This window comes from Tamandua tetradactyla, chromosome 7, assembly GCF_023851605.1.
Source record: "Tamandua tetradactyla isolate mTamTet1 chromosome 7, mTamTet1.pri, whole genome shotgun sequence".
Classification (NCBI taxonomy): Eukaryota; Metazoa; Chordata; class Mammalia; order Pilosa; family Myrmecophagidae; genus Tamandua; species Tamandua tetradactyla.
The window spans coordinates 28590478-28734656 of NC_135333.1; the positions used below are offsets into that span (position 1 = coordinate 28590478).

The following is a 144179-nucleotide window of genomic DNA, read 5'->3' on the forward strand; positions in this document are numbered from 1 at the left end:
CCACCATTCCTAAACCCTGGCAAACTGTGCTCTGTTCTCCATCTCTACAATTTTTGTCATTTTGAGTTGAATGATATTCCTCTGGCTTCTTTCCCTTAGGATGATGTTTTCAAGGTCCATCCACACTGCAGCATGCGTCAGCACTTCATTCCTTTTCATGGCTGAGTACTATACCATAGTGTATATGCTTGTGCCACAATCCGTTTCTCCATTCATCCGCTGGTGGACATTGGAGCTGTTTCCACCTTTTGGCTACAGTGAATAGTGCGGCCATGAACATGCGTCTGCGTGAGTCCTTCCAGTGATGTTTGGTATATAACCAGGGGTGGAATTGTCAGGTCATAGAGTAATTCCATGTTAATTCTGAGGAATGGTAGGGCACTTTTCTCATCCAGCTCTGCCTTCATCCTCCCACACCTGAAGTGGTGGGGCAAGGATCACATTATAGGTGACACTGAATCACACCCACGTGTGTAGCAGGCACCATGCTGTCATCTGATCACGTGCCACTTAACCCCCACCCACTTTATGTGGCAGCGACTATTATCCCCACTACAGACAGCTGATATCAAGGCAGAGGGGAAGTTCAGCAACCTGCCCAAGGCCAGCCAGAAGGACGCAGAGCTACCTGCACCTTTCCCTTCAATACAAACGGCACTGAGGAAAAGGCCCAGAGAGGCGACATCTGGTGCCCAAGGACACAACTTGGTGGAGCTGGAACCCAAGCCAGAAGCATCTGAAGCAATAATGAACTGGTACTACTTCTATGGACTGAAAACCCAAATGCGACTGAAAGGAGGGGAAGGTAGGCAAAGGTCCCCAGTGTCCCTCACCCACCTCTCACGTTGACCCCTGCGGCTCCCTGTTTAGAGGCGGGACAGGGGCACTGCTAAGAGGCCTGGGGAGCGCTCTGGGGTGCATCTCCTGCCTAGAGGAGCATGTCTTTTCTAGGCAACTGTGCCTGCCAAAGCCAGTGGCCCAGGGAGGCTGGTAAGCAGACCTGCTGCTTGAGTCCCCAACTTGTGATCAAGTGAATATCGTGTCCCCGCTCAAAGGAAGGCCTTTTCTCCATTCCCTCCCCTTACAATGTTCTTCATTGCTCCTCTATACCCAGCACCTAGCAAGGGGTCCGGACGCGCCCTGAAGATGCAAAAAGTAGGTTCTTGCAGCAGCGGGGAAGCACAGCCGCCTCCAGGCCTACTGCCTCCGCAGAGAGATGACACCACGCGGCTCATAGCACATGGTACTCTTTATTGTGACGCTCAGTGGAAACATCTGCAAACCAGCTTACTGTAGTGGTGACAGCTGCAACACATGCTAAGGCACTTTTATTATATAAAAAAGGGTGTGAGAGTTCCATTCACTCCTTTGTGACAGCAACTGAGACCTGAATTCAGAGCTTTTTATGCATATGTAGCTTTTATATATCTTCATGATTTGTTTCCTTTAAAAAAAAAAGAATGCCTTTTTTTGCCATAGATAAGTCTAAATGCAGCATATACAAAACAGTTAAGAATACAGGTAAATTCAGCAACCAGTGGAGACCAGTGTAGGACAAGGTACTCTCTCTTCTAAACATGGTTCCAAAGGAAAGGCAGTGGTAAAGACGGAATTTTATCATTTATTGTGAGAGGGGAGAGAAAGAAAACCATTTTCTTTTTTCCTTTCAAAATATATCTGTGCAGATGACGGGTTTTTAGACCATGCTGAGTTAACGGTGCAGAGAAACTACCCCTGGGCCCCAGTCCTAGGGTAGGTACAGCGTCATGTGGGAGGGCTGTTGGCCCTCTCTAATGGTCTGGCTGGCAGACTTGGGACAAGTCCCTGAACCATTAAATAGATTTGGTCCCCGAGAGTGTTGGGAGGAGCCACGGGAAGGCTGCTGGCTGCTCCAGCTTCACCCCAGCAGCCTCACTGTGGCAGGGGGCAGGCTGCCCTCAGCAAAGAGGGGAGAAGGGGTCATCATTGCACTTGAGACATTTTAGCATCAGGAAGAAGACAGAGGGCTGGTCCGGAGGGGGTGGGGAGATGCTTACCTCCACCTCCCTCCCCTGCCATAGCATTCTGCACCCTGCGCAGAAGCAGAGAGCCTGGCCTGCTCCCACTGACCCTCCCGGAGCCTCTGGAGTGGAGAGCCGTTGGGGCAGCAGGTATGTGAGGTCACCGCATGTGATTGCCAACAGCAAAGAAGCAGGGAAAGGGGAGAGAGGGTGGCAGAGGGGGAGGTGATGTCTCTCGTAGGGTATCCAACTATCAAAACTCCTTTAGTCTGAAGAAAAATAGATTTATAAAAAACATCTTGCCCATCCTTAGGCGCCTGCCCTGCTTGCCTCATCATCTTTTGCTTTTTGGCAAGAGCGGGCCGAAGATTCTGCTGGGCACTCTTCTCCTGGGCCTTAGCCTTAGCCCAGGACCCTGACTCTTTGGTATCAAATTCTGGGAGGTGGTGGTGGTGGGGAACAGAGGAAACCAAAGGCCCACAACTAGGTGTGCTGTGTAGGGGGCGTGTGCAGGCCTCAGGTCCCCGGCCTGGTGGGAGCTGGGGGAGGGTCACGGTCACAGCCATCCTAGGAAGGAGGGCAGAGGTGCTGTGGCTTAGGACGGGGAGGCAGGGGCGTCGCCCATCCATCGCAGGCAGCAGGAGGTCGACCCTTACTCGGCAGCTTTGGCCTCAGCCCCATCCGCTTTGCCGTCCACCTCTTCGTCTGAGCAGTCACCAGCACCTTTCCGGGCCATTCGGCGGGGCACCACGAACGGCAGGTCCCCACGCCTGCAGGGGCAGATGCACAGGGTCAGCGAGCCGGCCTCAGGGAGGCCACCGCGAAGCCTACACATTGCAAAGCAACTTATAGACGGAAACTAGACGCCGAAGTTCTGAAAGGGAGAAAGCAATGCTGTGACTCCACAGTCACAACACACCAGCACAGAAAGAGTCAGGGAATCAGGACTGATATTGAGTTGCTCTCTGTAGAAGGTCACCCTTTGCCCAAACTTAAAAAACAGCTGGAATCAAGGTAAAATGCACTGTTCGTATAGAGCATAAAGGTGGACACCTTCTTCCAACCACAAGCAAGAAAATGAATATTAAATTCTGACCAGAATGTCTGTCTTGCTGCTTTTAAGCTTTCAAAAAAAAAAAAGATCCCTGGGCAAATGAAGTAAGAAACGAGACTCTCAGGAAAAAAGAACCTCTGCCTTACCACTGAATCCTTCATAAAATGTTAACATGCCCTCCCCTTAACAAAGCAAAGAAGGTTATTTCACGGTGCCAGGCAGTGCAGGATTACACTGGTATTCATTCAACAACGACGTGTGAGACACCTACTACGTGCCAGGGGCTTGGCCAAGTTGCCTCAAGAACTCAGTAGGGAAATGTTCTCACTGGGGTTAAGCTGCGACATGAACAGGCTGTTGATACAGGCTGGGAGGGAGTTACCAGGAGTTTACTGTTTGTTCAGAGGCTGGGCGAAAGCCTGGGAGGCGAGAAGCAGCAACGAAAGGGGCACCAAGTTTACAGGAGCTTCGTTTCCTGAAACGTGCTTTCCCTAACTAACTTTCTAAAGGAGAAACAATAAAGCAAAAGGGCGGGTGGGAGCAGATGGCCCTGTAGGGTGGGCAGGAGATCACAGGGCTCACCTGAGCTTGTTCTTGAGGGAGCTGACCTCGCGGTTCATGGCGTCCGCGGTCTCCGTGGCGTCTTCCAGCTCCCGCTGCAGTTTCCGGCGGGAGGCGTTGGCCCGCTGGGCCTCCTCCTCAGCCTCCTCCAGCTGTCGCTTCAGCTGCTTCAGGCGGGTGGACGCCTTGTCAGCCTGTGGAGAGGGATGGCCAGCGGCTCTCGTTAGAGGCTGGGCGGCCCGGCAGGGGCGCGCGGGAGGGTGGGCCTCGCGGCTCTGCCCGTGCCCGCACCTGGTCCTTGAACTGCTCGGCGTTCCTCCGCTCATCGTCCACCTGCAGCAACACGTCCTTCAGCTTCTTCTCGGCCCGGCGCACCTGTTTGCAGGCCGCTTGGCGCTCCCTGCGAGGCACAGGCCCAGGCTCAGGGGGGGTTCCAGCACAAGCTGGGGCCGCCACTGCCCAGGGCCTCATTGGCACTGACCCCTTGCAGAGGCCTGGGGCCAAGGGGGGATGAGAGGCACTGTGACTTCTCCCAATCTACAGATAAGGCAACTGGGCACAGGGAAGGGGGGTGGTACATCTCAAAGAGAATACAGCAAGGAAAAGGGAAAGCTGAGATTTAGGGCCTGCTGTGACCCTCACTTTCTCCAAACAAGTCTCAGTCTCCCTGAGCACATAAGATCAGTTGCCCAAGCAGGGTAAGAACCCCATCTCTCTCTGAAGCAGCCCTCGGAGTCAGCCACCAAAGCCCGTACTTTCAAACAGAGGCGCCTCAAACCCAACGGGACCTCACCAGAAAGAGCAGGGCCCGTCAGGATGGAGGAAAGCAGCTTCTGGAAACTGGGGGGCAGAAAGCTGGTTCCTGGCCCAACTCGGGTACAGGAGCCCAGAAGGGTCTGGGGTTATCCCAGGTGAGAGACACACAGAAGGGCCACCTCAGGACACCTGCCATCTCTGGAGGGGGGCGGCAGCACCGGAGTCACCTACTTGGTCTCGCTGTCGAGCTGCTCCTCCAGCTGGGCGATCTTGGCCTCGAGGGCTGTGATGGAGGCCTTGTACTTGGACTTGACGGTGCCCTCCATCTCCTGCAGCTTCACTTTGAGCTCCTTGTTCTGGCGCTCCAGCTGCTGCCGCGCGTTCTCGTTCTTCTGGGCGTGGCTGCGCTCCAGGTTCAGGTCGGTGTTGATCTGGTCGATCTAGAGGAGGAAGAGCCACGTGACCTCTAGGAAGGCTGGGACCCTGGCTGGGGGGCCAGGGGTGGCCAGATCCCACCGAGATTCTGGGCACCCAGCTCTCTGCTATCCAGTTAATGAGGCACAAAAGCTTCTGAGAGAAACTATGGGGAGATCTTTAGAGGTACCAGGACATTTCCCCTACACGATAAGGGAACAGCTGGCACCTAAGCCTGTGCTCCTATCAGTTGCTGCTGTGAGGCCTGCTTCACTGTGGGGTGCTCAGGACCCTCAGTCTCTGGTGCAGGCCTGGGCACCCCATGGCACCTGGCGGAAGGACCCCCAGCCCCACCCACCTGCAGGTTGGCCTTCTTCAGCCGGTCGTTCACCAGCTCCGTGTTGCCCTGCTCCTCCTCCAGCTCCTCCTCCAGCTGGGCGATGCGGGCCTCCAGGCGCCGCTTCTCCTCCAATGCCAGGGCTCTGGGTGGGGGCGGGGCACAGTGAGGGGCCTATCCCAGAGGCGTGGGTCTCCAGCCAAGTCATCCCCGAGCGCCCTACCCACCACCTCCGCATCTGGGGCTCACCCTTTGCCGCTGCTGTTGGCGATCTCATCGGCCAGCTCATCCCGCTCCTGCTGCGCCTGGCGCTTGGCACGCTCGGCAGATGCCAGTTCCTGCCGAGGGACCAGAATACCAGTGACCAGGCAACCCACAGCCCAAAGAGTACATCTCTGCCATTCCTGATGCTCTGTGCACACTCTCCTCAGTGCCATCACCCCTGGGTCCCTGGTCATCTCCTCCAAACCCCCTTCCCAGACTTGTCTCCTCCAGGGAACTCCCAGGGACCCTCTGAACTCATAGCTCAGGCACAGGTTTACAAAGTCCCTAGAGCTTGGCACCAGGAGCCAAGTCAGGTGCCAGGGATATAGAAATAACCGAGAAACCCACCCGGCCTAATGGCATACCACACTGACAGATACCCCATGTGCCAATCCCACTGCATTTCAGGGAGACCAGAGGTTGGGAGGAACAGGGGCGTGAGTCGGGGCACAGTGTGAGGACCATGGCACTGTGATGAGGCTGCCACAACAAAAAGAGTCATGTGTGCCTGGGTAGGGGCCGATGGGAACGTATATGGACTTCTGGTCTGCCTGGGAGCCCCCAGCATCACACGACAGAAAGGCAGTTAGAGCCCTGGGGACAACCAGCATGTGCATGGAGAGGGCGGCCCTGAGGTGCTCACCTGCTCGCTCAGTGTGGAGACCACAGCAGAGGGGACGCTATTCCAGGCAGTGGTCTCACAGCAGGAGGTGAGAGTACCACAAAGCCTCATTTCATGAAGGGATCGGTCCCCAGACATGGCAATTTAATCTGTACACATTTTAATCACACCAGGGAACCTTGCAACTTAATGATGCCTTGGAGAAAATTCTCATGTAAAGCAGGAAACCCCATCCAGCTCACTTCTGGAACCTGCCTAGCTCGTCTGAGGCCCACCTCCTGCAGCTGGATCATCTCGGCCTCCATGCTCTTCAGCTTCTTCTCATTTTCCTTGGCCTGTGCCAGAATCTCCTCCCGAGAGGCGCGCGTGTCGTCCAGCTCCCGCATGTAATCCTTCATCTGGGCCTGGGGGCCAAGGAGAGAGGCTTGGCACCCTCAGCCACATCCGTCTGCTCTGCCGCTGCCACCCCGTCCCAGGGGCAGCCCCCCCTTCACAGGACACTCTCCAACAACCAGGTACCACTGGTTTTTAGCCTGAAGCCACAACACTCAACCAATTTAAGTATAAAATAGCAAAATAATAACTAAAAACATTTTTAAACCATGCTACTTTTACACTCTAATGGGCAAAAGCTCATTAGAATTTATAAAGAATATTTCTGGCAGCTTTACTGAGTGTGGACATGTGAACACCAGCTGCTGACCTGAGCACAGACTCAGGGTGCCATTCCTAATGCACCCCAGTCCTCTGAGACAGCACCCGCAAGGTAATTTCCAACTACCAAAAAAAGATAAAAGTTCTTTGTCAAGTTCGTGCTATCTGCCTGACCCGACTCTAAAGAGCTCAGTCATATGCTTCTTTTACCTTTTGCTGATAAACTCTGAACTGGGATTGCCCAAGCCAAAAGGTGTGATTCTGGCTGCATGTGGGATGACTGTACGGGCTGAAAAGTGCCCCCAGCCATCAGTGTCTCCTCTACAATCTTGCCCACACGGATTCTTCCTGTTGCTGGTTTGGTGGGTCCAGCATGGCTTCCTAGAGCTGTCCTCAATTCGTTACTTCCCAAGTGGGTGTCCCTCACTCTGTGCTGCTTCTCTGATGAATAACCAGGTCAGAGCCTCTGCTCACTTGTCTGGGAAGGCAGGACTGGGTCTACTAGACTGGATCAGTACCTATCTTTTCTGGCAACCTGCCAGTAAGTGGCTCTCTTCCCCAGCTCTACTACACTTCAAGGTTTTAGTGTACACAAAGCCATCAGTCTCACTGCAAGTTTCAGGCTAATTTGCTTCTGCTCCACTTCTGGGCTTCTGAGGCCTGTAGTGTGGGGATAAGGGCTCCACTGACTTTCCCAGAGAGGAAGGGTGGGCAAACCTCTGCCCTCACTGGCCAGCCTGCTGGTTTCTGAGGCTGAGCCCAAACGCTGCCAGGACCAGCTTGGTCAGGCCTGGCCTCACCTGTAGCTTCCGCAGCTGCTTGATGGCTTCATCCCGGGCCTTGTTGGCTGAGTCAATATGGGCCTCCAGGTCCTTCAGGTCCATCTCCAGCTTCTTCCGTGCGGCCACTGCCATGGAACGCTGCTTCTTCTCATCCTCTAGCTCTGCCTCCATCTCTCGCACCTGGGGGGGAAACGCTGACAGCTCAGGAGGCTGCCGCCCACAGTTCCTGCTCCAACTGCAGGGCCAGTCCTGGTGGGAGCCAAGGGGCCTCGAGAGCCAATGAGGATTATTAATCACAAAAGCCCTAAAAGGACAAGTTACTGACCAGCAGAGTACAGGAATGGAAGTAATGACACAGGAATATATGGGGAACGCTAATGTAATCCAGGTAGAGGAAGGAGGGAAAGGCCTACCAGAGTCAGCGGTGGAGGGACTGGGAGTACAAACCTGTCTGACCAACTGCTTCTTCTTTTCCTCACTCTGCTCGTCACGACCCTGCAGGTCCCGCTCAAACTGGGCCTTCATGGCCTGCAGGTTCACTTCCAGTCGCAGCTTGGCATCCTCGGTGGCCTGCAGCTCATCCTCCAACTCCTCCAGCTGGGTCTTCATCTCCTCCACCTGCTGCTCCAGGGCCCGCTTGGACTTCTCCAGCTCATGGACCTGCCACGAGGGAGAGAGCTAGCTCAGACCAGGGGGATGGGCAGGTCCTTGAGGACCCTGGACCTGGGAGCTGCTCACTCCCTAACCCTCTGTGATGCCCTCAGCTGGCTCCCTCTGGTGACCCCCTGCAGTGCAAACACTCACACTCTTGCCAACGTCATCCTTAGAGCTCATGAGGTCCTCCATCTCTGTGCGGAACTGCTTGTTGAGCCGCTCCAGCTCTGCCTTTTGCTCCACAGCCTCCTCCAGAGCCCGGGCCAGTGACAGTGCTTTGGTCTCTTTCTCTCGGGCCTCTGCCTCAGCCCGATCTCGCTCTTCGGCATATTTGGCTGAGATGGTCTTTTCCTCTGCCAGGAGCTGGTGGAAAGATGGGAGGCAGTGCGGCTTATGGCAATGGGTTCTTAGAAAGAGATCAGAGCTACTGACCATAGCCAGAACTAAGACATTGAGATAAAAACATCCCAGGTGCAAGGACTGTGAGGAGGGGGGACCCAAGAAGAGTAAATTCCAAGGCTGCTGCCTGGAAACCCTGGCAGAAGGTACCAGCTCCAGCTCCAAAGATGACATGCTGTCAGCCCAGCTTGTTCTAGGGACTAGTCAGGGGCAGGGACTGCCTCTACCACCACTTTTTAGGTCTAATTGATTTTCTTTCCTTTTTCCTAAGCATGGGCAGGCACTAGGAATCGAACCCAGGTCTCCGGCATGGCAGGCAAGAACCCTGCCTGCTGAGCCACCATAGCCTGGCCAAGTCTAATTAATTTTTACTACTTATTAATGATAATCCTGTATGGCATGTCATGCCCCTTTCATGAGAACCTACAGGAAATATTTCCCTCACTCTTGGAATCTGGAAAAGCTTTGGTTCTCCTGAATGACTGCTTAGTGTTCATCTCGGATGCTGAGAGATCCAGATCCAGTTTGTGGCCCTCCTCGAACATGAACACATATTCCTCTGGTGGTCGTTATTTGCATGGACCCACCCATAGCTGTATCTTGCTTTTCTACCTGCCCATCTCCTATGGCCCAAGTAACTAGTTTATCCCAGGAGTTGGCAAACTTTTTCTTAGATTGTAAATGCTGAGGCTTTGTGGGCCACATGGTCTCTGTACCAACTCCTCCGCTCTGCCACTGTAGCCTGGAAGCAGGCAGGCAACAATCAAAGCAGATGAGCAAGAGGGAGGCTGTACTGCAGGATTAACTTGCTCTACTGAAACACGGAGGGGGCTGGGTCTGGCTGTAGCTGTAGATCCCTGGTTTGCTCTAGTTTTCAATTCTGCCACCATTGTCTACATCTCTATAGACTGCCTCAGATCTTTTGGAGTGAGAAACAAGTATAAACACACCAACACAAATTTTAAGTATGAGTGAAACAGATCCATTAGAGAAAAATCAGAAAATATAAAAAACTAGAAAGGGGGACAGTCACTTCACTCCTAAACCAATCATATGAGACACTATTCTGGTCAGTTTCTTTCTGGGCCCCTCAACATGCTGGACAACAAAGAGGGGCCCAGGAGAGCCTGGTCCTCTTGGGCTTGCTCCCTGAGCTGGGTCCGAAGAAGCCATCACCAGGCTTTGCTTACTTTACAGCAGCCTCTGCCTTGGGCTGTGGTGGTTGGAGAATAAAGGAATTGAAAGCGGGATGGAGCGGTGTCCATACCTGGTCGAACTTCTTCTGCTTCTTCTCCAGGTTGGAGACGCTCTGCCGCTGGTGGTCCAGGTCGACGAGCAGGTCGTCCAGCTCCTGCTGCAACCGTGTCTTGGTCTTTTCCAGCTTGTCGTAGGCAGCTGCCTTCTCCTCATAGCGCTGGCTCAGGCCCTCTAGATCCTTCTGAAGCTTCCTCTTGGATTCCTCTGCAATCTCCAAGCACCCCATGCCATCATCCATCTTCTTCTTCATGTCGGTCACCTAGGCAGGGGCAAGGAGGAAGGAAAGCCCTAAGATGGCACCGGTTTATGCAACATACCTGCACCTGGGGGCTGGCCTGCTCCAGGGGAAAGGGAAACCAGCCAGTCAGCCCAGTTAGGGAAACAACTCCCCTGAATCTCCTCCCTCTTCAGCCATGGTTAAGAAACCCGAATTTCTGCAAAGGGGCATCTGCCTATTGTGAAAGCCCCAGGGAAGGTCAACACCACAGGTCAGCTTTGGCACGACTCTCACTAATGAGCCCCACCAAGTCTCTCATTTTACAAAGACTGAGGCCCAGAGAGAAGAAACCCTCCTCCACAGGGATCAAGCCTGGAGCTTTGTAAGGAAGTTTGTCTGCTGGAAGCAGGAGGACCAGCAGGTCTCCATCATGCAGCCCCCTCCTTGTACCTGGAAACACACCCAGGACTGCGTGAAAACACTGGGTACTCCGACCCAGGCATGGGGACAGACTATTAACCTATGCTCAGGTGGTTCAGATCTTCTGGCTTGGTACATTTAAGTCCCAAGATAGGATCTAGGTTCTTAATATACTTTTGGCTATGTATCCTTTGATAGTCTAGAGGAGGCTGAGAACCTCTTCTCACAGCAATGTCTTAATATGCCTAAAATAAAATGCATAGGATTATCAAGTAAATAGATTATAGGAAAATGCGGTTGTCACAACATACTTTTTTCAATTGTAGTGCAATAACCTGTGTGTATTTTTATTGACATATTGAAGAACAAGGTTCGCTCCGATGTAGTGATGCACCTGCCACCACTGGGATGGGTAATTGGTGATCGGTGACAGTCACAGTACTAGCTCCTGCTACCCTGGCTTACTGTCTACTGGAAATGCTATGTTTCAGCCAGGGATTAGTGAAATGAAAATCTTAGTTCCCCTCATCCAAGTCCACGGGTCCCTAAATTCTACTTCAGAACCTCATGCTAAGAGCCCTGAGCTGAAGGTGTGTGCTCTCTGGGGGTTGGGTGCCCATTGGGGAGCAGGCCTGGGTGGCCCCAGGGGCCAGGCACTGTGCCTTCAGCACCCAGGCCAGGCCGGCTGGGAGCTCACCAGCCTGCAGAATCATACAGTGATTTCCCTGAGCCTCCCAGTCTGGAGGGGCACAAGGTATCTCGAAGGGGGGCCAGCACCCAACCTGGGCATGGAGGGTGGCAATCTGCTTCTCAAGGTTCCGTTTGGCCTCCTCCTCTTCCTCCAGCTGCTCTTTGAAGGAGTTCTTTTCATCTTCCATCTGCTTCAGCTTGGTACTCAGGCTCAGCTTCTGCCGATTCTCCTCCTGCAGGAGCTCCTACTCCAAGGACAAGGGTGGAGGAGAGGAAGGGGAGCTCGAGGGATGTAGCATCAAAGCCTTATGGCTACCATACCTCAAGGGAGGGAAGAACAAGTCTACTCTAATTCAGGGACAGGCTGTGGGGTGGAGGTGGGACTGGGAGGACCCAGAGGCCACAGGGATGAGGGCTGGGACAGCTAACAGGATGAACTCTAGAATGGAAAACCCAGAGGCCTGGTAGCCACTGCCACATGGGCACAGGGTCCTCCCAGCAACAGAGAGCCTGCTGCTGCCCCTTACCTGCGTGTCCTGCAGCTGGGACTCCAAAGCGGAGAAGTCCTTGGTGAGCTTGCTGGACTTGCTGTCAGATTGGTTGAGGAGACCTGTGACATTGTCCAGCTCAACCTGCACGGGAACAGGAAAGGGAAAGAACCATGTTGGCCCCATCTCAGCTTTTTTAGACAAAGCTGGACCCAAGTCACAAGCCAGACCACAAAGGATGTGACTGAGGATCCACTGTGAGGTAAGAGAGCCCTGCCAATTGGGGCCACGATGGAGGAGCTGCTGGGGGAACCGTAACCAGATCGGTCCCATGGAGTCCTCACCTGCAGTTTAGTGACCTTGTCGGCCAACTCTGTGCGCACTCTCTCCCCCTCACTGAACTTGGCCTGCAGCTCCTGCCACTGGGCCTCTGCCTTCTTCCGCCTGTGCTCCGAGTCGCCTTTGCTCTGCAGCAGGACCTTCACCTCACTGGCCAGCTCGCCCCGCTCATCCTCCAGGGACTGCTTTGCCTTCTCCAGGTTGGCTTTCACCTAATGGGCAAGAGAACACAGAAGTAAAGGAGCCACCTGCACCGTGACATAGGGCTGCTCTCATTTGAACAGCTGCCGCGTCCAGATCCCAAAATGCTGCCACCAACAACAAAAACGGTGCCGGGCAAGTACAGGGCATAGCGTGGTGGCAAGAGCCCTGGGCTCAGAAGGATCGGCCTGATCTGTGCTCGTCTCACCCACCAGTGGGTGACAAGCACATGCCCCCCACTGCTCGACCCCTGCCCAGCCTCCCTAAGGCACTGCTGATGTGCTGGGTTTAACAGTATCATCACAGGATGAAGGAAATCATAATTGTCCATTGTCAGACTTCTAATAAAGCTTCTTTGAAACCTGCTGCTCAAACTAATAATGTAGTATGTTTTTTAAAAATATGAAAGTCAATAGCTGAGAGATACCAAACAGAGTCGAGAGGTTATCCTGGAGGTTATTCTTACACATTAACTAGATATCACCTTGCTAGTCAAGATGTAATGGAGAGGTCCTCCAGAACAACTACTAAATAGTCAGGAACAATACAGAACAGCTGCTGGGGCCACGTCAGTGACCAGACACACAGTGTACCCCAGTCTGGACCAGTTGGACCGGCTGTGAGTCCCCCCAGAACCGTGAGTTCCCCAAGCCGTGGTGGCTGGTGCCCCTCCCCAACAGGCTGCTTCCCAGAAGGGAAAGGAAAGGGACTTTACCAGCACCAGGGGCTGAGCCCAACCAAACACCAATTGTGGCATTAATTAACAAATTCTGACTAATAAAAATAGGCCCCCAGCTCAGGTGAACCTGGTCAAAGTGGAGGTCGCTCATTGGGCTAACGGAAAAAGAGGAAAGGGGAGGAAATGGAGGTTTTTGTGGCTGTGTTTCTACGGAGGCTTGGCTGCCTCTGAATTCAGTGGCGGGACTTTTTGGGCTGCAACTGCCCCAGGCATAGACAGAAACAGGCTGCTTTCAGGGCTAGTCTCCCACCTGTGCCTTCCCCAGGGGAGGGGTGAAGCCCAACTCAGGTGGAATCCCTCCCTCAAGGAATTCAGACCCCAGGGCTTGGCAACTTGAAGCCATTAAAACCAGCCTACAACCTCTCCTCTGTCTCCACCATGCCCCCAGCAGGGAGAGTCTTTCAAAGTTAAAGGTACCGCATCATCTTATGCTGGTGCGACCCACAGGCACACAAGCGCCACATACTGGGCAGGATAAGAAAAACAGAGCCCAGAGACTTCACAGGAAAGTCTTTTAACCTGCTGGGTCTCACCCTCAGGGAAAACTGACACAGGTGACTCCTTCCCCCTGATAGGAGGCCAGTTTAGTTTGGGAAAACCCAGCTGGAGTCTATAATATCTAAGTAGACCCTTCTAAGGGGGGGTGGGAGGGAGGCACCATACAAGCAGGGCAAGAAACAAGAAAACAAGAACCGAAAAATTAAATCCGTTAAACAAAACCTAAGCTAGAGGTCCAGAAAAAGCTGAACTGAATGTCAAAGAACAGATAGACAACAAATTCATCCAGCAAGAAAACCCTAGGTAAGAGAAGTGAAAGCAATCTCCAGAATAAACTAATTAAGGTAATTAAATGTCTAGAAGCCAGCAAAAAATAACAAATCACACCAGGAAAATTGAAGATATGGCCTAGTCAAAGGAACAAACCAATAGTTCAAATGAGATACAAGAGTTGAGACAATTAATTCAGAATATACGAACAGACATGGAAAACCTCATCAAAAACCAAATCAGTGAATTGAGGGAGGATATCAAGAAGGCAAGGAATGAACAAAAAGAAGAAATGGAAAGTCTGAAAAAACAAATCACAGAACTTATGGGAATGAAAGGCACAGTAGAAGAGATGAAAAAAACAATGGAAACCTACAATGGTAGATTTCAAAAGACAGAGGATAGGATTAGTGAACTGGAGGATGGAACATCTGAAACCCGAAAAGAAACAGAAACCCTAGGGAAAAAAATGGAAAAATATGAGCAGGGACTCAGGGAATTGAATGATAATATGAAGTGCATAAATATACGTGTTGTGGGTGTCCCGGAAGAAGAGAAGGGAAAAGGAGGAGAAAAACTAATGGAGGAAATTATCACTGAAAATTTCCCAACTCTTACGAAAGACCTAAAATTACACATCCAAGAAGTGCAGCATACCCCAAAGAGAATAGATCCAAATTGAAGTTCTCCAAGACACTTACTAATCAGAATGTCAGAGATCAAAGAGAAAGAGAGGATCTTGAAAGCAGCAAGAGAAAAGCAATCCATCACATACAAGGGAAACCCAATAAGACTATGTGTAGATTTCTCAGTAGAAACCATGGAGGTGAGAAGACAGTGGGATGATATTTTTAAATTACTAAAAGAGAAAAACTGCCAACCAAGAATTCTATACCCCTCAAAATTGTCCTTCAAAAATGAGGGAGAAATTAAAACATTTTCAGACAAAAAAATCACTGAGAGAATTTGTGACCAAGAGAACAGCTCTGTAAGAAATGTTAAAGGGAACACTAGAGACAGATACAAAAACACAAAAGAAAGAGGTGTGGAGAAGAATGTAGAAAGAAGGAAAATTAGATATGACATAAAATCCAAAAGCAAAATGGTAGAAGAAAGTACTACCTGTACCGTAATAACACTAAAGGTTAATGGATTGAACTCCCCAATCAAAAGACATAGACTGGCAGAATGGATTAAGAAACAGGATCCTTCTATATGCTATCTACAGGAAACACATCTTAGACCCAAAGATAAACATAGGTTGAAAGTGAAAGGTTGGGAAAAGATATTTCATGCAAACAACAACCAGAAAAGAGCAGGAGTAACTATATTAATATCCAACAAATTAGACTTCAAATGTAAAACAGTTAAAAGATGTAATGGAGAGGCTGGAGGGAACTGCCTGAAAACGTAGAGCTGTGTTCCAGTAGCCATGTTTCTTGAAGATGATTGTATAATGACAAAGCTTTCACAATGTGACTGTGTGATCGTGAAAACCTTGTGTCTGATGTTCCTCTTATCTACCTTATCAACAGACGAGTAAAACATATGGAATAAAAATAAATAATAGGGGGAACAAATGTTAAAACAAATTTAGTAGATTGAAATGCTAGTGATCAATGAAAGGGAGGGATAACGGGTATGGTATGTATGATTTTTTTTCTATTTTCTTTTTCTGAATTGATGCAAATGTTCTAAGAAATGATCATGATGATGAATATGCAACTATGTGATGATATTGTGAATTATTGATTATATATGCAGAATGGAATGAGCATATGTTAAGAATATTTTTGTTTGTTGTTATATTTAAAAAAATAATTAAAAAATATATACAGTAAGATATTGGGTAATTGGAGCTGAACGCATACAGACTGTGCAACAGGACAGGATACAAAAACTCAGAAATGGACAGCACAATACTACCTAACTGTAATATCATTATGTTAAAACACTGAATGAAGCTGCATGTGAGAATGATGGAGGAGGGCTGGGGACATATTGAAATCAGAAAGATAGATGTTAAAGATTGAGATGGTATAATCTAGGAATGCCTAGAGTGTATAATAACAGTGAAATGTACAAGGTACAATTTTTAAAATGTTTTTGCATGAGGAAGAACAAAGGAATGTCATTATTGCAGGGTACTGAAAATAGATGGTAATTAATATTTTAAAATGTCACCTTCTTTGTGAGACTAAAGCAAAAAATGTTTATCTGTTACAAAATTAATATTTTGACTAGTGCATTTCCTAATATAACTTATGTAGATAGTTTGATTGAACACCATTAAGTACTTGGAATCTCAGGTAGGACATGAGATTTTGTTGGTTTGTCCAGAGTGATGCCCCAATGAATCCCAGAGTGATTCGATCAGTGAGTGGAAAAGTATCTGCAAAGCCCCCTTCGGGGAGTGGTGAGAACGGGGAGAAATTCAACTTCCCCAAGTTGAATTCTTGATATTCTCACAAACAGTGTGGACAACCAAAGCTATAGGCAGAGCCTCCAGTCTTGGGGTTTGTTCATATGAAACTTAACCCCGCAAAGGATAGGTCAAGTCTACTTAAAATTTAGGCCTAAAAGAGTCACCCCCAAGAGAGCCTCTTTTGTTGCTCAGATGTGGCCTCTCTCTCCAGCCAACACAACGAGCAGTCTCACCACCCTACCCCTCTCTACGTGGGACATGACTCCCGGGGGTGTGGACCTTCCTGGCAACGTGGGACAGAGATCTTAGAATGAGCTGAGACTCAGCATCAAGGGATTGAGAAAAACCCTAGAATGAGCTGAGATTTATCATCAAGGGATTGAGAAAACCTTCTCAAACAAAAGAGGGAAGAGGGAAATGAGACAAAGTGTCAATGGCTGAGAGATTCCAAACAGAGTCGAGAGGTTATCCTGGAGGTTATTCTTATGCATCAAGTAGAGATCATCTTATTCAAGATGTAATGGAGTGGCTGGAGGGAACTGCCTGAAAATGTAGAGCTGTGTTCCAGTAGCCATGTTTCTCAATGATGATTGTATAATGATACAGTTTTCACAATGTGACTGTGTGATTGTGAAAATCTTGTGTCTGATGCTCCTTTTATCTACCTTGTCAACAGGTGAGTAGAATATATGGAATAAAAATAAATAATAGGGGGAAAAATGCTAAAATAAATTTAGTTTGAAATGCTAGTGATCAATGAAAGCAAGGGGTAAGGGGTATGGTATGTAAAATTTTTTTTCTGTTTTTGTTTTATTTTTCTGTTTTTTTTTATGTCTTTTTCTGAATTGATGAAATGTGTGGAAATGATCATGATGATGAATATGTAACTATGTGATGATATTGTGAATTGCTGAGTGTATGTGTTGGGAATGTTTGTGCTTCTTGTAATTTTTTTTTAATTAATAAAAAATTAAAAATATATATAAATGTATATAAAAGTTGGGGGGACACATCAAGAGCCTCAGCGGTGGCTATGGGAGTAGTGGGTGCGGGGCTGGTGGACTGTCCTGCCACGTCTCCACCCCAGATGTTGGCCATGATCCGGATGGCGTGTTGGGGAAAGCCAGGAAGGCCAGTGCTATGGCCCTTGGGGAAGCTGCTGGAGATTCAGGAAAATCTGAAAAGATTAGGCAACTTTCAGAAAGGAAAAATGGGTTTGTCTTGCTTTGCTTAGGTGTTCACCCAATTCAAGGGCTCTCACCAGAATACCAAATCAGTGTCACATTAAAGAATTTGGATATAGCTTTGCCCATTATCGAGCATTAAAAGGATGAGTGTTGGCAACTGGAGAGCGTGGGCTAGATTTCTCCCCCAGATTAGCCAACACTGATGAACAGAAGGAAGAGCAAAGACAGGTCCAATTAGCCAAAAGACTAAATTTGCCTTTGTAGGTTAATTAACTATCTTTCTGTGTTAATAGCTATAGAACAAATTAAATAATGATCAGAGATTCCCCCCCAAATATATGTAGATATATTTATGTGAAGTTTCCAAAATAAAAACAAGAATTCCATTCTAATCTGCACTGATCAAGCCACACGGTCACCAACAAGTTCACGAGTAAAGTGGACCCTGAGAGAATGCAGCAACAGCAAGTTGGGCAAGAACACTTAAGGACAAGGGAAGGGCTCTGACCTGCAGAGACAAATAGACACGTACATTTCCTTTTCTCAGACATGTGCATTTTTAAAACACTCTAGATTGCCCCATGAAAGAAGCTTAGACTTCTCCAGCGGTCAGCAGAGTAGCCATGAGCTGCCACAGGAGGCAGAACTTGTCTTGGTAAGGAACTGCCTGGCCATCAGCCACCTGACCAAGAAAGCAGCAGGGATCAATGTCACCAGGGTTTTCCCAAAAAGACCCTGGCCAACCACTTGTTGGGGTGCTCTAGAGAGGACCCAGTCTTCAGAAATGGGACCTCAAAGGCCCCGTGAAACTAGCTTCAGTGTTATCAGATTCCTTGAAGTTTTCTGGCCCTGCATGTTGAAAAGAAAAATTATGATAATAAAAAACTATAACTACAACGGGCTGAGGCCTTCCTCTCTAAGTGCTTTACATGGACTCTCAGCTCTTTTAGCCCTGACATGACCATATGAGATGGGCCTAGCATTATCCTCCTGTACAGACAGAACAGCAGCGACTATTTGCTGAGGTCTCACAGCCACTAAGAAGAGGAGCTGGACTCAGGCCCCAGCACTTCGACACTAGACAGACCTCCTTCACTGGTGGACACTGCCCTGCCTAGCACAGCGGCCAGTCTCAGGAGGGCACCTGCCCTGACAGCAGCAAGGCCCACCCGCAGTTGTGGAGGGAGCCCCCAGCCCCAGTGGCTCACGCACCCGCTTCATCTGCTCCAGCTGCTCGGCTAGCTCCTCCACAGCCTGGGAGTGCTTCTGCCTCATCTCCTGGATCTGGGCCTCGTGGGTCTTGGCCTCATCCTCCAGGGTCTTCTTCAGGATGTTCACTTCCTGTTCTCGTTTGGATCTGGACAGGGAAACACCCTCAGAGTGGAAGCCAAGGACTCTGGGGCAACGCTGCTCCTGGGGAACCGTGGTAGCTGTTCCACCACTGGCCACCTTCCTCCTGCCAGCCTCTAAGACATGCTTTGAAGAAGCCATCTGTACCCTCTGAGTCTTCAATCCCACCCTTGCCTCATCCTGAATTTTAAGCAGGGTTCTTAAACACATCTTTTTACTCAGAAGAGAGAAAACTGCTGAGGAACCTCTAGGTTCCATGTCTTCTGCTATGTAATAGCACCATCCGCATGTGTGCACAGAGGCCTGGAGTCCCCCTTCCAGGCCAAGGCCTCCTGTTCCCTTCCCACCCCTGACCTCCTCAGGGATTTGACCGGTCAGTCCCAGGGCCCACCTGAGCTCCTGCTGGGCGGCTGTGGAATCCAGCGTGTCCTCCAACTCTGTTTTCAGAGCCTCCAGCTCTTCCCCGAGATCCCGTTTCTGCTTCTCAGCTTTATTCCTCGAAGCACGCTCAGATTCCAGGTCTTCCTGGAGTTCAGAGATCTGAGATTCCAGCTCCCGAATCTTCTTTAGGGCCATGTTTTTCTGGGCGGCTTCCTCTTCCACTCTGTCAGAGACCAAAAACACCAGCGTGAGGCCATTTTCATTTCCAAAAAGCAGCGCGTGCAGAAGAGGCCCCAGAGGTGCAGGTGGTCCCGTGGTACTTGGGAGCTCCTCCTGGCAAAAACACGTGACGCCTCCAGGAGGTGTAAAGACAACACGGCTCTGATAATTGGGAAACTTCAGAGAGGAATCATTCATTTGCCAAAGAGTCAGTTCTTGAAACATCAAAAAATAAATAAATAAAATGCTAGTCTGTGACAACAGTCAAGTAAAAAGAGAAAAAGGGAAGGGGAGGGAGGGGCGGGCCTGCTGAACTGGCTTTCAAGACAGCAGCAGAGAGAATGCCTGTGGCTCACTGTCCCCCCATTGCCTCCGTGCCGCTGGCCGGCAACCCGGACCTCACCTGGCCAGGGCGGCCTGGAGCTCCTCCTCCTTCTTGGCCAGCTGCATCTTGAGCTCTGCAATCTGGGCCTGCAGCTCCGCGATCTGATCGTTGAGGTCTGTGGAGTCTCCCTCCAGCTTCCGGCGGGTCTTCTCTAGCTCCTGGCGCTGCTTCTCCTCCCTTCGGAGGCGCTCTGCAAAGGGTGGGAGGAGAAATGGGGAGCCCTGAGTGGCCATGGACCTTACTCGCTTGTTTTAAATTATTTACATAAAATACGGAGTAGATAATTGCTATATCACATACATAAGGTGTGAGGAACCACATCCACTTGTGCCCAACTGCTGGGCTAAGGACAGCACTGGTGGCTGAGTCTCTCCCCACCGCACACCTGTTCTTCCTCCACAGAGTAACTACCTTCCCACAGGCTGTGTTCATTGTGCCCCTGGCTTTCTTTATGGCTGTCCCATGTCTGTATCCCTAAACAGTAAAATGTTTACCTTTGCATGAACTTCAACTTACATCATGGAATTGTACTGCATCAATTCCCCATAGTCAGTATAGCAGTCATGACAAGCCAGATTGCCTGGGTTCCATTTCTGGCTTTACAGTTCCTTTAAAGACTTTAGGTAAGTTACTCCGTCTCTGTGTGCCTCAGTTTCCTCATGTGAATAATAAGATGATTCATATAGGGTGAGGTGAGGCTCAAACGAGTCACTATCGCAAAGCACACAGACACACAGGGCCTGGTCCATGGTAAGTGTCGGTGGCTATGATTCTCGGAATTGCCTGTGTTGCTCAGTATTAGAACTGTGAGATTTAACATGCTGTCCCTGCAATTGATAGATTTTGACTTCCATCCAGTATCCCATTTGTGTATATACCACAAGTTATTTATGGACATTTGAGTTGTGTTTGCTTTTATGACCAGTGCTGCTGGAATAGTCCTGCCCATGGTTGCAAGGCACAGCTGGAGAAGTGCTGTTTGCTGGTACACAAAGCTGGAACTGCAGTGCATGATGCCAGCCCGCTTTCCAACACCATCTACCAACATACACTCCCATCAGCATCCTGTGTGGATGCAACCTGCTCAACAACTCTGCTAACACTGATCCGTGTCAAATTTTCAAACATTTACAATCTAGTAGGCATGCACTGCCCAGGCCTCGTAGCGGGTCAAGTCCCCGAGACCATTGTGGGGTGGGGGTGGGAGATCTCTCTGTGTTAGGACTTTCCTTCCCCTTACCAGATGGCTTTGCCTCACCCCTTACAATTGTGAGCAAGCCAGATGGGGCTCTGAAACCCAGCTGGGAAAACCTCCCAGCGGTCGGCCCGGACATGCTGCGGAGTGGCTCCAGCATGTGCTCTGGGCACACGCAGAGGTTTGGCCTCTCCTCCCTCACCCAGGTGTCCACTCCTCTCAAGGGGCAAGGGCCTCAGATGGCCACAAATCCTCAGGGCACACAGAGATGAAGGGACTATTTATCACCTGCCCCAAGTCAAGCAGGACACCTCACAATACCTGTCCAGCACTTTACACTGTAACAGCATGTTCACACACAATTTAGTCTACTCCTTACCAACACCGTGTCACGGTGTCCACTTGACAGGGAAGGGAAACTAAAGCTCAGGGAGATTAAGTAACAGGCACAAGATGACATAGAGCTGGCATCATACCTAGAGCCTCTCAGGAAGTCTCAAAAGCTGGCGAGGTACGTGGTGCCCAACACAGAGAAATGCCAACTCTTTACCTGACTCATGCCGTGGAGGGGACATCCCTACCGCTCACAAAGCGCCGCGTGCCTGGGGCCCAGACCCCCACCGGGCCCCAACGCAGCTCCTGAGCCTCACTGTGCAGTGTTGGCATCAGCCCCGCCAAGCTACCGGAGGCCTCAGCACGGGCACAGGCACGAAGCCGCCATCCCCTACCTTCCAGGTCAGTGATCATGGCCTCATGTTTGTTCTTGAGCTTGGCGAGGCTCTTGGACTTCTCCTCCTCTTCCGTGAGGTTGGTGGTAAACTCAGCTATTCTGTCTTCCAGGAGCTTCTTCTCCTGCGGGCAGGGGAGGGGGCAGTGTCAAGGCTGAGCCTTTTAGCCTCAGCTGAGCACAGAATACCCTGACTCCCCTTAGAGCACGATGACTCCTGCGGAAACTTAGAACTGAACGGAACCGCAGGGCCTGAAACACTCGATCACATTCATTAGGATTTCCTGGACCAAAGGGTTCACTTTGAAAGATCACGAGCCCTCCTAAAATAGCCAGAGACGCTTCCTTGGGACCTGAAAACATGGTGCCAAGCTCTCCTGGACCCTACTACCCTCCAGTCCCCAGGTGACAGCAGGCTCCAAGGGGCAGATGCTATTTTCGTCTCCACGCCAGTTCCGCACCCCTTGCATACGGCCACCATGTCACTGTGACTCAACCCGAAATAACCCAGGGCTGCTCCCCTTGCTTCCCGCTCTGTGTGTCCACCACTGGAGACCCAGCCTCAGCAAGGTCCGCGACCTGCCACATAGCCAGCCTGTGGTAAGGGTGTCTCATGCTTCCCACGCCACCAAGCCCCAGCACGAGTACCTGCCCTTCCAGCTCCACCCTCGGGGGGCCCAGGGCGGCCGACCCGTTCCTTCCCTCTCCTCTAACATGTTTTCCAGCCTTCATCTGCTTACTGGGGCAGATGTGAACAGGAACTCAAGGCCATCCTAGAATGCAGTCAGCCACCACAGAGGTGGTGGAAGGAGTGCACGCCCCTCACCAGGAGCCGGTGAGACACCAGGCCAATCCGCCTCCGTCTGGCACAGACAATGCCCCATGACAGCAGACAATAAATAACAGCTGAAGCACAACTCTACAAAGCCTAGGGTCTCAAAAGCTTGTGGAGAGCGACAGCCTATTGGTTCGCACAGGTTGGTGTGATGCCCTAATACATCCCAGAGTAATCCAGGAAGAGAATTAAAAAGTATTTGCAAAAAAAAACCAAAAAAACAAAAAGAATTTGCAAAGTCCCTATGAGGGACTGGGGCAAAAGGTAGAAATATTAAACTTCCCCACCCGGGGAAGACCTGATATTCTTGCAGTCATTGGAGACTGCCAATTTGATGGGCCAGGCCCTCAATCATGGGGATTGCCCGTGTGTAACTTATTCCCGCAAAGGATAAGCTGAGCCTACTTATGATTATGCCTAAGGGTCATGCCCAGAGAACCTCTTTTGTTGCTCAGATGTGGCCTCTCTAAGTCAATTCAGCAGGTGAACTCACCGCCCTCCCGGCTAAGAGGGACAGGACTCCCAGGGGTGTGACTCTCCCTAGCAACGGGGACAGGACTCCCAGGGATGAGCCTGGCCCTGGCACTGTGGGATTGAGAAAGCCTTCCTGACCAAAAGGGGGAAGAGAATGAAACAAAATAAAGTTTCAGTGGCTGAGAGATTTCAAATAGAGCTGAGAGGTAATAAATTCTGGAGGTTATTCTCATGCAGTGTATAGATGTCTCTTTTTAGTTTTTGGTGTACTGGAGTAGCTAGAGGGAAGTACCTGACACTATTGACCTGTAATCCAAAACTTTAATTCTTAAAGACGACTGAGTAACTATAGAGCTTTTAAGGGATGTTTGTGTTACTGTGAAAACCTTGTGACTGAAACTCCTTTCTCTAGTGTATAGACAGATAAGTAAGAAAAAAAAAAAAAGACAAAAAAACAATAAGCAATGGGAGTTATGGGCGACTTGGGTGTTCTTTTTTACTTTTTTTTTGGCAATGAAAATGCTCAAAAATCAATTGTGGGGCAGGCCATGGTAGGCAGAGCTCTCGCCTGCCATGCCGGAGACCTGGGTTCAATTCCCGGTGCCTGCCCATGTGGAAAAAAAAAGAAAAATCAATTATGATGATGAATGCACAGACATCTGCTGATACTGTGAACCACTGGCATATACTTCAGATGATTATATGGCATGTGAATATACATCTCAATTTTAAAAAACGAGTCTGGAAAGTTTAACTGATGAGAGATGTCAAACCCTTCCTGCAGATGTTGCTCTTTTAAGAGAAATGTCCTTTTGGTGTGACCCTGGTGCCCGAGGCCATGGACACCCAGGCAGAACAACCCGCTGTGGACAGAGCCACAGTGCTGCCAACAGGAGGGACGGGCCAGCCCCGGCCCCAGCGCACCCCTCCCTCCCTCCCGTCCGCCCAGGACCCCACCTTGGCGAGTTTGCAGTTCTGGTCTTCCATAATGATCTGGTCTTCCTCCAGCTTCTTCAGCTTGGCCTCGGTGGTGACCTTCTCGAGTTGCAGCTTCTGGCGGGCACTCTCCTCCTCTTCCAGCTGCTCCTCCAGCTCCTGCCCCACACCCAGACGGACTGTGAGGGGCGCAGGCTCCAGCGCCCAGGAGCACGGCTGAAACGCAGCCCGCTCCTCACATGTGCAATCTCGTATTTAGGATGGGGAGCGAAGGAAGCCAGAGTCCCAGGCCCCATTCCCGGTCATTTGTCCTGAAATGCTCCCTTTTGTGAGTTGCCCACCAGTAACATGGGCAGACTGTCTACGGAAAGCAGAGCCTAAGCCCCCCACTGACACCTCAGGGCCAGGCTTGAAGGGAGGGAAATGAAACTGGCCTCACTGCTCATGGGGGCCTGAGACACACATATTAGAAATAACCACCCTATGAAGACACTCTCTCCAAGCTGGCCCCAAGTGGACAGGCAAGGAGTCAGCTTACCATGGAAATGCTGGTTTCTGTGTTCTCCCTGAGTCTTGCATCCCCATTCCTCCAGGATGCCCCACCCCCTGCACCCCATTTCTGAAGTGTCTGGCCCCGGCCCTGCCTCCGGGGGGCGGGGGCAGCGGGTTACCTGGATGTTCTGCTGCATTTTCTTCTTCTCCGTCTGCAGGTGCTGACAGCGCTCCTCCTCCTCCTCCACTCTGGCCTCAAGGTCGTGGCAAATCTCCTCCAGCTCCTGCTTCTTGGCGGTCAACCGGGCCCGGAGCTCCTCAGCCTCGGCACACAGCTCCGTTTCTGCCTGGAGCTGCTCCTGCAGCTGCAACTTCTCTGCCATGAGCTACAAAATACAAAAGCTCCTTGCAACCTAACCTCCTCAAGCCACCCAGGACCGAGGTTCTCGAGCTCAGGTTCCTGGAGGGAGGATGAAGAGAGGTGTGCCCACAAGAAAACAGAGAGTGCTTAGGCTCTGGGGCACTTCGCAACATCGTGTCCTTTATGTTTCACCACAGCCCCACGAGTCACATGCCAAGATCCTCAGAAGCACACCCAGAGAGGTAAGTGATGGAGCCTGGGCTTGAACCCCAGATTCCTGGTCTTTACATCCCAGTGGGTGGCCTCCCTGAATCCCATAACCCTGAATGGAATCTACAGAGGGATTCACTGCCATTTTCCTATTTCAAGAGGAGAAATATTTCCCTCAATGCCAAACTGGCCTCGTACACTGGCGCCAGCAGGTGGCAGCGCTAAGGCAGCTGGGCAGAAACCCACCTGGGACTGGAGCGTCTCCATCTCAGTGAGTCTGTTCTCCGCAGCCAGCTGCTTCTCTCGGACCTTCACCAGCTCCTCCTCCTTGGCCATCATTTCCTCCTCCTGTCGGCTTACTTGTAGCAGCGGCTTGACCTAGGAGAGGAGAGGGTAGTGGAGATGTGGCACCAGAGGGTGCCTGCCCTGCCAGCAGTTATGAGGGGGCAACAAGACATACCGCAGGGAGCAAGCTGGTGCCACCTTCCTGGAATCAGGGCTCTGGTGTACCACGGGCCCTAAACCCACTAACTACATCTCAGGGAAACATCCTGTGCACAGACATGCTCAAGACAGTGGTGTTTATGACAGTGAAGAGTTATAAGGGGAAAAGGAGTCAGATTAGAAAACATTCTCCAGGAAACAAGTGTGCTCATTTTTTACAAGTCATGCTTAGGAAAGAATTTTAAACAGAGAAGGCAAGGTATGAGACTGTTTATACAAGCCAAATCTCAGCTATGAAAGAATGTATATGGTTTACACAGGTGAGATTTATAGGGAGTGAGAAAGAAAAAGATTGGGAATAAATATGGAAACATCTATTGTTGCTAGCTCAAGGAGAGGGAGCCATGGGCAACTTTTCACTTTTCTTCTTTATGCTTTTTGTCAGTCCACAGAGGTGGGTATAGGGCCTGCTGTCCCTCGGGCTGACGACGGAAGCCCCAGGACCTACCTTGGTGAAGAGCCGCCACCACTGCCAGTTCCGCAGCTTGAGGTAGGCGGCGCAGTTCCTCTGAAGGACTTTCATGGCTGTCAGCTGCTGCTGTCGCTTGGCAAAGGCCCTGAGGTGGGTGGGGGACATGGTGAGAGTCCAGGGGTGGTGGCCAATGGTGCCGACTGGGCCACTTGGCCAGTGTTCCAGGGGACCTACTCTTGCCTGGGACACTTCAAGAAAGGGGAGCAGCAGGGGAGGCTGGTCTCAGGCTCGGGGCTGGTTTCTCCATTCAGGAGCTGAGTGACCTCAGGCAACTCCTGACCCTGCAGACGATGACCTAGGCCCAGGCTATATACCTCCTGCCTTCACGGTGGGGTGAGGTGGCTCCAGGTGTGAAAGCCTCTTGTGAACTAACTGCAGGACCCAAAGGGCAGGGCTTTGAGTTAAATATGGGCACCTTTACCCAAAGATGATTTACTCGTGCTTGTCTCTGGAGCTCAGGGCTAGCTCAGGAATGCATACCCTTGAGCACAGGTCCAGACACAGGGGACTGAGGTGCAGGCACTGTCCTGCAGCAGGGGAGCCCCCAGTGTCTAAGGGTGCTGCTCTTGGACTTGCCAGCACAGGACACTGTGTGCAGCTGGCTCTGGGTGTCACACCCACACGGCAAAAAGAGTGAATGGTCCCAACGAGCAGCAGCTTGTGGAGTAGGCAAATCTGAGCAGAATCTCTCCCTTCCCACCCGATCACTTTCAACGTCCATCGGAGAAAGTAGTAGTTTTCACGTGTTGGAGACAGAAATCCAGGGAACAGAGGGGATAGGGAGAGCCATATGGGCCTCCCTCTGGTCCCAAGTGCTCTTCAGAAACGGAACACAGAAGGGCCTGAAGTGTGATTAGGCTGTGTAGGGAGGGGGCGTCTCCGGAACTCACTTTCTGGCCAAGTAGCCCCTGCAGCAGGCCTGGAACCCTATGATGACGTCTGTGATCTTCAGGTCCCGCTCCTCCTCCAGGTGGGCCAGCACGCCGGCCCGGAAGAAGACTTTGCTCTGGCCGATGCGGTATAGGTTGCTGTCCAGCTCCAACGCCTTGATCTGGGTGGGAGGGAAGCAGGCAGGGTCTCACTGCCAGGGAACGGCCAAAGGACCTGCCTCCACCGGTGTGGGGTGAAGCCGGGAGGGCCAGGAAGCAGGGTCGGGCCCAAAGTGGCCCCTTGGCTAGCTTCTTTTCTGCTGGGGAGCCTCTCACCAGGCCAAATAAAGTGGTGTGCAGAAGGACACTGAGAAGGGACAGGTGGGGTGCCAGCTCAGGGCAGGTGACAAGTCAGACTAGCAGAGAAACACAGTTTCTTAAAGTGGCCCTAAAGGTCCTCTTTTCTTTGTCTTCTGTCCCTGCATGCTGGGACAGCATGCAGGGACAGAAGTGGGTGGGACTTTACAAGTGCCCACGGGGCCACCCACGCAGAGGCAGCCGGGAGCAGGGGTCGCAGACAGTGCACACCCTTGACCTTCACCTCTACGAGCCCAAGTCTTCTCTGCTGTAAAACGGGAATAATGCGTTCTTTAATTAAAAAAAACAACTCACAAACAGAACAAATAATAGTGGCTCCTTCAGAGCAGAGTTCTAGGAATTAAATAAATAAGGGACTGCACAGAAAATGTTTAGATCGGTGCCAAGCACACAACGAACCCTACGCACACTTCAGCTGCCACTATAATTGAGCAATTTCAGTGACAATAACAAGGCCCTCTTGTTAAGCCTATGGGCAAGGGTATGCGTGTTCGTCTATTTGGGAGCAAAGAGATTTAGGACAGGCTGGGCAAGGCCATGCCATGAACAGGCTAAGTGGCATCTGGGAGACTCTCGGGGACCCCAAGTGGCCCTGAAAGAGGACCAGGTAGGAGAATGGAGAACCAGGGAAGGTGGAGCTGATAGGAATACCGAACCCACACTGCACACACCACCTGAGGAGTCCTGTCTCCAGCCTCTCCGCAGTTGCTTGGAGGAGCACATGCCTCCCTTGGCCACTGACTCCCCATGACTCCGGGGGAAGAGATGGACACAGGGAAACATGCTGGAGACACTCCTGTCCTAATAATTTCCTTCCCACCAGCTTATAAGCATCTAGACATGAGGCTGTCCCTATGCCTTCTTTTACGGTCTTCAATCTTCCTGTCACCTAAGACAGCATTTTGCACAGGACAGGTGTTGAATCTCTTCTTCCCTTTTCTCTCCTCCCACCCCCAGGTCATCTGCTCTGCTGACTCTTTGGAACCAACGCAAAGTGAAGCACTGGGCACTCCAGAAGCAATAGGGGCCTAGAAAGCATGAAAATGATTGGGGTGGGATTTAGCCCCAGTTTGGCCAGCAAGATGCCACATGGCCTTCAATCACTGCACAAGACTTCAGAGCTCCTACTGCACATCAAGCAAAGAGCACCAGGGGTTGGGAAGAAAGAAAGAGGGAAAACAGCCCAGAAGGCAGACCCCAAGGGCTCTGTCCTGTCTCCGTGTTCTGGGCCTGCACTCTGGCCTGAAAGGTGCCCACTGACCACACTGCAGTGTGTGGACTGGAGGAGATGTGAGCAAGAGAGCATAAAAGCGCTCCACCAGGGGAGGGCTACAGCCCTGGCCTTCCACACCTTTCCAGCCCGACATGCCATCCCTGACTATCTGAGGGCCAAGGGGCCACTCTGTGTTTAACCAATCAGATGGACAGCCCTGTCACTGAAGGTCCACCCCAAGCAGAGAGCACAGAGACAGACCCCCACTCACCATGAGCACACACGCCTGCTTCCCGTCCATGAAGCCCTTCGGAATGGAATTGGGTGTCAGGATCTCATATCTGAGGAAGAAAAGAGGACTGGTCATTGTATCCCTGATTGACGTGAGAAAAGCATCATCCCTTCAATGTGGCAGGTGGGAATTTTCACAAATTCTCCTAAGCAAAGAAGACATTCCAGCAAATTCTACTTGCTCTTTTCTTAGGGTGACTGACAGGAGGGAGGAATGGTGTTTCCCGGTACAGGGATGGGAACTCCCGCTGGACTGTCTTAATCACTCTAGGGGGGCTTTAGGTTTGGGGTCCTTGTGGCCAACTTGCCCAGGGTCCTCGTCTGTGACCCCCCACGATGCTCGTGCTCACATCTTCCCTGGGGTTCTACAGGGACCATGATAATAAACAGGGCATCCATGAAGTCAAGGGCAGCATCGTGTTAGCAACCGAGACTAAACACTGCTGTCTGGCAAATAGGACAGCATCACTCCATCTCTGCACACCCAGCAAGAAGCTGCAGTGCTTTGTGACTTCGATTTTCATAACTTTCCAAGTCTCCGGCTGATCCTTTTAAAATTTATTTTCACAGCTCCTCTAACTATAGCAAATAGCACCAGGCTCTCCCAACAGCTAATGGTGAAAGCCAAGTGTAATTACTTTCATTTCAATGATAAAACAGCAGAGGAGCTGGCGAAGAGCCACCCTGCCCTGGCTCCCTTCCTCGCCGTAGGTCCCGGCCTCTATGGCCTCTGCGGCTCACCTCTGCCGAAACTCCTGGAAGACCACCCTGTTGGGGAAGCCCTGGCGGCAGATCCGGATGCCCTCGAGCACCCCATTGCAGCGGAGCTGGTCCAGCACCAGGTGAGGGTCCAGCTTGCCGGCCTAGAGGAGAGAGCACAGGCACGTTCAGACCGATGGCCCCTTTGAACCCCGCAGGGCAGAAGCAAGCCTAAACGGCTCAGGCTCAGGAGGGGCAGCTAGTGAAGCAGTGTAACCAGTCGAAAATACAAAGTACAGATGCGGCCATCTCCTCTGAGCCCCTTAGCATCCGGCAGAGGGGGCCTGACCCCGGGGTCCATGGAAGCCAGCAGGGGCGCCAGGGCTTGGGGAGACAGACGGACGCCTGCCGTCCAGGCTGCACCTTCTTCTCGTGGTTGGGGATGATACAGCGGACGAAGTTGGGGTTGGTGTTTCTCAGCGTGGCCATCAGCTTGGCCAGCTGCTCCTTGTAGAGTTGCCCCACGGTGCGGAACATGCCCTTCCGGGTCTTGAAGGCTCCGGGCAGTGCAGTCTCCGACATGCCGGCTACCTGGTCCAGCCCGATGATGCGGTCCACTGCAGAGGCCACACAACACAAGTCAGCACCCAGCACCCCAGCGGGTGGGGAAGGGGTGGGAGAGAGACCGACATAGGGACAGAAAAAGGACAGAACAAGGGGACCCTTTTGGCTCAGGCTCCCCACAGAGTGCTCAGGGCATTTCCAAACACAGAGCAAACCGGACCTTCAGAGCAGGAAACGGGCAAGGGGGAAAGACTGCTAAGTCACTCGGGCGGGTTCTCTCGCAAAGAGTATGGTCTTGGTCGGGGCGCCTGCCTCCAGCTCACTTTGGAAGCTTCTGTTCCCCTAGATACACAACAAAGCCAGTAACATGTTTCGGAAAAGAGCTTGGCTTTGAGGAGGTATTAAAACTTGACTTACAGAATTATCCTGTAGTTATATGGTCCCAGTTTAAAGGAGAAAAAGTCTCTTGAATTCCCATGGACTTTCACCTAAGAGCACTGGGCTAGGAGTCGGGAGGTAGGAGCTCCTGGGCCACTGGCCACAGGCTCTGCGTGAACCTGGAATCACTGTGCAGAGGCAATGCAGGGATCCAGACTAGCGCTCTGTGGTGCCAGAAATAGAGTGCGCCAAAGAACCACCAGCTCTTGCTTCCCAGCTCATAGGTCTTTATCATCTAAACCACCCTCAAAGGAAGTAGCTCTTGTCACTGTTGCTCATGCCCAGCAGAAATGAAACGAACCACTTCCTTCACGGCAAAAATGAAAACTAACAAACAAAACCAAAGGGGCTACCAATCTGAGAGCCATTTTAAGAGCTAATATTAAACATGATGCCTTCTGTGGACATAGAAGTTAGGAATTCCGTGACACAGCCCATTCCCTCTTCCTTTGTGGCAGGAACCAGACTGTTCATTACAAGGCAGGACAAAGGAGCACTGCTTAAGACAGAAGGTGGGGTGAGGACAGACCCTCTGAACCAGCCAATTAAAACAGGGGAGAGCTGTGACCTTGCACACCACCGGAGGGTTTCCAGGGCCGCCCAGGAAGGCTGGATGTGGCCATAGGGCAGTAGTCATCTTCACTGCATGCGTCCTGCACCCAGGGAGGCCTGGCCCACACAGGTCCACACACACATACGGCAGCTCACACACCTAAACCTCATGCTGAGACATCTGAAGCCATTCAAGCGGGAAGGCACCACCTCTAAAAGGTGGAGCTCTGCGGTAGATACGAATTTGTAAACAACTGTTTAAACAATTGTTTTCCTTTCAACATATATAACATGAAGGCCCCCCACCTCCTGCCCCTGCCAAAATCCAAACACAGGCCCCATTTTCCTGGTTTTCTACTGCAGGTCTGCGATGGGCACAGTAGGGAGGAGGTTACCCTGAAGCCCAGGGCGGATGGGGAGAATGGGGCAGAGTCAGGCAGGCGAGCCATGGGGAGGCAGGAAAGCTTGGCTGAAGCGTTTCTGGCACAGCTCAAAGATACAGCACACACAAGAGACACCACTTGGGGGTAACCGGTCACCTGATTCTAGGTGGAGAATGGGAAAGCGTTGATAGAAATAGGCTCTCTGAGTGCTCTGCAGCTCTGCAACAGAGAGGTTAAAGCAAAACCCAGGCAAAGGAAAAGGAGAGACTGGCAGAAACCATTCAAAAGAAAGCCTCCAGAGCAACCAGCCTACCAAGGAAGAGAAGGTGGGGACACAAGAAAGCACGTGGACTAGAAAGAGCAGCGGGCTCCGGGACACCTCATGATTTCTCGCGTCTGGAAAGCTGTGGCTGCCTGTGCTGGGGAAGCCATGAGAGGCACCAGCCACGGAGGGACGGCTGCTGAGCGCGCCTGGGGCCTCACCCTTTTGGGTCCACAGGGCCCGGCTCACGAAGCACAGAGGAAAGAACCACCCGACTTATTTCCAACGGGAGGAGGGGAGATGCACCCCCACCGCAAAGGTGGGAGGGGGAGGCAGGGTGCGTCGCGCGTACCATCTTTCCACAGCTCTGAGACAAACTTGTCGGAGGACTGGTGGAGCAGCGTGGCGATGTTGTCGTTCAGGGGGTCCATGTTCTTCATCAGCCACTCGTCCGCCTTGTAGTCCACCTGGAAGACCAGGGCTCCCGTCACAGGCGGCCCCAGGCGCAGGCACCCGCGGCTCCCTGCACGAGCTGCCTGATGTGCAGGGAAGTGAAAAGGCCTGCATGCCCTTTGGCCTATCTCCATTCCTAACAAAGAATCCATCGTGATTCACGCATAAAAAGTACAAAAAAACCCCAAACACCCACTACAGGGGACTGGTTAACTGAGGCACGTTGTGGCTGCACAATGGAATATTCTGTTTTTAAGCTTTTTTTAAAGAAAAAAATCCTGCAAGGACACACACCAAAATTTTCCTAATATTTCTTTTTTATTAATAGGATATAATTACTTTTTGCTTTTTCTTTTTCTTTTCAGAATGTCCAAGCTTTCTCTAATGAGCAAGTTATTATTCATATTGTTTTTTGAAATACATTCTGAATAACACTAGTAACAGAACATTTTATTTTCCTTGCAAAATAACACAAATAGGGCAGCAGTCCCCCCGCTGGCCTCTCTCTTCCTGACCCAGACCATGGCCCCAAAGGAAGCCCCAAGCTCACGGTGGTGTCCTCTCCTAACCTCTTCTGGGTGTTTATGTGCCTGGCTGTAGAAAAAAGAAGTTTATAATGGTTTTTCCTTCCCTAGGACAAGAATATACCTACTATTAAATGGAAAAAGCCCCAGAACCACACACTGCAGTGATCTATCTACCTGGCTCTTTTTAGGTACTGTCTTACAGCATCCCCAGTGTAGGGACGTTCCACAGCTGATTCCATCATTCACTCTCCACCCCCCACGACGGGCTTGTCGGGTATTTAATCTTTCCACAGTATAAGAACGCTACAATAAAAGCCCCCAAGTGAACTTTTCTGAGCCCACGTATTTCTCAAAGGTTGAAGTGGAACTGCAGGCTCATGCATAAAAAGTCACAAATTTAAAACTGAGATTGCTTCAGCAGCCTTAGGAACCAGAGGTGCTAAGTGAGAGAGGCTGGGCAGTGTGGAAGCCATGGCGCAGACACTGGGTAGAGACCACAGGGTGGCTTTGGGAACCACACTGTGAAAGCTCACAGCTCTACTCATCCATCAACACAGACGGGGAGACTGGGCCCAGCCCCAATCGAATTACATGCTCAGGTTACAATTAACAGTTAGGCACATCACACAAGGAACACAGAACTTGCTGAGGAAGACCAGCTTTAACACAAGCTGTACCTCTATGGACTCAGGACACTGCTGCTCAGTTAGAACTGAGCCCCAGGAATGAGCAGCTGGAACGATGTGTGTCAGTCAAGTGCGGAGGGCAATTCTCCAACTTACTGGACATGTGACCTTGGCAATGATGACTTCTGCCACCCAAAACCTGGCTTGTCCTGTTCCCCCATAGAGGACCTTTGTCAACATCTGGAGTTTTGGGTTGTTACAACTGGCATCTGATGCACATGCACTACTGGCATATGGGTAGAGGCCACAGACAGCACCTACATCCCCCTTCACACTGCCCCCCAAGAATATCCAGGCCAAAGGCTCAGTAGTGCTGAGGCTGAGAAGCCCTACCCCAAAGCCCTGACACATGCCAAGGACAGGGCTTCACCAGCTCATTCAATACAGGTAGCCCTGTGAGGCGGGTAGTTCTCTCATTTTCTGAGAAACCAAGGCTCAGAGAAGTTAAGCAATTAACCAAAGTCACAGTCGATGAAATGGCAGAGCTCTACTTCAAACTCCAGAGCCTGTACTGTTAGCACAAAACTCCTCATTTCCACATCTGAAAATGGGCCAAACAGCAACAACATGACATCACAACAACAAACCTGACCAATGGAGGGAGCTGTTGCAAGCTTCAGTAAAAGGTAGTATGTGGACTCTGATGGAAGCTAGGAACTTAATAATTTAAGTACAATATTGGTTCATCATTTGTAACAAAGGTACCACGCTAATGCAAAATGTTAATAACAGGGAAAACTGTATGTAGAGAGGCAGTGTAAGGGAACTTCGTACTTTGTGCATGATTCTTCTGTAATCCTTCAACTGCTCTAGTACATTTAATAACAATAAGATGAAACTTACAAATAAACGCAATATGTACTTAGTGAGGTGGAGGCGCCATGTGAATGCAGATTTCTGTCACAAGCCACATCAGCAGGTGAGCCACTGGGCCAGGACTCAGCTTTCCTGAGTCTGCCTGGCTCCAAGTCCTAGAAGGAATCATCTGTACCTGCCCCAAGCAGGTCCAACCAGCACTGTCCTGAGAGGCTCCTCACCTTGCCAGCATAATGAATAATGCAGAAATCTGCTTTGTCTTTCAGCTGCTTGGGCTTCTGGAACTTGGGGTGGGTGCCCTGCTCCTGCACCACCTTCTCTACGAAGCTCTTGTCAGTGGCTTTGGGGAACCAGCACTCCTCATCCAGCAGGGCCAGGATGCCAGGGGGGCCTGCCTGGAAGAAGCAAAGCACCGGGACAGGTAAGCATGACAGGGCAACCACGCTCCCGCCCACTCAAGAAGCCAAAGCTGAGCTAATCAAGATCCCCAAGCACCCAGAAGGCAGTCAGTATTCTTCCCCTAAGGAAGACAGGAGCATCACGGGAGCATTCGATTTAAGTACCAGAGACCTAGTTTACATAGAAACATCTGGGGTCTTGGCTGTGGGTGACAGGCACTTGATCTAAAGGCCCATCATAGTGGTTCTCCACCTCCAGTGAACTGGAAACCACCCAAATGCCGAACCACTGACCCACATCCCCAGAGATTCTGGCTCATGGGTGCGTTTGGGGTTTGCCCAGGATACTGCATTCAACACACACCCTCATGACCAGAACACAGGAATCTGGGGGACTCCCTTTGAGAGCCACTACCCTATATTCTTTGTGTCTGCACGAGTCACTGATGAGACATGATACTTAGAACTAGTCCCATGAGCAAGAGAAAGCTTTGCAAAGACCCAATACCCTTCAGTTCACTGAACATATAAACAAAGTAGATTCAGAAATTGTGGAAAGATTGCCTGATAAGACTTGAAGCCCAATGGGCAACTATTAATTGGATAATTCAAATGATTTTTCACAGAAGTAAATCATTTCACATTGGGATTCTGGAGAGTTTCAGTGACCAATTCCTTTTAGTCACACTTTTAAAATGAATAAACTTTTCCTAGGCCTTCTGGTTAATTAACATTTCAATATCATTCTGGCACACATTCGCAAGCTCAGGATCCCAGGGAGAATATGAGTTCAGAAATTTAACTATCTCAAGACAGAACGAGAAACACGATTAAAGAGCACCCTCATCCCCCACCAACCCAAAGCCCAAATAGGCAAGCAGGCACCCCACACTCCTCATGGCAAGAGCTTTAAATGTGAATAGACTGGAAAGGGGAAACGGATTTCAAGATAGAGCCACCTCAAACAGCAAATGCTGGGGGATAAAAGCTGCAACCACACATTAATCCAAAAGGGAGAAGAGATCATGTTTCACAGGTGTCCTAGAGAGCACATTCCACTCACAGGGACTGCAGAATATCCAATTCTAAGCTGTAATAAGTGCCTGGGATAGTTTTACTACCTAAAAACCTGCTTTTTTTAAGACAAGGAGCTGGCTGCTGGGTGCAGCACCTCAGGTGGATGTCAGCTGGTCTCCTGGGCCTGCAGCAGGACGCTTGCACCGAGCACATCCTACTGTTCTGTACCTGTGGCCAGTGCATCTTCCCTAAAACAGGCAATCAGGCCTCCCAGATCTAAGCTACCGTGGCACCGAGGACAAGACATGCCACACGACACTCCATAACAGGGTGAGAGTAAGAGAGGGCCAGAGAGGAAGGGCAAGAAGCCAGGTCTGGGGTGGAAGCAGGTTTGGCCCTTACTGGCTTCTCAATGAGGTCAATGCAGGGCTGCAGGTCAAGGCCAAAGTCGATGAAGTTCCACTCGATGCCCTCTCGCTGGTACTCCTCTTGCTCCAGGATGAACATGGTGTGGTTGAAGAGCTGCTGCAGCTTCTCATTGGTATAGTTGATGCACAGCTGCTCAAAGGAATTCAGCTAGAGAGAGAGAAAACCAAGTCAGGATGTCGGCCCTCCTGCTCGGAGAATGGATGGGTTTGTAGGAAGGACATCCCTGGACCCATCAGGGCTGCTGTCTTTAAAGTCTGGACCATCACACAGCTCGCACAGCAGATATTCGGCACTACCTGGGGCTCCTGGATTTCCCAGCAGCCTGAGAAAGCCCTTCTCAGAATCATGCTCTTAAATGTATAAAATATATACATTGCAAAGGAAAGAAGTTACGTCAAAATATAATTATAAAGTGTTGTGATAAAGTAATATATTGTGCTTCTTTATTAACAAGAACTAGCAGTGGGCTTAGTAAGTTCAGAAATTTTGTAGTAGAGATGAATGGAAATGACATTACAAGATCTTTGCAACAACTGCAGTGTGATATGAAAATATCTGATTTCTCTTGGTGACAAGTTTCTGGCTTGGCTTATTCAACTCTGTTGCAGTTTTTTCAATTAATAGGTTTAAGAAAGGGCATAAATTCATTGGCATGTTAGTGAAAAATAAAGATGTAATTATTCCCCCTCCAAATTTATGGTTCCTCTGAACTCTACCACAGAGACTTTTAAGTACTCTGGCTCTACTATAATTATCAGGTTTTCCTACTAGACCTCAAAGTTTTTATGAGCTGGGATGATGTCTTCTCCCAACACTCAATAAATATTTGCTGGAAGAAAAAATAAACAGAAAGCACCTGCCATGAAGCCGCTAGAGCACAGCCTGTAAGGTGCCGTTCTCTCCAGCACTCCAGGCAGGCCGTGTGCACCTTTGTTTAGCTTAAACTACACCCAACCTATGTCTCCACTAAAGGAGACAGCCAGCTCTGGTTGCTGTGGCGCCATGGAAAGAGGACCCCTAGCCTGAGGAGGAGGCAGCCCTAAGAGGCCGAGCAGGCGGGCAGGGTGGCCGCAAGGGAGAAGCTCACGTCAAAGATCTCAAAGCCGGCGATGTCCAGGATCCCGATGAACGAGGCGCCCTGCCGCTTGGTCTTGTCCAGGGCCTTGTTGATGCGCAGGACCAGCCAGCGGAACATCCGCTCGTAGGTGGCCTTCGCCAAGGCTTCAATGGCAAAGTCAGCCTGGGGAGGAGCAGGCGGGGGCGGGCATGTCAGGTGCAGAGAAACTCCAACCCTGGGTCCCAGTAATTTCACTTGTGGGCCTCCCCAGAGAAACATCCTTACAGAGGGAGAAAGCTTCATGCACAAACATGTTCACTACAATATTTATAACAATGAAAACCTGAAACACGCAGAATGTCCAACAATTCGGACACAAAAAATTTGAGAAAGACATTTGCAAAAACCCTGGGTAAATTAAATGGGAATGTACTGGGTGCATGTGGTTCAGTGGAAGAGTGCTCGCTTGCCATGAGGGAGGGCTCCGTGGGGAACACCACAGGGTACTAGTCTCTCTGCTTTGTTTTCCCCTATGTTTGAAAAGTTCCATATTAAAAAAGCCAAGATGACAACTATATTTAAAAATAAAAAGTTATCTATTTTTTAAAGAAACACTTGATGGAAACAGAAGAGCTGTCTGCCACTGGGTAGAATTACGTCAATTTTTTTTTCCTTCTTTACTTTTCTGTATTTCCTAATATTTGTTAGGAAACCATGTATTTTTACTAGGGAAAAATAAGTTTTCTTTAATTCTTAGGGAAATGGACAGCCGACAGTAATCCTGCCCGCCGTCTTTTGGAAATACTGTCTTTGGGGGATGATGATGCAGAATCAGCCGCAGGCTCTCAGCCACCCTGGTTTTCTCGGGAAGGAATAACCAGTGTTAATCTCAGAATATTGCTTGTCAGGTGGGACGACTACAACCTTAAATACTACTACTGCAAGGGTCCTGACTGTGAGAAGCCCCAGGCAGACGGGAATCAGTCCACACCAGCAGGAACCTCAGCTCCTGGGGTAAGCGTCCCAACTGTCTGGGCCAAGCTAGGTCTCGCTCGTCTCTCACCACAAGCTGCAAGACAGCAGGTGGTGTGGGGACAGCCGCTCGGCACGGGCCGGGGGACACGGATGCCGCCACCCTGGCATCAGGCGGGATGAGCGACAGAAACATCAAGTTCTTGCTTTCTACCGAAGACAGGAGAGACACGTCCAGCCAGTCTACTACGGAGTCGACGCAGCACGGCCCCAGGTGCTCTGTTCTTGTCGGCACAGATGGCACCTCCTGGGCACGTGGCCTCAGGCATAGGACCTGGCTTCTCTGGGCCCTGCTCTGCCATTTTTACAGTGGGGTAAAAGCCACCTAGACCTCACCTGCTGTGAGGCTTGCATGAGGGAACCCGTGTTGAAGTGCCTAACGTGGTACAGGGCCCACCGCAGGCCCTAAGCCAAGTCCTACTGAGCCCCCTAGGGACCATGTTAGGGAGGCAACCCGACCCCGCAGAGGGCATACCTGCTCTTTAGTCTGGGCCTTCTGGACGTAGTCCCGGCCCACCTTGATGCGCGGGGTGAGAATTCCTCTGGTGAAATCGGTCACGTTGATACCCAAAAGGTGGGAGACTTTCTGGGCAGCTAATATTTTTCAAGGAGTAAGGAGGAGATGGGGGAGAAAGTTTTAATTAAACCCAGAAGAACAAGTCCTCCCCGCTAAACCTGTGAGCAGACACAGAGAATGCTGTGATGATAACAAGCAACCAATACCAGGACAACTTATTCTGAGCCCTTCTTTAGCAGGGCAACTGAACCCCAACCCTCCCAGTAGGCCCAGGGCTGTGTGCAGGCTGGCGGGCACGGCAGCCCCGATATCCACCGAGCCACAGGGCGGAGAGAGGGCTTCCCACCCAGAGGCCCCACCCTGACTCTCTGCACTGCCTTGGCATGTCAGTGGCAGTGGTCCTTGCTCGAGAGCAGGGCTGAGGGAGGCGGTCCCACCCAGAACGAGGCTGGAACAGCCCCTGGTTCCACAGGAATATCTGCTACAAGACACGTCCCCACTTGGTCAAATTCTAGAAAGATCACAACAAGGGCACCGTAAGGGGGAATACCTTAAGCGGGGTCACTTGCACCAATCGAAGGAAATTAGAAGATGCCAAGTCAGATGCAACAAAGACAGTATTTCATGATGCTAAGTGTTCACAGCAAACCTGGTATTAAGTTGAAGCTATCGCAGATATCACTGCTTTAACATAAGGGAAACCCTGGTACATTTGACCATGATGTATTTCTATTCCATCCTGATACTCCCTCTGTGAGAAAAAGCACTCACACTACAGGTTTTAAATGTTTATGGGTTTCTTACATCTGTCCAAAAACTACAAGCCATATAAAGCCATATATAAAGTAAGATACCCTTTATAATCAGCTCTTTCTCCTACTCCACAGGTGAGACAGGCCCAGGTGTTACCTGTGTTGTCGGGCATGGATGCCTGGTCAGTGTTGCGCTCCTTCTTGAAGACGATGTTGCCGAGCTGAAGAACCCCAGAGATCACCCGCAGCAAGCCTACGGGGTACAATCAAAGGCAGCTCAGAAGCAGATATGTGTTGACATGAGCCCCCCACAAGTGGGAGTGTCCTTTACCCAGGGGATCGATCCTTAAGCAAGACAAGCCAGGCAGGTGTCCATACTCACAGGAGGACCCTGCTCCCCCCAGCCAGAGCAGCCTCCCTCTCCTGGGTCTCCCACAGGCCTCAGCCTGGGCAGCCCCACGCTCAGACAGAGCTCTGTTAGTACTCCCAACATTTCCAAGTCCACACCTCTGGCCCAGGGGTCCACTGCCTGTTCTTGCAAATAGTTAATTGGAACACAGACAGGCCCATTCGTTTCTGTATTTTCTGGGGCTGTGTTTGTACTGCAACACTGCACTGAACAGTTATGACAGAAATTGCATGGCCTGAAAAGCCTAAAATATTTACTGTCTGGCCCTTTACAGAAAAAGTTTTCCCATCTCAATTTCAGCCAAAAAAAAAAAATGCCTGAATGCTTCAAGCAAGCAGGCATGAGAATATATGATTACTGGAAGCTTTAAAGGATATCTAGGCAACCAGGCAGTGTCCACGCTGCCCTAACTGCCCTTCCAGAGCAAAGAGTTTGCTGGTTTACAGAGGGAGGGGCCTGTCTCTCCATTAGGCCTTCGGAGGGATGCAGTGATGGGTAAGACATGGTCCCAACACTCTGAGAAACCCATGATCTAGTAAGACATACAGACGCACAGGTAAGTATAGGTTGATAAGTGCCATGGTAGAGGATATAACAAGTAGTCTCAGAGCTCACGTAAAATAAGGGAGTATAAAAAGCTACGCAAGAGTCCACAAACCTGACCTAAGCACCCTAGGGAAAAGAAACAAGACCCTGGCAAAGCAGGGTGAGGTAAACATCTACCGTTCTGATGCGACAATTTGAAGCCTAAATGTGAGAACTGGAGCTGAACTGAGGCCAGTGGCCTCACCTGGGCAAAGGTGATTCCAACCCGAATCCTTGCCCCACTCTCCCACAAGCACTCTGCCCTGAAGCAGACAGGCAGAGAACGAATACCCTTCCATCTCCCTGTTTTCTACAGATGGAACCTCCTGTGGCCAAGGGAGAAGACACAAGCATGGCTTCTCACACTGCTATTTATTCTGGGCTTCACCAGCACACAGACTCTGGCCCCCAACCCTTCCACACTGCTGAAGACTTTGCACAGATTTGCTACTTTCAGCAATGGCAAGGGCTCCAATAGCAGACCCAGACCCTGAAGAGAAGCAAGCCCTCAGGCAGTTAAAGCTCCTCATCTTCCTTCCCCTCGGCAAAGAGGCCTGTGGTACCACCAGGAATGAACAGCCTTGAACTCTCAAATCTGAGGGACTGCCTTCCTACACTCTTGAGACTTTCTCTCTGGGTTCTTTGGGGCTCCCCGAGAGTCTCAGCCAGGGAGAGCTCTCCCCAGGCCCACTGGCTGCCCTGGTGCTTTGACAGTGCAGTGAGCAGCCTCCCGCCTATCAATCCTTACCCATCTGCTCATCTTCTGGGATGCCCATAATCCTCATGGCTTCCATGGTCTCCTGGAACATGTCCTTGTCCTGCTGCCCAGGGATGGTGACATGCCCGTTGGACAAGAAACGGTATTTGTTGTATGGCTCCAACAGCAGATCGGCTGAAAGGAATGGAGGGCAAAGGAGAGGCATCAAAACCAGAGACTACAGGCAACACCGCCATTTCTAAGGTTTGGGAGAAGAGACAATGGACTCTATGCCCTGAGATACTCTGGGAACTGTGGAGTTTCCAGGAGCCCTGACTTGGCTTAGCGTCTGAGAATCTAACACCCATATAGCATAGACGAGTCAGGTCCCATGATTTGCAGCTATATGCGCGACAAGCTCTAGCTTTTCTCTGGCAAGGTCAGAAACAGAAGACCAAGTCTCCTTGGTCAGAGAATGGAAGTCATTCTCACTTCTCCTCCCCAAACGCAAGACCAGAGTTTTCATTTCCCAAATGGAGTTTGTGGCCTGATTCCAGCAGGAGACCCCACGGCCCAGCTACTTACTCTTCAGGTGCTCTCCAGCCCCAGACAGGAGATAGTAGAAGATGTGGAAGGTTCGTTCTTCCTTGGCTTGGCGGATGGCACGAGACTTCTCCAAAAGATCTTTGTAAACACTAAGGAATTATATCATTTGTAGAGAAGGTGATTCCCCACTTTCCTCTTATCTCTATCAAAAAGCACTGAACTTCATCAGGTGAAAGAATGATACAGGGTGGCAGGACACCACAAAAAGCAAAAGCAGATCTTAGTTCTTTGCCTCAAGGTACGCGCATTCCAAAGGGAAACACACACACTCAGAAAACTGGTCTGTTTAAAAGGCCCCCTTCTCAGGAGGGAAGGGAAATAGGATAATCTTTATAAGCAAAGGCCTAATTCTGGCGTTGGAGAGGAATAAAGTAGCAGTCAGCTAAACCCAATCCAGCTACACTGGATGATTTTCAATTAATTCTATCCCATTCCAAGCAGGACTTTATCCTATTAGCAAAGAAAAACCTGAACTCAGAACTGGGTTTTCAATGTGCTTAGACTGGTAATCCTCCCAAAGCCACAGAGAAGGTGTGAGAACAAGTCCAGAAAACAGAACTTCTAGAATCAGCTTCTTCTCTACCAAGATGCCTTCGTTCCAGACCCAGAAGGCCTTACAATTAACCACACGGATACAAGTCTCGATGTTGGCTCCAACAATGTAGCCGTTGACATCAAAGTTGATACGAATGAATTTGCCCTAAGGAAAGACAGAGGAAGAGATTAGAGGGCCCCTGCTCTAGGCAGCAAGGAAGCTGCCAGGGAGAAAACCAAAATAAACTACCCAGATGGGTCAGGGGACCCTACACCTACCCTGGACTCAGGTGCCATGCTGCCTAGAGCCTGGGGACGAGAACTAGCCCAAGTGGTGCCATGTTTCTCCACAGATGGAAGACAAAGCTCCAGTTATGTGGAAGTATTCCTCACTGCTCAATCTGACCCTGGTTCCAACAAACAAGCAGGGGTGCAATTTCCCTGCTCCCTTGCTATCTTCTCACCCCCCCTTTTCCAAAGGAGATTGGTAAGAGCAGGAGGACTGGTCCACTGAACTGCAATATGATCCAGCTTAATCTACACAACAGGACCAGGAAGCACCAAATCTGAAAACTTCATTGTTTTGGGGGCACGCGCCCAATTTGAAGGCAATATTTTCCAAAGCTTTGAAGAGGTGCCAAGAGAGCTCAGGCAGAGTAAGCCCTCGACCCCCCCGCCCCAAGAGGTGCTTGCACTCAGGGAGCGGGCACTGCCACCCGCGGCTTACGAATCGTGAGGAGTTGTCGTTCTTCACGGTCTTGGCGTTCCCAAAGGCCTCCAGGATGGGGTTGGCCTGCAGCAGCTGCCGTTCAAGCTCGCCCTGAAAGGAACCCAGAGGCACTGTGAAGGCCAGACAGTGGAGTGGGCTGCCAAAGCTGCCGCACCAGGCAGAGGGACCGCACCAGTGTCTGATGCCCAGCAGGCTCGGAACAAAGGCTTCCAGACAGGGCTCTGGTGGCCACCACACTGGCCGTGGCCTGGGCCCCGTATCACTTAAAGGTGACGTTCCTGCCAGGCCTTCGAAACCTCGCCTGGTTTGCACTTACATGGACTTGACCAGCCAGTAGCCCTGGAAAAGGAAAAGTAGGGAAGCCACTCAGCCCCAGCAACCCGGTACTCACGGCCTGGACCTGACCTTGGAGGAACATGTTTTCAAGCAGTACATAAACTAAAGATAAATAGTGGCACTGTTCCTTCCTGGGAGAGACTCTCCATCTTTCCCTCCTTGCCGCTAATCCCCACCCTACTCCCACCCTTTACAGAGGATGAAATTTGGGACCCAGATTTCATTAAAGATAAAAGCTCGTCTCATCCACGTCCTAATAAACACTTCCTTTTCCTTACTGGTCTCCTGCCCTGCTAGGCCCCAAACCTGCTCCCAGTACCTCAGAGATCTAAGCATGGGATTAAAACTAGTTACTAATAGCACCAGTAAATCCTACTCATGATCTCCTGTGGTTTACAACACATCCAGTACCTTTTCCTCCTGGATACTCAAAATAATGTGGGTAGACAGCTCTCCCATCTGTCCTGTTCTACAGATGTCAATGCTGAGGCAGAAGGATGGGGAAGGATTTGCCCAAGGTTGTCCGGCTACCAACCGGGAGGGGCAGTGGGGCCCAGGTCTCCCAACACACCTCCCGGCCGCAGCTGCATTCCTTCCCCCACCCCAGCCCAGCCCCACCTAGGTGCTTGTCAGTTTAGATCAACCCTGGGGGCAGCCTCCTCCTCCCCATACCAGCTGAGAAAAATAAGGGTCTCATTCATCTCGATTCTCAGATATTCTCTAGAGGAAAGAATATCACAGAAGGCCAGGTATCCTCTAGAGGAAAGAATATCTCAGAAGGCCAGGCAGGGTTTTGTATTTATCCGCAAGGCTGGAGGCCAGCCAAGATTTTATGGGAATAAAGGCTGCTCATGAGAGGTGGAAAAGAAAACTGGTAGCAGCAGATGCCAGGAGAATCACGGTCTGTGGCCTTGCGGGCACACCTGCGGCAGACGAGCTCTGTGCAGATGCTCTGAATGCAGGTGGACAGCACAGGAAGCCCGCCAGACCAGCAAACCCTGCCGCTCCTGATGGCCATTCTTAACCAGGCCAGGGGCTGAAGACAAACTCACAGAACAGGACTCCACAGAAGCAGCTGGCACCAGCGCTAAAAGGATACCGAGCTCCCACCCCCGCCTCGAGTGGGCTTGGGACGCCTGCCTAGAGCAGCCCGCGGAGCCAGACTTGGATGAGAGCTGCTTCCCCACCCACTAAAATGTTCCTCTCCAAGCATGGGCCAGGCTGCCAGATTGGCCAAGCCGCTCCCCTTCCCGCAGACGGGAGTGGGTCCACCATCCCCCAACCCCTGCTGTCTCTGCCTTGATCTGGAGGCAAAGCTAAGGCCTCTGTTTGGGACCACAAACAGTGGACCAGCAGGCCAACTTGGGAGCAACCCCTTCAGTTCCAGAGCTGAGTTCCCCACTGGCAAGGGTGATGGCTAACCTATGAATTTTTCTTTATTGAAATATAGTTAGGCATGGAAAAGACCCATTTTTCAATGAAACTTGCATAATACAAAACAGCAAGGTATTACATACAATATATGCTCTTAAGGTTTGGAATTACCCATCTGGCTTCACAGGCTCCACTGGGTGTTGTTTCTGACAGTGGGTCCCAATGAATCCATAAAAAACAGTAGGAGAGGAGGAGGAGAAGGGATCAAAGGTCAGTATTCAGACTACCGAAGTCTAAATGGAAAGTCCCTTCACCCAAAACCGCAGGCCCCACACTCTGAAGCTCTGCTTCCCCTACCAGCAGTCCTGATGGAAGCCTAGCCTCCCCACACCAGGGTGAGGTTTGGCACCCTCTGTGATGGCCTTGGAATGAGCAGCTGAGTCACTCCAAGTGAGAGGGTGGGCTCGCTCCCCGAGTATGTCATGACAGACCTCAGACTACCAGGCCGGCCAGACCAAGTGCAAGAGCACCTGGGCCCCAGCTGCATGTGAAAATCACGGCACAGCTTCAGGCAACCAAATCAACCAAACTGGTCGCTGGCCTTTAGAAGCGAGGCCTGAGCAGTTATCGGAAGTCAGAGGCAACTGACTCAATCACTCTGGCTGCTCACAGAGTCAGGATAGTGTACGTATCCTGAGAAAGAGAGGACGTGACCAGCATGCTCCTGCTTATCACCTCTATGCCCTATATGATGTCCTTGCTGAGTGCTCAGGGTCTGCCTTCCCCTATGTAGTTAGAGTCCTAGACACGAAGCATGTGGGTATATTTTACTGCTTTGTAATTGTGGTTTATCTTCTGTCCTCCAGGGCAGAGACTCCAGTGTACCCCTCCAGAGAACCAGGCACATTCTTGGCATTTAATAAATAGTAGGAAAATTTTTTTCACTGCAAATTCAAAAGTGGGAAACCAAGCCGGGGAACTCCTAACCTCACTCTTAGCTCTGTTTTTAAAATAAACTCCTAAAATGAATGGAAAATGGAGGATGGATGGAGAGGAGAAAAGAAACATTATTGGTTTCTAAATATAACTCCTGACACTCCAAGGGAAAAGATTCAGAATGTCTTGTGAAGTTTGGCACATAAAAAGTTACTTTTGGTTCAAGTCCAGAAAATGGTACTCATTAGGGCATTCTGCAGGACACACCTCAGATCTGCATGCAAAGAGACACACGCCCCTACTCACATCCAGACGCGGCACGCAGCATGCCAGTAAGGTGGGGCCACCAAGAGTGGCGGAGTGCACCTTGATGGTTTGAGGGGATCCCACTGGCACTTAGATTTCACCAGGAAGTTTAAAAGTGTGTGCTTAAGAGAGAGAGTAAGAGAGTACCACACGGTCATGCTTAAGACTGAGCATCCCCAACCTCTGGGAAACTTCATCAGGGTCTTTCCCAGCCATGCTTCTGACCAGCATGGGGTGACAGGTGAGAGGGGCTGGCCATCTGCCTCTGTTCTGGAACGCTGAGTCCCTAGGCTCCGAAGACTGGGTTTCCATTCCACTGGGCCTAGGTCAGGCATCTGAATTGGCCTTACATCTACTGTGCGCTGGGGGGCATCCTGGGCATGACCGGGGTTTCTGAGGTTATCTAAGTAGCGAGACCCATCCGATTTTGCAGGAGCTGTCATTTCAGAGTGCACAAGAGGTCACCGTGTGTCACACCCAGACCCTCCCAAAACAGTCAGTGAGCCGAGCCTACAAGAACAGCTCTAGATGCAGAAGGTGACAACGGTGTAGAGTGAAAAGCTGCTTAGAAAAAAATAAATACTTCAAGGGCACACGATGGGCAGAACACGCATTCCTGGTGCAGAACGTGCAGTAAACGTGCAGCTCACCTAGCGAGGCCACTGCTGAGTTCGACCACAATCCATCAAGAGGAAGAGGGAAGAAAACGGAAGTGAGATGACTTTCCCATTGCCCTTTCTCTCTTCACTGGGGGGCTGTCCACCCAGACGCATTTCCATAATAGGGAAAAGGAGCAGGAAGTCAAGACCCTGCAAGCTCCTTCGATGTGAAAACCAAGTTTTGGAATCTCTTCTTGCAACTTCCAGAGGGAGCGCCTATATAGCAATTAGTTGCAAACTTCCGGAGTTCTGCTATGCAAAACCCCAGGTTGGATCATCTCCGGTTTCCACAGCAACTTGGAAAGTTACAAAGCCAAGGGAGAAATGGGCTTGCTACCACAAACCTCTACCATCAGCCCCACTTGCAAAAGGGCTAAGTCACAGCCGCAACAGAAGCAGCAGCTTCGTTCCCCAGAGCAAGCTCATTCTAAGCAGAAGCGAGGATACATTAAATGCTCTTCCTTGGGAAGAGCAGACATTTCCTCAGTCATCCTACCAGAGGCCCAGAGAGCGGCAGGGCGGGAGGAAGGTCCGGACACTCACCTGGTCCTTCTTGCTCTTGTGCGAGGAGGCCACGTGAGCCAGGTACTGGATGACTTTCTTGGTGTTCTCTGTCTTGCCAGCTCCAGACTCGCCCCTGACAAGAGAGGCAAGAAAGTCCTCAGGGGAGAGGGCGACAAGTCCTTTAAATTTGACCCTGCCCCACTGTGTGCTCTCTCCTGCCTACTTCTCTGCTGGGTGTCAGAGAGGAACCCAACACCTAGCAGCAGAAGAGGGGACAGTCAAATAAAGGCTACACTCTGGAATCCTCACGCAGTCCATTTCCCAGGGCCCTCCAGGGGCCTGATGAGAATAAACACACACTCACTGCCTGTCCTGGTCACTTGGCAGCCTTTGCATTCAAATATTTTCGGAATCAGTTTAAGGCAGCTGTTGATTTAGGGGTCAAAGGCATTTATACATGTCCCTTTGAAATGTCACTTGAAGGAATGCTCTGTACCATTAACCCCCTCAGCAATGGGCTTCTCTGTCTCCTTGTTAGGTTCAGATGGTGAGAGTGAGAGGACCCAGTGTCCACTCACATCCAAGTGAGGAAGCCACTCTTCAGAGCCACAAGACTGGCTTCCTGCTCAAGAGCTGTGGGAAAGTCAATCAGTTCCCAACTGCAACCAGTCTCTTCTCTGCTACAAACCTCACCCCTCTCCCACCCACTGGCTCCTCTGAGAAAGACAGATTAAATCTCTGGCCATGAACTAAAGCTCACCCTTGCTGTAGAAACACTGAACAGCAAACATATAACCTCAAGTCCTGTCCTTGAGAAGGGGATGGGGGATGTTAGAATTGGGAATGGAACCCATCAGCTCGTAGTAAAGAAGCCCTCAAGAATAAGAGCAGGTCAGGGTGAAAACAAGGCACCCACTCCAGCAAAGAAACACTTACGTGCACAAAATGGACTGATCTTCTCGATCTGCAAAAAAAGGTAACATCAGATGAGACAGAATAATAATAACTTTTGTCAGATACAAATAGGAATTTGGCTTCCTATGAGCATACCATTTCGCAAAGGAGAAATACAAAGCCTTCTCGGGGGCCCTCAGGCACCCAGACAACACATTGACCAGCAGCCCCAGACAGAGAAGGAGCATTCGCAGCGGCAACGCCACTGGGCAGCTGCTCCAGCCTCCCAGGCCGGGCTCAGGCTGATCCACCTTGCTGGTATCCCCCAATCACCATAGAGACTAAAAGCTAATGTGTAGGAAGCACCCCAGGAGTCTACTTTTCTTGTGGCAGGTATTTTAAATAGTGTCCCAATTTAAATAAGGAGCACTGCTTAAGAGGGAGGGAGGAAGGTGGAGTGGCTGAGGCTCAGCTTTGCCACCAGCCAGCCCTGGAGTAAAATGCTACCTCCGCTGGGTACGACCTGTGGGAGTACCTTGGACACGTGTGGCCTCTGAGCCTCAGTCTCCTCCTCCATGATGTGGGATAACGGTACACATGCAAATAAAATGGGTGAAAGAGCCCAGCATGTGCAAGAAAGTTAATAATGTTAATTGTGAGATGATTAGAAAAGAAGAAAAACCCATCCAAACTACAGCTTCTGACAAGTTTCTGGGACAACTAGTGCTGGGCATCCAATTTTTTCTTTCTTTTTACATGGGCAGGCACCAGGAATTGAACCTGCCTCTCCGGCATGGCAGGCGAGAACTCTGTCTGCTGAGCCACCGTGGCCGGCCCTGGGCATCCAATTTTAAGCACTGGCTGACAATACAAACTCAGTGTTTTTCTTTTTCATCTATCCCACCTGACAGCCTCCACCCCTCTGTCCTTGAAGTCAAACTGGCCCAAATCTATGCTTAGGCTCCTTGCTAATGACTGGTCTGCAGTGTGTTCATCTAATTCCCGAGCCTTGGTTTCTGCATCCGTAAAATACATGTGCTCCTAACTCCCTGTAGGATTATTTTGAACACCAGGAATAATCCAGGAAATGGACCTGGCCCGGCACCTTGTGCACAGGGAGCTCCACAGTGGGGGCTGCTCTGTGTCTCCCCTTCATGAAGTCACCGTCATAGGGGCAGTGGGGGCAACCAAAGGAGTATTAGGAATCAGCAGCGGTCATGTCGGTGACGGAAGGACGCACGGATGCTGACGGTTTCTGAAGGACACACTCCCAGACTCACACCGCCCAGCCAGGGCCTGCAAGACTGGGCATCAGCTGAATGAGTCGGGAGAATAACACCTGGCTTTCTGGAGTGTGAGGCTTCTAGAGGTGGATTAGCTATTGGACACCCGGCTACTGGACAAGGTGGGCTCTCTAGAAGCCTGATCTTGGTCTCAGGCGAGGCTGGGCATTATGCTGTTTCCTCTCTCATCTACTGGTCGACCGAGAGGCAAAAGGGGTAGGACAGAAAGAAGTTGAAGCTAACTCTACACCCGGCACAAACGGCAACTACCCTGCCCTCACCTTTAGCTTTCTCCTCCTACAAAGAAATGTCAAAATAGTGGAGTGCAAGGGACCCCATCGCTCACTGTCAGACAAATATACCCCACCAAGGTCAGAATCACTGTAGTGGGCCCAAAGGGGGCAATCTTCCTCCCTCCTATCTTTTCCCAAACCAGCACCCCCCAGGGCTGTGCAGAAAGGCCTGAGATTAGAACTCCACAGTGGCTCAATGCTAGGGAAGGAGGCAGTGGGGGCCTGAAGGCTGGGGAGACAGAGGGCACTCTTTACCCTACCTCCCTAAAAGCAGCATGACAGGCAGTAAGGGTTGGGCGCCAACATCTTTGCAATCCCTGGCCCTCACTGCTCCCCCACCAACACCACTGCAGCTCCCCGCAGTCTGCCCGGCTACAGGCATGTTTAGTCACCACTCCACCAGGAGGCAAAAATGTACCTGCACGTGCTGGCAAGTCAGGAGACAGTAATGGGCAAGTGCTCCCATAAAAGGAAACGTTCCCATCCCTTCAGAAGGAAATGTTTCCCAGGGATGCCCAAGCCAGATACTATGATGCCTAGAATTCCTCTAATTGTGTGAGGAGGAGTCAGATGCTGGGCTGCTGACAACAGCAAACAGAGCCCCCAAACACACATGTATGTGCATGTACAGGGCCACACAGGAACATAGGCACAAACATATCCCCAGGTACATCTGTTACAGACATGCAGGCACACAGATACGTACCTATACACACAGATGCATGTGCACACATGTATAGAAGCACCTGTACACAGCTGCATATGACTTGTGCACACAGGTGCATGCATGCAGGCACGGATATGCATACACTGTTGTTTGTACACACTGATGCACACAGAAACATGTGCATGTAGCATATGAGCACACAAAGCCACAAGCACACAGATGTACAAAATGGACATGGACACATGTATATACACATTTTAAATACATTTTATACTGGGCACACACATATGCAGACACATGCACATGCAGATTGTGTACACACTGGTACATATACACAGACACATTGCCACATACACAAACAGGCAGGCGTGCACACAAACAGGTACATGGACATAGATACATGCACAAGCACACACTCCTCATTCCAGAATTCCAGAACCAAACTCATTGTAACTTTCGTGCCACCTCAATCCCCCTTTTCTACTTCTCTGACTTTCACCTCCAATTTTTACAATGAAGTGGGGCTACCATGGTAAACACAACCTAAAAAGAAACAGTCCAAGGCTATCATATTACGCTTTGTAGAAACCTTAATGGGTTTTGCCAGAAAGAGTCCTTGGGGCAAATGCTTTGACAGAAAAACTGATGGGAGGCTTTTCTCTTCTCTTCAATTCTTGCCCTCACTACTTGCCCCAAATCCACCTGTCTGGAATGAATGGCACCAAGGCTTCTTACATCCATAGATCTTTTCAATTCTTGCAGAAAGTTTTCCTCAAAACTTTTATTGTGAAAGGTTCACAATAACCTTTCCAGGTAGATAAGGCAGGTTATTAGTATCCCTACTTTGCATGGGTTCCTTCTCACAGCTGTTCTCCCAGACTTATTCCTAGGCTCAGAAGCAACTCTCCTGAGCTGTGAGATGATTAGAATTTATGAAGCCAGCTGGCTCTTGGCCTGACTCAGTTTATTCTGCCAAGCCACCTTGTATTCTGGAGGAACCCATCTTCACCACTCCCTCCATAGGGCCTTCGCCACACTTATCCCTCCCAAAAACGAGGCCACTCACTGGAGTCCAGCACAGGCCATTTGTTTGAGTTCAAGACACTTTTTGGCCTGTGTGGACTAAAGGATTATTTGAAAATGCCCTTCCTTCCACTGAACTGGAAAAGACAGACAGACATAGATATATACCTACATACGAACCCTGCGGCCAGGAACCTGGGAGAACAGGGCCACCTGAGGACCCTGCCCTGGGGACTGGACACTCTGCCAGGATGAAGGTCCTTAACCCTGGGCCTTTCCTGCCCCAGCCCCTCTCCTGGTGGGAGTGGGCTAGTGGAAGTGGCTTGATAATGCATCTCTGAAATGGTTTACAAACTTTTAAAAAAGCATCAGCCAAAAAAAAAGCATCAGCATCAGCCTTCCCTCAGATAAAATCTTCCCCAATTCTCAACACGAACACAGAAGCTTTGGCTGAACACAGGCTTGGTGGGGCAGTGGGGATTGGGTTCTTCAGAGTAAAGTCTGAAAACTGGTCCTTGCGTCTGGAGTAGGTACTAAGAGGAGAAAGCAGGGAGCTGCAGCTAGGATCTCCACAGCGCACTTCCCTGCACTTCCACTGCAGTGCCTGGCTCCCCTGACTGCTCTGGGAATTGGAGCTCTCCTCAGTGACAGGAAGGAGGGGGAGGCCCCTCTCCCCCAGGACTGCTGGGAGGATTGAACAGGGTACTGGGTGCTGCACAGAAGCCTGGGAAATGCTTGTCCTTAACTACAGGGAGCCCCGCCTTCCCTCTCCCAAGCTTTCCACAACACACCTTCCTTAGAACAAAAAGGGTCTCAAGTTACACTATCAGAGTGCATGCCTGGAGGCCAAGCCCAGGTGGCCTGGTAGGGGTGGGCAGCAGCCTTCCCTGGGCTGTCAGGGAGCTGGCTGTGGGCAGCTGCTGTGTGAAGGGCTTAGAAGAGCCCTCCCCACAGCCCACCCCCTCCTCGGCTCAGGTGGGGGGCACCCTGACACAGGTATTCATCCCCATCACAGACTCTTGCTAAGGGCTCATCACTCACTTCCTGTGCCTGAGTCGCTGCAGGACAACTCTTGTCCATAAAAGGCCACATTCTGCAGCAGCAGTGACATCAGCCACCACAGGAAGTACAGAAAGAAGAGAGCGGGGCCTGGTTGACTGACAGCAGCTGGCCGGGACTGACTGAGCCCGCTCGATAAAATAACACCTCCCTGAGGTTCCAGCTCACTGCTGCTCTAGGGAACACCTGGAAGAGCAGTCTGCTCTGGGATCCCTGCTTTGGGTCAACCAGGTTTCCTGACAACTGACTGAGGAAGGGAAATGGACCAAGGAAAAAAAAATTTTTTTAAAGGGAAGGATGGTGTTCTAATTCTCTAGCTGCTGGAATGCAACACACCAGAGACAGATTGGCTTTTAATAAAAGGGGATTTATTTCGTTAGTTCTTCAGGGAAAAGGCAGCTAACTTTCAACTGAGGTTCTTTCTTACGCAGGAACGCACAGGGTGATCTCTGCTGGTCTTCTCTCTAGGCCTCTGGGTTCCAACAACTTTCCCTGGGGCGATGCCTTTCTGCATCTCCAAAGGCCTGGGCTGAGCTGCGAGTGCTGAGATGAGGTGTGCTGAGCTGCTTGGGCTGTGCTACGTTGAGCTCTCTCATTTAAGCAATAGCCAATTAAATCAAACATCATTCATTGCAGCAGGCACACCTCCTAGCCGACTGCAGATGTAATCAGCAGTGGTTGAGGTTCATGTACCATTGGTTCATGTCCACAGCAACAGAACTAGGTACCTTCACCTGGCCAAGTTGACAACTGAATCTACTACCACAGATGGCTTCAGGTTGGGTGAGATGCCTACGGGTAAAGACTGACTGGATGAACTCTGACAAATGCCTGAAACTTTCCTCCATCAAGGTAAGGTCTATTCAGCTTGCTTTTCACGAAAAGTCCAGAGCATATCAGAAGTCTCCAACTGGTAGTGGCTGCACCTCTTGTAATGAATCTTGTTTGGCTTCACGTGGGAGGGGGAGTCTCAGGCTGCCTGGGGCAAACTTGCCAAGACCCCTTCAGACAGCATTTGGACCCCAAGGGCCAAGGGTAAAGCACTTCACATGGAGGCCTGGGGGTCCCAAGCTCCGCACAGGAGGGCTGGGAAGGCCTTGTGAGGCAGCTGGTTCAATCACCTCATTTCACAGAGCAGGACACAGGGTCCTGAGAAACCCAGTGGCTTAATCAGAGTCTCACAGGCTGGTCAAAACCCCAAGCCTCTGGGTCCTTTCCCTAATTGCCCCCATCATGGGCTCCTGAAGGGCAGGCACCCTGGGCCTTTGCCGTCTCACCCCAGAGCTGCAAAGGAAGGTGCTGTAGGGCTTGTGATTGATCTTGTTTTAACCCACACAGGGCCTTTCAAGTCCATCTGTTGGTTTTGCCAAAAGCCAGACCAATTCCGCCGGCTTAGGGTACAAGCCCTGGGAAGGAAAGAGGTGAGGAATTGCAGGGTTTCGTATCAGCAGAGGCTGTATGCCGAGGCCGGGCAGTGTGTGCTGGCGTCCTGGGGCCTGCTGACAGCCTGCTCACCATGCGATCAGTGGGCCACAGAAGCCCCTGCTGCAGCTCCCAAGCACACAGGGCGATTGTCGGTAAACATTCTCTCCAAGGCAGTCCCAGACACAGAAAGATGCTTAATCAGCAGCAAAGCAAGCCCAAGGCCAGTTCAGCGCCCTCCACTCCCTCAGGCAGGATTTCATTTGAACCTGGCTGAGGAGGCCCAAGTCCCACCCCCACCATGCCACCTCGATAATGAAGGAGCTCAAGGGATGGCTCTGGACTTTCACTACGCTGAAAGCAAGTGATGTCCCCAGACAACTGCACCCAGCAGAACATAGGTAAGCTTCCAGCACCCAGGCACACCTGAGAGAAATGCCCCTGGTGGTTGATCCACCTTCCTGTGGGCAGGACAAGGAAAGAGAACAGTCTCCTTGTGCAGATGTTGCAAAGGCAGCTCTCACAGGTCTGTCAGACTGGTGGGAAATTCAAAAGTTAACCAGAGGCGCCATCACAAGTGCGCACTGACCAGCCACAGCCAAGGCAAGCGGGACTCCCTTGGAAGGTTCTGCCTTGCACTTCCCCAACATTCCCCTCAAGGAAAAGGAAGGACACAGGCAGGAAGGGGCCCTCGCAAAATCCCAAAGGAGAAGGGTTTTGTTTTTTTTTTGACCAGTCCCAGAGCCAGAACTCAAGAGAAGGAGGGCACTCACCAAGGGCCAGAGGGAGACTCATCAAAGGTTAAATGTACAAAGCAGCTTGGCTGTTAGGGATTTCACAGGAGAGTTGTTGTTTGTTAGTTTGGCAGGGTGGGAGCACTGGTCACAGAGAGATGGTGGGCCAAGCTGTCAACTACACCCAAAGTCTCAGGTTCCAAGGGTGCACTTTCTTATCTCCCACCTCATTAAAAAGAAAAAAAGAAGAAGAAGAAAGAAGCCTAAAGCTGAATCCTTGAAAAGAATCCATTAACCACAGATCCCTCTTCTAGAAGAACATTTTACAGAAATGAGACTGACAGGCAGGACCATATTGTAATCAAGCAGCCTCAGTCAGGGCCCAGGCTTTCTTTCTGAGGGGCACAGCAGGCAAACTCCTTGGTCAGCTCTGCAGAGTCTGGACACCGGACCTCCTTCCTCTCCGGTGTTTGGCGGGCAGGCCCCAGGCCAGGTTGTCATGTGCCTCCTCTGGTTTATCACAAGGACAGGCAATAGAAAACCACTTCAGCATTGTTGAAGAACCATCTCTGGAGCGTTTCTAATGCTCTCCTGAAGCTCAACTGAGGCCACGTTTACCCAGAGGTCTCAGAGCTGCCAGCTCCGGTCCGAGGACAAGATCAGACAAGGCGGAGGCTGCACCTGCTGGCCTGCCCCTGTGCGCTCTGCAGCTGCTGCAGCGGAAGACAACTTTTGACAAGTCACTTCCTGTGCATGCTACTGCAGAGAACCTGAGCTCCTGGCAGGCCCTCTTTCAGGAGATTAAAAAGCCGAGCTAGAGAAGCATTTGGTTTGCACCATCATTAAACAAGAAGGAGCATGGATGAAGAAATGAGTAATTTTAAGGTTATATGTCTGGCAGGGGCAATTCAGTCAAGAACCCAAGTTTTCAGACTCCTACTGCTACCTTTTAGAGAGCACTTATCACAGCCCAGGCATCACACACAGAGCATCTCGTCTAATCCCCACAGAACCCCGCGAAGGAAGTTCTACTAAACCCGAGTGCAGATGAGAAAACAAAGTCTCAGTCAGATTAACCTGCTCCATCCATGGGGAATGGCGACATGAGCCATTGCTTTCTCCGACATGCACATGCAGCATGCGGGGACCTGACTCCAGGGCCCTCAGCGGACGCCGGGGCCTTTGCGTGGTGGTGGCTGGCAGGGCTTGCAGCTCCTGGCCGGCACGTTCCTACCAGAGTGGACTCATCGCATCTGTGGCTTCCTGCTGCTCCTGCCCCCAGCCACCTGATCCAGGACGTTCAGAATGAGGCTTGACGGTATCCCCCAGCTTCTGACCAAGATGGTGCTTTTCCTTAGAAAGGCCTTGGAAAGCAGGCGGCTCCAGGGGGACAACCAGCAGGGCAGGGAGCTGGGAGGTCTCCCTGCCAACTAAACCAACCAACCAGAAAAAGGAACAAACTCCTTCAAACGCTAGGCAGAGAAAATGAGGGAGAACAGTGCCCCGCAGGTGAGCGTGGGAACGGAGGAATGGGGGAAGGGGGAAATCCTGGCTCCTGGGGCAGTCTCCCTGGGTACCTCTGGACAAGCCAGTCAACATTTCTGGGCCTGTAAATTAAAAGGAACATGCTCAAATGTGAAGACGACGCTAAAATTCTACCCTTCACTGTTGACCCAAAAAGGTGAGCCAGTCCCCGAGAGGAATGTGGACACTGTCCCAGACACTTTGAGCAAGGCCTTGGTAACGTAGCCAACCACTTCTTCTCAAGTTTCCACTGAGAAGCAGAGGGGGGGGCAGGGGGCTAGCATAGAGCAAAGGTTAAATAGTTCTCGGATTAGCTTAGGCCTGGAATGAGAGACCCTGCTGCTGCTTCTTTCCCTCAGAAATGCTGGGAGCTCGTTAAAATACCATAGAGTCACTGAAAGCGAACAAAACCTGGCATTCTGACTAACTACCACAGAAGGTTATTTTTCCTGCTTCTGCTGGGGAGATAACTGGGCTCAGTCAGATTCTTCCACCAGCCAGTTCTCCTGTAAGAACACACCTGCCTTTATCCACAGAAGGAGACACTGCGCGCCTAGCACAGGAGCGCCATTTTCCAACCCAGCCACACTTGTTACAGGCCACGAGTGTCTTCCGCCTGAATTCCAGGACAGCTCCTTGAACCCGCCCTGGGACACACCCCTATCATCCTAAAAGCTGAGGTCTGCCTAGCAAGGGGTGGCAGCACAGAAGGCAGAAGTGCTCTCGTCCTCCTGGTCTGAGACTGTCCAAAGCTTTCAGCTAAGGCAGGAACTTTACTTAACAGCCGTGACAACAAATCAATCTAACGGAAAAGCCAGGGTTGGGAGGAACCCACCTTGTCACCACAGCCTTAATTAATCCAAGGCTGGGGATTAAGACACCCAAAATTGTGTTGGGCACAAGTGGGCTGTGCACTAATCACTTATTGACAAATACCTGCCAGGTTTTCCACAAGGTTCTATCCCCACAGTGCCCTCTACAACCACCCCAGGCCCCAGTGACCTCTCAACCCCCAAGACACCTGACATCTGTTTCAGTCCTGCTGACACCAGGTGTAGGGAACGATGGGTCCTGCTCTTCATGGCTCATCTCTCCATCTGGATTGTCAGGCCTTTCCAGGGCTTCCAGGGCCTCCACAGCTGGTATCAAACCACTCAGTATTCTAGCACTTCCTATCTCTTATCTCCACGGTCTAATCCAAGGACACCATATGCTGCCAAGCCCCATCCTGCGCCCACAGCAGACAGCATTAACCTATTACAGCATTCGTTGGCTTTAAGTCACAAGTCCTTGTCTTATGGGGCTCTAGGCAACACCACTGAAGGATCAGAGTTGACACTAAGAGTGAAGCTAATCTGCACTGCTTGTCCAGTAGTTCTCAACTGGGGGCAGGTTTGTACCTCCTCATAGGGGACATTTGGCAATGCCTAGAAACATTTTTGGTTATCACATATGGGTGGCAGGGTGCTTCTGGCGTCTAGTGGGGAAAGGAAGTTTAGGATGCTCCTAAACTTCATAAAATGCACAAGACAGCTCCCTACAACAAAGGATTATCTGGCCCCAAATGTCAACAGTGCTGAGGCTGAGAAACCCTGGCTTAGTCTAACATGGGGATAGTGTGGCCATATAAATTTTCTTCCAAACTGGGATGCATTTTTAATCAAAAAAAAATATTTTATTGATAAATTTTATCATAAAAACATTCTATACATGGTGTACAATCAATGGCTCACACAATCATCACATAGTTGTATATTCATCACTATGATCATTTTTTAGAATATCTGCATCACTCCAGAAAAAGAAATAAAAAGAAAAATGAAAAAACTCCTACATACCATACCCCTTACCCCTCCCCTCTCACTGACAACTAGTACTTCCATCTACCCGATTTAACCTTTGTTCCCCCTATTATCTGTATTTTTTTCAATCCATATTTTTTTTACTCATCTGTCCATACCCTGGATAAAAGGAACATCAGACACAAGGTTTTCACAATCACATGGTCACACTGTAAAAGCTATATCGTTATACAATTGTCTTCAAGAATCAAGGCTACTCATGTTTTATCTACCTTATCAACAGGCAAGTAAAACATATGGAATAAAAATAAGTAATAGGGGGAACAAATGTTAAAATAAATTTAGATTGAAATGCTAGTGATCAATGAAAGGGAGGGGTAAGGGGTATGGTATGTATGAATTTTTTTCTGTTTTCTTTTTATTTTTCTGAATTGATGCAAATGTTCTAAGCAATGATCATGATGACGAATATGCAACTATGTGATGATATTGTGAATTACTGATTATATACGCAGAACGGAATGATCATGTTAAGGATGTTTGTGTTTGTTGATATATTTTTTAAAAAATTAATAAAAAATAAAGAAAAAAACAAAACAAAAGGCTTTAAACTTAAAAAAAAAAAAAAGAATCAAGGCTACTGGAACACAGCACAAGGGTTTCAGGGATTTCCCTCTAGCCACTCCAATACACCATGTGCCAGTTTGAATCTGTGGTGGACCCCAGAAAAGCCATGCCCTTTAATTTTCATTCAATATTGCTGGCTGGGAGCTTTTTGATTGTTTCCATGCAGATGCGTCTCACCTGATGTGGGTACTAACTTTTGAGTAGAGGGAGATGAGACTTTACCCATTCCAGGTGGGTCCTGATTACTTTACTGGGATCCTTTAAAAGAGGAAGCATTTTGGAAAAGGCTTGAGATACCCAGAGAGACAAAGCCCTGCAGCCAGAGACCTCTGGAGATGAAGAAGGAAAACACCCCTGGGGGAGCGTCATGAAACATGAAGCTGGAAGAGGAAGCTAGCAGATGTCACCATGTTTGCCATGGGCCTTTCCAGTAGAGAGAGAAACCCTGAACATCATCGGCCTTCTTGAACCAAGGTATCTCTCCCTAATGTCTTAGATTGGACATTTCTATAGCCTTGCTTTAATGTGGACATTTTCGCAGGCTTATAACTGTAAACTAGCAACTTAATAAATTCCCCTTTTAAAAGCTGTTGTTTCTGGTATATTGCATTTTGGCAGCTGGCAAACTAGACCACACCATAAACTAAAAAGGGATATCTATATAATGCGTAAGAATAACCTCCAGGATAACCTCTCAACTGTTATTTCTATTTCAGTTTTCAACTGAATGCTGGTTTTCAACTGAAATCTCTCAGCCACTGAAACTTTATTTTATCTCATTTCTCTCTTTCCCCTTTTGGTCAAAAAGGTTTTCTTAATCACTTGAAGTCAGGTCTCGGCTTATCCTGGGAGCTCTGTCCCATGTTGCCAGGGAAATTTACACCCCTGGCACCATGTCCCATGTAGTGGGGGAGGGTGATGAGTTAACTTGCCGCATCGGCTGAGAGAGAGAGGCCACATCTGAGCAACAAGAGGTTCTCTGGGCATGACTCTTAGGTCTAATTTTAAGTAGGCTTAGCTTATCCTTTGCAGGAGTAGGCTTCATAGGGGCAAACCCCAAGATCAAGGGCTCACCCTGTTGATTTGGCTGTCCCCACTATTTGTGAGAATATCAGAATTTCTCCAAATGGGGAAGTTGAATATTTCCTCCTTTCTCCCCAGTGCCCCAAGGGGACTTTGCAAATACTTCTTTATTTACTGTCCAAATTACTTTGGGATATATGGGGGCTTCATACCTACCTGGACAAACCAACAAAGCTTCACACCCTATTCAAGATTCCATGTATTTACAGTGTTCAACTAAACTATCCATTCAAGTTAAATTAGGAAATGTACTACCCAAAATATAAATTTTGCACCAAATAAACATCTCTCCTTTGGTCTCATACAGAAGTCGAAGTTTTAAAAAAATGGACAATATCATCCTTTACCCTATATTCTGATTTACCTTCATCCTAACCAGATTAGTGCCTCATTCATAGCTCTACTCAAAGTCAGATCCTTTTTTCAACTTTTTAAACAGTTCCTGTATGGGGTACTGCTGACTTTCATAGCTTTAGAGCTCTAATTCTGAGTGTCAGGTACCACATAAATATCAAATGAGGATACACTTGAAAGTGAAAGAGGGCACTAATTAGTAATAACTCCTGGACAGCAGGCATCAGTCATGACGGTCCAGGCAAACCAGGACATTTAAGAGATAAACGGAAGGAAGTCCCTAGAAAGGGTCAAAGAGCTCATCACTCATGTATGTCATAAGAGTCCCCAGACAAAGCACCAACTACCTTATTTGGCAGAATACATGCTAATAGGTCATAAGCCAAAGCTTGCTCAGGAAAGGAAACTTTTCCTCGTTTTTGTTTAAAGAAAAAACAGACAGGGTACTGCCTGGTCATGCCTTTTAAGGTACCAGAGGCAGAGAATAAACTTGTTTTCCCCAAGGTCAGCAATGTGTACTAAGACTATGCTCCAAAAGAGAAAAGCTGATTTTAACAGCATGCAGACCCAGAGGCTCTACTGGCAACTATATGCTTTAGGGCAAAAATCAAAGTTTCAGAAACTTTCTTTACTGGTAAACCATCTTGTCATAACACAAGTAATGCCGGTTATCAACTTCTTCCGTGCCTCAAGAACAAGAAATTCTAATTTCTGCTAATTGCTTTGCAGGTCCACTGTGTACAGGAAGTACCTTCTCATGAGCTTAGAAACGCCCTCACTTGGTTAACATGGGGGCTAAAGAACTGCAGCAAGTCCAACGCTGAGTATGATTCCAGCTTGAGAGTCAGAAAGCACATGGACCTAGCACCTGCACAGATGTTAAGCTGAAAACCCCAAGATTTTAGGTTCCCTATACCCACAAATGTATTTTCTATCCCTAATCTCCAAAAGATGAAAACACCCACCCACTTATCCTCATAATTTGGGGCACGGCCTCAAATTTCTATGAGGCCTTTCTGTCCTGATGGAGACCTCCTGGTCAACACAAAGGAAAGCTCCAGCCCTTTGCCTATTCAGTGTTTTTAATTATTCCCAACCCCTGGAATTGACTTTGGTTCTCCCACTCCCCCAACTTTTTGTTGCTGTTCTTGAACAAACAGAAGTTGGATGGATCTCTTTGGAAAGGAGTCCCACAGGGTGTCTGAAGAAAGACTGGAAGTCCAGTTCCAAGGGCTACACCTCCTGGAAGCCTGCCCTTTTTTTTTTTTTTGCATGCATGCATGCATGCACAGACACCGGGAACCCGAACCCGGGTCTTTGGCATGACAGGCCGGAACTCTGCCACTGAGCCACTGTGGCCCGCCCTGGCACCATGCTTGTTAACACATTATTTTTGTCATAGTGGCATACCTACCAACAAAGCAAGCCTATGCTAGAAAACCGTTACAATCCAGGACCCAAGTGTGGGAATGTGCCTGTCTTCAGCAGTTCAGATTTCAGGAAGACTCCAGGGTACACATCTTGCACAAGGCTCATTAAGGCAGCCAGGGGAAGGCCATACTCTAGAGCTACAGACTAGGACGCTTCTGGAATCTCACAAGTGTCCTCCCACCAGACTGCGCCAGTTAACACTTAGAAACAGACTTCTTATTTTAAAACCAAAGAATGGAAAAAAATTAAAAATAAAATAAATAAATGCATAACAAAGAATGGGCTTCCTCAAAGAATGATGGTTTTGTGAATATAAAACCAAAGGCTTGATTCCTGGTGCCTGCCCATGCAAAATAAAAACAAATAAAAAGCCCAAAGGCTAGGTCAAACCTGTACATCCTACATAAGTTCTTCAAGCTCGACAATGAAATTCCTTCTCCAAAGCACCATGAATGTGGTATACGGACAGACTCATATGTTGTCATTTTAAACCAATAAATCAGGGACAAAGTTGTTTTAGTACAAGAAGTACTAACAATGCTACAAAAATCAACTATGCAGTTTAAAGAAAAAAGGAAGTATACGTAACAGGACATGAAAACCACTATCTATGTAAGTTACGACAATATGGCCTAAAACCTGGGTTTGAGTCAGTTACAATCAATGCCTACCATACGCCAGGCAACCATGCACAGGCAGCATGGGCCTTGCCCATGTCTAGGACACAAAAACAGATTTGTGAGTGTGTAAGTCAGATAAAGTATTACCAGGCCTCTGGTGGCAATCTGGCCCAGAACCTCTCCCTAGAGAGCAATAATGCTTCAGTCATGAGTTTAAAAAAGAGGAGGGACTTGCCAGGTATTGCAGGTATAAGGAGCAGGCAAGGCAAGGTGAAGCGGAATGAACTGTCAGAGAAACATGTGTAGCTGGGAAGTTGGAGCAGTAGGCAGGAGGCCAGTTAGGAAGAGTCCTGTATGGGTTATCTTGGGGGCCGTGGGGGAGAGTTTGCAAGATTTTTCAAGATTTCAAATAGGGAAGCTTGATTAGATTTGTGTTCTAGAAAGATGATCCGCTGGTAGAAGAACAAAAGAAGGGCTCTATAAGAGCAAGGGTTAAGAGGCCACAGCAATAATACATGCAAAAACTTGCAGAGGCTTCAACTGAGGGCATAGTTGTGGAGGGAGGGAGAAGGAAAAGGGGATCAAATAGGAAAAGACAGAAAACCTACAAGAAGTGTTGACTGACTTAAAGGAGTGAAGGAGAGAGGAAGAGTGTAAGATGATTCCTGGCTTGGGTCCTGGATGAATGGAAAGAGAGGGAGCACAGGAGGAAGCATGTGGGAGTAAGAGGCTGGTGGCAGTCCTCAGTCCAGAAGTGATGGCAGAAGCCACACAGGTAGGTGAGGCCATCCTCCAGAGGACACTCAGAGGGAGAGGATCCCTGGGTAAGGACAAGCCCTTGAGGAGTGCTAACATGCAGGGGTGGGGAGGGAACTAGAAAGAAGCCAAGCAGATGGGGAAGGCAGAGATCAGGGGAACCAGAGAGAATCACAGGAAGGAAGGACTTTCAAAAGGAAGTGGCCAAGATTGTTTAATGCTGGGGAGGGGTTAAGTAAGGTAAGGACTCACCAGGACAATGGATTTAGCAACCAAGAAATAAAGGGTGACCTTTGTCAGAGAAGTGGTGGGACCAGGGACAGACATGCAAGGTAGGCACTGTGTCTGGGAGAGGAATGGAGAAGGTGGGCACAGGGAGTTCCTCCGAAAACCTTTGCTGTGATGGGACAGAGCGAGCAGAGACAAGCCAAAGCAGGGTGCAGAATCCAGGAAGGTTTTATGTTTCTTTTTTAAAGATGGGAAATACTCAAGAACAAGAGAGGGAGAGGTGAGAAAAACAGAGGAAAGGGTACAACTTGGAAAAAAAAAGGTACGTGGAGGAGAACAGAGAGAACTGGTGAAAGAGCTCTACAACTATGAGAAATCAAGAAACTAAATACGAAATGTATTGTTAAATCCTCTAGGACAAACTATAACCATATAAATAGATCCTTTGGATAGCCATTGTTCTTGGCTCTCCTAAGATGGCTTCAGACTTCTGTGATACACTGCCCCATGGCCAGTGTCATTAGTGCTGTCCCTGCCACTATCAGTGTGAGCCTGAGTGCGAGTTAGCACTCACTAAGGGACAGGAAACAGAAGAGTGCAGCAACGTGAGACTCAGCCACAGGGAAGGAGAGTTGTCCTCATGTTCACAAAGCCTTCCTGTCCCCTCGGCACTCACCTTGCATCATACTCCTGTAGGCAGTGTCTGTGATGGCATAAATGTGGGGGGGCATCTCGTGCCTCTTCTTGCCCTTATACATTTCCACGATCTCTTCAGAGTAGATAGGCAGGTTCTTATAAGGATTGATGACCACGCAGAACAGGCCTGAATAGGTCTAAAGAAAAGAGCAATGAATAGGAATGGGTTAGGATGCCTGATTCTCAACAACATGCAACCTTTGTGACAAAGTTATCTGCTGCTTCAAATGATCCTGAGTATGAATCTGAGTCAGCCTGGATAACAAGCATTCTAGGGCACCTCTCACTCTATGGCCCTGCACGGGCAAACCGGCTGCAGATGTTAGTACGCCAGCATCTCTCTGCTCTTTCAGTTAAGGCTCCCTAACTGCATGACTGTTGCCAGCTTTATATGTCAATGTGTGTGCATATCAGGCAAGAGCCATGGCAAGCTTCAAATCTACTTACAAAACCATATCCAAAGGACAGTAAGAATATGTGTGTCATTAGTGAAAGATCCCCAAGGAGAAAAGGATTCAGATGCAGCACAGCAAACCATAGAGAAACACAAATTATTCTACACTGAGGATTCTCTCACACATAATCAAGCATACACCTGTCTGAAGTTGGGAAAACCCAATGTACTCCTCAAAGAGGCAGATTTTTTGTGGGCAAGTGAACCCACTGGCTAAAAAACTTTCTTCCTTGTTGTACAGGGCTCCTATTTGGAATGATGGAAATGTTCTGGTAACAATGATGGTGGTGATGGCAGCGCAACACTGTGAATGCAATTTACAGCACTGAAATATATATGTCCAAATATGATGCAAAGGGGAAATGTTAGATTGTATAGATGGTAACAGAATAAAAATCCAAAGAATTACAGTAAACAGTGATCCATAAGCTAAACCATAGACTTTTTTTAATAGAATGATTATTAAAATGTACTATTATCAAATGTAACAAATGATCCACACAAATGCAGGCTGGGGGTGGTGGAGTGCTGCATGGCAATCCTGTATTTTATGCATGTCTGTTCTGTAAACTCACAACTTCTCATAAAACAAAACAAGCAAAATTCTCTCCTTGGAATCTTCTACAGACATCCTCATGAAAATCCCTCAAAACCTTAAAGGCCATGCCAATGTCCCCTGTAAGCCTCCTCCAAGACTCAAGTCTTCCCCGCAGGGGACCCAATTAGCGAATACTCTTTTTCATTGTTTTTTGGGGTTTTTTTCTATTTTTCATTTGGGAATTAAAAATTTTATTTTAGACTATTTATATAATGGATATATAAGTAATGCATACCACTGAATATAAGGTCAAAGTAGTGCTTAGATGAATAATGGAAATACTGAAGTCAGTCCTGTATTCATAAACAGGAAACACAAATATATAATTAACTATATGAAGGCATTAGCGAAAGAGCAATGACTTTAAACTAAAAGACTAGAGGAAATAAAAATGATGACATTAAAATAGTACTAATGAATTAGAAAGCAAAAGAACTAATATATTTCCCTAAAAAAGAAACAGAAGCAAATAACCAACTCTTAATGACCACTCCCCCCCAAAAAAAAAACTGGAAGAATAATCTTTGAGAGAAGAGAGAGACAGAAACATCAGAAAAGATAGAGTGAGCTAAGACATGAAACTACATTGTCTTTTAAATCAGAAAAAAAATTAAATCCTGGCTATACCTTGGTGTCTGCCGTAACAGAGAAAGTGGCAAGAATTGTCATCAACATCATAACTAACTATAAATCTGGATGATTAAAATCAGACTCTGGAGTCAGACACCCTGGGTTCAAATTCCAGCAAGAGCAGGTTTCTTAACCAACCTCCCTCCATTTCTCAATCTCTACAATGTGGAAGGAAGAGTACAGCTCACTGAGCTGTTAAAAGGATTGAAAGTCTAGGGTTTTATCTACCTTATCAACAGATGAGTAAAACATATAGAATAAAAATAAATAATAGGGGGAACAAATGTTAAAATAAATTTAGATTGAAATGCTAGTGATCAATGAAAGGGAGGGGTAAGGGGTATGGTATACGAATTTTTTTCTGTTTTCTTTTTATTTCTTTTTCTGAATAGATGCAAATGTTCCAAGAAATGATCATGATGATGAATATGCAACTATGTGATGATATTGTGAATTACTGATAATATATGTAGAACAGAACGATCAAAAGTTAAGAATGTTTGCGTTTGTTTGGTATTTTTTGGTATTTTAAAAGAAATTTTAAAAATAATTGAAAAAAAACGTCTAGGGTAAGTGACTGGCGCAACATTCAGCACAGCCTCCAAGAGGAGCTCAGAAGAGCTCTTTCCAGTGCCACCCGTTTATACAGATCTGTCTTTCCTCAAAATCTTAAGGTAAATCCGCATTAGCCTGTGGCTACTAATTCTTTTTGTAGTAAATTTCCTGCTATGTTTTCCCCCCAGGATCCCTCTCTGCCCCCACCAAAACTGACAGAATTCTGAGAGGTGGGAGAGACCCCAAAGGTGGCAGAAGGAGGATGTGACTCCCTTAGGGCACCTGGAGTAAGCTGAGCACCCCTTCTGGGAAGGTGCCTCTCAGTCCCAGAAGACTGGCTAAGGCGGCCTGGCACTCCCCAGTTCACGCACATGCGCAGCCTTGACACTGTCTGGTGCCACTGAAGGTCACAAGGCTGTTAATGGCAGAGCTGGGACCAGACCCAATTCAGGGTCGTGGAGGTCAGTTCTCTGAGTTCATTGCATCCTTTTATCTTTCTCATCACAGTGGGCAACTCCCTACTGTTCACTGTTCTCCCCCTTGATCCAAGGGCAGCAAACATCTTAGGATCTGCGGCATGGAGCCAAACCAATCCCGCCAAAGCTGAGGACAGATCTTCTGGCTGAACCCACAGACAAGGTCCACACAGGGACCAGTTGTGAAGGCACTTCCCAAGTGTCAGTCAAAAGCTACAACACTTGGAATTTTTAATCAGAAGTTAGATGGAAAGCAGAACTCTTGGGGGACCCATGTACCATACACTGGTCTGCATTCAAAAGAGCAGCTGAGCTTAGGAATGAACAACAAGCATGTTTGGCTGCCTCTTCTGTTTGGAGGCGGGGAAGGAGGCCCTCAATTTCCTTTATTCCTGGGGATAATCAGTCATTTGTTTTCCATCCAACTTCTCTTTATACAAGGGACCAGGAAAGCTCTGAGGCAAAGAAGCCCAAATGTGGCATTGCCAGCCTGCAATCTGGGGACCATGGGGAGACAGGAATGAAGTAGAAGACTTTTCTGGGTTCTCCTCCGTGTGAATGTCGAGTGGGGACAAGACAGAAGGCCAGGGAGCAGCAAGGTCATCCCAGGAGCTCAGAGACAATCAAGCTTTGTTTCTGGGGTTTGAGAAAACCCACACTCTAGTAAATCCAGCCCGATAAAAGTGAAGGACACATGGGCACACATTTATGGAGTGCCACAGGGCCAGATGTTTTGACACAGCTGCTGGTGACAGCAGAGGGGATGCAGGCTTAGCACAAGTGTCTCCAGTAGCTGGGGGTGGGGAGAGCAGATGGTCGTGTGGAGGGTTCTACATGGGGCTTAAAGTTCCCGGGGTAATACTATCAAATCTGAGGGTTTGATCAAATTCAATCCCATGCAATCGGTGCTCAGACAAGGCAGGAGGAAGGAGACAGCAACTCTGTGAGCACAGACACTGAGCAAGTGCTTCTCCTCCCACACACACCAGGGAGCAGCTCCATTCATGGGCCACAGAGGTTCTTTGTGCCCAACCGCCCCCTAGCCCAGGGCCTCACCCCCCAAAGGAAAAGACAGAGCAGGAATGGCGCGGAATAAGCTACTCCGCCCACAATGCCAGGCAAACTCTCCACACAAAAGTCCCGAGGTAGCAATCTGGAACCTTGCGTGCACATGAGATGGCACCCCCTGCCCAGTCAGCCTCACAAGGTGGCTTTAACCTCATTATAATTCTGCAGCTACTAGGGTCTCCATTAGGACCACTGCAGAAATAGTCAACTTTCCCAGTGATGAGGATGTTTAGGAGGAGGCTGGTCGGAGGCCAGAGAAACCAGCAACAAAGAAGCAAAAATGATAGTTAGTACCTCCAGCCAGTTTAGAGAAAAAGCTCCAGCCCTACCTACCGTCTCTGCCTAAGAGTGAAACTTGGGCATGTCGTTTTCAGAGGAAAGATGAAGCAACTAATATTGAACGCACTTTAATAACTAATATCCCTCTTGTGGGAAGGAAAAACCGTTTGTAGCCAGCTGATATAGGCAAGGGCATGCTGTCCAACTCATGTCATACTCAGCAAATCTCTAATGGAACTCAAGTTGAACAGAGACACCGGTAAAGGGCTAAGCAAAACAATCACTCCCTAAACTGTATGCGAAACTGCATTACTGCAGGAGGTTATAAATTACCTTCACTTATAACAAATAGCAGGAGCTACCTGAGTCCAGAGCCTATCATGAGCCAGATGCTAACTTGGTACTTCACAAAGTTCTCACGGAATCCTGGGAGGAGCAAGTGAGGCCCAAGGAGCCCTGAAGCAGGGTAAGTGGCTGAGCTGGGATGTGATTCAGGTCTTAGGGGCTCCAACTCCCATGCTCTTAATCACTCTATTTAGCAGAGACCATTTTGGCTTGACAGCACAGCAGTGTGTATAACATAAACCATACACCTCCCAAGAAGAGGCAATGGGACTGCGGCTCCCCATCTCACACCATGCAGACAGATGTGCTTCCTTAAAGACCCTTCATTTTTCTACAGGTCACTAATGCTGCACTTCAGTGGTTAACACTCCTAGAGGAAGGGAATTTTAATTTGGTTCCATACAATATGCGCATCAAGAAACAAAGCAATAACCGGGCTGAGAGTTAGGAAACTCAAGCTCCAGCCTCTGCCCTGCCTTCACTTGCTGAGTGACCCTGGATAAGTCCCTTGCTATCTCTGGGCCTCAAGTCTTCCCCCTGCCATACTGGAAAACTGGACTAAGCTGGTCTCGGAAGAAGGACTTTTCCAGGTAGACCATTCCAATATCTACTTGTTGATGGGTCCTTGACTAATCAGGCTCATCCCCAAAAGGTGATCACCATGACAGGAAATAGGGGACCTTGTTAGCATGGCCTGACTTAGCAAACAGCAAGGTCCTCGCATATAGTCCGACCCAGGCAGTACTTCTGGGCAATCCAAATGGCCCGTGGTTTAACAGAGGGTTTCTGAAGAAGACAGGGCACTCAGAAATATCAGTCCAGTGGGATAAAGTCCAAGCGGCCCATAGAAACATGTCCTGAAGTCATTCTGAATTGTACAGAAAGCGGAAAGGCTGACCTTGAAAGCCACTCACCGTCTCTGTAATAGGATGAGCCCAGCTCCTCTTTTTCTTATGTGATCATGAGCAAACCCCTCAGTCAGAGACTTTATCTCCCCTACTATAAAATGAGAGGGCTGTAATAAATAATCTCATCAAATATTCTTCCTATAGCTCTGGGAAAAATTCAAGAACTGGTTTATCCAGCCCCAAGACCAAGAAGGCCAAAGTAGCTATAACAACATACTTTAAGAATACCTAATTTAGGAATAATTTGAACCAGATATTTCTTCCCCACTGGGAAGAGAAATGAAGGGATTTGGGATCAACATTAGAACTTACTGACCCAAGGGCAATAGGAGCTTGGAGTCCATCACCAAGAGGACGAGCGAATGCTCATTTCCTAATGTTGTCTCAAAAGTTGACGAGCGCTCCCGTGTGTTCGTTTCCAAGATGACAAAGAAATGAAGTAACAACGGTTGCGCCAAAAAGGCATGGCCACATGCAGCCTATTCGCTGCAAAAACTGCACACAGTTCCCAAGGATAAGGCCATTAAGAAGTTCGTCATTTGAAACATAGTAGAGGCTGCAGTGTCAGGGACATTTCCAAAGCAAATGTCTTCGACGCCTATGTGCTCCCTAAGCTGTATGCAAAACTGCGTTACTGCAGGACTTGTGCCATGCACAGCAAGGTGGTCAGAAACTGATCTCGTGAAGCCCGGAAGGACAGGATACCTCCACCCTGATTTAGACCTGTGGGTGCTACCCCATGACATCCACAAAGCCCACGTAAGGGGTTGAGTCCATAAAGACTGAAGAAAAACTGCTCTCTGGAAAGAAAATAAAATGGAAATTAAACTTTATAGCATTAAAAAAAGAAAGGTGATGAGCTGTCTTTCTGCAAATGCGTCTTGTCTAGAGGAAAGAGAAAAGACTACTCTTGATCTTCTGAGGGCCTTTGCACATGCTGTTCTCTGGACTCTATTGTCAAGCTGGCATGGAACCCCCACTAAAGTGCTGGATGGATTAGCTGATTCCAGTCTTCCTCTTAGTTGCTCTCAGCTCTGCTCAAATCATGATCCCCAGGGAATTAAGTCACACCCACAAGCCTCTACAAAGACTGAGATGGCAGAGGTGTCCAACATGAGATCGGACAAAATGGTAATGGAAGAGGGGACCAGGTAGTGCAGGAGGATCAAGGTGGGAAATACAGGAAATGGCATTCCCCAACTTTAGAAGGAATTACCATGCTAGTCTGACCCTCCTTCAAGGTGTGAACTAAAGCCAGTTGTGGGTTAGTATACTTCAGACATGGCTGCTCTTCTCCCTACATTTGACTTAAAACAGGCTCCTGTTTTACTATCAAGTGCTTTGGCTATGCAAGGAAGACATAAAAGTAATGTTCTGCAGAACATTTCACCAAGCCACTCAGATGCTGAAGTTCAAGGACGTCGCCCCAGCCTTTCTTAAAGCCTGTCTCTACCAGAGAGCCAGCCCAGGCATCTGAGAGTGTGTGGGGCCTGGAACCTCCCACTTTGGAGCCCCCAGGCCACGGCCCCTGTGGAAGGCTAGGGAAGCCACTTACATAGATGAGCCCTGAGTAGTAGCGCTCCTTGAGGTTGTGCAGCACCGAGGCTTCATTGAGGCATGTGAGCTCTGCCATGTCTTCAACCTTGGAGAACTTGGGTGGGTTCATCTTCTGGATGTCATCCTTGTTTACCTTCACCTTCTTCCCGTTCTCCACCAGCTCCACAATGGCCTCTTCACCCACTTCTTCCTTGAGGCTGGCAGGCTCAAAGCCACTCTTGTCTGAGGGCACCCATACCAACTTCTTGGCCGCCCAGTCGGCCTGGGCCAGTGGATTATTGATGAAGTTTTTATCCACATAAAGATATTTATCGGCAGCTTGCTGAGCCATAGTGACTTATAGCCAGGATCTAAAGAGAAAAAAAAAAAGGAGAAGGCATTAGATACAACTGCATCAGCAACACAAAGATCACTCACACTCACCACTTAGGTTTGCACACTTTACAGTAGCACAATACAACAAAACTCTGCAGATCAGGCTGCACAATTAACCAGAACTTTCCTGTTCCCCACTTTTGGGAGAAAGATTATGTCACTGAAAAAAACAAGTTGATATCAGAGATTTTGCAAGACATTAATAAAGAGTATCCTAGAATCAATAATCAAATGAATCTATAAACAAAAGTACTGTGCTAAATGATGAGCAGAATAAGCGTCTCAAAGACAGGGAAGCGGGCCCAAACAATTTAAGAGGATTTTCAACAAAAAACAAGTTTTAAAATTTCCAGTTTGAAAAGCTTTTTCTTATTTTACAGTAAACCAAGGCAAAAGAAGAAAATAAAATAACAATATACAATGTCACCAGATTTTAATTCCATCTTGATAACACATCCCCCAAAAATAAGGCAAGAAGGAAAGAAGTCGGGCTATGGGGGGAAAGCCCTGGGTACAATAAGAATGCTCCACTGTGGAGCACTCATGCGAAAAGGCAACCCTCACAATTTACTGCCAAGAGAGCTTAAGTACATATGTGTTTGCTTTTCTCGAAACCCATTTGCAAAATAAAGATGACGAAACAATCCCTTATATCTATGTGGTTATAGCTTAGGGAATGCTTTCATGCACATTAGCGACTTCAGTAGATCTTTGTCATAGCAACTCTGTAAGGTAGATAAGGTAAGTATTACTCCCATTTTACAGGTGAGGAAACAGAGACTCCTGGAGTTAAGAGACCTGTGCAAAGTCACCCAGGAAGAGGAGCTGGGGCTCAAATCCCTAGGCCTGTGGTCTTTTCACTACTAACACAGTAATTATTCCTCTGGAGGCTGGAAAAGCTGAGAGAACTATTGCTTTGAGTGAACCAAAAACAGGGTTTAGAAACCTGGTATAAACTGATCCAGCCCATGGTCACCAGCCCATTAGAAGAAGTGGCCCAGAAAAGACCAAAACTCACTGCACAGCTCCTACCATAAGGTCAAGTCCTTATCTTCCCCTCCTCCTGAGATATCCAGAAAGATCCCAGATTCAAATCCAGAGCCTCAGAGTATCCATGCTTCCAGGTGAATCCAAGGCTGGAGACTTGGGAGGGGAAGGAACAAAAGGAAAAGGCTAATTAAATTAGCCTAGGAAGGGGCCACCCAGGCCTTACCTGGGTTTATTAAATGGTCTCCAAATCAAGGCTGAGGGCTCCCCTGGGCTCATTCCAGGACACCTGCACGCTCATCAGACAGGAAGGGAGGCAAAACAAGGAGCAGAACAAGACAGCCTCACCCACTTCTTTGGCCAGAGGCTTTGCTGTCATTCCTGGCATAAGCAAACCCTGCAGCCCCTCAGCCCTGCAAAGACCACCCCCAAGAGCAGCCAGGGCCCAGAGTCCCTCAACACATATCAGAAGGAACAGACAGCTGTGAACCACCATAGCCTGCCACTGTCACTCATGTGGGTCTGAGGCCTAGGCAAGGGGCAGCTCCTAGGGCACTGCCAGTTTTGTTTCAGCTTCCTCACTCCACTCTGTCAAGCCCAATCATGCAAATCAAAGGCCCCTCTCTGCTGGAGTAAACACCAGTTGTCCTCCACCTCCCTGCTATCCATCTGACCACTGACCAGTTGGCCTCTCCAAAGCCCCAGCACCCAGGCCCCTGAAACAGGCTCCCCAAGGCCTCCCCATTGTGTCACTTGCCTGTTCAGGAACATGTGGCCTCAGGAGCCAGGCTGATGGTTCTCAACCTTGTTGCAGACCACACATCCACAAAGGATAAGAATGCCTCCCATCAGTATATAAAGGGGGGCACACCTAAACTCCAACCCCCCAAATCCTAAATTTGCTGATGGTTGATAGTCCCCACTGATCCAGCCCAGTGAAGACTCCCAAGGATACCACACGGCCTCTAAAAGACCCCTGCCAGGAGGAGGTAAAGGGATACTACTAAGTACAGTACTCCCCATGAATACCAAGCCTCATTTAATGGCCAACACCCTGGAAAATAGGTCTTATTATCCCTCACATATAAATGAGGAAAAGGCTCAGAGAGGGTGAGTCACTTGCCCAGAGTCACCCAGCCCCATCATGGAGGGGGTTCTAACATGGGCTGGGCTCTGCCCTCATACTTGTCCTTGGGACCCTCCGAGAAGTCAGCTAACAACTGAGCTGGGCCATAATGTTGATAAGCTGAGACACAGGGAGGAGAGGGAAATGCATTATTAACATATAACAAATATTAACTGAGCTTTACACCTGGCAGGGAGCTGGGTGAGCGAACATCCCAGTGTGGGCAGTGTGGCCTTGTCAGAAAGCAGAGCATGTCAGAATCCAACACCCTTCCTCTGCACAGGGATGGCAGAAGGACTGCAGGTCCTGATCAGACTCCCCTTCATTCCAGCAACACCAACCCTGGTGCAAGGAGCAGCAAGACCCAGGACTGACTGCAAGAACCAGCCTGGCGGCCTGGCTTCTAGGCCATGGAGGGCTCTCCTGGGCCACAGGAGCTCGGGTTCGCCCATCCAGGAAATCTGGGGAAACATGCCAGCCTTTTCATAGGCCTTTCATGGCATCTCTGTGCCAGAGACCCATAAATGTTACAGCGGCTGGCAGGGGGAGGTGGGGGAATTCCAGCTGCCCTTCTCTGCCTGCGGGTCTGGGGAAGGGGAGGGGGCAGTTAGCTACCAGTGGGCACTAACCCAGGCCTGAAGACCAAGACATGCTTCCCAGGAGAGGAGCCAGAGGATGGCCGGAATCAAAAACTCAGACAAGTGTTGGTGGCAATGTGGAGAAATCAGAAGCCTTACACGCTGCCAGTGGGAACGTGAAAGGGTACACAGCTGCTCTGGAAAACAGTCTGGCAGTTCCTCAGACTATTAAACACTGAGTTACCATATGACCCAGCAATTCTACTCCTAGGGAAATTCTAATCCCACTCTACCCAAGAAAAGGAAAACAAATGTCCATACAAACACTTGTACAACAATCTTTATAGCAGCACTATTTACAACAACCAAAAGGTGGAAACAACCCAAGCATCCGTCAGTGGGCAAATGGCTAAACAAAACGTGGTCTATCCAAGCAATGGAATATTATTCAACCACAAAAAGGAATGAAACACTGATACGTGCTATCACATGGATCAACCTTGAGGACACCATGCTAAGTGTCTTCACACTACACTACACACTACATGATTCCATTCACGTGCACACACCCAGAACAGGGGTACCCACAAAGACAAAGCTAAAGGTTACAGGGTTTCTTCTTGAGGTGGTGAAAATGTTCTAACGTTGACTGTGGTGACATTGCACAACTCTGTGTATACACTAGATGTCAATGAATTATGTACTTCGGATGGGCGAACTGTAAGGCACGTGAGTTACATCCCATTAAAGCTGTTAAAGGCGGGAGGCAGGGGGGACGACGATGACACCACGTCCCCTTCAAGGCTGGATCCCCTGCCTCCAAAGGCCAAGGCCCCCGCTGAAGGCTGGCTGAGAGGAGCCCCCACTAGCCTCAGAACCTCCCCTGAGCAGAATTCTTCATTATACGGCGACGGCCCTGCTCCACCAAGCCAAGGACACAGCTATTTGGTTTCAGCCACTCTACAGGGATGACGTGGGTGCTAGCAGGGCCAAGATCAATACAAGGGTTAGACCGTGGGGAGGGCTTCAGAGGTCAGGCAAAACAATGGGGTTTCTATGCAAGGCCCCCTGGGCTGGGCAGGAACGAGCACAGCCAGAGCTTCATGGGCCTGGGGTGCAAGCTGGGGAAAGGCCCAGTAAAGAAGCCAGCTGAGTGCACAGGTTAGGGCCACCTCTCCAGGACGCAGGTGGATTACACAGCCACTGGAAAGAGCTTCTAAAATAAGGGACACTGCAAAAACAACACTAGGGAGGGAGAGAATCTGCTAAATGCAGCAGCCCGCATGCAGCCACTTCCCCCCACTGCCCCAGGCCCACTGAACAGCCTCTCTGAAACATTATTAAACTGCACATAATATAAACATCTCCAAAACGAAAGGAAAACATCCTCCTAACTTTCTGACACACCACAAACAATCACAGTTTTCTCTTTTTATATGGTCCCACCTAGACCTGGTTCATAGACACACTTGCTTTTTAACTATTATATGCAGGGCAGAGAATTTCACATTTTGTGTCTTCCCCACTTATGATGACCCTTTTCCCATAGTGCAATCATGTGCTCAGTAATTATTTTTAATGGCTACATAATATTCCAAAAGGTTTTTTGTTTGTTTAACCACCACATACTAGGTTTTATACCTCTTATAGAGTTTTTTTTTCCCCCCTTCATTTAAAGTACCACCTTGAGATAAATTTCCAGGAGAGTCGCTGGAGCAAAGGAACATTCAAACATGCTTATGGCCCTCATATGTATTATTAAATCATTTTCCAAAAGACTTGATTTGGTATGCACTGTCATTTGAGCAGGGCATACATGTGACATCTGCTGCAACCATATCAGGACTGGGTATCATTAAAATATACATATATCGTTCATTAACTTAACAGGTATGAAATTGTCACTGGTTTACATTTTTTTTAATTACTAGTGAGGAAAAATTGCCTTTAAACAACATATATTTATACAGGCCTGTAGAAAAGATCTTTATGGCTCAGGTTAGGGAACCTCAGGAAGTCCTGGGAATCAGCAGGGAATGAATGGGCAGGCAAGGAGTTAAAGGGAAACAAACCAACCCTGCCGCCTCGCCTCGGTAAATGGCTCAGCCTTGCGTGCCTGGCTTCTGGCAAGGCAGCTTCCTACGGGTGCCATTCCAACTCCTAGAAACCCAAGTAGTTGCCTTTTTAGGCCATAATCGAGCAGCACACAACCAGAAGCTAAATTAGGACTCTCAGGAAATGATGAAACTGAAAGTAAATAGGTTGACCAAAAACCTCAGCTTTCAACCCAAAATATAATTCCTCGATTATCTGTCCACCTTCTCTCCCAACCCCCCCCCCCATTTGAACCATTTATTCCTCCCTGTTTTCACAAATAATCCTCTTCTTCCCATCCTCCCTGTTTCTCTTTTTATTTATTCTTCTATCTGGAAAAGAAACTACTAGCCTTTTAAAGAGGGAATACATTGTTCCAAACACTGCATGCTTTACAATTCCTAGACAACTAGGATTTATGTCCAGTCTTCTATGGGCCAAGTTCTAGGCTAAGAGCTTTCAACTAATCACACTCATCATAAAACTGCCATGTTCCGCTACTAAGCGCTACAATTTCTCACTCAGTCCTCACCATAATTTCATAAGGTCTATATCATCATATTCATTTTACAGATGAGAAAAATGAGACTTAGATGCTGTGAGCAGTTTCTACTTACTTGGCCTTCCCTGTGAGCTTGCTGGGGCTACAGACAGAAAACAAACTGAGAACCCCATCCCACCCTCAATTAATAAATCAGTAAAACAGACCTTTTGCCAACCAGAGCTATACACCCATGTCCTCACGCTGCCTTTCACAGGGGAATCTGCACACATCTGCTTTAAATTGCTGGCGCTAAAAGGAAGAAGTTGAGTGTTTGAGCACCAGCTCAGCCAGGTGTGACCTTGGTTTGCCGGCAGCCAGACTAATCAACCTCCAGTGGTGCTTAGCGTGCCAAGGTTCCAGTCCAGAGGTCCCAGCAGCCCCAACCAGACCCTGGAAGTCCCCATCCCAGCCTCATCATTGATCTATGCAAGCAGGATTCCCTATTTGTTTCTCATCCCCACCCCTATCCCAGGGAACACAGATGAACATGTTTCTTCTCTTTCTCCTTATAGCCACTGGTTCTGAGTTAAATGAAACCATTCAGGTACCTGAATTCCATGGTGAAGGAAGGTTCTATAGAAGTGGTTGTGGTAAAAATATAGTATAGACATTTTCAAACCATCAGATTTGCTTATATAATCACCTAATACTGAGAATCTATAAAATTGTGGCAAGGTATCACAGAGTATATACTATTACAGAGAAACAGATAGTAGACACACAACTAGTTAAAGTAGACAGAAAGCAACCTCCTCCTTGATTTTCTTTCTGTTCAACTCAGCATCCACCATCCAAACACAGCAGGCACATAATAAAGAGGTTTGCTGTGTGAATGAAGAGCAATCACTTGCTATGTGATTGAGGCACATGCCACCTCTCCAGGCCTCAAGTGTAAATGCAGATAATATTCCATGCGCTTGCCCTATCCCTCGCCAGGGAACATTTGGCAGTGTCTAGCGACATTTTTGGTTGTCACAGCCGGGTGGTGCTACTGGCATCTACTGGGTAGAGACCAGGGATGCTGCTCAACGTCCTACAGTGGAAAGGACAGGCCCCAACAAGTGAGAATTATCCAGGCCAAGCTATCCATAGTACTGAGGTTGAGAAATTCCACATTAAATTATCAGCCACTTTATATAGTTAATGAAACACAGTTCTGCTTTCTGTATTTTGGCTTTCACCCTTCTCCATTGGTCTGCGACACTTTTCCATCACCTCTTCCATATTCCAGGACCCAGCTTAAATGTCACAGTGTCCATAAAACTTTCCCTTGAGTTCCCAGGTTTTTAACTGAATGACCGCTTTCCCTTTGTTCCTGCAGCCAGTCCCTTGTTCCTGCCCAGTCTTCCTTCGTGGAGTCTTGTGTCAGAAGTGGTTGCTTTCATGGGCCTTCCCTTTTGCAGGGATCTTTCCAGGTGTGCCCTATCTCATTGTTACGTATGTCAGCCTCTTGGTGCTAGGCTGTATGTCAAATGATACTAGCAAACATAGTATCATGAAGACAAAACTCTGCTAAGTAAAGTCTCTCCCAATTCTGAATGCACAGATCAAAGATTCTTAATAGAACACAAACTTCCAGGGCAAAAAGATTCCCAGAACCTAGGCAATAATCCACTTATGGCACAATTACAAAGGAATAATTTTCCTTTTAATATACTATATTGTAAGTAAACTCATCGACCCTCATATGCTAGCCTAGCCTTTAAAAATTCCTAAATGTCCATCAACAGACAAGTGGCTAAACAAACTGTGGTATATATACATATGATGGACTATTACGCAGTTGTAAGACAGAATAAAACTATGAAGTAACAACATGGCTGGACTTTAAGGACATTATGCTGAGTGAGATTAGCCAGAAACAAAAGGACAAATACTGTATGGTCTCACTGATACGCACTGACATTAGTGAATAAACTTGGAATATTTCGTTGGTAACAGAGACCATCAGGAGATAGAAACAGGGTAAGATACTGGGTAATTGGAGCTGAAGGGATACAGATTGTGCAACAGGACTGAATACAAAAACTCAGAAATGGACAGCACAATACTACATAACTAATACAATTATGTTAAAACACCAAATGAAGCTGCATGTAAGAATGATAGAGGGATTCTATATACGTAGAACAGAATGTTTGCGTGTTTGTTATAATTTTTTTAATTTAAAAATTAATTTTTTAAAATTCCTAAATGCTCAATTAAAAAAAAAAAAAAGGCAAAGGAAATTGATTGCCTCCCAAAGCAGGGCATGAATCTCCTTCAGCACCTCTAACATGGCAGCTCAGCACATGATTCATAAATAAATTCACCAGCCTCAGAAGGTCCATCTTAACGGAAGATATGTGGCAGTCACATCTCAGGGGTGACTCCATAGCTGTGTCAGTTCACCATCCTGGAAATTCCATCAAATGCTAGTTATTGAGTAATTTTGCCAAATCAGGATTAGACACATGGAGTCCACAGCTTCCTACTGAAGGAGAAAGGCCTAGGTAAATTATCTCCAACCGAGATCCATTCCTGAGACTGCTTATAAACATAAGCACCTATCAGCCATCCCCACCTGGAGAGCCCACAGCACCATCACACCTAAACACCCCTTGCCATCCAGACCCACATCCTCTCCTGGGAAAGACCTTGTCCATCTGGTCACCCAGGACAGTCACTCCAAACGCCTCCCCATTCAGTGCCAAGCCCCCTGCCAACTCCACGGCCAGTGCCCAGCTCTAAGCCAGGCCCACACGCCTCCTAATGGGGCACAACTGCTTCCTTTGTTAGCCTTCCCCTGACTCTTCCACCTCCTTCAAATAATCCACCTTGCTGCCTTCAGGATTACTCATCAGCTCAAAACTGTATTCACACTGCTTCCTATTTTACTGATATTATGTGCCATTTTAAAACGTAGCACTGGCCCTACACTACCAGAAAATCAGATCATCTTTACATGGGGTGCAAGTCCTAAGTGACCCAATCCATTAACCTGCTACCACCCACCCTTCCCTTCTGCCACTGTCATTTATTTGGAACTACTCATAATTTCCTAATCACATTCCATTCTGCTCATGCTTTCAGGCCTTCAAGCAGGCCTTTGTGCCAGGAACCCTCTCAAATCTCAACTCAAATGCTACCTCCTCTGGAAGCCCTCCCTAACTGCCACAAAAAGACTTACGCTATGTCCCTTCCCTCTGTGTTCTATACTCATCTCCGCTGCAATAGGCAAATGGTTGAACTATAATTATCTGCAGTTTTATTTGCGGACAGGGACCAGGTCTCAGTCATCTCAATTCCAAATGCCTAGCACAATTACCTGATACCAGAATTTCATGAATGAATGAGAGTGAAACAAGCCAAAGATGAGAAAGAAGAGTAAAGAGGAAGGTTTATCTAAGAGGTTGGAAAATCCCTTTGAGCTGTACAAACTAGGCCGGAGAGTTAGAGAACTGAAGTGAACAAAGAGACCCATGTTGAAAGCACACAAGACTGGAGTACAGGAACAACCAACTCAATCGGCTGAACCCTCGATCTTGGGGGTCACCCCTATGAAACCTATTTCTGCAAAGGAGAACATAAGCCTACTGATAATCAGGCCTAAGAGTCATCCCCAGAGAACCTCTTTTGATGCTCAGATGTGGCCTCCCTCTCTCTAAGGCAATTCAGCAGGTGAATTCACTGCCCTCCCAAGGCAGTGGAAATCTCCCTGGTAATGTGGGACAGGACTCCCAGAATGAGTTAGGACCTGCATCAGGGTACTGAGAAAGCCCTCTTGACCAAAAGGGGGAAGAGAGAAACGATCAAAATAAAATTTCAGTAGCTGATAGTCAAGAGGTTGCTATCCTGTAGGTTATTCTTATGCATTATATAGATATCCCTTTTTAGTGTATGGTGTTTTAGAGTTGACTACAGGGAAGTACCTGAAACTGTTGAGCTGTGTACCAGTTGCCTTGATTCTCAGAGACATCTGTATAACAATATAGTTTTTACAATGTGACTGTGTGAATGTGAAAACCTTGTGTCTGATGATTCTTTTATCCAGGGTATGGATAGATGAGTAAAAAAAGATGGATAAAAAAATAAATAAATAATGGGGGGATAAGGGGTAAAGTAAATTGGGTAGACTTCAATAAGAGGGAGGGATAAGGTGTATGGGATATACGAGGTTTTTCTTCTTTCTTTGTATTTTTTTTTCCTGGAGTAATACAAATGTCTTAAAAATGACTATGGTGATGAATACACAACTATGCGATGATATTGTGAGCCACTGACTGTACACCATGTATGGACTGTATGTGTGTGAGGATTTCTCAATAAAAATTTTTTTTTTAAGTAGAAAAAAATAAAATAAAAATAAAAGTGGAGTACAGTCAATCACCTTATATGTTACAAAAACCAAGCCATTTATGGGCTAATTTTCATATCACAAAACCAAAAAGGGAAAAGAAGCATACGGGGAATTACAACCTACAAGGAGAAATAAAAAGGTAAAATTTAATGGCCCCCAAGAAGTTTTACATAAGGTTGAATAAACCATCTGTTTTCTGGAACTTCCCAGCATCCCAGGATTACCCAAGGTGGAGGTGCTTACTACCTACCACCAGCATAAAACTCCGAAAGGATCTCCCTCACTGGGAAGCAACAAAAGGCTCTCCACCGTCCATGCCTCTCCTACAGCATTCGGTCTAAGCAGGTGCTGAAGACAGCAACCTTTAGTTCCAACTCAGAACTGAGAAAGGGCATTTGGAAAAGCCACAGCTGTTTGGGGCAATGATTCTGAAACTCTCAAGACAAATGCTTGCAATACACTATGATGGACTGGAAAGGGCAAAACTTTGGAGTCAAATGGACCTCAGTTGGAATCCCACATCCCTCACTTACTGTTCTTGTAATCTTGAAGCTATTAGGACCTCAATTTCATAACTTTAGGATGAGAAAACGTACCCCGCAACAGCAAAGTTGTAACAAGTTCCCAGCAAAGAATCCAACACTTAATAGGGTCCACCTTACCCAAACTCCAATATCATGTCTGCAGAGCCTAATCAAACCCATCCTTCCTAGGAATGAAACCTGGAGGTGACGAATAGTTTCCAGAAGATCAGTGACTCTCTCTGGGTTACACCAGTCCACAGAGGGAAACATGGCATAGTACAGTGACTCCCAACTACAGGGATTTGTAAAAGGAACCGCCCTGTGGCTGAGTGAGACTGGAAAAGCTGTCTATCCATGGTCCTCTCTCAGAGGTAGACTGCACATGAAAGGTTCTGAGAAGCCTTCAACAAAGAAGCCCTAGCTTTCTGTCCCACTGGAGGCTTAGTGCCCATCAATATCCCCTGCAGGAAGAATATTTCTCAGATGGCGGGTTGGGAAACAGCAGTGTGGTGGGATGTGCACCAGGCCTATGAGGAAGAGCTGGGTCGTACCTAGTTTGGTAATGACCCACAGGCAACCCAGCGGAAAGTCACCCCCTAAAAGATGTGCTACCTACTCAGCAGGGACTGCTGTCAGGTTCAAACAAGATAATGGACACACAGGAGCCTCCCTGCACTAGCACCAGGGTTAAGAGAGGAGGTATTTACAGGGAGGGGTCATCAAAGTGGCCAATGTTACAGAGAGCTGGAAATGGGCCCCCTTCCTAAGGCCATGAGAGAGGGGTCTTCCCAGCTGCCCAGAGCCCAGGAGGCACGAAGCTGCAGAGGAACAGGAAGGTGGCAGATGCCCTCCCCCCCACCTCAGGAATGTTGTTTGCTTGCAGAAGAAGCTGGGACTTGTTTCCATTAGCAGTACTCCAAACCAAGCCTGGGCTGATGCTGAGCAGATAAGTAAATCAGAGCAGGGAAAGGCTAGAGAGGAATTTAGCACCAGAGCCCCAGAGCTTCCCCTCTTAGCCCTTTCCTCTCCATCAGGCTGCACTTGGGGATTTCCCATAACTCCTGTGAACCCAAAGGAACATTGAGCAAAGCTCGCATTTACCTGACTGCAGAATGCAGGGCCTGTGGGTATTTGGACTTTGCCTGCACCAAACAAACCCCCAGGCGATCAAAAATGACGCCAGAATCTTGTGCATAGACTCCTTCAATGGGTCTTCCCGGGCAACTACATGTGTGGGGAGTGGGAGGGACAGGCAAGGGGAGGAAGGGAGTAGCTTGAGAGGAGGTTGGAGTTTAAGCAGAGGCAGTTCACCCAGGATCTTATCGGCCACATTAAGGAATGTGGACTTTATTCCAGGGACAAGGAGAAACCACTGCAGGCCAGGGGAAAGAGGGAGAGTGACATCTTCAGATTTGTATTTTAAAGACATCACCCTCCCTGACCTGACCTCAACTGAAGGGGGTAGTGTGGCTGAGAAGTCAGCAGTTGGAAAATTCTAAGGACCAGCAAGAAGGGAGCCCAACCTGAGAGACTATTATGACTAGACTAGACAGAAAGTAGTTAAATGCCACAAGAGAGGGACAGAGGACAAGCGGTTTCAGCCTCTGATCCACTACTCCAAACAGCCTGGTGTGCTTCCATATCCTCCCACCATCTTTTCCTCCTAAATGAAACGTGATCCAGCCACCCCAGGGGTCCAAGGAACAGTGTCCCCACAGCACCCCGGACACAGCTCTCATTTAGCCCCTTTACCCTGACTACAGTAGGTGACTGGGTCTGGTCCTAAAAGACGCCACCCTCAGGGCCAAGGACCCACTGCTGAGGGTCCGTCCCGGCACAGAAACCATTTCTTATCGAATGGAGCCATCAGCTGATTGCACAGAGCAAAGTTAGAGCCTGAAGACAGCCCATTCCGGCCAGGACCCCAGCCCACCCAACATGGAGAACAGGTCCGGCCAGGACCCCAGCCCACCCAACATGGAGAACAGGTCCGGCCAGGACCCGGGTCCACCCAACATGGAGAACAGGTCCGGCCAGGACCCCAGCCCACCCAACATGGAGAACAGGAGCTCAGACAAACCCAGAGAGACGCGGAGACGCCCATGGCCTTTAGGCCTGACCAATGCCTCCAAACTCTCCTTCCAGCCCCACCTCTCGTGTCCCCTCCAGACACCCTTCAGTCTAGCCACTCTGCTGGGGGGACAGACTTGAGTGGCCAGCCTAGAGCTCAACCAGAACCTGAGTAAGGAGGTGGAGGTGGCAGAGGGGAGAGTACTGTCCCTGCTTTTTAGGACAACGGGGAAGAAAAGCAGTCAAGAAACAGTAGTCCTGGAATAAGACAGACTGAGCTGTATCTGGCCTGGGGTGGCGAATGTGTGAGGAAAGGCTGCCTGGGTGAGGTGGCCTTCACAGCTGGTTTTAAGTTAGCGTGGAATCAGCTGAAGAGCCATCCAGCCTGTCTCCTGGGGAGATGGGGGAGCCCAGGGTACTGCACAGAGGGGCCCTCCCACAGTGCTTGCTGACATGAACTGAAATGGAGACGCAGCCTTTATGTGTCTTCAGGGAACCTGTCTAAGATAATAACCATTACAAAGGTAGCCTCCCAACTCCCTCTCATCTCATACCTACTGAAGGAAGGAAGGGAGGAAGGATTGGCAGAAGGACATGTCAGCACCAGGACTAATCAGCTTTCACCCAGTGGTACTGGCCATCCACAGGACAAGTCATCTGTGCAGGACCAGGCCTCTGACTTTGCTCTTAAGTGAGTCAATATTTGCACGGTGAGATCACCTACTTAGTGAGCTTTGACCCCGCGGCTGAGGGGAAGCTGCAGAAAGAAGCACATACTTTCAGGTATGGGGGTGGTGGCACCTCCCAGATTATCCCCTCAGACCCGCCCCCAGGTTTGAGGAGATTGACAGGAGACGTGTTTGGCTGCTTTCTGTTTGGAACAATACACGGAACACTCCAACTACTCCCCACCCCCCACAGGTACCACCCCTGAACGTGCCACAGGCTCCCTTACACACACGAGGAGCAGCCTGAGCACTTCAGATTGCTGCAGCAAAATCATTCCTTCCATGTGGTTCTGCTGATAGAACGGTTTTTCTCTCCTCAAGCCATTTGAGCATAGTTTGCTGAAACTAAACAAAAAAATAACCATACTTGAAAGATTTAATTATACAGCCACTGCCTCAGTGGGAAAGTGCAGCATGCTGGTTTTCTTTATCCATATCATGACTGCTGAGAAATGGAAGCCAAAATAAGAAACTAAAAGCAGCCAGAGCCCACCAGACCTTCAGCGCCCTCTTATTCTCTGATATTTAAATTTTTTTAAAAAGGCTTAATTATGCGGCCTTTTCCACCCATCCCCAAACCAACTCTCATCTTGTTGGGTTGAGAGCTGCCGGGCACGGATGGGGTCCCAGTCCTCACAGGGCCCTCACTGCCTGGCTGAGCGCAGGTGCTGAAGCAACGCCTGAGGATCTGATGCAGGGGAAGACTCCAGTCTTCTAGAAGGTCCAGACACGAGGGAGTCAATCTAAGAAAACCCCTGCTACCAGACTTAGGTGCTTATGTTCAGCCCAGTAAGTCTGCATCTTATTTTCCCAACATAAGGGTGACTGTTGCGTGATTCTTTCTCCCTTTAGGAAGCAAGATGGGCCACAGCCTGGAAAGAACCAAGGCTTCCCTGTGGCCATCCAGGATTGACAATCACTGTCCTTAATCCACTCACCCCAAGGACCACGATGGAACCATTCTCCTGCTTTAATGCAAGCTAAATCTGATGTTCATAAAGTTATTTCGTTTTTAGGAGACACATGACTAGTCAAAGGCCAACAGCAATCTTCCTGAATTGATCAAATGGACATTGCAGTTGACTCTGATAATGAGCCTCATAGCTAAAAAGAGAGACAGGTCTTCCAAAAGTTGATCATTTATTCATGACCTTTATGGAAGGCATCTCCAAAAAAACAAAAGAAACGCTCAGGCGGCAGACAGCCTGGGATCAGAATTCTGAGCCAGCCACTTAACTAACAGAACTGACTATGCCAGATTTGGCTTCCAGGCCTCAGTTTCTCTGTTCGTAAAACAGGGAGATACCAGCTACCACACAAGAAAGAACAAGGATGAGGAGCAGCCCCCAGCAGGCCTGGCCGACAAGCTTTCTGAATCTCAGCTCCTTCTCCCTTGCCTGGTGGCTTTCCCAGTGTGCCAGCATCACCCCTACCCCAATCTTCTCGCGCCTCTCAAGACAGCCTGTGTCGCCACTGAGTTCACTCTGAGTCAGCCACTGCCCTCACACAGGGGTTTGAAGTCACATCCTGCCTAACCTAACTCAACATGATTTATTCCACTCAAGGAATGCAGCTCTTCTCCCAGAATTCTGTAATGAACTTGAGTTAAAAGAGTTTGATCTTGCAAGGGGCTCTATTTACAGCTCAGCTGCAAGGCCTTGAGGAGCCCCAGCTCTGCTCAGACCTGTAGATGGGAACCACACAAAGTCAAAGCTGAAAGAGGCCTCTTGGAGCAATCATCCTGGGGGGGTTCATACTTTACTAAATCTCAAGCCACAGTTTAAAAAAAAAATTAAAACAACTTTTTTATCACAAACACACAGAAGCATGTCAAACAAGTTTCACAAAATAATACAGATATGCCAAGCGTACACCTATTTTCTATTTGAGTTTATTTGATTTCAACTGTAAAAATGCTGGTTGCAACCTACTTAAGTAATTCCATGAACCCCCAGTCCATCGATAGTTTGAAAAACCTCAGTCTGACTCAAACCTCAATGAGATGAAGCTCAGGCTAGTTCAGCAACTTGCTCAAGGTCACACAGGTAGTTAGGCCAAGCAGAAACTCAAGTTCAAAGTCAAAGGAGGGTCTCTGTGAGAGAGCTCTACCTCAGGCAGGTAAGACAGCAGCAGTAGCAAACGATCTCCTAACATCTGTTAGATAGGCTTATCTCACCCCAGTTACATCATCTGATCCCGAAAACCTTGACAAAGCCAAGGAAGCATTATGATGCCCCCTTCCCTGCTTCCCTTTCCCCCTTAAAACTCAGAGAGGTGAAGTAACTTACCCACATAATTGGGATTTATGAAACATTCTTTGAGGACAAGGTATAAGATGACAAGGACAGAAAAAAGAAGTCAGTTTTCTTGGTATTCAAAATAACCACAGATCAAATTCAACTACAATGAAAACATCATCGTGCAAATCTCTACTCCCAGCCCTACCTTGAAGAGATGCTCCGAAGTGATATGATATCAAAGGCTTCTTACTGGAAAGCTCAGGTGGAGAGGAGGGTGGGATGGGGGAGGCGCTCACCACATATTTATATGCCTGGGCATAACCTAACCTTAGAATGAGCAGATTATAGTTCAATGATTGTATATCTGTTTACAGACACACACGCTGACACACTCTCCATAAACGGGAAGCCCAAGGTTTCCAATCCTCTAAATCAGTGGCTCTTAACCCTTTCAGCCATCAAGGGCCCCCTTTTGAGAATGATCAAGGCTATGAACCCTCTGCATATCATTTTAAGGGGCTCACAGAGGCCCTGTAATGCAATCCAAGGATTTTTAACTCAAACTCCAGATCTAGAGAAAAAAGGCAAAGGGACCACAAATAAGTTTTCTTCGCCACCAAGGCAAAGTGAACAAAGACTTGAAGAGAATTCTCTTCCTTTGTTACCCTCCCAAGGATTAAGCAGGATCTAAGGAAGAGGTTTGAGGAAATGCATAGGAAAAAAGCCTCTGCGAGGACAGTCCAACAGTGAGAGTTTGTGTGAGACAGGGAGGATTTGGGATGGTTGACAGAATGACCATTTCCCCTGGGCTGGGCTAGATCACCCAGGACTCCAAGAGCAAGTAAACCTAAAAGTGAAGGGCCAGTGGTTGAAACAGTCTCTCCATCCCTCGGTCCTGATCTAAACTGAGCCAGCACATGCCAGCCTGGGCACGCAGGCTGCATGGAGGCTAGAGCCAAGCTTTGCAGAGAAGCTGGGGTAGACAAACAGCATCCTCGAGCCTCCCTCTTCCCCAGGGAAAATGATCTAATATGAGCCATGGATGAAGATAAAATCTAGTTATTTCACACTTGAGAGAAAAATTAACTTGCCGTTCCTAGAGGAGGTTATGGTCGCACCCTTTTCTGAAGGGTGGGCTGACCCCAGCTGTCCTTGAGCAGGGAACCAGGTTGGCAGGGAGGACCTCACCACGTCCTTCACAGCAATTCGGCCTCTGCTTATTTTACCACCCACCAAGAATAGCTCCTTTGCCCAGGCCCCAGTCTGGTTCCAAAGTGGCCAAGGCTGAGCCTGCATCTGAGGGAAGGGAGCAGCCCCTGCCCTAGGGAGCCGCCAGGTTCAGTCACGCCCTCCTGCCCTATGCTGAGGTCACAGGCACAGGCAAAGAGGCCTGCAGGCATACATGCAGCACCGAGGATGCTGGGGTCAGGGCAGAGTGCGGCCTCGGGAGTTACCAGAGGAGGTTGGGAGTGCTGGGCTCCCTGCTCGCAGGATGAGTAACCCTGGAGTTCAATGTCCTGAAACCTCCCTTTCTTCATCTATAAAATGGGAATTACAAAGCCTACCTCACAGGACTATGCTTACAATTAGGTAAGAATGGCTAAATCTTAGCTCTGACTGCTTTTCAAGTATGATCTAAACCCAAACAACAGCCTATAAGGAAAAAGGCGCAATTTTCTATTAGTATCCTGGAAACTGAGGCCCAGAATGTTCAAGTGATTTGCTCAAGAGCACACAGATCTCACTCAACTTCAGGGCCTCTGCACCTAACCACTCAGCTTCCCAGCATCTGATGAGGCAATGAGGCAAGACTCATTGCGTGACTGAAAGAGCAGCAGCAACGTTCGCAGCAGGGCCTGACGTGCTCAGGAGCAGCTTTCATACGATCAGGAAGGGGAAAGAACGCAGTAACCCACCATCTCCCCCATCACCCAGAACCAAAGAAGCGGAAACCATCCTCCTTGCTGACATCAATCCCCTCAGGTCAGCCTGCTTTCCCTTCCACGAGCCTTTTAACCTGATTTCTCTAAGATAAGGGTGTAGCGAGGAGGAGGAGCGGTTAGTCTCTCACCCCCACAGTTCCCAGCTGTCTCGGGATCAAATTGAACAGCCAGGAATTTAACGAGCTTGTCATTGTCTGTGACTTCCAACCACAACCAATTCGGAATGCCCCAGGTCCAGGAGCACAAAAGCTACAAGTTATAGCCCCCCCAGAGAAGAGCCTCCGAATCCTCCCCAGCCCCTGATCTTTGCTCAAGTACACAAGAGTATCACATTCTTCAGATTCTTGTCTGAAAGCCAGAAGTAAGGAAAGGAGAGGGAAAAAAAAGCAACCCCACCATTTCAACCTAAGGATAATTAAAGCCTATGACTTCTTTTAAAGGGGAAGAGCTCCATCCTTCACAGCCTCTGTTTAATACACTGACCTTCTGATGTGTGACACCACCAAGGTCCCAGAGTGGTGACCTCACTGGAGGACACCGTGGCTCCAGGGGACCCTGCCTCTCCTGAGGTCACAGCTGGGAAGTGGCAAGGTGGGGCTTCCTGCCAGACCCTCCGTCCATTATATATTACCTAAGCCACAGGAGGCTTACAGTGGAACTACCCTCAGGTAGAGCTGAAGGAAAGAGGAGCCCAGGGACTGTGGGGCCCTGTGAATGCCAAGGTGCTTGGCAAGTAACTCTGCTCCTAATGAGGCTGTCTTCCCGAGCACTTGGCATGGCACATCCTACCTCCTCCTCACCCTGGCAAATGCAGGAAGCCGGTGGTGGGTGGTGGGACCGGCTGGGCAGAAGACAGGCTGAGAACAGAACGCTGGTGGGCTACAGAAGAGGCAGCACGGGCAGGCTGCAGGAGAGAAGCCAGGCCCAAGTTCCCTACAGGAACCAGGCTGACCTGATCCCAGAGGTCACCAGCTGCCCAGCTCATCGGGTGCCCACCAGCCCTGTCTCCAGTGGAACAGGGACAGCTGTATTTTATTTCTGCAGCTAGGCACTGGGACCTCACAACCATGGCTTTAAGGTTAAGGACAAAAGCGCAAACGTCAACCAAATCCCGACTTCACAAACATTATCCATTTAATGGGTTTATGTGGGATAAGACGGTAGGAGCAGATATCTAAGAGCTGGGAGAGGCTCTTATTCTCTCACTTGCCACCTGCCAAGTCGTGCTCAATGTTCTCTGCTGTAAAATGGTAACACAAACTGTCACGCTCCTGGGAAATTCTCACTGCAGTAATCTGAAAGAGCCTTCAAACGTTATAAAATGACAGGAGGAAAAAAAAAAAGACTAAAACAGGTTTAAAGAAAAACAGATAAAAATAGCCCGGCACTGTCTTGGACAAATGTTTTATAAAGAAAACACAAGTGTACTGAGCACCAGACCCTCAGTGGTAGTTTCTCCTAACATTCCTCATTCCACAGATAAGGAAACTGAGGCACGGGATATTTATACATTTCGCCCAAGGTCAAAGAGTTGAAAATTGAGAGATTTCGGATTAGGGCAAGAGGTCTGAGACCGGAACCCTTGCCTATTTACTTAAACACGAGTCCTGGGCACATGGTCAAGGTTGAGCCTCAGAACCCAAAGGATTATAGTGATCTGCCAAGATCACACAGAGGCAAGGGGCACTGCTGGACGTTGAACCCAGGTCTGTTCAACCGCATACACTCTCTGATGCCTTCAAGTCTGACCGTATTCACCCAATTCTCAAGCACTGGCAAGGCATGGTGCAAGGGTCCCAGTCACAGCCCCTGTATCAAGTGAGTGAGACCAGCAAGCAAGCTAGCAGAAGAGCTCAGACATGACCAGGGTACGAGGGGAGTATGACATAACCCACACTTTATGGACAAGGAAACGAGTTCAAAGCAGTTAGCTAGCAAAGGAGAGAAAATTCCTGGAGGGCTCCTGCCCCAGAACTATGTCTGCATGGCTCATTCCCTGGGTTCCTTCAAGTCTCTGATGGAATGTCCCTGGATCACAGAGGCCTTCACTCCACACACACCCCACTTGCTTCTTCCCTGGCCCCGTTTTCTGGCCTCCACAGCAATGACGACCACCCTGACCTAGTCATCTATTTGACTGTTATCTGGCTCCCTGATTAGAATGTAATACGCAGGGACTTTGGTCTGTTTTATTCAACAAGGCAGCCCCGTGTTTCAGTTTGCTGAAGCTGCCAGAATGCAATATACCAGAAATGAATTGGCTTTTACAAAGGGGATTTATTAAGTTACAAATTTACAGTTCTAAGGCATGAAAATTTTTCAGTTAAGCCATCAAAAGTAAGATACCTTCTCTGAGGAAGGGCTGCTGGCATCTGGGGTTCCTTTGTCACATGGGAAGGCACAATGTCGGCCGGCCCTTCCCTCCTGGTTCTGGATTCAAATGCTGTCTCCAAAATGTCTCTGGGCATTTCTTTCATGCTTAGCTTCTCCCAGGGCATTTTCTTTCTAAGCTCTCTCTCTCCTTGGGCTCTCTTAAAGAACTCCAGTAAAGGATTAAGACTTTACCAGGAATGGGCAGGGTCACAGCTCCATGGAAACAACCTAATCAAAAGGTCCTACCCCAAAATAAGTCTGCCCCCAAAGAGCTGGTTTAAAAGAACCCAGGTTTTTTTGGAGTACATAACCCATTCAAACCAGCACACCCTGGCACCTAGAATAGTCTCTAGCACACAGTCAACATTTGATATGTATTTTATGAATAAATTGAGTGAAAACAGGATTTAAACCCAGCTGCTGCTTCCAAAATTACCCCCTCCCTTCTCCACACCATACTCCCTCCTTCTGCTTTGTCTAGTTCAATCCCCTATACCCATTCCCCCTCCTCTAATAGTAAGTAATTTTAAATAGCATAAATTAAAAGGTAATCTCTAGCCAATGATTCCACCAAGCAGTCACACAAGCAAGGTTAAGGGAGGTAAATAATCAAGACGCCAAGGACCTGGCCTCAAACATCATGAACCTAATGATTTGTCAAGTGCTGGAATCCCAGCTGCATTTAGCTAAGGTTATTAATATCAAATCTGAATGTAAAAAATAAGGTTATGGTTTAGGGGGGTTTCTTTCTTTCTTCTTTTTTTTTTTTCAGTGTGTGTTTAATAAAGGGAAGGTGACTGAGGACCGCGTCAGAAGCTCTCAAAGTCAAACCTCAAACCCAAGGGGCCCGTACTGATCTAAATACTAACTGAAGAGAGGAAGTGAAGAGGTCGACAAGACGGAAAATGTGCAGGACCACTTAAGGCGAACCCCAGCCTCTGCATTTCCATGATGGGGTGGGTGACAAGCCTTTGTTCTGGCTCCTTCCTAACAACAAATGACTTCTCTCCTGCACTCTGGGAAGATGGCAGAATTTAAGTCAGATCCACAGGATTCTGGAGCTGGGGTTGGGGGTACTGGGATAGTGAGGGGCCCAGAAAGAGGGAAGGCACAGCATTCCACAAGTGGCTATTTTTTTAGAGATAGTTTAAAAGCACTCTACAGGACGATTTTTTTTTTTTTTAATTAAACAGAACACTAGAGGAAAGACAGTTCTTCATTCCAGTTTCTATTCTGGGGATCAACTCACCTTCTGCCCTTATACCCAGCCTACCCTAGCCCCAAATATTCCCTACTGTAAGTATCTATCTGCTCAAAAGCTACCACCACCATTCTGAAACTTCCTCTTTACAACAAAACTAAACTGTTGCAACTTGTTGCTACAATTCACCCACCATGTAGGAGGAGGGAGAGGGGGAGGCAGAAGTGACAGCAGAGACCAAGTTTGCTGCCAGCGGCTCTTGGCCATCTGGGGACCAGCCCCCACCCCACCCCACCCTCCCCCTGCCCCCACCTTGGTATGGCCAGGGGGCTATTGCCTGAGCCTCCTTGCTGACAACACCCCTTTGGGCCTTTGCTCCACCTCGTTTCTGGCTCAGGCCTTGTAACTACACAGACACAGACCAGGGAGTGATAGGGGTACCTGGTACTGCCCTGGCAGGAAAAAAGAGACGCTCCCCAGGGATATCACAGACATTGGGGTGGCGGTGGGGGTGGGGAGAAGCTAGCTAGTTGAAGGTTTTCCTAAAAAGAGACGCTTCTGAGGGATATCATAGACATTGGGGTGGGGGTGGGGGTGGGGAGAAGCTAGCTAGTTGAAGGTTTTCCTAAAAAGAGACGCTCCCCAGGGATATCACAGACATTGGGGTGGGGGTGGGGGTGGGGAAAAGCTAGCTAGTTGAAGGTTTTCCTCGAAAGAGCCCAGAACAACCTTCCAGCTCTGCATTATACCCTAAGCATCATTACCACTAGTGACAAAGCAATTACATCTGCTTCCCATCAACACACACTGGGCTTCTGAGCTGCCACTATCACCAAGCCCAAGCCCACCTCTATCACGGTTCACATTACCAAATTGAAGTTATTTTTTTTTCCTGGGTCTAGAGTGCGAGCCCCTTAAGGACGGTACATCTCATTCATCTCTATCGTAACCACCTAGTGGTTTCTTCCCTGGAATAGGCACTCAGGACATATTTGCTGGATGAATTTCCAAAAAGCCAATAAAGCCCATGGAATCTTTTGGCAATATAAATAATGGTTCTTCTCCTCAGTGTTCCATAACATGACCATTAACATAATAACTGTTGTAGCACAGGAAAGTTTATATTATAGTACAATGTGAGTAAGTCAGAATATACAACAGTATTTCCGTTCTGCTTACAGTTTTGTAAAACAAGCATTTACACGGACAGGAAACCCAGAAAAATGCAAACAGTGGATGCAGCAAAGGGAAAATCTGTCTCTTGCTAGTTTTGTTGTTTTAATGTTTGTGCTATAAACAATAATTTTTTCTCTCTTAACACTTCCTAAAAAGTCTCATCCCAAGTCCTTCTGCTGGGAACAGCTTGCCGACCACACTGCCAGGGAGCACAGGAAGAATTTCCAGCAGCCATCCAAAGGTTAAAGATCTGGGCTCAGCAGGGTAAACAGACTGGAAACCCAGAGGGTTTCCCACATTTCCCAAGAAAAGGCACAGGGAAGCAGGCCTTAGCAGGCCATCTTGGACTACTAGTGTGTAAGGAGCTGGGGCAGGGGAAAAAGGAAATCTTTTACTAGCACGTGTGACTCAGAGGGCCTTTGCCAACCTGAAACACCACTGAACAAAGCTCTGCTGGAGCATGAGTGCCTGAACAACGTCCCAGACCTGCTCCCGGGACAACGCCATACCATGCCCCTATCCTGTGTAAGCTCTGATGGTGCCTCCTCCAAGGGCCGTCTCAGACTTCCGCATGCTGCTCCACTGGGTGCCCAGCACTCTGTATGCGGCAAGACACTAGCAGTGTCTGGAGATCAGGGCCCATGTTTCACCTCAATAGGTCCAGTCCCTGGCCCAGTGTTTGGCACAGAAGCAAGCTCTGAGGAGTGGTAACTGAATGATTAATCAATAAATAGACTAATGGAGGAGGAAGGAAAGCAAAAAGTGAATAACAGTTGGCAGTGAGCTGAAATCATGAAGAGCCCACTAGTCAAAATAGAGGCAAGCCTCTGTCTGGCCAGCTGGCCAATGACCACTACAGCCACAGCAGGCAGGCCCAGACTAGGCATCCTCTCCCAGGGCCTGCATTTACGCTGGCCAGGCCATGGTGTTTTCAGCTGCCCGTCCTATGACTAACCATACACATCTGAAGAACAGCCTGCTGGGGTTAAAGGTGGAGTCAGGAGCCAAGGCTATATTCTCAAACAGGCAACCTGCACCCTGGAACATGAGGCCCCATTCTGCTGAGCCCAAAGGGCCGCTCAATCAATCAATCCGTAGCCACTGGCGAGCGGGAGGGCCGCAGGGGCCAGTCCAACCCCTCAAGTTGCATGAGTCAACACAAGCTAGTCCAGGAGCAACCCACCAGGTCACATGGTTGGTTGAAGAAACAGAGATGAAGAACACGGGTTCTGGAGTCAGAGTGCCCGAGTTTGAATCCCAGCTCAGCATCCTCACCCGTAAAATGACGATAATTTCCTCCCTCGTGGGAATGTGGTGGAAATTAGATGAGAGAACACGTGTAAACGCACTTGCACATGGTACTTGCAAGGGCTCAATAAAATGAACTATTGTGTTACTGCTATTGCTCTTGCTGGCAGAGCTGGGACTGCAGCCCAGACCTCCCGACTCCCAGGCCAGTGCTCTTCCCCCAGCACCTTCCTCCCTTCACCCTCCCAGTCTTCCCTCCTCCCCCAGGATGATTCTAGCTTCCAGGAGCCTGGCCCAAGAGCTCACGGGCTGCCTCATGGCCTCCTGTTGTGTGTGTCTCTCTCAGTGCCCCGATGCCTGCTGAGATGGGTAGGCTCGCTGAGGGCAGGACTAGCTCTCTGCCATCCCCAATGAGACCCACTCCCTGCCCTGCACAGTGCCGGCCACAGGGCAGAAACCCCAGGAGTCTGCACTGATTTGACTTGCAGGACTCAAGTCATACCCTGTAGGTGATTAATCTTAAATAATAAAAACAAATTTAAAAACTATAAAATGCCTCTCTTTAAAATTTCATCTTTCTCAACCCAGAGATTCCCAAACAAGCACTGAGCATGAGATTTTTTGTAAATGGAGAGATCACTAAATGACATTCAAAAGTTTGTGGTTGTCTGGGCCCCCACATTGCACTTAGAAGCAAAGACACCAATGAGCCATGAGCACTAAGCCCCCTTGCAGGACGGGGCCAGAGACGATGCAGACATGAAAACAGACTGCACCTCTGCCCTCCAGGTCCTCGGGGGCCCAGTGAGTTCTAAACTCTCACGCCCCACCCCCACCCCCGTTCTGGACCAGTTAGATTAGGTCACCCAAACGATTCCAAATGCCCCGTTCTTTATGTTTATCAGACAGGAAGCTGCCTTCTCCAGCCCAGTGACCTAATGCAAAACACAGGAAACACTGTGGCTTTTAAGCAGAGACAATTCTAAATAAAGGTGCCTCTACTGCTTAGAACAACTCTTTTTTTTTTTAAATGCTTAAACCAGCTCAGAACCCCATGACAAGCTGCCCTGTCTTCGAGTGGTAAGGACATGAATGTTGCAGCCCTCAGAAACCTCCGGCTCAAGGCCTGGGCAGTCTTCCACAGGCTCCTGGGTCATCAGTCACAGCTTCTTGTTATAAAGTGTCAGGCCTGTTACACAAATTCAAAATCTTTAAAACTTGGACATATTTCCTACCACCTGAGGACAGATGATGCGGAGGACACAGTGAAGAAAAGCAGGAAGGGGGGGCGGCGGTGTGGAGGCAGAGGACTGGATCATTTTATATACACGGATAATCCTTGCCAGGACTGTTCTAAAGGAGGCATCTCCACACTGCTGATGGGGAAACTGAGGTTCAGAGGCAACATTAACCAGCCTGCAGACTTACAGGTCCATCAGCTCTGTGTTCCAAAGCTCTTGTTTTGCTTCCTCTTCCTCACATTTTGCATGGAAAATAATACAAGCTGATCCACACACTCAGAAATCACCAGTTTGGAACCGCCCAAGACAACGTTAAATGACTTCAAGTTACTAGAAATCAGCACTGGTGAAAGGACAGTGGGAAGCCAGGGTAGCTCTCTAAATAGCCCACCCCACTGCCTGGCACTACCCCACAGGAAATATTGATTTTTGAGCTATGGGAACCTTCTGCCTAAGTGGCCCTGTCCAACTGGAAAAAACTCAGAGAAACCCAAAATACTTACCACCCAATCCCTTAACCCCAGAGGTCCTCCCTTACCCCCTCCCAAAAAAAACAGAAGACTATTAAGGGAGTGGAAGAAGAAACTTTTGAGGAAAGATTAAAAGAGCTAAGTATGTGTGACTTGGCTAAAAGTACATAAAGACAAAGAAAGGGGTAATAACAGTTTTACCGCATGATTTAGAGAAAAGCACTGGGGTTGAGTGAAATCAGAGGCCAAGGCTTTCAACCAACTCACACATGAACTCTAATTGGGGTGAAGGGGGGTGTTCCTAAGATTCCTTCCAGCTCAGACATTCTATAACTCTAATTTAGTAAGGTGGTTTTTTTAATTGCTGTTGTTTATTTTTCCTTGAAGTAGGGCAACATTTATCTAGACTTTGGGTTAAAATGAAAAACAAGAAAACAAAAACCACCTACGGGCAAAATTCCGAAGACGTAAATGTTAAATATTATCCTTTAGGTTAGTGACAATCTTCTAAAAGAGATTAGTTTATAGCTTTTGCAATGCACTAAAAAGCGTATAGGGAGACCACAGGGGCCCAAGAGGTAGGTACCCACAGGAACTGGTCCTCTGAGAAACACCAAGGAAGCAACTTGCTAAAACTACAACCCCCACAGGCCTCAGCCCAACCTGCGCAGGCAGGAAGCCACACCCTTCGGTGGCAACTTCCGGAAGGTGCTTCAAGACTCCCTAAAGCCACAGCATAAGGGTTCCTGGGCAGTGGAACAGCAAATAGGACTAGCAATGAAAAGAGCTTCTGAAGGCACCGACGTGAGAACTGGAAGGTCAGCCTGGGGAGGAACTCCCAAGAATGCCTTCTCCACAGGCCAACCAAGTGCCTTGTCTGCACCCACATGTGCGGGCACAGGCGCTGTGTCCTAGTCCGGGTGCTGAGTCACCCAGGCTTGAGAAACTAGACTTCAGAATGAAGGCTGAGTAATTCCTACAGAGGCCTCAGCTACTTTTTAAAGAGTCATGCATAGGATCCAAGAGGGCAGCTCCCTCATTCCTCCAAATAGCTGGAGCCATCTAAGCACAAGGGCAGGGAGGGGGCAAAGGGTTAGGTCCAGCTCATTTTGTGTGCTGGTGACTAATGTCATTCCTTCAGGGAGTCCTAAGGCTGCCCTGCAAGGAAGTGGGCCTATTCAGGACCCTGCCAGGCTCTCCACAGGGTCTTCAGCCAGCCTCTCTAATGGGAAGAGCCAGACTCAGCAGTGAGCAGAGCTGGCAGTTTCTCCACTACCCACATCCCCCAAGGATAAGACGTCTTCCTTGAGGAGGTATTCACGACGGCCAACTCAGAACACCCCTCTGATCACACTGTCTCAAGAATTTAACTTTTCCACTGTTGTAGGACAGATAGATAAGTGGGAATAGAGTGGGGAGGGGCATGGGCAATTACCCCAAGTTAAAAGAAAAAAGGGGTAGTACAGTGGTGGCTCAGTCTCTGGCCATGCCAGAGACCTGGGTTTGATTCCTGGTACCTGCCCATGCAAAAATCTACAGCTGTGCTTAAAAAAAAAAAAAAAAAATTCCATGTTAAAAAAAAAATAGGTAGGCCACAGTGGCTCAGTGACAGAGTTCTCACCTGCCATGAAGGACACCCAGGTTCGATTCCTGATGCCTGCCCACATAAAAAAAATTAAAAATAAAAGAAGATCCAAGAGAGTTAAGGTCTCATTTACCCATTCAGTCAGGGGGGCTACTCAAGAAAGCATAGCCAGCATGAACTGGAGTAAGGGGGATTGTGGGAACCAGGAAAGGACACCATGAAATAGTTTCCAGACACATGTGTGCTTCCTTTTCTCATACAGCAAAGAAAAAGCAATCAACTACCATTTCACAGAATACGGGGGAGTGGATCAGGAGATGTTTGTTTAAGGGGTTACTCTGATGATGTTGTGATGGCTAGAAGAGAATCGGACCCAAAGCTCTCCAATCACAAGTAGCAAGTCAGTCCATTTTTAAGACCCTTCCTCCTTCCTTATACCATGTAGGCATTAGACAAACAATCAGTTAAGAGAGAGATTTGTAATCTAAAGCAATACAGCCAGCCCCATTAGAGATAAGAAAAATAAGAAAATTTTAATTTTGAGCATAGGACTATTCAAAGGCAATATATATAAAAGTACATTTAGTGAAAAGGAATATTCACCCCCACTCCTGTATCGGTCCTTTCTAGAGACAACCATTATTACCACTGTTTCAGTGTCTGCTGAGATATTCCACGTACGGAAGCAGAAGAGACATGCCACGTTTTACATAAAAGGGAGCATACTACATATACTACTTTGCATTAAACTGGGTTTTTTTTCCCACTTACAACACATCACAAAGAGCATGTTCTGTTGCTCATTAAAGATGGGCCTCATTTTTCTAAGGGCTCCAATGATTTCCACCATACAGCTTTACCACATTTGATCCTTCTGATGGACAGTTGGCTTGTTTCCTGTCTTTTGCTATGACAATAATGCAGTGAATATTCTTGGAAATTTCCTTTTGCATTTTGATTATATCTGTGGGATAAATTCCTAGAATGCAGTCAAAAGAAATACGTTTTGACAGATATGCCAAACAACCTTCTAAAATGAGTTGTACCAGGTATACTCCCATCAATGAGGTACAAGTGTGCCTAAGAAATGAGGCATCTTGGAGAAATTACAATTAACTTCATTTCTCAGTTTCCTAAGTACTCTCATACATAACTGATGGACACATAAACTGGTGCCTGCCTTTGCTGGGTGTATGGCACTTTCTACCAAATCAAACACTCTCTTGACTGCAGCCAAAGCTGGAAGCCTGGTCTCCAGACACTGAAGTCCAGTGCTCTTTACAGATCACCCCTGGTTCTCTACTAGATTACAGGAAACCAAGTTTTATAGCCAAAACCATAAATTTGTTCAGTCTGCCCCTGGCCAGGGCCCTGTAAATGGCCCTCAACACCAGCTCATCACCAAGGACATCCAAAAGCATTAGCACCTGTGTCCTTACCAGCCCAAGGACCACCTATACCGTTACCACTGGGCTTCACAACTCAGCAGTACTGCGCACGCACACCTTTTTAGAAGGAGACAGAGCACTGAGCCCAGAACCAAAAAATGAGGATTTGAGTCACTTCTCTATGGTCTCCAATTCCTCACATGACAACCTAGGGAAGTAAGGTTAATTATATTCTTTAAAACTTTCTATTTAGCCACTGTATATCAGGTCCTTTACAATTTATTTATTTTAGTTTTCATATCTAACCCTGGCAAGTTAGATGTGATTCCTCAGTATGTAACTGAGGCTCAGGGAGGTTATGTGACTTGCCTAAGGTCACAAAGCTAGTAAGTGGCAGGGTCTCCCTAGCTCCCAAACCCACATTCTTTCCTCGACCCCACTCTAAGTCCCAGCTCTAAAAAGGAGATTCTGTAAACCCAGTAGGCAGCCAAGGCTCCCTTCTGTTGTCACCAGAGGATTTAAACCCAGGGGCTCAGCGCATCAAGGGTTAAGGCAGGGAGGCAGAGACTTGCCGGGGCTGCACAAAGGGAAAATGTACTTCCTGCCCCAGGCAGAGATGCTGTTTTATGCTCAGCAAATTAGAACATTTGTTTAATTAAGACGACACAGATTTTGTTATTCTAAATATTTTTGGAACATGATGCTTAGAAGGGAGCTGTCAAGGCATGGATTTTTTTTTCCCTTTCCTTTGGGATTCTCTTTCTTTCCCTCCAAAAGAAGGGTAGGGCCCAGGCTCAGAGAAATACTATGGCCAACCCCTCCTCTCCTTTTGAAATAAAGATATCAAGCTGGTAAGGGCTGTTTTAAGTACTTTATTGAAGGATTAGCTAGAAGAGGAAGTTAAGAAAGCACAGCCATCCTGGCTTCTAGCAATACCCTATCAGGCAACACAACAATGCTGCATTTTTTTAGTGTGCTTTTCTTCTTTTAAGGAGCTAACAGATCTTTGTTTTGTTGTTTTGGGTTTTTTTTTTTTTTTTTTTTTTGAAGCAAGAGCAGGCAAAAGGCAGGCTGTGATTTACATGCATCCTTCATCCTACAAGAGAGCAGTTGTCCCATCTCTAACCCCTCAGATTAAAAAGTTTAAAAACAAAAAGGGCCTCTTTCATCTACCCTCACAAGCCTTAGGACAAGCATCCGCACAGAATACACCTCTCCAATTGCCCCTCTCCCAGGAATAACTCCCCAAATCTAGCTGGCCAGCCCCAGCTCCAGGTACCAGGACTTGCTGGAGGTGGAGAGTGGGGCTCTTCAGTGTCACTGGCCTGGCAATACCCAGCAGCCACCAGGGACACGGTGACTCTCAAATTACACTGAGCAATCTTGACACTTTTAATTACCTCCCAATTATCCACTAGATGACGCCTCACTTTCCAACACCATATGCTTGCCTCAGTTTGCCAAACCTGCAACATGCTCCTTCCTCACAGCTGCTTTCTCCTCCCTTCACACAGAACTAGTCTCCCTAGGCCTTGGAATTCCTCGAGTCCTTTGTCTATGGCATTCTTGTGATGCTCATCACAGGCTGCCTTTGTGTTCCTGTCATTCTGCCACTATGTCCCCTGGAAGACTGCAAACTCCCAGATGGCAGAGGCCTCCTCCAAGAGGCCTCCAGGATCTCCACTCAGGGGTGAGGGGGGGAGCTGGATCATTTCTCTCAATCTCCATGACTCACAGTACCTTTCTGGGGTCCCTGTCATCTCCACCTCACCTCACTTTAGAGTCATTGACAGATTTGTCTGGGCTCTCCCCTAAATGCCAGAGGGCAGGGGCCAGGTCTTACTCAACCTTGCACATACCCCCACCCCCACCCCCACTCCGTGGCAGAGTTCTTGGCAGAGAAGCCAGTCAAATATTTGCTCAATTACACATCTCTGTACCCCCACCCCACCCATGGCAGCCTTATATATAAATTGACAAATATTAGTGGGGCGATTGTCTAAATAGGCCTTAGAGCAGCTTTCCTCCTCACCAAGAGGTTTTCAGGCCGGCTCAGAAATGGCCATAGTGTTATCCCAAAAGGAACTAAGCTTCCTTCCCCTTCAACAGTTACTCTAAAATCCTGCTGAGAGGGCTCGGTGAACCGAGAAGCGTCTGGGGCCCTAAAATCAGCCGTCCTCCGGACCTGGGACTTCCCAGGAACCTTCTCCTTCACACCGGCTGGGTGGGGCGCCGGCAGCAGTCCTGGCTCTCACCCCACCACCACCACCACTACCACCTTCAAGGCAGCAGGCGAGCTTCAGCCCTGGAAGTCACTACGTTTCAGTGTGAACAATGGGCATCGTGAAGGGAACTGGGGTGCTCTGGTCCTACCCGGGGCCTTGGAGTGGCCCCAGGACGGGGATGGGATGAGGACTCCAGCACAGGGAGTGGGAGGAGGGGTTCAAAACCCTGGATCCGGCCCAAGCAGACAAGATGCGATAACCCAAACCTGGACCTAAAGGAACAGGATGCCGCTTCTAGCCGCATGGCCCGGGCGGGGCGGCCGCGGGTGCGGAGGAATCAGGTGCACGCTTAGGCCGGCCCGACGGCTGCGTGCATTCCGAGGTTTCCTTCCTCTCCCCGGCAATAGCAGTCAAAGGTTGGGGGGGGTGGGTGTTCTTTCCTGCGCCGCGGCCGCGTCCCTGCCGGGTCCCCCTTCCCCACGCACCCCTCCGTACCTCTCCTCCGCCCTCCTCCAGGGCCCGACCCTTCGCAGCAGGGCGAATGAGGAAGTCTGCAGCCCAGGGCGGAAACCGAGCCGAGCGCAATGTCTGCGGCGGGATTGTCCCATTCTGACTCAGGAGGCCGCCCTGACAGCTGCCAAACGGTCTCCTCCCGCCCGTTACCTCCGTCCCCAAAACGCATGGAAACTTCCAAAGGAGCCCCTGCCCGGAGCCCTGACTGCTCGAGTCCCCCACAGCACCTCCACCCGCCCGGCTGGGTCCAAGGGGCAACGGCTCCCCGGAAGAGGTTAAAAAAGTTCTACCAAGTTGGGCACTGGGCGAGGGGAGAGCGGGGCGCGTGCCCCCGGCGGTCGGACGAGGTCGGGGTCCCCAAGTGCCGGGGCGGGGGGGACGTGCCCGGCAGCGGGAGGGAGGGAACCGTGGCCCGGGAGCGCGCGGCACCGAAGACTTCCTCCGCTCCCGGAGGCCTCGCTCCCAGGGGCGCCGTCCCCTAGCACCCGCGCAGGGGTCCCGCAGTCCCTCCGGAGAGGATGCGCTGCCCGGTCCGGGGTCGCCGGCATTCGCGCCCGCCCGCGCCGGTCGCGGGCCACGCCGGGGCCGACAACCACAGTTCGGCCCGCGCGCCCCTGACGCCGCGCGCCCCATCGCCGCCGCCCCCGCCCGCCGGCCCAGGGCGGGACCCGCCGGTGGGGCTCGCTCACCTGGACCTGGAGGAGCCCCGGGGAACAGGCGATGCTTCTCCCGAGGGAGCGTTCTCGAGCGCTCGGGTGGCGGCGGGATGGGGCGAACGCGCGAGGCGGGAGCGGCAGCAGGTCAGCCTCGCCGAGCCTTCCGTGCCCTGCCCAGGAACCGCGGTGATCTGCGCGCCTCACCGCACCCAGCTCGGATCCTCGCCGCCCCCCCTGCCCCGCCCTCTCAGTCGCCGGTCCATTCCCAGTCCGAAGCCGGCTAGTGAGCGGAGCAGGGAGGAAAGGCCCCGCCCCTAAGCTGTCTCGCCCACTCCTGTATGCGCCGGGTCTTGATGGAAGGACATCTTGACCTGTGGAAAGTGGGGTGGGCGGAGCCCCTGGATCAGAAGGGTGGGGACTGGTCCTCCCCATCCGCCCCCAGCTCCACCCGCTCCACCTTCCCCCGCGCTTCCTAGGCGGGAGCCCCGCCCTCCAAGGGCGGGTCCAACGGACAGCCAGGTTCGAGGAGGAGGATTGACGCAGTGAGCGTCCAATCAGGAGGAGGCGGCTCCGGGCGCGGACGGCTCCGGAACCCGGCTTTGGTGCATTGCCTGCGCTGGGGCAGGCCCGGCGGGAGCGGACAGGGGAGGCTGGCGTAGCTGGCGCCCGGCCCCGCGGGCTGTTTTTTCCCTGTCCTATGTCATCCTACCAGAAGAACAGATATTAAGTACCATATATGGAAAAAGTGCTATTTTACAAAATTATTATGGCCTGTGGGAGCGGGCGTGGACTCAGTCCCGGATTCCGTTGTGGGCATCCGGAGTTCGATTCCTGACCCTGGCTATTTAGAGTAAAGCACGCTGCTTTGCTTCTTGGAGTCTCCAGACATTTGCTCAGTCCCTCTGCCTGGAATGCCTTTCCACTCCTCTGTTCGCTTACAAAATGTTTTCTTGGCTCTTTTGGGTAAGCGAATCACTTTTCACCAAAGATGATAACTATTTATTATTTTTTCTATTTTTTAATTTCTAAATTTATATACACTTAGCTTTTAGTCTACTTAGAATTTATTTTGGTTCTAGAGTGAAGAAATCCGACGTGATTTTTGTGATAGTTGTCCAAACACCATTTTCTCTACTGATTTCAGGTACCACCTTCATCATATGCTGAACTTGTATATACTTGGATGTTTCTGAGTTTTGTCTGTTAATCTTCCCTGTGCCAGCTCATTGCAGGTTTATAATACATTTTATATCTGTGATGGTTTGAAACTACTATGTGCCCTCAGAAAAGCCATATTTTAATCCTGATCCAATCTTGTGGTGCCAGACCTATTGTTTAGGGTGGGAAACTTGGGTTTACTTCCATGGAAATGTGACACACCCATTCAAGGTGGGTCTTGATTAGTTTACTAGAGTCCTTTAAAAAGAGAAACATTTTGGAGAAACCTCAGATGCAGATGCTGGGAGAACAGTTGCTTCAGAGCTGACAGAGATGCACACACCACGCGCTTTCACATAAGATGCTAAGCAAGCCAGAACCCAGAGTTGTGTCCTGGAGGAGCTAAGTGAAAGCCCACAGATGCGTAGACAGGAAACCACTGGCATCAGAAGCTGACCTTCCCATGTGACAGACATTGGCCTTTCTTGAGTCAAGGTATCTTTGCTTGGATGTGTTAGTTTAGACATTTTTATGGCCTGGCTTAGAACTAAATGTGTAACTTATTAAATTCTCTTATTAAAACCCATTCCATTTCTGGTATATTTTGGCAGAATTAACAAACTAATACAATATCTGAGAGAGCAGATTTCTCCTCATTACTGTTTGCTGTGGAATAGCCTTGCTCTTATGACTAACTGTTCTCCCAAATGAAATTCAGGAAAAAAAAATTATGTTCTAAAGAAAAAAAAGAGTTTGCAACTCTGTGACAAAGACTTATTATCAATAATAGGAACTCTTTCCAGTCAATAAGAAAACCCAAAAAAACTCCAAAATAAAAATGGCCAAAAACGGGCAATCCAAAATGAAGAAATATAAATGGCTAATAATTTTTAAAATTAAGTATCAGAAAACGGAACAAAAACAACATGGATGCCATTTTCACTTACCAAATTAAAAAAAAGAAGAAAAATGTCCAGTTAGCCAAGTTGATAAACACAGTGGAAAAGTAAATTGACCAAAGAATTCTGAGAATTCATCTTAAGACAAAAATGGAGACATGCACAGATATTTGTGTATTAGAGCTCTCTAAAGAAACAGAACCAGCAGGAGATATCTGTAAAATATGAGATTTTAAAGGTGTCTCACACAACCATGGAAATGGAAGCGCCCAAAATCCATAGGGCAAGCTGTGACACTGGCAGCTCCGAAGAAGTCTTGACGAACTCCACAGGAGAGGCTTGTTGACTGAATAAACAGTGAAAATTCTCTCTCCTTCCTTTAAAGTCTTCAACTGATAGGTCCAAATCCAGGTGATTTGATTAACTTATTTGGGAGGAGGCACTCTCTTAGTTGATAGTAAGCTGCAATCAACTGACTGCTGATTTAATAAACCAGCCTTCTGGCTTATCAACCCGCCATCAGATATCCTTGCAGCAACCATTAGGCCAGTGCTTGCTTGACCAGACAACTGGGCATCATCAGGAGGCCGAGTTGACACAAGAATCTAACCATCACAGTGTGTTAAAAAGTTCTTCTTTGCAACATTGTTTATAGTCTCTAAATGTTATAAATGAATTAATATAGTAAGAGATTGATTACATTTTGATACATCTATATGTTTAAAAATACCACAAAAGGGCATTTAAATTGTTATGTAAATTTGTATATATTGGTTTAAAATATACTGAGGAAGAATAAACTATAGAATGCTACTGTAGTGGAATTTCATTTATTTCTATGCAATTTTGTATGTGTTTGCATATGTATGTGTTTTTCTCAGAGAAAGAATTAAGTTTAAAAGGCATTAATTTCATCAAAGTGTAAATAGGGATTATGTATTGATAGAGGGACTGTGATTGATTTTTTCTTATCTGTATTTTTAAACATATGTATCACTCACATAATTAAGAAAAGATTAAAAAGACTCATTTCGATATCCCCTCTCCCCAGATGTCTTCCCTGGCCCTCCAGGCCAGGTTGGGTGCCTCTCTGTGATCCCACATTACAAGCATTTACCTTCCTTCTAGCACTTACACACTGGATTTTAAACTTTAAACCATTTACTTGCTCTTTCCCTACCCAGGCTGGAAGCTACCTGAGGACAGACAGGGGCTGTGCCTTATTTGTCTTGCATAACATGGTCCTCAATGCATGCCTGAGCAGGTCTCTGAGCCTCTGTTTTCTTATCCATAAAATCAGTGTAATCACCAGGACTTGACTCACCCCTAGGACTGCTGAAAGAAGCATAGGGGACCATGACTGCTAATCAGTACACATTATTGATAATAATATTTCCATTTACCTCAAGCCTCCAGCCTCCTAGCCCCACTCTTTCCTTGTAACTGAGGTCATTAAGAAGATAGAAGGTCTGCCACACCTTGATGCTTTCCTGAATAAGGAAGCCCTCCTCCTTGCCATCCAGCCTAACCCCTCCTCCAACCTCTAAAAACCTGTACCTTTGATCCTTTCCACTCCCAGAATATTTTAGAAAAATATTTCGTCTGTTTTGTCTGAATGTTATATTTGATGCAGAAAGTAATAAAAAGAAAGAAAATTGAAACCACATATAGCCTTATGTAGCAACTATTAACAAACCTTGTTACTTCCTTCCAATGCACACACACACACACACACACACACACATCTGTAAGTGTGCGCACATATGTACAAGTATATATGCATATATTCTATATATTTTAAATAAAATTGGAGGATGCAAACATATATATGACCACCTGATTTATTACAAAGTTAGCACATTGCAAATAAGTAAGGAATGGATAATTTTTTTAGTAAATGGTGCTGGATCAACTACATATCCATGGGGGTAAAATTAATCTCGACCCCCTGCATTACACTATACATGAAAATAATTTAGGATGGATCAGAGACCTAAATATGAAAAATAAACAATAAACCTTCTGAAAATAACTGTTCAAGAATATGTTCATGACCTTGAAGTAGGCAACAATTTCTTAAACATAACAAAAAAAGTATTAACTATGAGACAAGATTGTCAACATGAACTTCATTAAAATGAAGAACTCATCAAAAGACACAAGTAAAAGACTGAAAAGTCAGATCACAAACTGGAAGAAAATGTCTACAATATATAAAGGTAACAAAGGATGGGACCCAGAATTTATCAAGAATGTCTACAATAAGAAAAAATGATAATTTTTAAAAATGAACAGAACATTTGAATGAGCAGCACATCAAAAAAAAAGGGCATCCAAATGGCCAGCATATGAAAAAGTACTCAACATGATTAGTCATGGCAGAATTGCTAATTAAAACCACAATGAGATACCACTATTCCCTCATCAGAATGACTAAAATTAAAATGCCAAGTGTTGGCAAGGACTGGGAGCAACTGGGACTCTCAGACACTGTGGTGGCATAAATTGGTACAGCCATTTTGGAAAAAGTGTTTGGTTGTATCTACTAGAGTTGAATATACAGCATATACTAGGACCCAAGAATTCCACTCTTGAGTCTGTACTCAACAGAGACAAGTACTGAACCCACCAAAGGCAGGTACAAAAATGGACAGAGTCTCTTAAAATAACCAAAAACTAGGGGGGAATGCCCATCAACAGCAGAATGGATATACTGAGTATGTTCATACAATGAAATACTACACAGCAATTAAAATGTACACACTAAAAAGAAAGGGAAAAAAGTACATACTACTGTTACATGTGAGGCCAGAGATGACCCAAATTTCCATCACTTGAATGAATGTGGTCTATCCTTACAATGGAATATTATTAAGTAATAAAAAGTGAAGTACTGATACATGCTACAACACGGGTGAATCTTGAGAACATTACACCAAGTGAAAGAAGCCAGACGCAATGCCCGGATATTATATGATTCCATGTAAATAAAATGTCCAGAACAGGGAAATCTATAGGGACGAAAAATAAGCTAGTGGGTGCCTACAGCTGGGGGAGGGGGGTAGGAGCAGGGGGGCGGAGAGTGTCTGCTAACAGTTTGGGGTTTCTTTTGGGGGTGATGAAAATGTTTTGAAATTAGACTGTGGTGATGGTTGCCCAACTCCATGACTATACTAAAACCTACTGAATTGTATACCTAAAAAGAGTGCATTTTCTAGTATGTGAAGTTATCTCAATATAGTTGAATTTTTTAGAGATGGATGAATCTCACAGGCATTGTTGAATGGAAAAGCTTAGATATAAAAGAGGAGATGGGTAGATCCCATATAATTTCATTTATATGAAGTTTTAGAACAGACAAAACCCCTCTCTAGTGACAGAAGTCAGGACAGAGGTTCCTTCTGGGTCCCCCATGGAGCTTTCTGGGGTGCTGGAAATATCTTGATCAGGTTGGCAGTTACATATAAAATTCATTGACTTGTACATTTAAGACTGGTGTGCTCTCCTGCCTGTAAGTTATACTTCAGTGAAAAAGGAAAGTGACCCAATAGAATAAAATTGGGGCAGAATTGGAGCAGTTAATGAAGCCGAATAAAAGGTATATGGGAATCCTTTGTATTGTTCTTGCCCTTTTCGGTACGTTAAGAATTATTTCAAAATTGAAAGGTACAAATAACATAAATGAAGAAATAAAATTGGGACGGACCATCCCGTATATCCAGTTTTGTATTCCTGCTCATCATTTGTCTTATCATCTTGGCAGCTCGTCCGCCTGTATAAAGAGACTTTGGGGCTCCCTCTCAAAAACAAACCAGCACCTTCTAAAGCAGCTGCAGCCACAGGCTGTGCCCTGGCCTCCCCTTCCTCTCCCAGCTTTCTCCAGATTGCTGTCTGCCCTCAGGCCCTTAGATGCCTCCCCTCCAGCCCCTCTCCTGCCTTTCTCATTTGCCTGCCCCCCCACCTGCTTCTGAAGCTGCGCCCTCAGGTAAGCAAGCCCACACCTCTAGGTCTAACTGTCCTGGAGGGCATTTGAACCCACCCAACACTTCTCATTCTCTCTTGCCACCCCCCAGCCTGCTGCCCACACAGACTCTCTGGAAACTCCCAGAGTCCTTGTTCTCCCTTCACTGATTGCCCACCAACCTCGCGGCCAGGGTGGACATCCCCCTGGAAAGTGTGCGCAAGTTCGGCTGCGCCTGTTGGTTCTAGACAGTGCTCCCTGCCATGCCCATGCATTGCCCGTGGTTAAATATTTTGAACACCAACTCTCCTGGAGGCTTATAGTTATTGAGTGTCTTGCCATGATTTACGCATTATCTTGTTTAATCCTCACGATGATCCTGTGAGGATAGAAACAAATATTATCTCCCTTTTACAGATGAGGAAGCAGAAGTTTCTGCAACCTCCCAACTACAGTTCATACCGGGGCTAAGGCGCTTCAGAGTCCTGGTACCCACCTAGCATACTCCCCACTGTTCGCAGCTCCTGTCCCTCCTCCTTTCTCTGCCTGCCCCCCTCTTCCTTGGGCTTCTCTCTACTCCCCAACTTTCAACTATGACATGTATGTGGATTCCTTCCAAATCCACATACCTCCAACCTCAGACTCTTCCCGACCTTCAGACTTTTTTTAAAAAGCCATATATATAATGCTAAAATATATATTATATAAAATATACATATTTATGCTAAAAGAACACATCCTGGAGCAGACTTGAGAACCTCTTTGGAAGGACATACAAGAGGTGAATAATGTTGTTTGTACATACGAGGAGAACTGGGCAGTTGGAGGGATAGGACTGGCAGGAGAGTTTTCAGTGAAAAACTTTTTATAGCTTTTAATTTTAGTGAAGGTGTTATCTATTTTAAATAAATCATATCTAAATCAGAAAACATGCTACAAATTAAAACAGAGATGTAAAATACCTGCTTATTTTTTTTTTTACATTGGGAAACACAGAAAAGCATTAAGACATTGGAATCACTTCTAGTTTATTACCCAAGCCCAAGATTCTTTGTGTGCTTCCCTCTTGTTAAACTGCCTTCTTAAACTCAGCACACAAGGCCTCACGCTGAACTCCGCCCCCACCCCCACCCCCATCCTGGTTCTTGCCAAACCTGTCTGCACACCTAACTTCCTGCTCGACTCATATTCCCAACCTCTCCGGGACAGCCAAGCTCCAATCCTGGCTCTTCCTTGGTTCCTGAGAGCCATCACCCTCCCCACCACCATCTTCCCCTGCCTTCCTCTCCCCCTACTCTGGCCTTCTGTTCTGGACCAGGACCTCAGCTTCCCAACAGCGCCACCCCCACCCCCAGTCTCTTCCTGTTCCCCCCCCTATTTCCGCAACCCCAACAAACCCAGCTCCCAGCATGAACTTACTGAGCTCTTACTGTGTGTCAAGCCCGGGACTGAATGCCTGGCATACATCATACTACAGCCTCAAAACAGTCCCTTGATGTGGCTACTATCGTTTGCCCCCATTTCACAGGTGAGGAAACTGAGACTCTGAAGAATCAAGCCACATGCCCAAGATCACACCAGGTCTGTCCGATTCTATAACAACAACATTGTTATTATTGGTTTATTACTCTCAAAAAAACAATATTATCATTCCTTTTATTCTCCTTATTTTACAAGTGAGAAAACTGAAGCATGAGAGTTAAGTATCCTGTTCAAGATCATTCCGTTACTAGGCAGCAGGGCTAGGATTTGAACCCAAATATTCTGGCTCCACAAAATCCAAAACCTCTTATTCCACTCAACTGTTTCAGTACACCCCGCCGTGGCCCTGAAAAAGTTTGGAATGCCTCCTGCCTCTCTTCGCCCTTGATGCTTTCCACTGCCACGGGTGAAGACCAGACTCCTCACCTGGTATCAGGCCTTGTGCCCATGTGTCCAGCCTCCTGTTAAGTCTTATCTCTCCCTGGTCTTCTACTGGGTCCTATACCCCAAACAGCAACCAGTTCACTGTGCTCTGAGCCTACCCTTTCTGCAAGCACCACTGCTTTCATCCTCTCTCTGACATCTCCCTCCCACCAGACTCCTACCCATCCTTCAATACCCTGAGCCCCCACTAGAAAGTATTTTCCTTCTGCTTAACCTGTTTTTATCTCTCTGGCAGCACCGATCGCCTTTTGTTATATGTCTGTCTTGCCCCGGCTGAGAATCCAGACTCTCTGACTCACTGAACCTGTTTGTGCCTCAGTTTCCTCATTGGCAAAGTGGGGGTGATGGCAGTTCCTGCAAAATTTGGGTATCGTAAGGATTAAATGGTTTAACAAATGCCAACACCAATCCTAGTGCCAGATACAGAATTATATTTTTATGATTATGCATTCCCCTATCTTATCTTCTCTAAGAAGTTCAATTTTCATTCTCTAAACATTTCCTGTGGGCTTCTTGTTTGCCAGGCCCTGTGCTAGGTACTGGGACTTGGCAACAGATATCTGCTGTCTCTGCACTAAAGATGCCCACAGAGGCACTTCCAGGACAACCGCTTAATGCCACAAAGGCAGAGGCATGAGCTGTCAGGGGCAACAGGGTGGGGTGGGGTGGGGAAGCATCCAGAAGGGGGAGAAGTGCCTTCCAGGAAGGAAAGGCTAGGTGTGAGGCCCAGAGGGAAGGGAGCACAGCCCATGTGGAACCTTGTGCATCTCACTCTTGGGGGTGGGAGGTGTCTAGAAGGCAGGAGAGGTGGGAAGGGGCAAGGGCCTGCTGCAGAAAGTATGGCCCTCAGTCCAGGAGCATCGCCCTTGCTGGGAGGTGGCTAGAAACGCAGTCTCAGGACCCATCCTAAACTACTGAATCAGAATCTGCACTTTCACAAGATCCCCAGGTGGCTCGCATCGCATTAAATTGTGAAAAGCACCAGGTTAGATCATGGGGGTTCTTGTGGTCACACTGAGGAGTTTCCATTTCATCTGAGATTCTCAGCTCTGGCTGCACATTAGAATCCCCAGGGAGATGTTAATCAAATTAGAATCTCAGGAGGCGGGTGGGTCCAGAACACAGGTGTTTTATACCATTTGTAATTATTCAGGAAATGATCACTGAACACCAGCGACGTGCCATCCATCACAGGGACCACACCACCTCCTTCCTCGGGATGGCACTCGGAGTCCTTCTCTCCAGCATGCGCTCAACAAGCACTTATTCCATGAATCCAGGGCAGTGGCCCTTGTGCCCCACTCACAGCGTTGCCTCTCTAGAGTCTACCTTCCTCTCCATGCCGTTACTCAAAGATCTACGCCTCCCCTCCGTCTTGAGTCTTCAAGAGTGGGAGCTCCTGAAGGGATACAGACTGTGCAACAGGACTGGATACAAAAACTCAGAAATGGACAGCACAATACTACCTAACTGTAATATCATTATGTTAAAACACTGAATGAAGCTGCATGTGAGAATGATAGAGGGAGGAGGGCTGGGGACATAAATGAAATCAGAAAGAAAGATAGATGGTAAAGATTGAGATGGTATAATCTAGGAATGCCTAGAGTGTATAATAACAGTGAAATGTACAAGGTACAATTTAAAAAATGTTTTTGCATGAGGAAGAACAAAGGAATGTCATTATTGCAGGGTACTGAAAATAGATGGTAATTAATATTTTAAAATGTCACCTTCTGTGTGAGACTAAAGCAAAAAATGTTTATCTGTTACAAAATTAATTTTTGACTAGTGCATTTCCTAATATAACTTATGTAGATAGTTTGATTGAACGCCATAAGTACTTGGAATCTCAGGTAGGACATGAGATTTTGTTGGTTTGTCCAGAGTGATGCCCCAATGAATCCCAGAGTGATTCGATCAGTGAGTGGAAAAGTATCTGCAAAGCCCCCTTCGGGGAGTGGTGAGAACGGGGAGAAATTCAACTTCCCCAAATTGAATTCTTGATATTCTCACAAACAGTGTGGACAACCAAAGCTATAGGCAGAGCCTCCAGTCTTGGGGTTTGTTCATATGAAACTTAACCCCGCAAAGGATAGGTCAAGTCTACTTAAAATTTAGGCCTAAGAGTCACCCCGAAGAGAGCCTTTTCTGTTGCTCAGATGTGGCTTCTCCCTCCAGCCAACACAACGAGCAGTCTCACCACCCTACCCCTCTCTACGTGGGACATGACTCCCAGGGGTGTGGACCTTCCTGGCAACGTGGGACAGAGATCTTGGAATGAGCTGAGACTCAGCATCAAGGGATTGAAAAACCCTAGAATGAGCTGAGACTTAGCATCAAGGGGTTGAGAAAACCTTCTCAACCAAAAGGGGGAAGAGGGAAATGAGACAAAGTGTCAATGGTTGAAAGATTCCAAACAGTGTAGACAGGTTATCCTGGAGGTTATTCTTATGCGTCAAGTAGATATCATCTTGTTATTCAAGATGTAATGGAGAGGCTGGAGGGAACTGCCTGAAAATGTAGAGCTGTGTTCCAGTAGTCATGTTTCTTGAGGATGATTGTATAATGATATAGTTTTCATAATGTGACTGTGTGATTGTGAAAACCTTGTGTCTGATGCTCCTTTTATCTACCTTGTCAACAAAGGAGTAGAACATATGGAATAAAAATAAATAATAGGGGGAACAAATGCTAAAATAAATTTAGTTTAAATGCTAGTGATCAATGAAAGCAAGGGGTAAGGGGTATGGTACGTATAATCTTTTTTTTTTCTTCCCTGTGTTCATTTTATTTCTTTTTCTGTTGTCTTTTTATTTCTTTTTCTGAATTAATGCAAATGTTCTAAGAAATGATGAATATTCAACTAAGTGATGATATTGTGAATTACTGATTGTGTATGTTTTATTTTGTTTCTTTATTTTTTTAATTAATAAATAAATTAAAAAAAAAAAAAGAGTGGGAGCTCCTTCGGGAAGCCTCTTTGGATCCCCCCACCTGATCTGGAGGTCCTCCTCTATATCCCCGCAGCACTGGACCTGCTTCTGTCCTAGCACTTCTCGCGCCCTCTGCTTACCTGCCTCCTGACAAGGGGGCCGCGAGCTCCATCAGGACAGATCAGTGCCTCGTCTGGAGTTGATCCAAGTACTTGGCATGGAGCCTGGCACTTTGAAAGACCCTCAATAAATTTTTATAGAATGAATACACAAATAACAAGCTAATGAAAATTGAAATAAGAACATATGTGAAAGCTCTATACCAATGCAAGAAAATGTGATTATTCATTTTTGCATGTCCCATGATGTCACACACAGCTTAAGAATAAATTAATAACCATACATCAGGGTTTTTTTTTAACAGTTTTACTAAGCTATAATTCACATTATACATTTCACCCATTTAAAGTGTACAAGGCAGTGAGTTTTATTTGCAGTTGATTTGCAGTTGCATAGCATCTCCAAAATATATCATCACCTCAAAAAGAAACTGAGTATTTACTAGCAGTCATTCGCCATCTCCCCCAAATAACCAACACCCCCTCCCCCCAACACAAGGCAACCACTTACCTATTTTCTGTCTCTATAGATTTCCTATTCTGGACATGACATTTCTTATCAATGGAATCATACATACAATATGAGACTGGCTTCTTTCACTTGGCATAATGTTTTCAAAGCTCATCCATATTATAGCATGTATCAGTATTTAATTCTTTTCTATTGCCAAATAATATTCCACTGTGGGCATAGACCACATTTTGTTTAACCATTCATCAAATGATGAAAACCAACCTTCTTTTTTATTTATTTATTTATTTATTTTTAGTTTTTTAATTAATTGAAAAAAATTAACAACATCATTTCTTAGAACATTTGCATCGATTTGAAAAAAGAAATAAAAAGACAACAGAAAAAGAAATAAAATGATAACAGAGAAAAAAAAGATTATACATACCATACCCCTTACCCCTTGCTTTCATTTACCACTAGCATTTCAAACTAAATTTATTTTAACATTTGTTCCCCCTATTATTTATTTTTATTCCATATGTTCTACTCTTCTGTTAATATGGTAGATAAAAGGAACACCAGGGGTGGGCCACGGTGGCTCAGCAGGCAAGAATGCTTGCCTGCCATGCCAGAGGACCCAGGTTCAATTCCCAGTGCCTGTCCATGTAAAAAAAAAAAAGGAGCATCAGACACAAGGGAAAACCAACCTTCTTGCAGGCATATAGCATTTAGCTTTTGCAAAAGCATGTTCATGTTAGCTCACTTAATCCTGGCATTTACTATGTGTGTGTGTGGGGGGGGGGATGTGTTTATCTCCAATAACAAGATGAATAAACTGAGTCTAGAGTGAGCAATTCTAACTTGGCAGAGATCACGGGGCTATTAAATGGGAAAGTCACAACTAAAAGTCTCTGCACCATTCTGCCTCCCTCCGTAATCTGTTTTTTGTTACGTCTTTTTCCTCTCATAAGCCTGATCTTCATGAGGTTTTTCTGGTGTCTGCAGTGCCCTGTGGCTACCTGACCTTAGATACACAGAGGTTTGGGTGTGTGCTCAGCTTTATCTAATCTAGATTTACAAGTCAAGGGACTGCCCTCCTTCCAGCCTCAGTGGGGATGGGTTATTTCCAGGTCCCAGATATGGAGTAGTGAGTGTGTAGCCAAAAGGAAACTCAGGGTGCAGGAACCCTTGAATTCACCGTACACCCTGCAGAAAAGGGGCCTCTCCCCCCTGCCCCAGCACTACCCAGACCTTCCCCAGGCCACTTCCCTCTGCCCCACCCATCTTGCCACACCTCTTCCTCTCTGACCACAGAGAACTTTAAACATACCTCTTTCATAGCACTTGTCTCTCTGAAGCGCAATTGTTTGTTTGTCACCTGCTTCCCCAAACCTGTGAGCTGCAGATCTTGAGGAGCTCACCTTTGTATACATCACCTTCGTATCACTTGAATAAATGAGTGAGTGACATTTAACAGGAACTAGTCAGCAGAGATGAGATGAATGATGTCCCATGTTTTAATATCATTTATTTACATGCTTATCCCAGCCATTTTATCCTAACAACAACCCTGCGATGTGGTGCCTAATTTCCATTTTGCAGAAGAAGAATCCAGGCTCAGGAAGGTAAAGTTCACAGGCCCTAAGCCTCATGGGCAGTAAGAAACAGAGCTGGGATTTATTTTGTTATTTATTATGTATATTTTTTGACAGGCTCTCTAGGGGTGACTCTTAGGCCTAATTTTAAGTAGGCTTAGCCTATCCTTTGCAGGGATATGTTTCATAGGAACAAACCCCAAGATTGAGGGCTTGTTGTTGTCCCCACTGCTTGTGAGAATATCAGGAATTTTCCACATGGGGAAGTTGAATTTTCCCCCTTTCTCACCACTTTGCAAATGCTTTGCAAATGCTTCTTTATTCACTGTTTAAATCACTCTGGGATTTATCGAGGCATCACACTAACCTGGACAAACCTACAAAATCTCATGCCCTATTCAAGGTTCCATGTACTTACGGTGTTCAATTAAACTGTCCATATAAGTTAAATTAGGAAATGTACTAGTCAAAATATAAATTTTGTGTCAAATAAACATTTCTTGCTTTAGTTTCACACAGAAGTTGAAGTTTTAAAATATGAGTGACCATCTATTTTCAACACCCTGCAATATTGATATTCCTTTGTTCTTCCTCACTCAAAAAACATTTTTTAATTTGTACATTTAGTCACTATCATTGTGACTAGGCATTCTTAGATTATACCATCTCAATCTTTATCATCTATCTTTCCTTCTGGTTTCTTTTGTGCCCCTAGCCCTCCTCCCTCTATCATTCTCACATTCGGCTTCATTCAGTGTCCTAACATAATTGTGCTACAGTCAGGTAATATTGTGCTATCCATTTCTGAATTTTTACAATCAGTCCTTTTGCACAATCTGTTTCCCTTCAGCTCCAATTACCTAATCTCTACCCTATTTCCATCTCCTGATGGTCTCTGTTCTTAACTGAGATTCTCCAAGTTCATTCATTAATGTTAGTTCATATCATTGAGACCATACGGTATTTGTCCTTTTGTTTCTGGCTAATCTCACTCAGCATGATGTCCTCAAGGTCCATCCACATTGTTACATGCTTCATAACTTTATTCTGTCTTACAGCTGCATAATATTCCATTGTATGTATATACCACAGCTTGTTTAGCCTCTCATCTGTTGATGGTCATTTGGACTGTTTACATCTCTTGGCAATTGTAAATAATGCTGCTGTAAACATTGGTGTGCAAATGTCCATTTGTGTCTTTGCCCTCGTGTCCTCTGAGTAGATACCTAGCAATGGTATTGCCGGGTCATATGGCAATTCTATACTTAGCTTCCTGAGGAACCATCAAACTGCCTTCCACAGCAGTTGTACCATTTTACATTCCCACCAACCATGGATAAGTGTGTCTCTTTCCCCACATCCTCTCTAGCACTTGTCTTTTTTGTTGTATTGATAATGGTCATTCTAGTGAGTGTGAGATGATATCTCATTATGGTTCTGATTTGCATTTCCCTAATAGCCAGGGAAGTTGAGCATCTTCTCATGTGCCTTTTAACCATTTGTATTTCCTCTTCTGAGAAGTGTCTGTTCATGTCTCTTGCCCATTTTTGAATTGGGTTGTTTGTCTTTTTGTTTTTGAGTTGAACAATCTCTTTGTATATTCTGGATACTAGACCCTTATCTGATACGTTGTTTCCAAATATTGTCTCCCATTCTGTAGGCTGTCTTTACTTTCTTGACAAAGTTCTTTGATGCACAAAAGTGTTTAAGCTTGAGGAGTTCCCATTTATCTATTTCTTTCTTCAGTGTTCATGCTTTGGGTGTAAGATCTAGGAAGCCACCTCCTATTACAAATTTTAGAAGATATTTCCCTGTATTTTCTCTTAAACGCTTTATCGTCTTAGCTCTAATGTTTAGGTCTTTGAGTCATTTGGAGTTAATTTTTGTATAGGGTGTGAGATATGGATCCTCTTTCATTATTTTGCATGTGGATATCCAGTTCTCCATGCACCATTTATTGAAGAGACTGTTATGTCCCAGGTAAGTTGGCTTGATTGCCTTATCAAAGATCAATTGTCCATAGATGAGAGGGTCTATATCTGAACACTCTATTCGAGTCCATGGATCAGTTTATCTATTTTTATGCCAGTACCATGCTGTTTTGACCACTGTAGCTTCGTAATACGCCTTAAAGTCAGGTAATGTGAGACCTCTGACTTCATTTATCTTTCTCAGGATATTTTTAGCTATTCGGGACACCCTGCCCTTCCAGATAAATTTGGTTATTGATTTTTCTATTTCTGCAAAGTAAGTTTTTGGGATTTTAATTGGTATTGCATTGAATCTATAAATCAATTTAGGTAGAATTGACAACTTAACTATATTTATCTTCCAATCCAGAGCTGGAATTTAAATCTAAATCTATCTGCCTCCCTCCAATCATGCTGTTTTTCTCCACTGGTCGGCCCCTTTTAGCAGTGAGCATGAATTTAGTATCAGACTTTTGGGCTTGGATGATTTAACAACAGCAGAAGAAAAAAAAAGGAAAGGGCATCAAAACTTCTCAATCTCTACTTTCCTGAGATCTCAATTATTAGATGCCACTTCTGGTCTCAGGAGAGAAAACCAACCAGCTCAGAGAGGTTAAGTAAATCCCAAGGATACACAGCTAAGCAGAAGGCCCAGCACTGAAGGCCGGGGCAGGCTTGCTTCAGCATGACACAGTTACTGTGCATTCATTCCACCTTAGCAGTCTAAGTTTCCATTGAGAAGTTTTAAAAGTAAACAATTGTGCTGGTCTGAATCTGTGGTGGACCCCAGAAAAGCCATGCCCTTTGATCCTCATTCAATATTGCTGGGTGGGAGCGTTTTGATTGTTTCCATGAAGACGTGACCCATCCAATTGTGGGTGGTAACTTTTGATTAGATGATTTCCATGGAGGTGTGTCTCCACCCACTGAAGGTGGAGTTGTTTGCTGGAATCCTTTAAAAGAGGAGACATTTTGGAGAGAGTCCTTTTTGGTAGAGCCACGAGAAAGCCAGCAGACACCGCCATGTTCACCATGTGCCCTTCCAGCTGAGAGAGAAATGTTGAACGTCATCGGCCTTCTTGAACCAAGGTATCTTTCCCCGGATGCCTTAAATTGGAATGTCTATAGACTTGTTTTAATTGGAACATTTTCTCGGCCTTAGAACTGTAAACTAGCAACTTATTAAATTCGCCTTGTTAAAAGCCATTCTGTCTCTGGTATATTGCATTCCAGCAGCTAGCAAACTAGAAAAACGATTAGAAAAAAAAAGTAAACGATTAAAGATAAATGGTGGAAGAACCAGAACCCTTGTACATTGCTGGTAGGATTATAAAATGGTACAGCCACTTCAGATAATAATTTGGCAGTTTCTCAAAATGATAACCATGGAGTTACTATATGACCTAAGGCGCAATTCCACTTCTAAGTCTCTACCTAAGAGAAATGAAAACATATGCCCACATAGAAATTTAAACACAAATGGTCACAGCAGCATTAATCATAATAGCCAAAGAGTAGAAACCACCCAAATGTCCATCCACTGATGAATGGATAAACAAAATGTGGCATATTTTTCGCATTATTCGGCAATATGGAGTAAAGCACTATGTGCTACAACATGGATAAACCTTGAACACATTATGCTAAATGAAAGAAGTCAGATGTAAAAGACTCCATATCACATGATCCCATTTATATGAAATTTCCAGAGTAGACAAGTCCATAAAGACAGAATGTAGATTACAGGTTGCCAGGGGTTGGGGTGGTGGGGAGGAATGGGGAATGACTGCCAATGGGTACAGGGTTTTTTTGGGGTGGTGGTGAAAGTGTTCCAGAATTAGATACTGGTGATGGTTGGACAACTCCGTGACTATACTTAAAACCACTGAACTGTACACTTTTAAAGGGTGAATTATATGGTATGTGAATTACATCCCAATAAAGCTGTTATTAAAAGAATAAAAATCAATATAAATGGAGTTAACATTGCCTATTCCAGGTCCATGGAAACTGGCATTTGATGTGAGCATCCCTAGCCTGTTCCATGCCCATGCTGTGACGAGAGCATCTCAGTGTCACCCAGCGGGACACCTGCAGCCAAAACTGGCACAGCTGGGAGTGTCTCTCTGCTCATCTGCCCCTCAAGGTTGCATTTTGTAATATTTGGCCTCATAGTACTTCTCTGTGGCAAAGGATTTCACACTCCTAATATAGCCTTTGCTGGGAAGTCTGACCAAGTGGTGTGAAGTTCTTTCCAAGATGGAAAAGCCAATGCCCAAAGTCGTTTTAGCAGCTCAGCCCAACTGGGAGGTGATGGAGTCAAGGAGACATCACAGGATTTGAGAAACTTGGAGCAAATATAGTTTCATCGCCAATGCAACAGTAAGCACCTTGGCACCTGAACACTAGGTCCGTGTCTTAGTTCCACCACCTCCAAGCTGGGTGGTCCTGAACGGTCTCTTAACCACCCGGAACCTCTGTTTTCTCATCTGAAAAAATAAGGGTGATGTTCCTACCACTGGGATTTTTTGGAAACTCCTTGCTATTCAAACTGTGGTGCAGGGTTTGTGGACCAGCAGCCTTGGCCTCACCTGGGAGCTTGTTAGAAAGGCAGAATCTCAGGCCACACCAGACTTATTGAATCAGAATCTGTAATTTGACACCCAAGGAATTCACATGCACAGTCAAGTCTGAGAAGCACAGATAAAAATTAAATGAGATCACGTAGGTTATAACCTAGCACAAAGCCTGTGTGCACACAGTCATTTTGGCCAGTGTGGGGAAAGAGTGACTTGCAAAATTCTGGAGATAAACAGAGGTTCTGAGCTTTGTTGAGGTTCACACCTTGGAGGCAATGGCCATGGCATGACAGAGAAGAGTGACTGAGGAAGCACTCTTCTTGCCCAAGAGAAGCCTCCCCCCACCCCACATCTCCAAGACATTTAACCAAAGGAAATGGAGACAAAACCCCAAAGTGTTGTGGGGCAAGATAGGGAGGTGCCAGGCAACATGAGGCAAGAGCTCACGGCTGAGTGCCTCCTTATTAAACAAGGGCAAAGGTATCAGCTGCTGGAAGCAAGACTGCAGGGGACAGAGGTTGCCCTCCTGGAAATGGCAATGTCTAGATTTAAGGTAGACTCCTGGGGGGCTAGAAATTCCTCTTCTACTTAGGATCCCTCCATCAGTGGCTTCTGTGGCCTTTAGGAGGTCAACAGCAACTGACACTTAGCACCAAGCATTTTCTGAGAATGTTTCCATATACTAACTCTTGTAATCCCCACTACAGGCCCTGTGAGGGAGGTTCCCTTAGATTCCCCATGTTACAAACCAGGACACTGAAGCACAGAACAGTTAAGCAATTTGCCCAAGATCACAGAGCTAATAAGTGGAAGAACCAGGCTTCCAGACCAGCTCTTCTGGCTCCAGGTCAGAGCCTGGCCTGAGAGCCCCATAGCAGGGAAGTCAGGGGCAGGAAATGGTCTTCCGGGGGCTCAGTAACAATAATAGCCATGTAATTACTATTATTACAATTGCTGTTGTCATGGCAATAAGATCTCTCCCTTTATTCCAGTCGCTCCTAAAATGCCACCTCCATATGGAAGCCAACTCTGAATACCTAATCCAAAAGACAGCCAACCTCACTCTTTAGGATCGCTTCTATCCCCTGCTTTGGCTTCCTTCATGCCCTCAGCACCACCTAAAGAATGATCTGTTTGTGTCAGTTGATCTCCACGAGGTTAAAACTCGTAGGGTTGGTTCCTTGCTTTATCTCCAAGGCCTAGTACGGTGGTTGACACAGAACAGGCGCCCAATAGAAGTTTGTTGAATTAGTAAATATACTGAGCGAAGGCTGATGGATGGATCAGTGGGGATCAGAGAGGACAAGAGCACTCAAAGAGATGATGGGGCAGTAGAGGAGACAGGTCAATTCTGACTGTGGATCAGGGAAAGCTTCATGGAGGAGATGGCCTCTGAGAGATCCCTGAAGACTGGATAGAAAAGTAGAGCTGCAAGGACAGACAACAATCCAGGCAGAGGGATGGCCAGTGCAAAGCCACGGAGCCAGGGGGAGGAGGGGGGGATGGGGGACGTGGGGTACAGAGAGCAATACACCTGCCTACAACTTTGGGTTCAGGGTGGAGGGGCAGGTGGGAAGGAGGTTAAGGCAGTTTGCAGAGAGCTTTACCGTAAATCTCTGATAACGGTGCAAGATCAAATACACATAATCTGTACTTTAAAATGGTTTATTAGGCTCCCACGGTTCACAATTTGATTTAACATAAAAAGATGTTACGATGACAATCTCCCTGCCACTCCAGTCCCTCCCCGACCCGGAAAATAACTTACTTTTCCCCAGAAGTAACCACTGTTGCAGGTTTTTTTTATGTGACCAGGAGAGTCCCATTTACAGCGAGGTCGCACTTGCGGAGCGGCTGTGAGCGGGGGAAGGGCACCTGCCTCGGGCCTCTGCCGCAGCCAAGCCAGGCCCGGCCTCACCCACCGCAGCCACGTGGTCCTTCCACCCCTCCTGCCCGGAAGTCCTGAGCTAGCCACCCTCGAACAGGTGGATTTGATCGATCCCGCCCCCTTCCTTCCCATGAGCCAATCGAGCGCGCGATGCAAAATAGCCCAAATCCCCGCCCCTGACGACAACCAATGATCGGGCAGGCGCAACAGGTCAGCCAGGTTCCCATTCCGACTTGTGGCAAGCAGGAGTTTGAAAGTGCGAGAGCTGGAGAAAGTTAAGGACCGCCAGAAAGGAAATGCTGCAGTGAGACCGACGGCCTTGGACTGATAGAAACCGAGGTTTGAAGGATTGCTGAAGGTCGTTAAGCCTGAGCTGACCGTCGCCTTTCCTTTGCGTTATTCCTGTCAGGTGCTCACAGTCTTCGGTGAACATAGACAAATCACCACCAGCCCGCGTGCTCCGCGTGGCGTGAGAAAAATAGGGAGAGCCCAGGTCTGCCCGCTGGGGCTATGGAAAAAGCTCCACAGAAAATCCGAAGCAGGTTCAAATCCTGTCTCTACCACTTGTTAGCTGTGTGACCCCGGGCAAGCCACAGCATCTTTCTGGGCCTCAGTTTTCTCATCTGGGAAATGGAAATAATAATACCACCTTTTAGCTTTGATGTGAGGATCTATGGGAGAGTCGATTGGAAAACTAAAGGGACTCCCATCTCTGTAAGCCATAGTGTTTGATGGACAATGTTGCTTGGGGTTAGACGGACTAGAGTTCAAATTCTGATTTTCCCCATTACTCGTGGTGCAACATTAGGGAAGTCACTTTACCTCTGTGAATCTCACTTTCTTCAGCCCTAAAATAAGAAATTCCACGGGCTGGTTGATAGGTTGCTAGTGCCAGGTCCACGTTCGGTGAATGGAGCCATGGGACCCCTCAGAACATCAGTTTCATCATCTATCAGCTGGATACAGCAATAATTTCTGTCCTGCCTGTCACACAAGATTGTCATGCCACTGAAGTGTCTTGTGACAATGGAAAAACACCTCACTGTTGTTAATTCATGATATTGCAACACAGTCAACACACTGGAAAAACCATGACCTTGGCTCCGGCTCTGCCTTTTATTATCTGTGTGACTTTGACAAGTTATTTCACCTCTCTAAGGCTTAGCTTCCACTCCTATAATATATCTTTATGAGGTCATTGTGGAGAGCAGTAAGATGGAATAGGTAAAAGTTTCTCGTCTTTGCATGGCACACAACAGATAATACTAGAAAGTTTTTTTCTTTAAATTGCCCTGAATTCTGTTTTCTAATTTCTGCCCATTGGTATTAAGATTCTATTTCAACAAACAAAATGTGGTATATATAATGGAATATTATTCAGCCATAAAAAGGAATGAAGTTCTGAGTCAAGTGACAAAAATAGATGAACCTTAGAAAGTATCATGTTAAATGAAGTAAGCCAGACACAAAAGTTCAAATATTACATGATCTCACTGATATTAAATAATTAGAATAAACAAATTTATAGAGTCAGAAACTAGAATATAGGTAACCAGGGGCAGGGTTGGAGGTAGGGAATGGGGAGTTAATTTGCAAATTGTACAGAGTTTCTACTTGGGGTGATGGAAAAGTTTTGGTGATAGATGGTGATGATAGTAACACAACATTGTGAGTGCAATTAACAGCACTAAAATATATTTACCTGGATGTAGTTGAAAGGGGAAATTTTAGATTGTGTATCTGTTATTAGAATTAAAAAAAATTTTTTTAATCATCCCTGGAGTGGTACAATACAAACACTAACCCTGAGTAAACCATGGGCTATAGTTAATAGTACAGTAATAAAAATGTTCTTTCATCAATTGCAACAAATGTACCACACTAATGCAAGGTGTTAATAATAGGATGGTATATGCGAACCCTGAATTTTATGCCTGATTTTTTCAGTAAACTTACAACATCCCTAATAATTAAAAAAAAAAAAAAGAAGATTGGGATGATGCAAGAAAACCTGCACTCAGTTTTATACAACTAAAAATACTCTTTGAACCAGGCACTTACCCCAGAGGATAGTGGGATATAAGCTTTGGAAAGAAAAAGAACAAATGGTTTAATGATTGTAGCTTTAATAAATTTGAATAGCTGAGAAGAAATCTCCCCCTTTGTTAATCTTTTCTTTAAAAAATTTCATTCTTTTTTTAAAAATATTTTTATTGAGATATCTTCATACACCATACAGTCCATCCAAAGTATACAATCAGTGGCTCACAATATCATAACATAGTTTTTGCATTCATCACCATGATCATTTTTAGAACATTTATATCACTCCAGAAAAAGAAATAAAGAGAAAAAAGAAAAACCTTACATCCCATACACCTTACCCCTCTCTCTCATTGACCGTTAGTATTGCAATCTACCCAATTTTTAAATTCCTTATCCCCCCATTATTTGTTTATTTATGGTCTTTTTTTTTTTTTTAACTCATCTGTTCATAGCCTGGATAAAGGAAGCATCAGCCATAAGGTTTTCACAATCACATGGTCACATTGTAAAAGGTATATAGTTATACCACCGTCTTTAAGAATCAAGGCTCCTCAGAGTGATGCTCCAATAAATCCCAGAGTAATTTGAACAGTGAGTAAAAAAGTATTTGCAAAGTCCCCTTGGGGGAATAGTGAGAAAGGGGGAAAATTCAACTTTCCCAAGTGGAGAATTCTTGATATTCTCACAAGCAGTCGGGACAACCAAAGCAATAGGCTGAGCCCCCAATCTTGGGGTTTGCTCATATGAAACTTAACCCCACAAAGGATAGGTCAAGCCTACTTAAATGTAGGCCTAAGAGTCACCCCAAGACAAACTCTTTTATTCTCGGATGTGGCCTCTCTCTCAGCCAACACAGCAAGCAAACTCACTGCCTTCCCCCTGTCTACGTGGGGCATGATTCCCAGGGGTGTGGACCTTCCTGGCAACATGGGACAGAAATCCTAGAATGAGCTGAGACTCAGCATCAAGGGATTGAGAAAACCTTCTCGACTGAAAGGGAAAAGAGTAAAATGAGACAAAATAAAGTGTCAATGGCTGAGAGATTCCAAACAGAGTCGAGAAGTTATCCTGGAGGTTATTCTTAAGCATTAAATAGATATCACCATTGTTAGTCAAGATGTAATGGAGAACAGACACCTCTCAGAAGAGGAAATACAAATGGCCAAAAGACACATGAAGAGATGCTCAATGTCCCTGGCCATTAGAGAAATGCAAATCAAAACCACAATGAGATATCATCTCACACCCACCAGAATAGCCATTATCAACAAAACAGAAAATGACAAGTGCTGGAGAGGATGCGGAGAAAGAGGCACACTTATCCACTGTTGGTGGGAATGTCAAATGGTGCAACCACTGTGGAAAGCAGTTTGGCGGTTCCTCAAAAAGCTGAATATAGAATTGCCATACGACCCAGCAATACCATTGCTGGGTATCTACTCAAAGGACTTAAGGGCAAAGACACAAACGGACATTTGCACACCAGTGTTTATAGCAGCATTATTTACAATTGCAAAGAGATGGAAACAGCCAAAATGTCCATCAACAGATGAGTGGCTAAACAAACTGGTATATACATACGATGGAATATTATGCAGCTTTAAGACAGAATAAACTTATGAAGCATGTAATAACATGGATGGACCTAGAGAACATTATGCTGAGTGAGACTAGCCAAAAACTAAAGGACAAATACTGTATGGTCCCACTGATGTGAACCGACATTAGAGAATAAACTTGGATTATGTCATTGGTAACAGAGACCATCAGGAGTTAGAAACAGGGTAAGACAATGGGTAGTTGGAGCTGAAAGGTTACAGACTGTGCAACAGAACTAGATACAAAAACTCAAAAATGGACAGCACAATACTATCTAATTGTAATGTAATTATGTTAAAACACTGAAGCTGCATCTGAGCTATAGATTTTTTTGTTTGTGTTTTTTGTTTTTTCCTTTTTTATATATATTTTTTTATTTATTATTATTTTTATTTTTTTCTCTATATTATCATTCTATATCTTTTTCTGTTGTTTTGCTAGTTCTTTTCCTAAATCAATGCAAATGTACTAAGAAATGATGATCACACATCTATGTGATGATATTAAGAATTACTGATTGCATAAGTAGAATGGAATGATTTCTAAATGTTGTGTTAGTTAATTTTTTTTTAATTAATAAAAAAAAAAATGCAGGTTCCCAGGCCCCACCCTTGACCGACTGAATATGAATCTCTGGACCCAGGATCCCAAGATGTAGTGGAGAGACTGGAGGGAACTGCCTGAAAGTGTAGAGCTATGTTCCAGTAGCCATGTTTCTTGACGATGATTGTATAATGATATACTTTCGCAATGTGACTGTGTGGTTGTGAAAACCTTGTGTCTGCTGCTCCTTTTATCTACTTTATCAACAGACTAGTGAAACATATGGAATAAAAATAAATAATAGGCACAACAAATTTTAAAATAAATTTAGTAGATTGAAACGCTAGTGATCAATGAAAGGGAGGGGTAAGGGGTATGGTATATATGAATTTTTTTTCTGTTATCTTTTTATTTCTTTTTCTGAATTGATGCAGATGTTCTAAGAAATGATCATGATGATGAATATGCAACTATGTGATGATATTGTGAATTACTGATTATATATGTAGAACAGAATGATCATATGTTAAGAATCATATGATTCTTAAGATCATATGTATTTTTATAAAAAATACAACAACAAACAAAAACATTCTTAACATATGATTAAGAATGTTTTTGTTTGTTGTTGTTGTATTTTTTATAAAAATTAAAAATAAATGAGAATCAAGTCTTCCCCCTTTTAGAGTCACGAGACCCAGGATAGCCAATGCAGCCAAAGACCTTTGGAGACGAAAAAATATGCACCTGGGGGAGCTTCATGAAACAAGAAGCCTGGAGAAGAAGCTGGAACACATCACCATGTTTGCCATGTGCTTTTCCAGTTGAGAGAGAAACCCTGAACTTCATTGGTCTTTTTTGAATTGAAGATAACCTCTTATTGGTGCCTTAATTTGGACATTTTTATAGCTTTGCTGTAATTAGGACATTTTCATGGCCTAGAACTATAAACTTGCAACATAATAAATTCTCCCTTTTAAAAGCTAAAAAAAAAAAAAAAGTCAAGGCTGCTGGAACACAGTTCAACAGTTTCAGGTACTTCCCTCCAGCCCCTCCAATTCCCCATAAACTAAAACGGGGATATCTATATAATGCATGAGAATAACCTCCAGGATAACCTCTTGACTGTTGTCCTTATTTCAGTTTTCAACTGAAATCTCTCAGCCACTGAAACTTTATTTTGTCTCATTTCTCTCTTCCCCCTATTGGTCAAGAAGGCTTTCTCAGTCTCATGGCACTGGGTCCCAGCTCATGCCAGGAGTTGTGTCCCACATTGCCAGGGAGATTTACACCCCTGGGAGTCATGTCCCATGTAGCCGGGAGGGCAGTGAGTTCACCAGTTGAGCTGGCTTAGAGAGAAAGGCCAAATATGAGGGGAAAAAAGAGGTTCTCTGGGGGTGACTCTTAGGCATAATTTTAAGTAAACTTAGCTTATCCTTTGCAGGAATAAGTTTCATAGGGGCGAACCCCAAGATCGAGGGCTTGACCTATTAAATTGGTTGTTCCAATACTGGGGAGAATATCAGGAATTCCCCAAATGGGGAAGTTGAATATTTCTTCCTTTCTCCCTATCCCTCCAGGGGGCTTTGCAAATACTTTTTTATTCTCTGCCCAAATTGCTCTGGGATGTATCGGGGCATCACACTAACCTGAACAAATCAACAAGATATCACTCCCTATTCAAGATTCCATATAATTATGGTGTTCAAATTAACTGACCAAACAAGTGAAATTAGACAGTGTGCTACCAAAAATATAAATTTTGCACCAAATAAACATCTGTGCCTTTGGTCTCACACAGAAGTTGGAGTTTTAAAATATGGACCATATCATCCTTTACGCTGTATTCTGATTTACCTTAGTCCTATCCAGATCAGCTTCATTCATATCTCTAGTGGAAATCGGATCACTTTTTCAACTTTTTTTAACAGTTGCAGTATGGGATAATGCTGACTTTCATAGCTTCAGGGCTCTGAGTCTCAGGTGTCACACAAATACCTGAAGTTCCAGGAAATGATCAGGTTATCTACAAATCACTCAGCATCTCAGAATTTAGAAAGAACAGTTACAACTCCAGAATAGATATAATTGCTGTAAGAGCTCACAATCAAGGAACCTTTAAAATAGGCCTCAGCCTGATAACGTGTGCTCTCGATTTCAGTACTCTGAGTTTGTATACTATATAGTCAGTCCATATGAGTGAAACATATTTGTTTTTGTTTCTGACATTTCATTCAACCTACTGCCTTCAAGTTTCATTCACCTAGTTGCATGCCTCACAAGAAATTTTATTCTTGCAAATGAACTTCAGAATAATTTTTCAAGTTCTAAAGGCATTTTAGAAACTGGGGGAAATATCTAATAGAAATAAACCAAAAGGTTAATATCAGTAATATATGAAGAGATCTTCCAACCAATACTAAAATATATATATATATATATTTTATATATCTTTCAAATGAATTAAGGACATGAATGAGCAACTGATAATGTTAATCAAAATGAACTGGAAATTGCTTTCTTATTTTAATGACCTGGATAACCTGAGAAACTTCTCAATTACTCAGAATCTTGTCAAACTTAAATTGTGGATTTCCACTGCCGCTGTTCATGACCTCAGTGCCCAAGAGAACATCCTCGTGGCCTGTCCACGGAAATTCACAGAAAAGTTGCAAGGTCATTGTGTAGGTTCTTTAAAAACATATTCTATATGTGTAGAGGTGTGTGAGGGGGATTGTATGTTTGCATCTGTGTAGACCAGGAATCACCAAACTGGTCCACAAGGCAAATCCAGCTGGCTGCTTGGTTATCTATTGCCCATGAGCTAAGAACGGTTTTAGGTTTTTAAAATTGGGGGAAAAGAATCAAAGGAAAATCGTATGAAATGTAAATATCAGTGTCCCTGCATAAAGTTTCCCTGGAACGCAGCCATGCTCATTAGTTTCCATGTTGTCTGTGAAAACACGAGAGCTCAGTAGTTGCAACACAGACGCGCAAAGCCTAAAATATTTACTATATAGCCTGAAACAGAAAAAGTTTGCCCATTTGTGGTATAGATTATTCTCATAAGATGTGTAAGAATCTTGTAACAAATGGTTAACTTTGGGACAGGAACTGTGGAGCTGGGAGACAGGAGTGAGTACAAGACTTCCACTGTACACACTTCCGTATCTTTTGAATCTTATATTATGGGAATGTATTATTTTTAAAGTAAGTATAATTCAAAATATAATAAACTACAATCATATGACTCTGTAAATTATTATATTAAAATGAAAGAAATAAAAGTGCAATAATGAAAAGAAAAATAAAATAAAATTTGAAAGTAATTTACCATCTTATGGATGGAGGCCTGGCCTGGAGTGACAAACCAAATGCAAAGGTCTAATCACCTGGTGTCTCCACGTGCCAGAATTTACCATGGAAATCTCTAATCGTGTTTTCTTTTTTTATTTGTAAGATCAACTGGGAAAACTTCCAAACCCCAACAAAGGGTCACCTCTCAAAGGAGTCTGTTGGTGGAAACATTCTGGAAGCCACTCTGAAGTCACTGTTCTATGGAAGGAGATGACTGGGCCCTAGGGCAACTTCCCCAGCTTCGGAGGTATTTATTCTATTCCTGGCCTGGGGGTGAGTCACTCCTCCCCGCTGGGCTGGCCTTCCAGCCCCAGTTAAGGAAGAATGCCTCATTAAGGGGAACTGACCACACACCCTCCCATGCCTTATATGGGTATCCACCAGCCCTGGGCCCTCCAGCCAACCCCTCCTAGATGTCTCCCATTGTCCTAGGATGCCTCTGGCCTTGAACAGACTTCCTGCTCCTCCCTCCAGGGCCACAGTCTGAATTTGGCCACACACACCCCCACCCCCCAGCTCCACGCTGGAGGCCCCCACTCAGCTGGAGAAAGGAGGCAAATAGCGTCCAGGCCCCAGCCTTCTTCTTGCCCGGGAACCCTGCAGCTCAGGCTCTGCCTCCTATCACTCCCCAAGGCAGCAGGGAGAGCCCCTGGAGTTTTGTGCGTGGGAGCTGAACAGCTTCAAACTGGAAGTGCCACGCGCCACTTTCACTCACAGAGCTAGTCACTGGCCGGCCCCAGGTGAAAGGGGACTGGGAAGTGCGGGGAGTAAATGGGATATTGAGTGAGTCTTGCTGCGTTGGCCACGACCCTTCAGCTCTGCCTTTCAGCCAACACCAACTGACTCTAGAACCCGAGGCCCTTGGAGTGGGATCCAGTGAATTTCAATGGGAGAAACACACTGGAGTCCTCTGGGGTTGTCGAAAATGCAGAGTCCTTGGCCCTACCCCAAACTGCCTAGGCTGGAACCAGGGAATTGACACCTTTACAAGCTCACCAGGAAGTTCGAGTCTCCAGTAGCAGCCAGGCTTGGGACCCACTGACGGACTCCAAACCCCTTTGCAGAGGAGGAGACTGAGGTCCAGAGAGGAGCTGTGACTTCTCAAGGCCACACAAGGAGTATTCCAAATTCAGGCTTCCTGACAGGAGTCTTAACACCTCTCGCTATCACCTGTTGTCTCTGCCTGCCCAGCATCACACCCCTGTCTTCTGATAAAACACCCCAGTTTTCCTTTGGGGAGCCACAAGGGACTCTCCCATCTCAATCTCCAGGGTTCAAGTGGGGTTGACTCAGCCATAACCAGGGTCCCAGGATTAGTTCAGAGATGTCAGATCAGCTGGGAGGTGGGAGGTTGCCCCAAGGATGTTTGCTGAAACTGTTTAGAGAAAGCAGCTCTCTTCCATCAGGTTGGCTGACTGGTTTGATGGGAGCCTGGGGCAGCTGGTAGCTATCTTTGCTTTTATGTGGGAAGACGCTGAAAATTAACCCTGCACAAAAGAAAGCTGAGTTAAGAGCCAGAGAGAGCTCTTGCAGCATCCAGTGATACCCAGATCCAGCCTTGCCTGGATTTCTCACTACATAAGCCCATAAATCCCTTTTCGTTTCCCTCAGGTTGGAGTCCTGCCCTTGCAACTGCTGATGGCTGGGGACAAAGCACTGGGGTACAAAGGGACCCCTGGCCAGACAGCCAGTGTCTATTGAGGAACTACGGGGAAGGGTCAAGATAAGTGAGAATCTATCCCTTCCCCTCTCAGGAACACAGGGTCCACACGGGCAGCAAGCGGTGCACAAGAGAATGTTCTAGATCAGTATCATGGGCACTGCGGGCCTCATTTGGTCTCCTCCCCTGGAGGTAAGCAGGGGAAGCACAATGATCTCTGAATGATGAGGAAACCTAACCTCAGAGAGGCGGGGTCACTTGCCCGAGGTCACACAGGAAGAGGCAGAGGGGTGACTTAGTCCAGGTGTTTCGATAGAGCAGCCAGTGTTTCTGAGTGCCTGCCACTCAAGCTTTGCTCACATGCTCTGCACAAGCTCACAGGGTGGACGGGGGCCTGATGGTTACAGTCAAGACAACTGAGGCACAGAGGGCAGGGGAGGGGGAGTCTGAGGAACTTAGCCAAGGTCACAAGGGCAGGCAGCACCCAGGCTTGATGAATGTAGCTGGTTAGAAACCAATCTGTGCATGGGGTGGGGTTGGGGGGAAATGTGTCCATAGGACGGGCAGGAGTTCCTCTCTGGTCACCCCTGTCTTCCTCTAAATGACCCCTGTCCAATTCACTGCAAGGAAGCCTTGCCCAGCAGCCCACAAGCCTCTGTGAAGCGCCTCTGTGAAATTTCTCTGGGGCCAGACAGCCTGCTCTCAAATCCCGATTCTGCCCCCACAAGCTGTGTGACCTTGGACAAATTGCTTTCCCTCTCTGTTCCTCATTTATAAAATGAGGATAATAATAGCATCTACCTCAACAGAATTGTGGTGAGAATTAAACGACTTCATTCCAACCAAAAGCTCAGAACAGTGGCTGGAACAAAGCATGCAGTAAAGTGAGCAATTATTACTTCAAACTAGTCACTCTGCAGAAAGATTGTAGGGGAGAAGGAAAAGAATGATTCTTTCTTCTCCAGGTTCTCAGTCCCTTTCCCCAAGTTCCGGCAAGCTAAAGACACTGGATTGTTCATGCTTCTAGCCACAGGATAGATGAGCAGAAAAGAAAAGAGCCTCACAGCCACCCAGCCCCTCCATGTGCTGCTGAGCGACATTGGACCAGTTGGTTTACCTCTCTGTGCCATGGCTTCCTTATCTGCGAAATGAGTGAAATTAGTTACTGGCTAGAAGTAAGGATGAACGGAAAGAAAAGAAGGGCAGGGGCCTGTTTCACAATAGGCTCACTAAATCTGTTGCTCTCTTCTTCCATTAAACCCCAGCCAGCGCCTGGGGGTGGTTTGTTCCCTCACTTCCCAGGCTGTGGCTGGTTTGTAAAGGATCAGAGAAATGCTGTCTCCGAGGGTTACCACTTGAGTCCACGTCACGTGACCAGGATGAAAGTCATTAACAAAAGGCCACCTGCCCTACCCCGTCTGCGGAAAAGCCTTTGCCCTCCTCTCAGGGACTCAGATGGGGGTCAGTGAGATGCCCAGAGTGATAAATAGAGGGAGCAAAAAATAACCCCCCAAAAGTGTTTACTCTGAGATGAAAAGGCATTGCTAAATGCTAACCACAAAGACTGTGTACGAAAACCACATGCCTGGGGATGCTCTGGAATGTCCCAAACTGCAGGGGTAAGAAAAGCCTCCTGGGCTGGGGTGGGCTGGCCCGGGGACGGAGGAAGGACCCTGCCCCGTGGCAGCGCTCTCGGCTCAATGATCCTTCAAATCGAGGATCTCTCACACCCGCCCTCCCCCAGCGGAAACCGTCCATGTTGCTCGGTGGCCCCCAGTAGCCCCCCGATCCTGTCTCTGTGCCTCTGCTCCGAGGGCCCCCTGCCCATCTACAGTGCCCTTGCTTACTCCAGCCACCTCCGCCTCACTGACTCTAACCCACCCTTTCAAACTGTGTCTGGGCATCACCTTCTTTGGGAGCCCTCTGCGGACCCCACCCCACCCCTCCAGGCTCCCAGGATCTTCCAGGCTTGCCTCTATCACTTCGATCCCACAATGTGCATTCCTGCTGGTCTCCCCTACTGAGCTTCAAAGCCTTAGGAGCACAATGGTTAAGGGTGTGGACTTTGAGCCCAGGGGTCAAGGTTTGAATCCTAGCTTCCAAGCCGTGTGACCTTGGGTATGTTACTTAACATCCTATGCCTCAGTCTCCCTCTCTGTAAAATGCGGGTAACAGTATCTTGCCCCTGGGGATTCTGCCAGTTGCTGAGTATGTCTGTTACCAGACAAAGGCCCTGGGTTCTCTACCTGATGCGCCCAAGGACCATTCCTGAGACACCCGGATTTCAGAGAGAGAAAGAATGTATTGCTAGGCACAGAGCAGAAGATCAGGTGGCCGATCAGCCTAAAAATCTGCTCCCCAAACTGCAATAATTCTGATGATTTTATAGCATCAAAAGAAGGGCAGAGTTTAGGATCATGAGAACAATGGCCCCAGCCCATGTAATTCGCGGAGACTGATCACATGCTTAGTCATAGAACATATATAAGAAAATGCTGACCTTAAGAGGATGCTGGACATGATTTTTAGGTGTAGGTCACTTACAGGCTAAAGTCTAACCTACGGCACATGTCAGAAGGGCCTATTTTGGTTAGATCCAATTTTGATTATCGAGATAACTTTGGACTCGGGGTGGTAGTTCTGCACTGACCAAGGCTCTTCATGAATAAACATTAGGAGCTGTTTGTAGTGAGCCACAAGACTGCAAAGCTGAAAAACCGGATAAATAGTTAGAAGGAAATACCTGAGACTGTTGAACTGTATTCCAGTATACTACATTCTTTTTTTTTTTAACTTTTTTTATTGTGAAATATAACATGTATACAAAAAAGCAATAAATCTCCAAGTACAGATTTTTAAAAATACTTTTATTGTGAAACCTTAACAAACAAGCCTACAAATATTCCATATGTGGTGTACAATCAATGGCTCATCATATCATCACATAGTTGTGTATTCATCACCATGATCATTTTTTTTAACATTTGCATCACTCCAGAAAAAGAAAGAAAAAAGAAGAAACTTATACATAACATACCCCTTACACCTTCCTTACATTGACCACTAGTAGTTCAAGCTACTCAATTTATTTTAACCTTTGTTCCCCCATAATATGTTTAATTTTTTATCCGTATATATATTTTTTGCATGGGCAGGCACCAGGAATCTAACCCAGGTCTCCAGCATGGCAGGTGAGAACTCTGCCTGCTGAGCCACCATGGCCTGCCGTATCCATATTTTTTCACTCATCTGTCCATAAAAGGAGCATCAGACACAAAGTTTTCACAATCACACTGCCACTTTGTAAAAGCTATATCATTATACAATAATCTTCAAGAAACAAGGCTACTGGAACACAGATCTACAGTTTCAAGTATTTCCCTCCAGCCACTCCAATACACCATAAACTGAAAAGGTGATATCTATATAATGCATGAGAATAACCTCTGGGATAATCTCTCTCAGCTACGTTTGAAATCTCTCAGCCACTGACACTTTTTTTTGTCTCATTTCTCTCTTCCCCCTTTTGGTTGAGAAGGTTTTCTCAATCCCTCGATGCAAGGTCCTGGCTCACCCCAGGATTTCTGTCCCACATTGCCAGGAAGAATTACACCCACGTAGAGCGGGGGAGGGCAGTGAGTTCACTTGCCATGTCGGCTTAGAGAGAGATCACATCTGAGCAAAAAAAAGAGGTTCTCTGGGGGTGACTCTTAGGCTTAATTTTAAGAGGCTTATCCTATCCTTTGCAGGGATAAGTTTCATAGGGGTGAACCGTAAGATCGAGGGCTCAGCCTATTGATTTGGTTGTCCCCACTGCTTGCGAGAATATCAGACATTCTCCAAATGGGGAAGTTGAATATTTCCCCCTTTCTCCCCATCCCTTCAAGGCGACTTTGCAAATACTTCTTTATTCACTGTCTAAATCACTCTGGGATTTATTGGGGCATCACACTAACTTGGACAAACCAACAAAATCTCATGCCCTATTCAAGATTCCCTGTACTTATGGTGTTCAGTTAAACTTACCATACAAGTTAAATTAGGAAATGCACTAACCAAAATATAAATTTTGCAAAAAAATAAACGTTTTTCCCTTTAGTCTCAAACAGAAGTTGAAGTTTTAAAATATGGATGATATCATCCTTTACCTAGTCTTCTGATATACTTCAGTCCTATCCAGATCAAGTTCCTGCATACCTCTACTCGATGCATGGAACAGATTTTAAAGTTTGTTACAAGTTACAGTTCCATGATTTTTCCTTTTTTCTCTAGTTGCTCCAAGACACTGAAGACCAACAGAACTATCCATATAATGATTCAGGAGTCATACTCATTTGTTAAATCCTATCTTCTCTGTTATCCTCCTCCTTTTCTTTAAATAACATAAGCATAAAAGCAATAAATTTCAAAGTACATCGCAACAGTTAGTAGAATATATTTCAGAATTTGGTATGGGTTACATTTCTACAATTTTAGGGTTTTATTTCTAGCTGCTCTAAGACACTGGAGGGTAAAAGAAATATCAGTATAATGATTCAGCACTCATACTCATTTGTTAAACCCGACTTTCTCTACATTACTTCACCATCACCTTTGATCTTTCTCCCACTCTTTAGGGGTATTTAGGCTATTTCAATTCTGACTTTTTCAAGTTGGAAGGAGCTGTTGATAATATGGGATAGACTTGATTCTTTAAGATGATTTTATAACTATATAGCTTTTACAATTTGACTATGTGATTGTGAAAGCCTTATAGCTGACACTCCCTTTATTCAGGCTCTGGACAGATGAGTAAAAAAATAAGGACTAAATAAATAAATAATGGGGGGATAAGAGGTAAAAAAAAAAATTGGGGTAGATTGCAATACTAATGCTCAATGAGAGGAAGGGGTAAGGGGTATGGGATGTATGTTTTATTTTTTTTTTCTGGAGTGATGAAAATATTCTAAAACTGACCATGGTGATGAATACACAACTATGTGATGATATTGTGAGCCATTGATTGTATACGTTGAATGGACTGTATGGTACATGAAGATATCTCAATAAAAATATTTTAAAAAAAGGAAAAGAAAAACTGGATAAAATGGGTACAAGTGAAGGTTTTTACAATCACAAGGGCACAGATAAAAGCTATACAATTATTATCAGAGATCAAGGCAACTGGACTACAGTTCAGAGATTTCAGATATTTCCCTCTGACTACCCTATTATACCAGAAAGAAAAAAAGGAATATTTATATAATGATTCAGTAATCATAATTATCCCCTAAATCCTAATTTCTCGGTTGCAACTCCTCATTTGATAGTTCTCTCAATCTTTTATCTGGGTGATGACTATTTAACTTCTTCAAGCTGAAAGGGGGTGTCAACATTATCAGGCAGAGGGATGAAATTGGTTGTTGTTCATGGAGAGACTAGTACTTCTGGGTTGCAGAGATTATCTGGCATAGGAACAATACAGGAGCTTTACATCTCTGAAAAGCAAACTTAGTAACTAAAACATCTATAGAGACCAGGATATCCTTTAGGGTTTCCAGGAACACTGCTGGTTGGGGCTTGCCATATTGTGGTAGTTTGCAATATCTGGCTGAAACTTGCAGATGAGTAACCTCAAAAATGACCTCTTGACTCAATTTGAAATATCTTAGTTACTGAATTTCTTTTCTTTTCACCCTTTTGGTCAACCAATCCCATGGTGCCAGGTCAGGCCTCCTAGGATTCATGTCTGACGTTTCCAGGGAGACTTGCACCCCTGGAAGTCATGTCCATTGTAGCAGTGGGGGGGAGGTAGTGAGTATATTTGAAGGGTTTGGCTTAGAGAGAGAGAGACCACATCTGAGCAAAAAAAGTTCTCGAAGGGTGACTCTTAGGCATTAGTTATAAGTAGACTTAGCTTTGCCATTACAGAAATAAGTTTCATAGGGGCAAACCTGAAGATCAAGGGTTTGGCTTATAAAATTGGGAGTCCCTTATTGATTAAGAGAATAGCGGGGATTCCCCAGGTGGGGAAGTTAAATAGTTACATTTTTTCTCCAGTCATGAAGGGATTTTGCAAATACTTTAAAATTTTTTGCCTAAATTACTTTGAAATGCATTAGGTATAACATTTAGTTATACAGAATATCAAGACTTTATTCCTTATTCTAGGTTCCATATAAAATAAAACTGAATTCGCTTGTTTAAATAAACTGACTAGATAGGTTATATTAGGTAGTGTGCTACAGAAAATTTAAATTTTGGACAAAATAAACATCTCTTATTTTGGTCTCACACTCAAGTTAAAAATCTTAAAACACGCAAACAATACCATCTTTTATCCTGTATTATGATTTACCTTAGTCTTCATCAGATTAGCTTCATTCACACTTTAATTGAAGTCTTATCTCTTTTTCAGCTTTTTTTTTTTTTTTAACCCTTGTTGTATGGAGTAATGTTGACTTTCAGAGCTGGAGAACTCTAATTCTGAGTCTCACGTGTCACACACATACATCAAGTGCCAGGGAACTACTAGGTTATGCAAAGAGCAAAGCAGTTCAGATTTTAGAAATAACAGTTATAGCTTACGAGTAAATGTGATTTCTGTTGAGCTTACAATTTTCTTATCTGCATTTTTAAATGATGCCACTTTCAGAAATAAAACCATTTGACAGTTGTATAATATTGGGCTAAACCACAAACATAGAGGAGGTTTTGTACTATTTAACCTTTACATATTTACTAGGGTTATGTTAATTAACAGGTAAAATATAATTTATATATTTGTCTTGCTTATCTTTTTTTTCTTAACAACAAGGTGATATCTACTTACTGCATAAGAATAACCTCCAGGATAACCTCTCAACTCTGTTTGGAATCTCCCAGCCATTGACACTTAGTCTCATTTCACTCTTCCCCCTTTTGGTCGAGAAGGTTTTCTCAATCCCTTGATGCTGAATCTCAGCTCATTCCAGGCTCTCTGTCCCACGTTTGCCTATCTTTTAAAGTCCCTTTCTATTACAGATGACATTCTGATTTATAGTTGATCACATTTAGTTTCAGAGATGCATTAGAGCAAAGTAATGTGATGGACAAGTAAATTTGTTTGTTTCCATGATCTCTAGCCTTTTTCTAAGAATAACTAAAACCATGACTAACAACATCATATCATTGTCTAACATCATACAAATCAATTTCAGGATATAACATGGACAGTGAGAATGTTGCCAAGTCTTTAGAAATTTTTACACAATCTTGAAATACATGAGTAACTTTTACCCATACAAATTCAGCTAACAGAAGGATAAAATATCCTTTTCAATTATGGTAATACATCCCCAAAACCTCCTATGTGGTATGTTAAACTATGTTAGCACCTCACTTTTACAAGGTGAAAGAACAAATTTTGTTTTGTAACAAGTTTTCCTTTAAAAGTGAGAAGACTTTTTTTTTATTAATTAAAAAAAAAATTAACTAACACAACATTTAGAAATCATTCCATTCTACATATACAATCAGTAATTCTTAATATCATCACATAGATGTATGATCATCATTTCTTAGTCATTTGCATCGATTTAGAAAAAGAAATAGCAAGACAACAGAAAAAGAAATAAAATGATAATAGAGAGAAAAAATAAAAATAAAAAATAAAAAATATATAAAAAACCAACCAAACAAACAAAAAAAAAACTATAGCTCAGATGCAGCTTCATTCAGTGTTTTAACATAATTACATTACAATTAGGTAGTATTGTGCTGTCCATTTTTGAGTTTTTGTATCCAGTCCTGTTGCACAGTCTGTATCCCTTCAGCTCCAATTACCCATTATCTTACCCTATTTCTAACTCCTGATGGTCTCTGTTACCAACGACATATTCCAAGTTTATTCTCTAATGTCGGTTCACATCAGTGGGACCATACAGTATTTGTCCTTTAGTTTTTGGCTAGTCTCACTCAGCATAATGTTCTCTAGGTCCATCCATGTTATTACATGCTTCATAAGTTTATTCTGTCTTAAAGCTGCATAATATTCCATCGTATGTATATACCACAGTTTGTTTAGCCACTCCTCTGTTGATGGACATTTTGGCTGTTTCCATCTCTTTGCAATTGTAAATAATGCTGCTATAAACATTGGTGTGCAAATGTCCGTTTGTGTCTTTGCCCTTAAGTCCTTTGAGTAGATACCCAGCAATGGTATTGCTGGGTCGTATGGCAATTCTATATTCAGTTTTTTGAGGAACCGCCAAACTGCTTTCCACAGTGGTTGCACCATTTGACATTCCCACCAACAGTGGATAAGTGTGCCTCTTTCTCCACATCTTCTCCAGCACTTGTCATTTTCTGTTTTGTTGATAATGGCCATTCTGGTGGGTGTGAGATGATATCTCATTGTGGTTTTGATTTGCATTTCTCTAATGGCCAGGGACATTGAGCATCTCTTCATGTGTCTTTTGGCCATTTGTATTTCCTCTTCTGAGAGGTGAGAAGATTTATTTTATGAGATAAAGAATAATAAGGCCAACATTACATCAATAGGGTTTTTTTTCTGATATAAAATCTTTGTCTTCTATACAGTACTCAAATAGCTAAGGAAACTTTTTATAACTTTTCATTAAGAGCAGACTAACAATCCACATTATTTTAACAGAGAGCAAACTAAACTTTAGTTTTTTATAAATATACAGTTTGACCCAAAAGCTCTTTAAAAAAAAAATTACTAACAGGCTTACCACATTTTTGGTCAGCATTGCCCATGACAGACAGAATTCACTTTTATAAACCTTCCACAGCTTTCCATATTCATTAAGGACTTGTAGTCAGCAATGACTACAACAAACAAAATTCACTTTCACAAATTTTTTACAACAAAAAACAAAATTAACTTTAATCAGAAACTATGATCATCTTAGTATGAAAAATAATAAAAACACTATCCATCCCACCTATTGTCTTTATTTATCCAGACTGCATACAATTAGAAATAAATTTGATAACAGATTTACAAAGCTCTTTGAACATGCCTACTACCTTCCAATAACAGTATTCATGAAGGGGAGAAAAGTCAGAGATACTACAATATAATGGATGAAGGAAGAAATTTATGCTTGGATTTAGAACACAGTCACATAGTTTATACTCACAACACACAAATGACTACTTACAATATACCTAAAATCTCTCAGTCCAATCCGGCATTACCTTTAAAGGTCAGAAAAGCCCAAGTCTGAAATTTAATCAACTCTTCAATAATTAAGGGATTTATCTCCAGAAAATAAACTCAATTTTTTCTCAACATTATTCCCAAGTATGAAATAATAACAGGAATCTGTTAGTTCACAAATTAAATTATGGCTTCTGAAAAAACTAGTTCAGAGCTCTATTATTCAAGTGCTGCTTTTTTATTTAAAGGTACTACAAGTGTCATCTTTTCTCTGGGGTCTTCTTAGGTCATTCTTTACCTATATGCTTTTTAAAATTCTTATTTTTATTCCTTTGTTACTACTGTCTTATACTATGCCCTGGTACATGTGTATTCTAACAAGAATACCAACTCTTTGAAGATAAGAATTGTATCTTCCCCATTCATGACAGCACTTACTGATGAAACTAAACTGATAGATATTAACAAAGCTACTACAAATTCAAATTCTTCCACATACTGGGGTAACAAATGGCCAAGTAATTTAAAAGCTAGATTCTTTGAAATTCAGGTAATCAAGTTTCAAAAACTCTCATTTATATTTCTTATTAAACTTAATTTATTTCTCAAATAAGATATATTGGAAGCATCAGCATATCTTTCTTTTTATTGTATTTTATATAAGTGTTATCATTACAGGTACATTGCTCAGTTTATGTAACCTATCTAACTAGGCTATTTTTTAAGAGGAATTTTGAAAATGTACTTATAATATCGATTTATTTTATCAGTAAGCTTGTATAAATTAAGGGAGAACATACCTAAGCAGAATACAATTGCATTTGTTTGATTCAGAAATCATCATAAAAACAGGAATCAGATTAGACTTTGTTATTGCCACTTTTGCAGCTGTATTTGCTTGTCATCCCTTCTATTGGAGGTTAAAAAACTCTGTTTTCATAATAGCCTACAATTACGGACAATCTCAATAGTATATTGACTGTCAAGCTCTAGAAAATATATTGCAATTGTTTAATTTGTTTGAAGCTTAAATCTAGGAAAATTTTTCCATAACTTTCAAGACCTTTCATTTTAATTACTAAAGCTTGGCAATTAGATCATATTCAATTACCCCTAACCCAAGGCTATTTCTATTTTTTAACGTTTTTATATACAAGGCAAAGAAAGAAAAAGTAGTAATTTTCAAAGCACTCTTCAATAAGTAATTACAGAACAGACCCCAGAGCTTGTCATGTGCCACCAACCATTCCCCCACCTCAGATTTTTCCTTCTAGCTGCTCCAGAACACTGGAGGCTAGATGGAATAATAGCAGAGTGATGCAGCAGCCACACTTGTTTGTTAAATCCCATTTGTTCTGTTAAACCTCCTCCCTCTCTGCCTCTCCTAATCTATAGGGATCTTTAGGCAATGCCCATTTTGACTTTTTTTTCATGTTGAGAAGGGGTGTCCACACTAAAGGACAGGGGATATAATTAGTTGATAATCTTGGAGACACCACTGGTCCCTCTGGATTTCAGGATTTATCTGATTTAGTAATCCTCTGGGAATTGTAACTTCCAGGAACGCAAACCTAGAGCAAGAAACCTTTATAGAGTCTCAGTTCAAGTCCTAGGTATGCTTTTTTACTTTAAGCAATATATTTACATTTTTTAAAACATTTTTAAATTGTGAAATACAACATATATACAAAAAAGCAATAAATTTCCAAGTACATTTGAACAAGTAGTTATAGAACAGATTTTAAAGTTTGGTGTGGGTTACAGTTCCATGATTTTTCATTTTTTCTTCTAGCTGCTTCAAGACACTGAAGACCAACAGAAATATCAATATAATGATTCAGCCGTTATACTCATTTGTTAAAACCTATCTTCTCTATTATACTCCTTCTTTTCTTTAGATAACATATACATAAAAGCAATAAATTTCAAAGTACATCATAACAGTTGTAGAAGAGATTTCAGAGTTTGGTATGGGTTACAATTCCACAGTTTTAGATTTTTATTTCTAGCTGCTCTAAGGTACTGGGGGCTAAAAGAAATATCAGTATAATGATCCAGCACTCATACTCATTTGCTAAACCCTACCTTCTTTGTTATCCTCCACCATTGCCTTTGATCTTTCTCCAACTCTTTAGGGGTATTTGGGCTATGCCTATTCTAACTTTTTCATGTTGGAAGGGGCTGCTAATAATATGGGATAGGGGAATGGAATTAGTTGATGTTCTGGAAGGGCTGGTCCCTCTGTGTTTCAGGATTTATCTGGTCCAGAGACCCATCTGGAGGTTTTAGGTTTTGGAGAGTTATCCCAGTACATGGAACCTTTGCAGAATCTTATATATTGCCCTAGGTTTTCTATAGGATTGGCAGGAGTGGTTTTGGTTGGGATTTGGCAAGCTATGATAGGTAGCATGCACAAGAGTGACCTCCAGTGTAGCCTCTCGACTCTATTTGAACTCTCTCAGCCACTGATACCTTATTTGATACACTCCTTTTCCCCCTTTTGGTCAAGATGGAATTGTTGATCCCACAGTGCCAGGGCCAGGCTCATCCCTGGGAGTCATCTTCCATGCCACCAGGGAGACTTTCACCTCTGGATGTCATGTCCCACATAGCAGGGAAGACAATGGTTTCACTTGCAGAGTTGGGCTTAGAGAAAGAAAGGCCACATCTGAACAACAAAAGAGGTCCTCGGGAGGTGACTCTTAGGCATACCTATAGGTAGGCTAAGCTTCTCCACTACATACATAAGCGTCACAAGAGCAAGCCTCAAGATCAAGGGCTTGGCCTATTGATTTGGGTGTCCCTAATGTTTGGCACAGTAACCAGAGTTTCTCTGGTGGTAAAGTTTAATAGTTCCATAATTTTTCTCCCATTTCTCAAGGGATTTTGCCAATACTTTTTGATTATCTGCTTAATTTTATTCTGGCATATATCCAGGCATTACATTAAACTATACTGGATTAAAGGCCCTCATTCTTATTCTGGGCTCCCTGTGTTTTGATTGTTTAAATGAGCTACCGAGACAAGTTGAGTTAGATTATGTGCTACAGAAAACCTAGGTGCTGGACATAAAACTTTCTTTCTTTGGTCTCAAAGAGTAGGTAAAGTTCTAAAATACAGGCAAAGTCTCCTTTACCCCTGTATTCTGAATTACCTTAATCCCAACTCAATTGGCTTCATTCTTATCTCTAAATACCGTGTATATATAACATAGCCCCTCAAAATCCAGAAATAACAATTACCACTCCAGGCTAAATGTGACTGCTATAAGAGCTTACAATCTAGGCTCCAGTTTTCTTATAAGTACTTTCTAAATGGGATCATACAATATTTGCTCTTTTGTTTCTGGCTTATTTTACCTTACCAACTATCCCACAAGTTCATTCACATCAGTGCATGCCTCACAACTTCATTCCTTTTTGTAGCAACACCATGTTCGATCACATGTTTACACTATTGTTTGTCAATCTACTTCTCAGTCAGTGCATCTTTCAGCCACCTCTATGTACTGGGCCTCATGTATAATGTCCAAAGGCAACAGTCCATCAACACTCTTAATTGTAGATAATTTCATTGTTCCCAAGAGAATGATAGCCAATAAACATACCCTTGCCTAACAGAAAGTCCAAACGTCCCTGTAACTCTTGCCTCTCCCCCCATTATGGACCCCTGGTATTGCTGTGGTACTGTGGATGTTTTCCTGTTAAACATACCCCAGAGCATGCAATATCATTTTCCCCCCACTATCCCAAAATTATACACTCTTTGTACAAGATTCATACCTTTGCAGTAGTTCATGCAAGAACTTATTTGTATTTGTGGTGTTAATTGGTGGGACACATGAGTCTATATACCCACTTTCAATCGTGTTCACCTTCAATAAGGTAATATTATTTATAGATCCACTAGTGAATTGCTTTCCCTGGTGTTCTTAACAGTCAACAAGAGGGATGTTGGTTAGGATTTAGCCAACCACGGCAATTAGCACTATCTGACTGAAGCTTGCCTAAGAGTAGCCTCCAGAATGGCCTCTGGACTCCATTTCTTCTCTGCAGGCCACTGATAAAGCTTCTCATAATTTAACAATGAACTGGTTACTATGGTTGCCATTGCAAAGGTATTATTGGGAAAAAAAAAAGTTTTTAGCAAACATGGCCTTTTCCATAGCATTTCTTCTATTCCTATCATTTCTAATCTCCAGGCCCAGTAAAAAAGAATTCCAAACTACACTTGCCCCATCTTTCTGTTCCTCCCCCACCCACCCATAGCAGTCTTAGGTGGTTAGGCCCAGGGGACAGGGATAGATGAGGCAGAAAGAATGAGGTCTGGCCTGTTGAACTTGGATTTAAAAGTTTTAGGTGAAGATGGTGGGATGTGAAAATTCCTACACCATTTTTAAAATTACTTCCAATTATTAGACCTATTTCACTTAAAGCTGTGACCCAGAAAATTGGAAAAGGTCTTTGCCTTTCTCCCAAGGCAGCCTTTTGGTAGCCCTTTGCTGCCTTAACAAAATTCTAGGGACTATTTCTTTCTAATGTCCAGGCTTGTTCAGAGTAATTACAAAAAACTAAGA

The 144179-nt window shown here is 46.6% G+C and overlaps 1 protein-coding gene and 1 pseudogene across 2 annotated transcripts; one reads left to right on the forward strand and one right to left on the reverse strand.

The window, feature by feature from the left end:
• Positions 1–1231: 1231 nt before the first annotated feature.
• MYH9 (myosin heavy chain 9) lies at positions 1232–101989 on the reverse strand. 2 transcript variants are annotated; one of them, XM_077168695.1, is made up of 41 exons: positions 101802–101989; positions 70143–70494; positions 63255–63411; positions 47715–47742; positions 46818–46911; positions 42661–42753; positions 42036–42099; positions 41379–41477; positions 40845–40988; positions 39260–39355; positions 38309–38427; positions 36832–36984; positions 35718–35891; positions 34122–34295; positions 31771–31885; positions 29643–29836; positions 29262–29383; positions 28501–28570; positions 26660–26820; positions 25746–25854; positions 25040–25171; positions 24402–24608; positions 23752–23889; positions 21487–21610; positions 19582–19753; positions 18970–19182; positions 18441–18585; positions 11914–12120; positions 11609–11713; positions 11174–11326; positions 9765–10013; positions 8249–8461; positions 7892–8104; positions 7463–7624; positions 6284–6412; positions 5372–5460; positions 5144–5267; positions 4603–4811; positions 3907–4015; positions 3637–3809; positions 1232–2770 (listed from the first exon to the last, which is right to left on the reverse strand). In XM_077168695.1, the coding sequence occupies exons 2-41, from the start codon at positions 70473–70475 to the stop codon at positions 2653–2655; spliced, it is 5883 nt and encodes a 1960-aa protein (XP_077024810.1). In that variant the 5' UTR covers positions 70476–70494; positions 101802–101989; the 3' UTR covers positions 1232–2652. The 2 variants fall into 2 exon arrangements, with proteins under 2 accessions (XP_077024810.1, XP_077024811.1); XM_077168696.1 differs by lacking the exon at positions 101802–101989 and adding an exon at positions 101095–101113.
• Positions 69011–69330, forward strand: LOC143689507 (small ribosomal subunit protein eS26 pseudogene; annotated as a pseudogene).
• Positions 101990–144179: the final 42190 nt, after the last annotated feature.

Excerpts from the sequence above, each read along its gene's own strand:
- MYH9 (XM_077168695.1), bottom strand. The coding sequence starts at position 70,475 with ATGGCTCAGCAAGCTGCCGATAAATATCTTTATGTGGATAAAAACTTC. Across the intron at positions 29,837-31,770 it reads CTCAGAGCTGTGGAAAGATG|TGGACCGCATCATCGGGCTG; the intron begins GTACGCGCGACG and ends TGGCCTCTGCAG. Across the intron at positions 7,625-7,891 it reads AGAAGCAGTTGGTCAGACAG|GTGCGAGAGATGGAGGCAGA; the intron begins GTTTGTACTCCC and ends TTTCCCCCCCAG.